At 51.9% G+C, this 135,096-nt stretch overlaps 41 protein-coding genes across 41 annotated transcripts; 28 read left to right on the top strand and 13 right to left on the bottom strand.

Annotated features, from left to right (window-relative positions):
- Nucleotides 1-2,867: 2,867 nt before the first annotated feature.
- TRI11 (Trichothecene C-15 hydroxylase) lies at nt 2,868-4,350 on the top strand (the record flags this gene model as incomplete). The annotated part of the gene is made up of 3 exons (XM_014691152.1): nt 2,868-3,749; nt 3,822-3,988; nt 4,146-4,350. 3 exons carry the CDS (start codon nt 2,868-2,870, stop codon nt 4,348-4,350), a joined length of 1,254 nt encoding a protein of 417 aa, XP_014546638.1.
- A 965-nt stretch (nt 4,351-5,315) lies between these two features.
- Nucleotides 5,316-7,246, top strand: G6M90_00g097020 (uncharacterized protein; the record flags this gene model as incomplete). The annotated part of the gene is made up of 3 exons (XM_014691151.1): nt 5,316-5,453; nt 5,536-6,739; nt 6,804-7,246. 3 exons carry the CDS (start codon nt 5,316-5,318, stop codon nt 7,244-7,246), a joined length of 1,785 nt encoding a protein of 594 aa, XP_014546637.1.
- Nucleotides 7,247-7,895: 649 nt separating this feature from the next.
- Nucleotides 7,896-8,768, top strand: Ebpl (Emopamil-binding protein-like; the record flags this gene model as incomplete). The annotated part of the gene is made up of 3 exons (XM_014691150.1): nt 7,896-8,282; nt 8,370-8,505; nt 8,578-8,768. The coding sequence occupies 3 exons, from the start codon at nt 7,896-7,898 to the stop codon at nt 8,766-8,768; spliced, it is 714 nt and encodes a 237-aa protein (XP_014546636.1).
- Nucleotides 8,769-9,044: 276 nt separating this feature from the next.
- On the bottom strand, nt 9,045-9,307 carry grg-1_2 (Glucose-repressible protein; the record flags this gene model as incomplete). The annotated part of the gene is made up of 2 exons (XM_014691149.1): nt 9,045-9,132; nt 9,186-9,307. The coding sequence occupies 2 exons, from the start codon at nt 9,305-9,307 to the stop codon at nt 9,045-9,047; spliced, it is 210 nt and encodes a 69-aa protein (XP_014546635.1).
- A 4,075-nt stretch (nt 9,308-13,382) lies between these two features.
- On the top strand, nt 13,383-15,238 carry G6M90_00g097050 (uncharacterized protein; the record flags this gene model as incomplete). The annotated part of the gene is made up of 4 exons (XM_014691148.1): nt 13,383-13,420; nt 13,495-13,655; nt 13,726-14,105; nt 14,171-15,238. The coding sequence occupies 4 exons, from the start codon at nt 13,383-13,385 to the stop codon at nt 15,236-15,238; spliced, it is 1,647 nt and encodes a 548-aa protein (XP_014546634.1).
- A 389-nt stretch (nt 15,239-15,627) lies between these two features.
- Nucleotides 15,628-16,460, bottom strand: G6M90_00g097060 (uncharacterized protein; the record flags this gene model as incomplete). Its single annotated transcript, XM_014691147.1, has 2 exons — nt 15,628-16,293; nt 16,407-16,460. The coding sequence occupies 2 exons, from the start codon at nt 16,458-16,460 to the stop codon at nt 15,628-15,630; spliced, it is 720 nt and encodes a 239-aa protein (XP_014546633.1).
- A 787-nt stretch (nt 16,461-17,247) lies between these two features.
- Nucleotides 17,248-19,390, top strand: itt1 (E3 ubiquitin-protein ligase itt1; the record flags this gene model as incomplete). The annotated part of the gene is made up of 2 exons (XM_014691146.1): nt 17,248-17,875; nt 17,949-19,390. 2 exons carry the CDS (start codon nt 17,248-17,250, stop codon nt 19,388-19,390), a joined length of 2,070 nt encoding a protein of 689 aa, XP_014546632.1.
- A 6,006-nt stretch (nt 19,391-25,396) lies between these two features.
- Nucleotides 25,397-25,933, bottom strand: G6M90_00g097080 (uncharacterized protein; the record flags this gene model as incomplete). Its single annotated transcript, XM_066131522.1, has 2 exons — nt 25,397-25,726; nt 25,781-25,933. 2 exons carry the CDS (start codon nt 25,931-25,933, stop codon nt 25,397-25,399), a joined length of 483 nt encoding a protein of 160 aa, XP_065987714.1.
- A 5,542-nt stretch (nt 25,934-31,475) lies between these two features.
- Nucleotides 31,476-33,469, top strand: vib-1_1 (Transcription factor vib-1; the record flags this gene model as incomplete). Its single annotated transcript, XM_014691145.2, has 3 exons — nt 31,476-32,314; nt 32,381-32,743; nt 32,830-33,469. The coding sequence occupies 3 exons, from the start codon at nt 31,476-31,478 to the stop codon at nt 33,467-33,469; spliced, it is 1,842 nt and encodes a 613-aa protein (XP_014546631.2).
- Nucleotides 33,470-34,800: 1,331 nt separating this feature from the next.
- G6M90_00g097100 (uncharacterized protein) lies at nt 34,801-35,699 on the top strand (the record flags this gene model as incomplete). Its single annotated transcript, XM_014691144.1, has 2 exons — nt 34,801-34,826; nt 34,883-35,699. The coding sequence occupies 2 exons, from the start codon at nt 34,801-34,803 to the stop codon at nt 35,697-35,699; spliced, it is 843 nt and encodes a 280-aa protein (XP_014546630.1).
- Nucleotides 35,700-36,354: 655 nt separating this feature from the next.
- On the top strand, nt 36,355-39,826 carry Strip1 (Striatin-interacting protein 1; the record flags this gene model as incomplete). The annotated part of the gene is made up of 7 exons (XM_014691143.1): nt 36,355-37,118; nt 37,179-37,315; nt 37,386-37,474; nt 37,528-38,385; nt 38,448-38,754; nt 38,809-38,938; nt 38,995-39,826. 7 exons carry the CDS (start codon nt 36,355-36,357, stop codon nt 39,824-39,826), a joined length of 3,117 nt encoding a protein of 1,038 aa, XP_014546629.1.
- A 461-nt stretch (nt 39,827-40,287) lies between these two features.
- On the bottom strand, nt 40,288-41,208 carry G6M90_00g097120 (uncharacterized protein; the record flags this gene model as incomplete). Its single annotated transcript, XM_014691142.1, has 2 exons — nt 40,288-40,687; nt 40,742-41,208. 2 exons carry the CDS (start codon nt 41,206-41,208, stop codon nt 40,288-40,290), a joined length of 867 nt encoding a protein of 288 aa, XP_014546628.1.
- Nucleotides 41,209-42,782: 1,574 nt separating this feature from the next.
- On the bottom strand, nt 42,783-43,130 carry G6M90_00g097130 (uncharacterized protein; the record flags this gene model as incomplete). The annotated part of the gene is made up of 2 exons (XM_014691141.1): nt 42,783-43,067; nt 43,125-43,130. 2 exons carry the CDS (start codon nt 43,128-43,130, stop codon nt 42,783-42,785), a joined length of 291 nt encoding a protein of 96 aa, XP_014546627.1.
- Nucleotides 43,131-45,332: 2,202 nt separating this feature from the next.
- On the top strand, nt 45,333-48,127 carry G6M90_00g097140 (uncharacterized protein; the record flags this gene model as incomplete). Its single annotated transcript, XM_014691140.1, has 2 exons — nt 45,333-47,211; nt 47,292-48,127. The coding sequence occupies 2 exons, from the start codon at nt 45,333-45,335 to the stop codon at nt 48,125-48,127; spliced, it is 2,715 nt and encodes a 904-aa protein (XP_014546626.1).
- A 1,859-nt stretch (nt 48,128-49,986) lies between these two features.
- Nucleotides 49,987-50,509, top strand: G6M90_00g097150 (uncharacterized protein; the record flags this gene model as incomplete). Its single annotated transcript, XM_066131523.1, has 3 exons — nt 49,987-50,153; nt 50,256-50,379; nt 50,453-50,509. The coding sequence occupies 3 exons, from the start codon at nt 49,987-49,989 to the stop codon at nt 50,507-50,509; spliced, it is 348 nt and encodes a 115-aa protein (XP_065987551.1).
- Nucleotides 50,510-51,061: 552 nt separating this feature from the next.
- Nucleotides 51,062-55,732, bottom strand: HET-E1_11 (Vegetative incompatibility protein HET-E-1; the record flags this gene model as incomplete). Its single annotated transcript, XM_014691138.1, has 2 exons — nt 51,062-55,024; nt 55,109-55,732. The coding sequence occupies 2 exons, from the start codon at nt 55,730-55,732 to the stop codon at nt 51,062-51,064; spliced, it is 4,587 nt and encodes a 1,528-aa protein (XP_014546624.1).
- A 735-nt stretch (nt 55,733-56,467) lies between these two features.
- On the bottom strand, nt 56,468-57,278 carry G6M90_00g097170 (uncharacterized protein; the record flags this gene model as incomplete). The annotated part of the gene is made up of 2 exons (XM_066131524.1): nt 56,468-57,078; nt 57,134-57,278. The coding sequence occupies 2 exons, from the start codon at nt 57,276-57,278 to the stop codon at nt 56,468-56,470; spliced, it is 756 nt and encodes a 251-aa protein (XP_065987731.1).
- Nucleotides 57,279-57,543: 265 nt separating this feature from the next.
- G6M90_00g097180 (uncharacterized protein) lies at nt 57,544-59,031 on the bottom strand (the record flags this gene model as incomplete). The annotated part of the gene is made up of 6 exons (XM_066131525.1): nt 57,544-57,660; nt 57,711-57,929; nt 57,989-58,189; nt 58,251-58,574; nt 58,625-58,814; nt 58,874-59,031. The coding sequence occupies 6 exons, from the start codon at nt 59,029-59,031 to the stop codon at nt 57,544-57,546; spliced, it is 1,209 nt and encodes a 402-aa protein (XP_065987773.1).
- A 1,766-nt stretch (nt 59,032-60,797) lies between these two features.
- Nucleotides 60,798-61,852, top strand: G6M90_00g097190 (uncharacterized protein; the record flags this gene model as incomplete). Its single annotated transcript, XM_014691136.1, has 2 exons — nt 60,798-61,009; nt 61,099-61,852. The coding sequence occupies 2 exons, from the start codon at nt 60,798-60,800 to the stop codon at nt 61,850-61,852; spliced, it is 966 nt and encodes a 321-aa protein (XP_014546622.1).
- Nucleotides 61,853-64,844: 2,992 nt separating this feature from the next.
- Nucleotides 64,845-68,145, top strand: SERCA (Calcium-transporting ATPase sarcoplasmic/endoplasmic reticulum type; the record flags this gene model as incomplete). Its single annotated transcript, XM_014691135.1, has 4 exons — nt 64,845-64,962; nt 65,119-65,276; nt 65,366-67,989; nt 68,046-68,145. The coding sequence occupies 4 exons, from the start codon at nt 64,845-64,847 to the stop codon at nt 68,143-68,145; spliced, it is 3,000 nt and encodes a 999-aa protein (XP_014546621.1).
- Nucleotides 68,146-68,533: 388 nt separating this feature from the next.
- PUP3 (Proteasome subunit beta type-3) lies at nt 68,534-69,382 on the bottom strand (the record flags this gene model as incomplete). The annotated part of the gene is made up of 4 exons (XM_014691134.2): nt 68,534-68,677; nt 68,789-69,240; nt 69,303-69,321; nt 69,380-69,382. The coding sequence occupies 4 exons, from the start codon at nt 69,380-69,382 to the stop codon at nt 68,534-68,536; spliced, it is 618 nt and encodes a 205-aa protein (XP_014546620.2).
- Nucleotides 69,383-70,515: 1,133 nt separating this feature from the next.
- Aspscr1 (Tether containing UBX domain for GLUT4) lies at nt 70,516-72,103 on the top strand (the record flags this gene model as incomplete). Its single annotated transcript, XM_014691133.1, has 2 exons — nt 70,516-70,652; nt 70,723-72,103. The coding sequence occupies 2 exons, from the start codon at nt 70,516-70,518 to the stop codon at nt 72,101-72,103; spliced, it is 1,518 nt and encodes a 505-aa protein (XP_014546619.1).
- A 616-nt stretch (nt 72,104-72,719) lies between these two features.
- rpl36 (60S ribosomal protein eL36) lies at nt 72,720-73,442 on the bottom strand (the record flags this gene model as incomplete). Its single annotated transcript, XM_014691132.1, has 4 exons — nt 72,720-72,800; nt 72,868-72,949; nt 73,150-73,250; nt 73,386-73,442. The coding sequence occupies 4 exons, from the start codon at nt 73,440-73,442 to the stop codon at nt 72,720-72,722; spliced, it is 321 nt and encodes a 106-aa protein (XP_014546618.1).
- A 372-nt stretch (nt 73,443-73,814) lies between these two features.
- On the top strand, nt 73,815-74,882 carry TMP1 (Thymidylate synthase; the record flags this gene model as incomplete). Its single annotated transcript, XM_014691131.1, has 2 exons — nt 73,815-73,933; nt 73,994-74,882. 2 exons carry the CDS (start codon nt 73,815-73,817, stop codon nt 74,880-74,882), a joined length of 1,008 nt encoding a protein of 335 aa, XP_014546617.1.
- A 2,880-nt stretch (nt 74,883-77,762) lies between these two features.
- G6M90_00g097250 (uncharacterized protein) lies at nt 77,763-78,380 on the top strand (the record flags this gene model as incomplete). Its single annotated transcript, XM_014691130.1, has 2 exons — nt 77,763-78,115; nt 78,203-78,380. The coding sequence occupies 2 exons, from the start codon at nt 77,763-77,765 to the stop codon at nt 78,378-78,380; spliced, it is 531 nt and encodes a 176-aa protein (XP_014546616.1).
- Nucleotides 78,381-79,484: 1,104 nt separating this feature from the next.
- G6M90_00g097260 (uncharacterized protein) lies at nt 79,485-80,687 on the top strand (the record flags this gene model as incomplete). The annotated part of the gene is made up of 1 exon (XM_014691129.1): nt 79,485-80,687. One exon carries the CDS (start codon nt 79,485-79,487, stop codon nt 80,685-80,687), a length of 1,203 nt encoding a protein of 400 aa, XP_014546615.1.
- A 2,572-nt stretch (nt 80,688-83,259) lies between these two features.
- On the top strand, nt 83,260-85,691 carry artA (14-3-3 family protein artA; the record flags this gene model as incomplete). The annotated part of the gene is made up of 4 exons (XM_066131526.1): nt 83,260-83,432; nt 84,685-85,038; nt 85,120-85,207; nt 85,326-85,691. The coding sequence occupies 4 exons, from the start codon at nt 83,260-83,262 to the stop codon at nt 85,689-85,691; spliced, it is 981 nt and encodes a 326-aa protein (XP_065987751.1).
- Nucleotides 85,692-86,916: 1,225 nt separating this feature from the next.
- On the bottom strand, nt 86,917-87,411 carry G6M90_00g097280 (uncharacterized protein; the record flags this gene model as incomplete). The annotated part of the gene is made up of 1 exon (XM_014691127.1): nt 86,917-87,411. One exon carries the CDS (start codon nt 87,409-87,411, stop codon nt 86,917-86,919), a length of 495 nt encoding a protein of 164 aa, XP_014546613.1.
- A 3,375-nt stretch (nt 87,412-90,786) lies between these two features.
- Nucleotides 90,787-94,997, bottom strand: syj1 (Inositol-1,4,5-trisphosphate 5-phosphatase 1; the record flags this gene model as incomplete). Its single annotated transcript, XM_014691126.1, has 4 exons — nt 90,787-92,104; nt 92,176-92,395; nt 92,461-94,283; nt 94,348-94,997. The coding sequence occupies 4 exons, from the start codon at nt 94,995-94,997 to the stop codon at nt 90,787-90,789; spliced, it is 4,011 nt and encodes a 1,336-aa protein (XP_014546612.1).
- Nucleotides 94,998-96,406: 1,409 nt separating this feature from the next.
- Nucleotides 96,407-98,770, top strand: prp39 (Pre-mRNA-processing factor 39; the record flags this gene model as incomplete). The annotated part of the gene is made up of 5 exons (XM_014691125.1): nt 96,407-96,478; nt 96,564-96,779; nt 96,841-96,944; nt 97,347-98,549; nt 98,605-98,770. The coding sequence occupies 5 exons, from the start codon at nt 96,407-96,409 to the stop codon at nt 98,768-98,770; spliced, it is 1,761 nt and encodes a 586-aa protein (XP_014546611.1).
- A 953-nt stretch (nt 98,771-99,723) lies between these two features.
- On the top strand, nt 99,724-101,932 carry mx1_1 (Interferon-induced GTP-binding protein Mx1; the record flags this gene model as incomplete). Its single annotated transcript, XM_014691124.1, has 2 exons — nt 99,724-100,101; nt 100,166-101,932. The coding sequence occupies 2 exons, from the start codon at nt 99,724-99,726 to the stop codon at nt 101,930-101,932; spliced, it is 2,145 nt and encodes a 714-aa protein (XP_014546610.1).
- Nucleotides 101,933-103,853: 1,921 nt separating this feature from the next.
- On the top strand, nt 103,854-107,453 carry G6M90_00g097320 (uncharacterized protein; the record flags this gene model as incomplete). The annotated part of the gene is made up of 2 exons (XM_014691122.1): nt 103,854-105,837; nt 107,089-107,453. 2 exons carry the CDS (start codon nt 103,854-103,856, stop codon nt 107,451-107,453), a joined length of 2,349 nt encoding a protein of 782 aa, XP_014546608.1.
- A 1,222-nt stretch (nt 107,454-108,675) lies between these two features.
- Nucleotides 108,676-109,117, top strand: G6M90_00g097330 (uncharacterized protein; the record flags this gene model as incomplete). Its single annotated transcript, XM_066131527.1, has 2 exons — nt 108,676-108,788; nt 108,859-109,117. 2 exons carry the CDS (start codon nt 108,676-108,678, stop codon nt 109,115-109,117), a joined length of 372 nt encoding a protein of 123 aa, XP_065987558.1.
- A 2,608-nt stretch (nt 109,118-111,725) lies between these two features.
- CCP1 (Cytochrome c peroxidase) lies at nt 111,726-112,991 on the top strand (the record flags this gene model as incomplete). Its single annotated transcript, XM_014691121.1, has 3 exons — nt 111,726-112,218; nt 112,320-112,693; nt 112,764-112,991. The coding sequence occupies 3 exons, from the start codon at nt 111,726-111,728 to the stop codon at nt 112,989-112,991; spliced, it is 1,095 nt and encodes a 364-aa protein (XP_014546607.1).
- Nucleotides 112,992-115,061: 2,070 nt separating this feature from the next.
- sed3_1 (Tripeptidyl-peptidase sed3) lies at nt 115,062-116,988 on the top strand (the record flags this gene model as incomplete). The annotated part of the gene is made up of 4 exons (XM_066131528.1): nt 115,062-115,277; nt 115,372-115,594; nt 115,653-116,851; nt 116,917-116,988. 4 exons carry the CDS (start codon nt 115,062-115,064, stop codon nt 116,986-116,988), a joined length of 1,710 nt encoding a protein of 569 aa, XP_065987547.1.
- Nucleotides 116,989-119,890: 2,902 nt separating this feature from the next.
- On the top strand, nt 119,891-120,844 carry G6M90_00g097360 (uncharacterized protein; the record flags this gene model as incomplete). Its single annotated transcript, XM_014691119.1, has 1 exon — nt 119,891-120,844. The coding sequence occupies one exon, from the start codon at nt 119,891-119,893 to the stop codon at nt 120,842-120,844; it is 954 nt and encodes a 317-aa protein (XP_014546605.1).
- Nucleotides 120,845-121,418: 574 nt separating this feature from the next.
- On the top strand, nt 121,419-122,726 carry G6M90_00g097370 (uncharacterized protein; the record flags this gene model as incomplete). The annotated part of the gene is made up of 2 exons (XM_014691118.2): nt 121,419-122,111; nt 122,181-122,726. The coding sequence occupies 2 exons, from the start codon at nt 121,419-121,421 to the stop codon at nt 122,724-122,726; spliced, it is 1,239 nt and encodes a 412-aa protein (XP_014546604.2).
- A 1,497-nt stretch (nt 122,727-124,223) lies between these two features.
- G6M90_00g097380 (uncharacterized protein) lies at nt 124,224-124,598 on the top strand (the record flags this gene model as incomplete). Its single annotated transcript, XM_014691117.1, has 2 exons — nt 124,224-124,453; nt 124,520-124,598. 2 exons carry the CDS (start codon nt 124,224-124,226, stop codon nt 124,596-124,598), a joined length of 309 nt encoding a protein of 102 aa, XP_014546603.1.
- Nucleotides 124,599-127,955: 3,357 nt separating this feature from the next.
- Nucleotides 127,956-129,620, top strand: PDI_1 (Protein disulfide-isomerase; the record flags this gene model as incomplete). The annotated part of the gene is made up of 2 exons (XM_014691116.1): nt 127,956-128,094; nt 128,218-129,620. The coding sequence occupies 2 exons, from the start codon at nt 127,956-127,958 to the stop codon at nt 129,618-129,620; spliced, it is 1,542 nt and encodes a 513-aa protein (XP_014546602.1).
- Nucleotides 129,621-129,990: 370 nt separating this feature from the next.
- On the bottom strand, nt 129,991-130,546 carry G6M90_00g097400 (uncharacterized protein; the record flags this gene model as incomplete). The annotated part of the gene is made up of 3 exons (XM_014691115.2): nt 129,991-130,065; nt 130,178-130,283; nt 130,410-130,546. The coding sequence occupies 3 exons, from the start codon at nt 130,544-130,546 to the stop codon at nt 129,991-129,993; spliced, it is 318 nt and encodes a 105-aa protein (XP_014546601.2).
- A 356-nt stretch (nt 130,547-130,902) lies between these two features.
- Nucleotides 130,903-131,762, top strand: G6M90_00g097410 (uncharacterized protein; the record flags this gene model as incomplete). The annotated part of the gene is made up of 2 exons (XM_014691114.2): nt 130,903-131,170; nt 131,245-131,762. 2 exons carry the CDS (start codon nt 130,903-130,905, stop codon nt 131,760-131,762), a joined length of 786 nt encoding a protein of 261 aa, XP_014546600.2.
- Nucleotides 131,763-135,096: the final 3,334 nt, after the last annotated feature.

Genomic DNA, 135,096 nt, shown 5'->3' on the forward strand with positions numbered 1-135,096 from the left:
AGACGAAGTCTGACAGAGCTCAACGGGGGTTTTTATTTCGTGATAGCTGGTTGATTTGTGCTGGGGCCAAGACTGTAGACCTTCGGGACATGGGTTTGATGATCATTTTTTTTTGCCCGGGCTTGAGACCTGGGGCGTTTGGACGTCATGCCATGAGGGGGATGGATCGTATTATTGTGTCTGCAGGGCTATAGCGGTGGTAGTATATGAGCCGTGGAATATATACGGTCGTCTCAGGATTTGAAATGCAATACTTGGTTGGTGTTGATGAGATGGCCTGCTTTTGCTACATGCCAGGGAGACGGAATGGAGAGATGGTCAAGAGCTGGACTGTTCGCGCCGGCGGGCAGATCTTGTAGGTAATAGTTGCTTCTTTCTTGGTGGTGTTTTCGCTTTGATTTCCACATCTCGTTGTGGCCATGCGTCTACTGCGGCTTGTAAAGCATGGCCTCCGTGTATGGGCAACGCAGGCTTGAGCGTGTTGCCTGGGGTTTCTGGTCAATTTTTGGTTAGCAAGAGCAGTTACTTTTCTTTCTGAAGATCGTGCACATATGCCGATTTCATTCGAGAGCACCAGTACTGCCTAGCTCGGCCCGAACTGTCAGCAGTCATGGCCCCATTTGAAGAAGAAGCGACCGACTTCATGCACCAACTTACATACGCATTCCGCATTGTCCCAGGACCTCTGACGTGGCCGTGTTCGCAAGCATTCCAAGCCGGCCACCTACGATACGCGTATTACATCCAGCGCTACACTCCATCTCAAGAACACAAAGACAATCAGTTGAATCGCACCATCGGCTCACACTCATCCCGCGCCACTGACACGGTCAGCCCGGGGTCCTATGCAGACCCTCAACCGCAGCCTGCATTCTGCCTAGACTCCTATATATGCGGGAAGCATTCCATTACGCGAGATCGCTGGCCGGAGAGCTCTAGACGGCGGAGTTCGCTTCGACTGTACATAAGATGGAGGAACAATTTGATCTCTTATTGCGGAGTTTCTGCCAGGCGGCTGTGTTCTCCGTAGTAAATATCTTGTTGAGGAAAATGAAAATGTTGGTAAGTGGTGAGAGTTGCGGCTTTGGACGACATTTTCCCAGCCACAATACCACCCGTGCTTTGGACAAGGCGCATGTACAGGAGCCTAGACAGCCCGTCAAGTTTTCATCATCGCCACAATGTCTTCGTTCCACTTGGGCTCCTGTTTCAGCATTTGTCGACTGAGTCTCGTCTTTCACACAGACCTGCCCTGCCTGGGGGTAGCTGGTCCACCCTAAATGCTACCGGATTCTCAGAGGCCTTTGGAGAAGCACCAATGAGGACTATCCTGAGGAGACCTGCACCGACCAGGGTGTGACTTCGGTCGGCCGAGAAAAGCCATTCCAGCCCATCCCATTGAGTGCGCGGAGGTGCGTTAAATGTCCTAGACCCACTTTTCCGCAATACCTAAATAGTACCTCTTTTACTGCTAAGTTAGCTATAATATGAGGTATTTCTTTGTAACTTTAAAACTTCTAGTGACTTTTATTATTATATGAAATACTAGTAGGGTAATGTACCTTTTAACACTAGATTTTTGATTGGCCAGAACCTGAATTCGGTACATCCAACGCACCTCCGCGCACTCAATGGGATTCCAACCATTTGGGGGTGGAGACCGGGATCTACCCGCCAGCAGTACTCCATAGCACCTGGGTTCTTGCTCAGAAAGCAAGCTAGGCTTGCATGGCTGGCCGCTTGTCAACTCGGCACTTATCCACTGGGCCATGTTCCAAGGATACCAACGACGCTCATTGTACATATGTAGAACTTGTATCCGTAATGCTTCCGACCAACACCTAGTGGATGTACCGCGTAGTTGGAGCGAATAAGACGCAATGATGACGGATGATATATCACTCCGTCTTAGCCCCTCTACTCCATATCTCGCCCTGAATGTATCCTACTAGACAATCAGCATTGATCAGGCTCCGGTCCTAGTAGAGGCGAAGCCCTAGCGGTGGTTACTCACTTTCCGAAGGGCTGCATAACTTACGATGCGACGTCGATCCTCCAATTACACCGCCTGTAGTTGGTCAGTGTTCTCCAGCTAAACGAAACTCCGCAAATATCTCCCCGCTCAGTACCAGTTTCAAGTCATGTGGGAGCGTCGGGAGCCGATTGTCTGCATATCAGCGACGACGTTGAGGAATGGACCAAAGATTCACTGGCTGGTGCCCATTCACTTGGGTGCCGCAGAGAAGATTGCGCCGCGCTCCGTATGAGTAGACTGCCGACAAGATATATTGCGGCTATGAAGCACATTTTCCCCTCAGAGGCATCTGTCTCGAGTCGCACAACATCATGACTTAGCCGCAAACCATTTCGGCCAGTACTGGTGCATATATTAGGCAACGACGATATTTCTGAGGACGCGGCACTGACGAATGAAAATCTAGAAACAGAAAATCATTGTGTCTGCTCCATTCTGTGCCCTGTTCTACCACGCATAACATCCGGCAATCATGGTGCAGTTGGCTGAGGTTTCAAGCCGTCTTGGGCTCATCGCAGGAGCCCTGTCGTTATTTGTTAGTACTCTCCCAAAATCAATGATATTCAACATTGCTGCTGGGGCGTTCCGTACTGAAGCAATATAGGTCATAATATATACTGCAGGCTGCTGGATTTACAACCTGTGGTTGCACCCTTTGAGGAAATACCCTGGCCCCCGGTTCTATGCCGCTTCTCGAATCCCTTATTTGCGTTCTCTGCTCAGCGGAAGGCATCATGCTACTGTACTTCATCTGCATAAGAAATACGGATCCATTGTGCGAATTGCACCCAATGAGCTTGCTTTCAGTGATGCTGAGGCGTGGAGAGACATTATGGGGCACAAGAACAACGCCGAAGAGTTCGCCAAATATCGTCCCATTTACCGACCGGGTAGAGCTGCACTTACGCCACCAGACATAATATACTCGGGTCGGGACGAACATGCCGCATTGAGACGGCAACTATCTCATGGGTTCTCAGACAAGTCCATGAGAGGCCAAGAGTCACGTATCGTGCACTTTGTCGATCTCCTCATCAAGCGACTACACCAGTGGAACAACAACGGCAAGACCCCCCTTCGTATGGATTCGTGGTACAATTTCACCACATTTGACATCATCGGTGATTTAGCCTTTGGAGACTCTTTCGGCTGTCTTGAAAATTCCGACTACCACGAATGGGTCAAGTGTATTTTTGAGTTGACCCGTCTGGGAACCTATTTCCAGGTCGAAGACTATTACCCTCTCCTGAAGCGTATCGTAACGAGGATACTCCCCAACCGGGCCCTCGAGAAGCAGAGATTCCACGACAAGATCAACAAAGCAAAGCTGCAAAAAAGAATCGAAGCTGGCAGTAGGGATGATCTGATAGACGGTGTCTTGAAGAAGAAGGATGAGTGGAACATGTCGATTGAGCAGTTAGAGTCGAATTCCACGCTGCTAGTTATTGCAGGATCCGAGACGACGGCCACCGTCCTCTCTGGTGTCACGTACCTACTCACATCTAATCCCCACACCCTCAAGCGCCTGACAGAGGAAGTCCGATCGACCTTTGCCGATGAAGACGAGATTACTATCGAATCTGCCAGTAGACTCCGGTATATGCTAGCCTGTTTAGATGAAGCTCTCCGAATGTATCCGCCTGTTGCAATTGCGTTGCCAAGAACCACTCCAAAGGAGGGCGGCATGGTTGCAGGAACCTTCTTGCCTAAAGGCGTGAGTAGTTGGCCCTCCATGAGACGGGAAAGATGACGAGAATTATACAAATGGATGCTTACCTGACCTCAGACCGTTGTGGGCGTCCACCATTGGGCTGTATATCACATGGAAGAGCACTTCCAGGACCCCTTCAACTTCCATCCCGAGAGATTTTTGGGAGACGCAAGGTTCGCAAACGACAACCGAAACATTTTTCAGCCATTCCATGTCGGTCCACGAAACTGTATTGGCAGGAAGTAAGCATCGCACTTGCCTAGTTGCCTCTCTAATCCGCAAACCCCCCCTCTTCCCCCCGCAGGGCATAAACCCCTCCAATCTCCCTCTCAACACACATCATTGTCTACTTTCATGTGAAAACGGAAGGCAAGAAAGTAATGCTAACGGGCCCTGCAGTCTGGCATATGCTGAGATGCGACTGATCCTCGCTCGTGTGATTTATAATTTCGACATGAAACTTGCGTCTGAGAGTTCGGGGTGGCTGAGCCAACGATCCTATACGCTGTGGGAGAAGAATCCGTTGATGGTGTATCTTACTCCCAGAGCTGACAAGGAGAAACCAGCCCTGTGGAGGGAAGCAGCAGCATCTACCGGAGCATGAAGAATGCAACGGTGCCGATACAAGAGCTAGGGATGTAGAATGTGTCTTGCCACTTTCTTGATGGAACGGCCGAACCCCACTCATAGTAACTACATATCTCAGCTCTGGTAATTCCATATACACTCTGATATCCAGTCCGACGGTACCACGTCGGGTTTTCAACGAGCTCAAAGCAGTCATCAACACCATCTACCGTCATTCACAGACTTCGCGTCACATTGATGAATTGACTATTAAATTGACCTTCATCGTAATCCTCATCCACACTCACGTCGGGCACGCCTCTCCACTTGTCTCTTATGTTACATGTATGTATGTCTGCGTATTCCTCCTCGACCAAAGTGCTTCACAGGTCCTTTATTTGATGTTAATTTGCCCTGTCCTGCACTTTGCGAATATGAATTGGCATATGCAACGTTTTTACAGGATGCGACTGACTGCTGTCCTTCTCCCGTGACATGAACGAACCACCAATTCTCAAGCAGAAACCTGGTCTGTGGGCCCCTGCATTCTGCCCCAGCCATCGATCAGAAATCCTGCCGCTAATTCTTTAGATCCGGTTGTGCCGGTTGAGGCGTCTGGTATTCCCATTGGCAAGCTGGTAGTACCTACCTGTAGCTAGGGTATGTAGCTGATACCTATCTACCGCGGCACCCAAGATTGGTTTGCTGGATAAGCTTTCGTAAGATGAGCTTCAGCATGTTGTCATCATGCTGGCGTGTTCCTAACCCCCTAAGGACAAACAACGCGCATCATCACCATCGGCGACACCGACAAGGAAGCCGGTCAATTGATTTCCCACATCTGAACCGATTGTAGGCTGCACGACCATACTGTGGTTGGAGCTTGGCGACATTAACCCCGCCATCTCGAGACACAGAGCCACAGTGTAGCGAGCGGCGAGACGATTTGACTTTCCGACGCCGCTGTCGATACACTTGGACAGCTATTTCGATTATACCACGATGAAGGACGGCGACGGCAACAGCGATAAAGACCGAAAGGTCAAGGCGACAACAGTGAAGCATGCAACCTTTGCCGAACCAGAAAAGCAGGCGGACGGGTCTGTAGGCGACAGTGACGATGACACCAAGTCGTTGGAGGTGCGAAGGCCTTCATCCCAATTGAGTCGCGACACTTTGCGGGTGCACATAGCTAACGCGAGAGGTCATTTTCTGCTTCTAGGTGACCTTTGACCCCGCCAATCCATATCGCCGAAAGAGTTCTCTCGTGGCATCAGAGGTAGTGCCGCCATATGCACATCAACACCCCGCGGCTGCCCGGCGCGACCAATGCCTTGTCCATCAGTTTCTAGATAGCCAGCGTCGAGCCAACGCCGCAGTTGGCGATGCTGGTCAGAAACGATACCATGCGCATCCTATTTATGCGAGCCCCGACGAGCACGATGAGCACAATGTCGATGAAACTAGAGCAGAGGGCAAAGACAGACCCTCCGGATCCAAACACAAGCCAAGACAAGACTCACGTGTCGAGGTAGATCCCTCTAGCCTCGATGGAGGTCGAATTGGACAGGCTGATCAGGAGGCTTGGACCCGTACTATGTCCAAGAGTGCCTCGCAGCTGGATTTGACTCAAAACGACGAGGTTCACAGTCGCATGCTTACTAAAAAGCAACTTTCCGACATGGCATGGGGTGTTCGTGAATTAAGTCGAAGACTGAGCAGCATGCGAATCCGCTTTCGAGTCAAGACTATTTTCCTTTTGACCAAAGTTTACGACCAAGACTTGATTCCCAAGGCCAGAGAATTGACAAAGTGGCTTTTGCACAATCAAAGGGACGTTGATTACGTCGTGTTTGTGCAAGACAAATTGAAGACAAGCAAGAAGTTCGACGTAGCCGGTATTCTGGACGATGCGGCCAAGAGCTACTCTGCAGATGGTGCTGTAGACTTTGCCACAGCAAGAGCGAGTCTGGAACGACGACTCCGGTACTGGGACGAGCCAATGTGTAGATCGCGACCACATATGTTTGACTTTGTGATTACGCTCGGCGGCGACGGCACGGTCCTATATGCCAGCTGGCTATTCCAGCGCATCGTCCCTCCTGTCTTGAGCTTTGCCCTCGGCAGCTTGGGGTTTTTGACCAAGTTTGACTTTGGAGAGCACGAAAGAATACTAGGGTCTGCGTTTGACAAGGGCGTGACTGTTAGTTTGCGCCTTCGTTTTGAAAGCACGGTGATGAGGAGCATCAGACGAAAGTACTCTGACGAAGAAAAGGAGTCTGGCGAAGACGAAGACGATCTTCACAGCCGCAGGGACTTGGTAGAAGAGTTGATAGGGGAAGAGAGGGAAGACGAACACACCCATCGACCCGACGGCACTTACGAAATCCTGAACGAAGTGGTGGTGGACCGTGGACCGAATCCCAGTAAGAAGAATGCCCCTCTGCTGATGAGTATTGTATCAAACCTCCATTTAACACAGTATCCTAGCCATGTCATACACTGAGATTTTCGGAGACGACGAGCATTTCACCTCCATTCTTGCGGATGGCGTTTGCGTATCTACGCCAACGGGATCCACGGCGTATAACCTCGCAGCTGGAGGCTCACTCTGCCACCCTGAAAACCCCGTCATGCTAGTCACCTCCATTTGCGCGCATACACTCTCGTTCAGACCAATCATTCTGCCCGATACCATTGTGCTCCGCGTTGGCGTGCCGTACGACGCCCGGACGGCGTCGTGGGCGAGTTTTGACGGCCGTGAGCGGGTGGAGATGAAGCCTGGTGACTATGTGACTATCAGCGCGAGTCGGTTCCCATTCGCGTCTGTGCAGACAGAGGGTCGGCGAAGCGAGGACTGGGTGAATAGTATCAGTGGGAAACTGGGGTGGAACACGAGACAGAAACAAAAGGAGTTCAAGAAGTGGGATTAGGGATGTTGGCAATTGAGGGATATCTTGTCTTGTCTGGTGAAGCTATGGATGGCTGAAGTAGATGGGTTTTTGACGATTTCATGTAGAATCCAGTACTCCGTAAATAGGAAGGAAAGGGAAGTTGGGTTGCATGTACACAAAGGCATCCTGTATCTTGCATCTGGTTGCCTTGATCGATTGTCGATGTGATGGGGTGCTTTATGGGTGATGTGTTGTGATATGTAGTGCCAAGTTTGTTTCCAAAATCGAAAGGGATGTAGATGACATTGTCTTGTTGTCAATGTGTAATGGTTGCGATGGCGGTATAATTGGCGTTTGTTGGTCCCCCGTCTCGTGCTCTACTAATAAAACTTGCAGAGCAGAAATGAGGACCAGTCGGGTCGGGCTGGGACCTGACCAAGGGTCCCCAGTGGGGACAGGAGCTCTCTCCGCGACATGGAAGCTCTTGAGGGAGTGAGGACAGGAGCTCAGCTTCACCGTCGACCATAAAACGACAGAGCCAACGCAGCGCGCCCTCACGCTCGGCCAATTTCAGAAGATTGCTTATTACTTCCCTTCCTAAAACCGCCAATTGACTCCTTCGCCTCGCAGCACCGGCCGCCATCATCACGAATCTCATCTCCGCAAACCACCACGACCACCCGCCACAATGTCCGACCTGCCCCCCGACCTCTTCGACCAAACCACCATCATCTCCCTCCTCGCCACCGTCGCCATCGTCCTAGTCGCCTACCTCACCTCTAAATCCGTCCTGCCCACGTCAACATCCGGCACGCTCCGCTTCCTCTTCATCTGGCACCTAGCCGACGCGCTGTGCCACTTCATCCTTGAAGGCAGCTTCCTGTACCACTGCTTCTTCTCGTACATGACACCCGACGCCGAGACAGACATTACAAACTTGTTTCCCACACCATTTAATTTCCTGGGCTGGGAGAACCAGAGAATTTATGGGCCGCAAAGCGGTGGGGATAACCCGTTTGCGCAGCTGTGGATGGTATATGCCAGGGCGGACAAGAGATGGGCTGGTATAGACCTGGTACGCCACCTACCTCTTTCCGAGTGATCGAACCTATTATGAGTGTGTAGAGCTGACCTTTCTTTTTTTTTACTTGATGGGTTTCAGGGTGTTGTTAGTCTTGAACTGCTGACTGTGTTCTTTGATGGACCTGTGGCCTTGTACATCTGCTATCTGATTAGCAAGGGGAGCCCCAAGGCAAACTTTTGGATGATTATTCTGGCTACTGCTGAGCTTTATGGAGGTGTGCATTACAGATTGACTGACTGATGTTGTAAAAAAAAAAACTTTGTTTGCTAACCAAGTTATGTCATAGGATTCATGACCTTTTGCCCCGAGTGGCTCACCGGCAATATTAACCTGGATGGTAGCAACTTCATGTACATGTGGGTATACCTCGTCTTCTTCAACGGCCTCTGGGTTGCCATCCCTCTTTACGCCATGTGGTATTCGTACTGTCAGATCTCAAATGCGTTTTTGGCCCTTCCCACCAAGAAGAATAACTAGGGAGGGTGAGGGAAAAGCGTACGGGGTGTAGACACGACTACAGCGTGGATTATACAAAGGTGGTGGACGGGCAAGTAATTTTACTGGTAATTGAATGTGAGAACTGTAATTAATATCGCGAAAAGAATCTACGACGCTAGATCAAGAATATACATCAACAGGTTGGAGAAGAAAATTTGACATGTTTTAAATTGCAATTATCTAGGGGGTATTGGATATGCACGTCATTCCGCAAACAACATTTGCTCTCGGCATTTCTCGTCCCGCAAAACCAATCTAGATCTGCTGCTTGTGAGCCTCAGCTTTAGCATCGTGCTTGTGCTCGTCGACCTTGTCACCAAGGGCGTCCTTGGCAGCAGAAGCACTACACCAGTTAGTTTACATGTCGAAACGACGACGATCCGGGGATGTTCATACCGAGTGCCGATGGGGGCATCGCTGTCCTTGGCAACTTGCTTGTTGGTCTCCTTGGAGGCTCCGCTGGTGGCCTGCTTGACAGTCTCGGAGACGTAGTTGGCACCTTGCTTGAGGGAATCCATTGTCAAAGTACTTTGGTAGGTAATTTTTTAATGTAAAAAGAGTGATTGTATTTTTTGATTGGTAAAGTTCGATGTCCGGGATAAGAGAAGATGGAGGAACGGGAAGGCCGTCTTGTGGCTTTTTATATACAATGTCAGACCGATGAGTACAACAGGACTGCGGTCAAGGCTTCACGGGTTCGCCTTATTTTCCGCGGCTACAAAACTGTTTTCTTTGCACATGATGGGGTGAGGGACATATTGCGTCATGGATATTCCAAGGCCACGTTTTTTTGGTAGGACGTGGTGTTGAGAGATGATGTCGGGGGAGAAGCTCCGAGGGACGGGATTGGTTTCTATTGGCTGGGGGACATTAGGCAACCTTGAAAGTGGGTGCCTCATGGCTTGGTCAAAGCACTTAACCGTTTGCTGCCTTGGTGAAAGATGTCACGGGTTGGGAACTTGGCGTGAAAGAAGGACGTAGAAGGTTACACAACATCCTCTGTGGTCGTTCAACTGTTAGCTGGAGATGTTGCTTCCGCAACAGATGACGTCAGGTGCGTGTGGCTTGTGGCCGTCATTGGCGGACAGTCACTGCCCCGGTTTTATCTCCAAGTTGACCAACAGAAAGAAGCGTCATGCAGGATAATGACTTTGCCTTTTTGTCAGACAGACAAGTCTGTTCTCGAATGTCTTAAACTGGCATCTGGTTGAAGAGCAATCTTAGGATCCATCAGCCACAGGTGGGGGAGGGAACCTCATGAATGACGCACGACCGTGTGGAGGGAAAGCGCTGTCCTGCAAATTGCCTTGGTTGCTCTGTGGAAAGAGCCTGATTGGCCGCGTGCTTTGATGTCTGATCGAGATCATGTCGTGACGGACGTTTGTCTCCGGCTTTTGGCTTTTTGGACTTTGCTGCGTGCTCGTGGCCACTAGACCGGAGCAGGCCGACGATGGACGTCGACATGTCAGGTCTACCGGTTGCCTCCCTTCTCCAACACACAACCTGAGCAGTTGAGAAATTCTTATCGATAATGGCCGGTGGCAGTGTCGTGCGTACCGGCCAGCGCCGCTCCTATCGTTGCCGAGACGTATTTACCAGGGTCCCGGCATAACAGCCGTTACATTGTGGAGATGAGCTTTATGCTACTTGGCACGACTGGAAAGTGATAATTTGACATCATTTCATGCTACTAGTCTTCAAGGGCGGAGACATGGAGGTTTCCGAGTCGTGGCTTAGATGTTTGGGTCGGAAATACTGCCGGTCATGGCTGAATCGCAATGCTGAACGGTCTGAGCGAACCACCTCGTGATACTGTGCCTTCGGTATTTTCCTCCCGAAGGAACATGGACAAATGGCAAAATACCATATACTTCTCTCCAGCTTTATATCCTATACTCCTCCACGGCCTGTTGCTATCTTGGCGCAGAGAGCACGAAAAAGATGACTCCTGTCACTCCCGCACACAAGGTCTGACTTTGAAAAAGTACACGCAATGAACCAAGAGAAGGGTAGTGTCTCTGAAGACCGTTTCTATTTGTGCTTTCGTACATGCTCACCCTGCTCTAGCCTAATCGGTGTCCTCTCCGCGTTTCAGTGATGCTTCACAGCTCTTGGCGTTGACGAATAGGAGCGAGCCAGGCTCGACTAGACAGTAGACTCAATGCGTCAGGCGTAAAGAAGACGGTGGCGTTTATCTCCCGGATCGAAATCCGCGAGAACAGAGTTCATCCGACTGTGTGTCGCGGGAGAAGAGTGGCTGAGTAGTTCAACCGTCCGGCTAGGTCGGATCCGGACTGATGAGGCAGGTCCCTTGATAACCAGTCGCGCGGCCTCAACGCTTGCATGGCCTCAAATTGCGACAAAAGCAAAATTGCAACAGTATAGAACGCTACCTGATATAGTCGAGGTTGCGGGCGCGCCTTGCCAGAGTCTGGTCGCAAACCACGATGAGAATCCCGGAAAGGTGAGAGCTCTCGATTCAAGTCACCCACATAACCAATCGCCGAGGTGTTGCCGTTACAGCATGTAGAGCTGCGTCACTGGTGTTGCACAATAGATGTCTGTGCATTGCTCTCGACAAAGCGCAAGAAACAAGAGTCGCATGCCAGATCCTAGGAAATCCGCACATCATCACCTGTGGCAGAACTGGTATTGGCTCGTAATGTAGCGCGGACCAAATGAGACCCTGGATGGCTCTGGTATCGCGACGACTGTTATGTTAACCCTGATACAAGTTTGCCACAAGTCAGTACGGAGTCGGGAGGGTTAGGTTGTAGCAGCAGAGGATCTGGTCCGCCGGGAACCAATCCGCGATCAAGACTTGACGACAACCTCCCAAGTTCTGGTGTTTCTAGTCTCCAAACAGGAGGTATGGGTGACTCTGGCAGTCGAAAAGGGTCGGTTCTTGTTTCAAAGAAAGTTGCGGTTGCAAGCGTTGAACGAGGGGAGGACGCCAAGCCTTTCCCGATTAGGTGTAGTGCGAGTGCCTGTTCAACTTCACCACTGACATTCGAAACTCCAAGATGTTGCAAGACTGCTTCAACACTCCAATCCCCAAACGCCACACACTGTGGGATTAATATAGCCAACGGTCTCGAGGTTTGACCTTGTGCGTCTGGGGCAACCCCTATTCGGCGCTCCCGAGTGCAGCGTGCAAAAAAAAAAAAAAAAAAAAAAAAAACTAATCACAGGTGGGTTGAATGGAGAGTCTCCCTGAGCCCAAACATTGACACCTACAGTGTACACAGAAGTAGCCAGCCAAATCGATCGTCGGGCGCTGATAACGATCTGGGTTACAGAGACAACTTTATCCCAGCTAAAGTTTATCGGTAGCTTAAGAGGATCTGGAGGCTCCGTGAGACATGTACGCCATGTGCGACATGCACGACATCGCCGTAGGGCTAAACGCTCGGCCGCGGCGAGACTAGATGGAGTAGTAGTAACACACAGAGGCTCAACATCCAGCCCACCCGTCTGAATCGCTGGAGTCGACGCCATTCGTTGTTTGCCTCGACTGTGGCCTGGTGGCCTTAACCGCTCCCTTGCCCGGTAATGCAACAAGATGACCCCTTGTTGGAGGATCCTAGCACTTTCTCAATCTATGCTAAGAAGCCTTGATGTCTGTGTTCAACCATCTGACAGGCTTTGGCGTTCAGCTTGCTTAGCACAGATTCGGGTGGCGGCCATGCCGGAGGTGTTCCCTGGTCCTGCTCGATATCACTTGCTGCCAAGCCACACACCACCAGGACGGGTTTTTGTCATCATCCTCCCTCCGTACCTGACTCTGCCCCGCGCTCATCTATAGCGTTTGGCATCCTCTTGACACAAAAACGTAGTCTTGTATTCATCTTTCTATTGTCGTTTGGTTTGAATGGTGATTCGTGTCTTGTTGCATCGACTGGGTTGACCCCATCCTTCCTTTCTACTTGGAGTTGCTAGTCATTCACTTAAAACCAACCTAGCTATTCTTTCGGCTGTCCGGACAGCCGTTTACGATTAAGAACGACTCACTTCTTGTTTCTTCCCCCTAATCTGGGCTTTCCTTTTCCCCGGACGGCTGCGCCTTCTTCGACGAACCCTCGCCTCTCCTTTCTTTTCCTTCTCTCCGCGAGTAAACAGGTCTTGTTTCCGCGGCTCGCCTCTTCACTTCCCATATACACGACGACAAAACGACTCGAGAGAACCTCATCACCCTCGAGGCAGCCGGCAGTATAGATGATCTCCACGGGCGGCGAACAGGAGCTGGCTATCTGAGCGAAGGCATCGGGCCTCCTCTGTTCAGTCAACCGAGACAACTCTCCACCTGCGTCATTGACTCACTGAACGTCATCATCTGCTACGTTTAACAAAGCCAGCAGTTCAACATCGTCTTTTATGGATGGCTTTGGTTCAAGGTGGGCAGAGCCACCTAATTTCGAATTATGGCCCAGGGCAGGGGAGCTATTGGGCACCCAAGGGAACAATTCGGCTGCGTTTATTAATGAGTTGAAATTTGCGGCGTCCAAGTCAATACGGACGTCATTTTTAATTCTGGCTAGTTTCAACGCTGTGGCGGGTACCACGACAGCGCTTGGTATTTATTGGGATTGTTACATGACTGCGAAGAGAAAAGATTTCAGCTTTAGGCTGAAGTAAGTGCACCCATGTGCCCAGCCGAACAAAGAAAACCGAAACACAAGCGTCTTGATATTAACGCTCGAGATAGGTCTTCCTTCTGGAAAGTACTTGGCCCTGCTGAGGTCTTTCCCTTTGTGCTATCGTTGGGTATTGTGGTGCAGGGGATTATATTTGCTTCTATCCAGTCGTTTGGCCTGCGTGGGCTTTTCATTCGGGGCTGCGAGCCTCTTTCACAAGTAATGCTTCCAGGTAAGATGGGATTTTCTTGTCGTTCGCACGGGTGGCTATTCATGTAACTGACCTCACTATGCGGACGCAGCCTTCTTTATTGTACCGTATATTCAGTTCACATTCGGGCTTGAAGCAATAGTTCAAGCCCTTCGTCCATACCAACCCTTCTCTCCGCGATCAAAATGGAGCGTCCCCACGTGTCTGGCTGTCATCGTTTTCGGCTTGATTTTAACGTTCGTTTTGACTCGACTCGAACTTCCCCCCGATATCTGTTTTCCTTCGGTCGTGTTCTTCCTTCGGAGATGGGCTATCGGTTGCTTTGGTCTCCTTATTGGAATTGCAGCAACGTTGCTCATAGGGTGTGTTGTTACATTTATTCGTCTGTACCGTGTTCTAGGCATCGGTGAGCAGCAGAGAATAACAGCAACATGGATGGCGTGGTTCATGGCTCTGGGTGTACTGACACTGGTAAGTCTCCGCGGGTACAGCGCTCTTTCTGGATGATGTCTTTGCTTTTCTAACTCTCGCTGCAGTCTATCATGTTGCCGTTCTTTTATGCAGTGGCTGTAGACGATTCTTCCACCATTAAAACCTCGCAGTCAGAATTATCCATGGCTACTGTCGTGGTGTCCAACTTGACGGGTCTCATGACGGGCGGAATGTATATACTGCTCCGGTCAACCAAGATCGGCAAGCTTGGCCCCAAGGGCTACTTCGAATTTGACCGGCAGCGCTCTATCAGGCACCCCAAGTCGAGCGTACCGCACAGCTTCATCTTTACGAGACAGATGGAGCAGCCTGTACCGCTGTCTACGCAATTGCCTCCTGCTCGGCGCCAAGCGAGCAGCCTGTACGCTACCCAGGACGTGGAGCTTGGGCTTGGCCCCGTACATGCCCTCACTTCAGATGAGTCCCAAAAGCCGGACGGCATGCCTGAAGCTCCCGCGGTTGGTGTAGCAACTACCACTCCCGGCCCAGTCCCGTCACAAGAAGCACATGCTCGAAAGAACTCTGCCTATAACCTCTTCCCGCGAGACACCATATCCGACAAGCCCATGTATACCCTCCCGGCCACAGCCTATGTATCTTCCAGCAAAGACAACGATCAGGCAGTCAACCCTTTTGATGATGACGAGTTACTACCTCCTCCCACCATCCGACTCTCAGGCGGCAGACACAACCGAGAATCATCCCTGGGCTCGTCCGCCACCGTCCCAATTGGCATCCGGGTCTCGAACATTCATGACATGCCCTCTGTCCAGTCTTACTACGAAGTGCCGCCTTCACCTCGAGCCACGACCCCGACCCGACCTGTTTCAAGTGTGCCTGTTCCGCAAATCCCAGACACTCTCGTCGTCCCCGAGGATGAAGCCTCGGAAGGCGGCGATAAACAACTACCCCCAGTGCCTCTGGCCCTGGTGAACAAGGAACCCGTCAAAGAAGTCGACGAGGAGGAAGTTCGTCTCAGTCCGACTGTGTACACTCCCCAACGGACCCCTAGCAAAACCAAAGCGAAGCCAAGCAGTCCAACTGCACAATCTGTTGGCCCTCCACACAGTCCAGAGAGCTTCTCGCCTGTCAATGAAGCTGAGTGGATTTAAAAGAAAATTGTAAACAAAAAAAATTACTTTTATAAATATCTTTCTCTTCTACTGTAGGTGGCAACTATAGGTTGCCCACCATAATTTTTATTTAGGAGTTTTTTTGATGGTTTCAAATGGGAGGGCTATGGAAATGAGGGACACGACCTATTCTGTCGTTTCAGTATTGCCGCGGTTATGATTGATAGATGTGGCATGGGACCGTGTATTTCGTCACAGGGAACATATGTACAAAAAGCAATGTTCTGTGCCGGCATGGCTTTGCCGACAATCAATGTTCGAATGACAAAGTCAAGTCTCGTGAAGAATTCATGTGGAAACTAGTAATCTTACCGTCTTATCCGGGGTATCAGATCTATCCCTCCAATGCGCCAGGCTTCGTAAAATGCTCAGCCCATCTTGACCTTGTTCCTCCGCTCCCACTTCTCCCACCCGGCCTGACACACGTCCTCGCTCACAATCAAATCCCGAACCCGCAGCAGCTTGGCAATCGGCAACTCCAGCCCCCACGCCAACAACCCCGTCTGTCGTGCCAGCGCAGTGACAGCGAACCACCCCAGGGCAATGAGGACGCCGGCCACGCTCCCGACGATGACCTGTCTGGGCGTATGGTAGTTCAAGTATATCCTGCTCCATGCGGTGGCGGCGGCCACGGCGGCCGCGAGAAGAGACAAGCCGACTCTTTCCAGCATTGACCACGCTCTGTTCTGCGAGGGGCTCGCAGAGTCCGAGTTTGAGGTGCCATGCGGTTGCGGTTGCGGGTGCGGTCTGTGCCGCACCAGGAGGAACAGAGCGAGCGAGACGCTCCAGAATGCCACGAACTGCGCGTGCGAGCTGGGCATGCCGTACCCCTTGCCGTGGATCTTGCGCGGGCGTTCTTCCTTGATGAGCCGCTTGACGAGAAAGTTGAGCGCTTCGCAGCCTAGCTGGCCGGCGAACATGAGTGCGATTTCGACCTCGCGCGTGGACAAGATGAGGGTCGTGTACACGATGCAGAGGGCTTGCGGGAGGAGGGCTAGGTACGCGCATAGCAGGGACACTGGGTCTTCCGGGTCCTGAAGAGCGTCAGCTACGGGACGGGGAGTTTCTGAGGAACCATTGGATACATGTCGTTGCGGTAAACGGCTGCAACGCTGTTCGAATAAGGCGATGCAGGGGAACAACATACATAATACACGTGCGTCACGGATAGCGACGCCAGCGGCGCGGTGTCGTCAAGCATGGTTGTGTTGTCGTGGGAATAGGAATCATGAATGCATGTCTATCCAGGTTGGGGAATTGGGTGCGAGAACCAGTTCCCCCCTTTGAGTGATGAGGAATAAAACCACTCGTGATGTCAATAGTGGGTGAGACATGTGGACGGTACGGGCGTCTCCATGTGCCTGGCGGCAGAATTCGCCACCGCCTGCTATGATCAGTCTGTGGGGTTAAGGGTCGCAATTGCGATTTTATGAAGCTTTTTTTTAATGTAGCTATTTTGGCATCCCTTTTTGCTTGTGTTTGCTTTGGATAAATTGCTATTTTTTTTTCCCCGGCCGTGACAAGCTGAAGCGGAACATGTCACCGGCGTATGAACTAGCGTTTACATTTCTCAGCGCCGCGATCGACTAGAGGCGGGAAGAGGGTGGTGGAACCTCGAGGAGTCATACCGCACAGAGTCTGCGGTTGAGGCGCTTTCAAACTTGATGTCTTCTCATCACTCCGTCAATAAATATCTGGCCCTACTCATTCTCGAAGCCAAGCTTGGCAAATATTCGAGGGAAATCGGCAAGCGGAAAAAAGTTAATATCATTATCCAGTCCTTCGAGCCTCAACCTAATCAGCACGTACTCGGGTCCTTGGCCACCGTTTTGCCACAACCACAGAACTTTCATACACAGATGCACTTCTCACATCGCACAACGTTCTTATAGCCACTTCCCGACCCCAGCCGGGGGATATCTTTTTACGCCTTCTCATGACAACGCAGATTATGTGGCCTCCTCACGCACGCTTGCAAACACGACACCATGGATAATGCGGGGGACGACGACGATCCTCGGCTGATGGAGCTCGAGACCTTGGAGGCGATATACCCTGAGATACGCCATGTACTCTCCTCGCCAGGACCGTCGCAAGAGGGCGAACCGCGATTCACGTTTGAGCTGGAACTCCCGGTACAGCCAGCAAAGCCAGTCACTGTTCTCTTCCCAGCGGCGTCGTCTGGCGTAGCACAAGCCGAGCGCCCAGCCCCCGCATCTGCGTCGACTCCTGCAGCCCTAGCTGTAGAACCAGTCGACTCACTTCTTGTCTCTCATTTGCCTCCTCTGTCGCTGAAGATTACCCTCCCAGATGGGTATCCCTCGGACAAGCCACCTGCTGTGACGATTTCCACCACACCGCAGTGGCTTCCGGACGCGACGCTGCGTGTCTTAGAGGACGATGGACCACGGTTGTGGGAGGAGGCAGGGAGGGATATGATCGCGTATACATACATTGACCATTTGCATAGGGAGGCAGAGAATGTTTTTGGAGCGATTAATACTGGATTTACGCTGGAGGTCGATCCCGATCATAAGCTTGCCGTGTTGGACTATGACATCAATGCCAAGAAAGCGGCTTTTGAGAAAGAGACGTTTGAATGTGGGATATGTTTGGGTGAGTATGCGTCTCCCAGAGCTCTTGAGTCTGAAAATTTACACAAGGAGAAAGTAATACTAACAAAACGTAGACCCCAAAAAGGGCTCCAAATGCCACAAAATGATGGACTGCGGCCATATCTTCTGCCTCCAATGCCTGCAAGACTTCTACACCGACGCCATCAAGGAAGGAAATCTCTCCACAGTCCGCTGTCTGACACCAAATTGTGCTAAGGATCGTGCAATATCCTCCTCCTCCCCCTCCTCCTCCAGCACCATGGCAAAGGGAAAATCCAAAACCGCCATCAGCCCCAGCGAACTCCTCCAGATCGGCCTCCCTGAAGACATGGTCAAGCGCTACGTAACCCTCAAGTACAAGACGGAGCTCGAAGCAGACAAGGACACAATCTACTGCCCTCGCCAATGGTGCAACGGGGCCGCTCGTTCGAAACGGCACAAAAAACCAGAAGGCCTCGAATTTGCTGAATCCTCGGGTGACGAATCTCCAGACACAATCACTGAGGACGACGCCGCCCATGAGGTTGACGAAAAGGCAAGCACGAAGAACAAGAGCAAAGCCAAGAAATTCGATCCTGCAGATTTGCTGTCCGTCTGTGAAGATTGCGGTTTCGCTTTCTGCAGCAGGTGCCTGCAGACGTGGCATGGAGAGTTTGTGCGATGCACACCGAAACGCAACAAGGACGAGCTGACTGAGGAGGAGAAGGCATCTCTGGAATATCTACAACTACATACGAGTCCTTGTCCTACGTGCAATGCGCCAGCGCAAAAGACCCATGGATGCAATCACATGATTTGCTCGCGGTGCGATACTCATTTCTGCTACTTGTGTTCGGCATGGCTGGATCCCGCCAACCCGTATAAGCACTATAATACGCAGCCTGATGGTAAAGTGACTTCTTGCTACATGCGTCTTTGGGAGTTGGAAGCCGGCGATGGAGGTGACGTCGGGCTGGGCTATATCGGTGGACGGGAGCTGGGACGGGTACCTGTTGGTGGCGAGGATCTCGCGGAAATCATTCCCGAGATTGAAGAGCCCGAGTCTGAGGATGACAGCGAATCCGACAACGAAGAAACCCTAGAGTTGAATCCCCCGGTTGCGGTTGCCAGAGAGGCGCCCCTGGTCCTTCGCCTCATGGACAACCAGCCTCGTCGAGAACCAGCTCCTCAACCGCCTCCCCCTCCCGCCCGAGCAGCCAGAGGAGGGCGCGGCCAGGCAAACCGCCCCCAAGGTCGAGGGGGAGCACACCAATACGTCGTTCCCGCAGGCGGGCCCCATCGTCGCGGTCAGCCAGCACCACGAGCAGCCCGAGGCCATCGTCACCGAGCAGGTCGCGGTAACGCAAGGCATCAAAACCCTCAGGAGGCCGGTGCACCCAACGCAAATGCAGGCGCGCTCGACCCAGCTCAAGAAGCTTGGGTCCGCCGCTTTGTCCAAATGGCCCTCATGGACGTCGAAGACCAAGTCGAGGGTGGAGATTCCGATTCTGACGATGGAAACTGGCAGATCGAGTGACGGGTAACCCGCCCCATTATCTCCCGTGTGCAAGACACTTGATCAAGTCTTCTTTTTTTTTTTTGGCCAAAGACAGGGCCGCGGAGATGACGGACGTCTCGGAGATGACACGGGCGCATACATTCTATTGGGGAGGCAATTCAGCAGATGAAAGGGGTTTTGCAGGACGATTTATTTCGAGCGTACATCTAGCGCTGCAGAGAGGCCTGCGTTTCTTGGTACAGACACACGGCCACGTTTGGAAAAGGTTGGTGTTCATTTTCTTGGTTGGCGTGGATCAAAGGCACATTTTAGCGGCACCGTGGAGAGCAGATGATGCTACGATTCGTGATTGTGATGATCACTTGGCGGTGTTGGTGGCACGATGGGCTGCTGGACATTGCCAACCACGGTGGTGTATGTATTTACAATAGACTGCCGCGAGAGGAAGAATAAAGTTTGGTTCGTTGGCAATGACAGGAGCGTCAGTTAACCCGCAATTATGCCACTCGCCAATCCCATTTTATATCGCGTCCCATGTCCCCTGCAGTATGGGGAGGGAGGAAGAAGCAGCACCCATGGCGCCACAACGCTCGGCGTGATAGTACGTTTGTCGATGGCACAAGAAGCCTGCATCTCAGGACCGCCATAGTGCCACCCCCAAATCATGTCATCTGTATATCGAGCATCGAGGCGTTACTGGATAGGGAAGGAGGATGGGGGGAAACGCCCAATCCCGGGGCCGAAACATCTTAGACGTCCTGTTAATGCAGGGTTGTCGCCTGGGTTTGCTCGCCGGACTCGTAGCCGCCAGCATGCATTTTGCCTCGAGGCCGCGTCTCCAATTCGCCTGGGGTCCAGAAATGCATTGCCGTACCAGACATTGGAGCAGGAGGACGAAACCAGAGGGAAATGAAGACTGGTCGGGGGCTGTTTCACGCAACAAGTCCGGTTCCCCAACCCGTTCATGGCTAAATTTAGTGTGGTCGTGAAACAAACTACGTTCCGCGTAGAGGCGAAATCAGAAACAGCAGCGACATGATAGGCACAAGGCACATGCAAAAATACCGGTCCACTCGTTGCCGGTGCCTCGTCGTCCATGGAGGACTAGTAACTAAGTTACTACTGTATGTCATCGTCATCGGACAGCCCGACGTCACTATCTACCTGACTTGCTGGCGCGACGCAGGGCAGATTAGATTACTATTCTGCGCCCGTCGTGTCATGCGTCGACCACGGTCAGCGTTTTGTTTCCGTTTCGCCCCCCTCGGTGACGAACTCGTGAGGGCTGAGCCTGCCAGATGCCAAAGGGAACATGGAAGCCGGAACTTCACGCACGCCTGGGCGAAGTGGGATCGGCCGATAATTCTGCAATCTGAGAACCGACTCCCGATGTTGCATCGGCCGCCGTGATGGAGGCAGGTTAGAAGAGGGGGGAGGATAGACCAGGACAGGGGCAAGGACAGGGAAGCCAGTGACCAAAGGAACCAATATCGTCGACTGCCACAAGCTTTACAATAGAACACCAGTGTTCGCAGCCAAAGAAATCGCCATCTGCCAAAATGTCCCGAATGCTACCCTGGGGTTTGTTCGTGTTTTTCCCGCCCGGCAAATTCGGCTGACCACGATTCGACCTTGCATTTTCCAGAATGGGCCTTTGTTGTGCAGCAACAATATCTCGTCAGCAATTCGGGGGCTGGCGGCCCAAGACATGGTCTGGTGCTTATTTTGCTCGCAAGGTAAGCTGCCTCGTCCCAACCGAGGCAACGTTTTTGAATAACTGCCCATCAACAGATATGTAATGTTGCGCGTCTGCAAATTTATCCACAACCCTCGACGCAACTCGCCGTCCTGCAAAACGGCCGGGACATGGGTTCCATTCATATGATAGAGGTTCCCGTCTGTCTCTCGAGTGCACAAAAAGTCTTGCCGTCCTGCTGTATGTGTGTATGTATGTACAATGATTCGGGCCTTCCAAGGCTTCAGGACTGGTCCCTGGTTGGCCAGGTTGGCCTGCTTCTATGATGACGGGGGTGCAAGTTGACCATGTGGTTTCTTTCAAAGGGGGGGGGCGTGTTCTTACCGCTTAGTCAACCTCTAGCCGCAGCCAGCAATACATGTACATATGTGCTCCGTACAGGAAGCGACATGTGTATACAATATTCAGGGGTTCGCGTCCGAGGTTCGCGCGTACGTGCCATGTTACAAGGTGTACTCCGGCTGGCCTACTCCGTGCAAAGTGCACGAATGCCAGCATCTCCAATCTTGGAGTGCGTGAGAACCTGACCGGCTTCTTCTCCGTCCGAACCACCGTAAAAACGACCGAGGACTTTGGGAGGATACATATCCAGGGCTGCACCATGGGCTAGAGCCAGAGACACTCGACACTACCCCAAGGAGGGATAGCTGCATCATCTCTTGCAGTTTTGCGGGGATGCCATGCAAAGGGACTGGGTGCACCGCAGAATGATGGCATCAGGCTCCTCACTCTTCCCGAGGTTGCCCTGATTTCGTCCAAATAGCCAGGACAGATTGTCTCCCAACCAAGTACAAGTACGTACGAGCAGCGTCAGCACCTGCCACAGGGCCATGCCGCCATGCCGCTATGCCGCTATGCCGCCATGCCCCGTGTCAGACCTCCGTCGTCTCGTGTGAGCGAGACGTTGAGTGCAACAACTTCTCATCCCAATCCCGTCGTCCACCCAGCCCCAGCCCACTGTTTTCTGATCGGAACTACAGACTGTAAAGCCGATTCTGAGGTGGAGATGGACTCCACGGTCATGTCTGCTTGACGTTGATGCTGCGGTTGATCCGTTTTGGAACTGGTGGCACCAACCTTTCCAACCACGCCCGCTTTGGCCTCATCCTTCTTCTGGTGATGGGGCGAGGGACAGATGACGGCTTCTTGCGCCCCATCATCACTTAAGTCGCCATTCTAACCGAATGCCTTGTGGGGCGCAGGAATGCGAACGAATAATGATTTCGTCGATACCCTCCTACCTTGAGCCGAGTGTGACGACCCTTCGGACCCGAGTCACGGAGCATTTCGCACAGTGTAGTGCATTTTGTTCCAAACATTACCTCGAGCACATCTCTCCACTTGCTAACTTGTCAATTGGTGTAAGCTGTGCTTTTTCCTTGGACGAAGCTATAATGCAGCTCTGTTGCTCTAAGCGCCGGGGCTGTCAGGGTGTTTCCCTCGTGTCCACGGCGTCTACAAATCGGCGCCTATAATTTCAAATATGTGATCCAACGGGAGTTTCTCCCTGTAGTCGAGCGTGGTACGGCTGGTCTTTGGACCTGTCACTCAAATGTCAGTGAGGAATCTAGAGATACTAACCGCATGCTCTATGTTAAGCCAAGCAGAGTGTTTTGCAGTTAGCAGCCCCAGAATTTTTATTTTTTTTGAAAAAAAATCCCCCCTCCCCCTCTGCACTAGGCAAATCCCAAGGCTCGCATACATACATAAACATGGCACATCTGTTGCCGTGTACGAGATCGAAAAGTGGAAGATCGCTGATGCAGACCAGCTGCTGCATAAACCACGCAACATCCAAAAACCTTTTCTCTCCTACGGTCGCTGGTGGCTGCTTTCACGCGAAATTTCGCAGTCACTAAACAAACCATCGCTGATCAGTCATAGAAACAACAGAGAAGCTCATAACCTCTTGTGTCCAGCGTATCGGACTTTGGTCCCATACATGGGTACCTTGATCCCAACATCTATTCTTGAATCGATATATCCCACTCTATGCAAACTCACGCTCAGAGATACATCATGGAATACATCAATAGTGGATGGATATCCCCAGGCCTCCTCATCCCCGCGACTCTGGGACGGCGGCATTAGACGTTGGGCAAAGAGTCATGCACCAACGGATAACACCACTGCGTTTGAGTGATAAAAAGAACCTGCTACTAGCACTCCGTAGTCTAGCGAGACCCAGAGCCGAGAGGAAGCTCCTCACATTGGTGAGAACATGTTGGCGCGCCGGGTCTAACGATTTCGGCCGACCATCTCAGTCTGTTGTGGCTGTAAAGAAAAGGCAAGCGCGCGGAGATCGTCAACGAAATTGGTGGGTCAGCCGAATGAACCACACTTGGCGAACCTTTCGCTGCCAATCGTCTGTCATTACACCCCCAATCGCCTAGATGTGGGCGACAAGGTTGTGTCCATGACCCAGGGGACCTTTGTTGGCTAAGCCGTTTGTGATGGTTGGTGCGTCTTCACAACACAGTCCGATGGGGAGAGCACGCAAGGGCTGCGCAGAACTTGTCAGGTTATTGCGCATCAGACGTTGTCGCGACAAGACTAGGCGGTCATTGAAGGAAAGCGCTCATGATATGCCTAATGTGTCGCTTATTGCGAGGGCTCCTGTAGCAGAGCAAGATGCTGTACATAGCCACGGTAGCTATGTCCCAACAGCCCCACGGTGATGACGAGTACTTGTCAGCTCACAAGCTCGGGTAAGGTTCTACGGGATGAGACCTACTTGTCATATGCAGTTCGGAGACGGGCAGTGCGCATCGGTATCGATGGGTTATCTATCGCTTCCATGGAAGGTGTCGTGTCCTCCAAAGCACATCCGCGCTCAAAGCAGATACTGACTTGTAGTGTTTCCAACTCACGCCATCTGTACTGCGGACGGAGCACGAAATCGTGGGCTCCGCAATCAAACCAGGCTGGTCGCCACTGAGATCCACGCGGCCAGAATAGTCGTGAATTCAAGAAAAACTCGAGATCCGGATCGCTGAATCGTGGATACTTAACTATCCACCCCCTTTGCTTACATATTTAATAGCAATATTGACCTGGGCCAGAGCATGATCTCGGTGCAACATCCAAGGACAGTGTCGGAAGGTCCGTTTGAGCATCCAGCACGGGCCAGGAGGGGCGATTCCCACATCCTTTTCTGACCTTGGGAGACGGGCTCGTTCATAATCTCGGTGATATTTTGTAAGTATCCATCGCGCAACACGCCGTATGTTCCTAACCTGTAGAGGAAAGTCCATCCCGTCGAATCAATAACTGAGGATGATTTCGTGTCTGCGTCTAGTTCACGGCATTGTCGACTCGTACATAACGCCAACATGCGCTGTTTCTGACAGAGTGGACTAGGTCTTAATTGCTCAAATGCAAAAAAGAGTTTCGCGTGGGACTCTAAGAATAAACCACAGGTAGATAAGCGGGTCGAGGCGGGAAGTAACCCTTTTGCACCTTGCCAACACCAAATGGCAGCAGGAAGCGAGGCCAAATGAGTGGCACTGAGAGGCAGATCTGCCTAAGCGGACGGTTGCACCATCCCTGATGGTTACATCGCAAACACAACTGAGAACGGCTGCAAATAATCCGGTTCGACTTTCAAGAGTGAAGTGATTAGTATCTGTGAATGGGAAAATGACACTGAAGCCAGCTCCCCTCAACCCTGTGGTCATCAAGGCTGGTGGTGACGAGAAACTGTGGCATAGTATGTATGCACGTTGCCATCACTTGGCAGACCATGCACATATCAGGGAAAGACATCTACACTTGGGCGCTTCAAAACGGGCGATGTCGCAGTTGGTGTAGGTGATGAAAAGACATCATTATGCCTAAAGAGTGCTCGCAACAACGTGTGAAATGTGCGCCCAGATATTGTACTGCAGCTGCTGTTTGCCTTGCGCACTGGTTCGGTATCACGAAATTTAGGCGAGAGGCCACAGCATCGTAAAGTTGAGACAAAGGAAGAACCCTGCGCCACTGTGCTTCCACCAAGAGGTTACAGTGGATCTGAACGGCCAGCATTCCGGATGCTACTTCACAGTGTGGTCGATAAAGTTTACTGGAGGGGTCAGCAAGGATGCGGCGCATGTAGGGATGTATTGGAAGGATGTTGCGAAAGTTCATAATGGATAATAGTGGATGATGGTTATAGCTTGCTGAGCGTCCAACGGCACCTGGAGTTGACGCAGGTGCCGTGGCAAGATCGCCTTGATGTTGTGCTGGGGACTGTCCCTTGCTATGCATAGAAGGAACAGGCTAGTCTTCTAGTTTGACGGTGACATCAGGTGAGGATGTCGACCACCCTGGTCAGGTGCCATGTCCCAGCGGATGATGCTAGTGATGGTGAGGAGCGCACAGTCGTTGGACGCTTTGAGATGGCTAGATGTGCCCAGGTCAGTGGTCTCGGTAATAGTTACGTACTGTTGAACAAGCAGTGCCAAGGCGGTGGGCACAGATGCCAGGCCAGGCTTCAAAATTTTGCGTTTGCGAAGGGTTTGAGCAAGAAAGAGGCCGTCGTTGCTTGCCGATGATGCGGAAGGCCATGTTTCGACGTCGTCTTGGACATGGCCAGCCACAGGTTGCGTGCTTGGGTGCTTGGGTGCTCGGGGACGTCAAGACACGGGAACCTTGAATTCTCGCTCGCATACTCCGTAGCGCGGGTTCTTCAGGAGACGATGATTGAAGCCCGAGGTTGGGAGATAAGAGTCAACGGCAGCAGAGACCTCTCGCCTGCTGCCACGGACTCGAAATTTTAATGTTCCCACGACCTGTTTCTCACAGACACCAATTTCGGAGTGCATGATTGGCCCACCAGCTTTAGAACTTGGAACATCTTGGTCAGCGTACCTGCTGCAAGTCAAGTGCTCCTTCCCTGCTTTTGTTGGCTCGGAATGCTGTGATGCGCTTTTACACCCCCGCAACTCCCAGCTCGCCAGGCAAGGCCAGCCCACTGGCGCATGCGTGATGGCGTGGGGGGAACCTGCCTTACGGGGCGGCCCAGAATTGCTGGGCTTAATTGGACAGAGGCAGGTACTTAGTGCCTAGGTAGTGTAGTTTCTGCTCCTGTTCTTGGTGAATGGCCCGAAGGCAGCAGCGCCTCCAAGTAATGTGCAGCCTCGGCAGGGGCGCAACCTTCTGCCCACTCACGCAGCAAGAGTGAACCATGACACACTGCGGAGTACGGCATACGGAGTGGCAATCCAAGTGCCTACCGACTAGGTAGGTACTTCTTGGCGAAGTACTCCATACTACGCGGGAACTTTACCTCTGAATAAAAGCCGACGAGTACATTGCATAATGTACAGTACGTACGTCCGTAGGTTCTCAGTATATTTTATGACGAACGTGTCCAGACGTCGCAGTTTGCGATGCGCCTTGGGTGCTCCTGCCGTTTTCTTTTTCTTTTCTTTTTTTTTTACAGAGGAAGCAACGAGTACGCAGTATGGGGCATTCATGTTTCTCAGCGCCGTGTGTGCATGTGTCTGGCCCTTCTCGTCTCGCCCGTCTCCACCACCATTGTGCCGTAGATAATTAATATCACTTCAGTGATCCTCACAGCCTCACACCCCAACCCCAACCCCAACCCCACGCCCACATCTTCAATCTTCACCTGGCCACGGGCCAAGCATTTGAGAAAAGCCGAGAGTCACCAGCCCCTACCTATTTTCAGGACTCTGGACACAGGTCCCACTCACATCTCGAGGAAGGCCAAGCCACTTGTCGCTTTCTGCTCTAACCTCATTCCCAAATTAAGCTCCCGGCTGTATTACACGGAACGCACAAGATCTCACCATAGCCTATGCTTTGCGCAAGGCCGTGCAGAAACCGAACGGCCGGCTTCTGTCACCGTCTAGCCTTAAAGCCCCTTTCGAATCATGATGACTTCCACTCCTGGACATGAGGATCTCGCCTCGTGAACAGGCCAACAGTCGCGTGGGGCTTTGACATTGAGACACGGGGTCACGACGCACCAAGCAGATGATGGCAATGTGCACGAGATCGGTTGATCAACCTGTGACACAAGAGTGTTATGTATGCGGCGTAATGCCGCCCGGACTTCATCGTTGATATGGACCAGGATACGCTTAGGCGCGATGAATTCAAATGGAGAGATCGACTTGCTTTCGAACATCGACCTGCCTCTACGGTTCGCCCACTCAGAAACTGCGATGAGTGGTTGCGAGTGGGCGAGGCTTTTAATAATTTGGCTGCCTAGCGGCGCACTTGGGCTTTTTCTCCCTGGCTCTGATGCGCCGCCCTCTGGCGGACGATTCTGCGGGCCAGAGGCCTCTAGGTGATTTTACGGCCGAACAATATGTCCGATCTTTTAGAGCCTCTTATGCCTACATAAGGCGCGAGGGGGGTGGGCCGTGGCGCAAATTGTACATCCAGGGCCAAACTTTCCAACCCGGCCTCCATGTGGTCGTCACCAGAAGAACATGATTGCGAACGCCTACTTGAGGCATTTCAGGCAGGCCAATGGGAACTTTCAGAGGACGGAGTTGTGCATACAGTTAATATGATTTATATGGAGTACACATCTCATATATCATCAACGGGAAGTGTTGAAAGTGGGCTTCGTTTTGAGCCTGGACAAATCAAAGCCGGCGTCTCATTTCGAGTAGAAGGTGTGATGATTGGGAATGTCACCCCTTTTGATGGGCGTGGTTACGTATGTCTTCTTGCAGTCCTTCATCATGCAGCTGGCTACCCCGTAGTAAGTCTGGTGTCCCCTTTGTGTGTATGGGGTGTTTCCTGACATGTTCTCCGTGATATTAGAATGAGCCTCCTACTGTCTGGGAATGCTCCCGCTATGACCACTGACCCAAATTGGGATTGTCATGTTGGTCGTGCAACGACGTTGAGCATACATACTACTATCTCAAGCAACTGGACCCTGCATGCCGAGCGGCGTTCCATTGTGGCGGTACCGGCATTGGGGGAAAACAAAAAAAGATACCAACAGCCGACTAAGAGAAAAGAGATCTAACTTATACCGGAGAGAGTGGTATCACCAACTTTATGTGACAACAGACGAGTCCTTGCATTCGGAGCAGTTGGAGCGTTTAAGCTTCACCTCTCTCAAATTCTCAATATCCTTGCGGCATTGGATTCCCCGTGCCTGCGGGACCGGTTTGCACCCCTTGGCCTGGCCATGCTTGCGCGGTCCATGGAGTACGGATACCAGTCAGCGGTTTCTGCTGGCCCCTTGATCAGCTTGTTAGATGCTCGGTTCTAGTAGTAGTACTACTACTCACAACGCGCCCCTGTTTTTAGTTTTGGCTCGTCCATCCGGCTGCTCCTCTACACACACCTCTTTGGGCTACCCTCCGGGATTGTGGCACTAAAAACCTCCACGGTAGTGGTCCTTAGTATAGACAAGGCTTGCCATCCTTTGCTGGCGGCTTGGTCTTCATCGCTTGCCTTAATATCTAAATCCTGTTTTAAGGAGAAAATACCACCAAGTTTCTCTTTCATAACACCCTCAGCTTTTGCTCGCTTCTTTCCAGTTGCCTCCCTCTAGCAACCTCAAACCCTAGATGAGCTTCCCCTTCGGGCGATGCCTGCTCAACAGCCTCGACTCTGCACCGTTGTGTGCAACCATGCCGGCCTGTCGAAATGGGAAAAGTGGCTGTCTCTGAATAACTAAGACATGGCTGCGACCAATGAGCCAATCGTGGCCATGGCTGGTGGCCAGGGCAGGGGAGGAGAATAGCCTGACAGGCCGGCCGAAAAGGCAACAGCCAGCCGGAGAAGATGACAACACACTCCCTCTTGGCCTCCCGTGCCCACGATGGTTGGTGTCCCGCACCAGTCCTGCAACAGTGATAGCAGGCACATCGAGGCAAAGAACGGCTAGCATGGGGCATCACCGGAAGTAAGCCCGCCTCGTGCAGACCGTTTAACCAATAGCGACATGTCCTGGCACCCGCTTTATTTGCATCCTTGTGGGTGATGGAAAGATGGCTTCGATGGAGGCGCACCCGTCAGCCCAACCAATGCCGCCGCTAGTGGAAGGGTCTCCATTTATCCAACTCGGGTTTCTCCTTTGCTCTTAAGCTCGAGACTTTGTCGCCATCGCTCTGCGCTTGATATGGCATCTCCAGACGCATTGACAAAAGTCAGTCGGCCGTGCCTCCCACGGCCTCGGTCACTGTCCGCACCTGACCCATGCAGGACTGGTCCTGATCTTCTGAGGTCTCGTGGCTCTTGCTATGACGCGAGACGAATTGTTTTCGGCCGACACTCTGGGGCGAACTCCTGATACAACCAGCACATTTAGTCTAGACATGTTCTTTGGTGTTGAACACTAATTGGCAACATTGCTTGGGCATTGCGCATGACCGATTTGCCACCATTTTCGGGGGTTGGCTAGAGCGTGGCAATGGCGCGCATTCGTCCTTGAACATCGCCGCCAGCCGCTAGTCGGCAACTACTATCGGCCGAGTCCTCTGACAAGAAACGAACAGCCACATCAGAGATTGCCGGCTTGTCCAGCCCTTTTTCTAGTCGTCTACCCTGCATAGGCGGAAGATGGAAGCGAGGCTAGAGAATCCAGCTGCCGTATTGCGCGAAAACGTGGGTTCCGTTGGGTGTATTTCATAACTGGTCATGTTGTAGCCACTTGTGTCTCTGGCGGGGGAGGTTCAAATACCTCGCTCGCTTCACGGTTTGGCTGGCCATGATAACGGCAGCGTCCACGTCCACGTCCACGTCCACCGGAAGACTTGCCTTGCGGCGTCACCCATTTTTTTGTGGTTCTATACCGGTACGCGGTAGTCAACTTCTAGAAGAATTGCGGGCCTTGGAGTTGGCTTTCCTGGTGGTATCGGAGCATTCTGCCTCCAACTGTTTAACACACACTGCTGGTTCGTCAGGGACCGGAATGTGCGCTTGAGCCATGAGGCTTGTGAAGCTCGAGTTTGTTAAGAGACTAACCATCCTTCGACCCACCGACACCCCTGCCGTGTCTTGTCTCCGTCTTGCGTCGTGCGTCGTGCGTCGATTTCCTGTTGCACTCCTCAGGCCCATGCCGAGCAAAAGTAATCACTACCACGGAGGTCTGGTTGCTGTCTGTTCTGTGACAGACACCCGCTCGGCAGACTCGCCCACCCTCCCCACGGCTCGTCACCGGTACATGGCTTCTGACACTGTTGCCCCCTTGGCCTTGAACCGACCAGGAATATTTTCGTCTCCTCTTCGGCAAACGGTCGATAGGTTGACATGACGGGGCGTGTCAAGCATGTAATATTTGCCTCCCATGGGGCAGCGCGAAACGAAGGACCTTTCGTCTGTGTGGCCCCTCGATCTCGTACTGCACCCATGATGATGTCTTGGCCCCATGTCCCATCCCACGGTAGCTCTTCCCGTGCTGTCGGACTTGATCTCGCCCCCAACGTAACCGTCCATCTGCCATGGGCAGCATTTAGGGCTTCCAAGTCCCCTTATGCTTCTGGGGTAATTCATGGTTTCTGCATAACAAAGACAATTGGCGTGCCAAGAACTGGCAGAGGCACGGATTCACATTGCACATTGAAGAGTGTTTTGTCTTTACATTTCGCCTCCTGGGAAATCGTGTCGTTGTCGCCTCACACGGTCCACGAGGTTTGGGTTTCCTGCTAGGCCGGCCCCCTCTTGATATTACTACTCGCCTTCCAAGAACAGACGCCTACACAAAGGAGGACTTAGCTCTGCTCCTCGATGGACGAAAGATTGCAGAGACGGATCGATACTAGCCCAGTGGATGGATGGGCCAAGAGCCTGAGCCTGAGCAGCCTGAGCCTGTTTAGTCTCGTTTTGCTCCATGACCCTAATTGCAATTACACACACTACGCTGGGCTTGTTCCCGTTCCTGGCTGTTAACACCGGCCCTGGCACTCGCATCCCAAATGTACCCAGGTCAGTGCCGGGCCTTTTAGGACACACGCCCCTCCACAGAATCCACAGAGTCCACAGGCATCTGCCGTCCTGGGGGGGGATCCATCGGGATACAAGTAGTATACTACTCGCCCGCAACTTGATCTGCAATTCTACAACCACCATACTTACATCTTTCCTTTATCCAAACTGCCAGCCGGTGCTACTTGAACCTGCCTTACGACTCGGCCCGTGTAAAGCTAAAGGCCACACGCTGTCGCCGTTTCATCCGTCACGGTCCAAGTTCAAACCTAAAATCATCTCAAGGCGGTTATATCTGCTCCCGCCCTTGGGCTCTTATCATTACGCCTTCCTCATCACCGGCATAAAAACCCCGTCTTTCCCAGGGTCCTGTCCTAGTGGTAATTCATCACTTTTGGCACAACCTGTTCTACAAGGCATTTGTTGCAAAGACATGTGCTCATGATGACTACGGCAGCATACCCAGCAGCTACCATGACCGAGCTCCGAGGAGAACCTGCTCATTCAAGTCTATGGTCAAATTATGGCGCCTCTTCACACTTGCCTACCCGCCTTGGAAGCATGGACTCTTCTATCCATGGGCACTCGCAACCACATCTCTCGGCTCGACCCCGAGGCGAGTTGGACCAGCCCTACTCGTATAACCGATATTCCCAGGATGAGCCCGCCTCTTACGACCGTCAAAACTCTTATTCTAGTCTGAAACGGTCCTTCTCCCAAACCGAGCCACCAGCCTACCAGGAAATAGTTCATGATATGAGGGACGATGGCTCGCGACTCACCGTGAATCAGGACCACAAGTTGCTTTCCTTCCGACGCTCGCAAGACAAGTCCACCATTGTCGATCAACAGGGCCGTGTACAGCAACTTGAACTGTCTGCTCAGCTCCATGGCATGTTCTTTCTATCCGAGATGCCTGCGAGCAGCAGTGATGGCTCTGTATTGCAGCCTGAGCTGACTTGCTACCGTCGAAACCTGTTCCAGATCAGTGGTTCGCTGGTCATGCCACGAGGACAGCTCTCTGTGGTTACCGAGTCCAACGAAACGCTCTCCGTCAGTAACATGGAAGTAGCTGTGTCTGCCATCGAGTCTGTAGATGGCAATCCTGTACGACTCATCGTGATTCCCTGGAAGACTCCTCCACCCAACTCTCCCGAAATCAGCCAAGGCCCGGACCAGGAGCCGTCTCCGTTGCCTCTGATTCCATTCCAGGAGGATGGAAACGACAACGATGGAGACTTTGCCGTCTATCCCATCGGCTGGCGTCGACTTCAGTTCAGGATGTAAGTAACCGCTATGCATGACAGTCGTGGTGGACAAGTGGATTCGGTCTTCTAACACAACTCTAGCGCCACGGCCAACAATGGCCGTCGAAAGGAGCTACAACAACACTTTGTATTGCACCTCAAGGTCCATGGCACGCTCTCTGACAACTCCAAGGTTGTATTGTCAGAGTCCATCACCGCTCCGATTGTGGTCCGTGGCCGCAGCCCACGCAATTTCCAGGCCCGCAAGGAAATTCCTCTTCTTGGCTCGAGCGCCGGATCGCGAGGTCAGGCGCTGGTGGAGACAGGATTGGGTGTTGTCGCCAGCGCTATTAATCTCAAACAAGACGGGAAGCCTAGGAGTATGGATATGCAAGTCCCCAGATCGGCGTTTACGTTTAGCCCCCCGAAACCTCACAACCCAAGCATCAATCCCATGAGATCCAAGTTAGTAGCCAAAACCCCATAGTATGGACTTCTTTTTTTTTTGCGCTAGTCGGCGGGAATGAACTAACTTGTGTATCCCAATACAGCTCATACCCTTCTTGGAACTCCCAGGTCCCCTCATCAATGGCACCTGATTCGTATTCAAAGCTGCCACTCTCCGGATCCTCGGGATTTGCTACAGAGACACAAGAGTTACCGTTACAAACTTCGATTGGATCTTCGGTGCCGTTGCCACTGGCGACTGCAGATCAACCCCAGCCTGGTATACGATCTCAGTATAATTATACCACGACGTCGACCCCACAACTCCCTGGTAGCACGGTTACTTTGGGAGGAGACAGTGGTTTCAGCATGCCACGATACGTTGACAGCAATCCGAGGCCTTCCAAGAGCCCCCGGCACCAAGGCCACCAGTCTGTTCATAGCAATGGATCCATCCACAATACGGAAGGCCCAGACTATCGATACAATGCTTTCCGTGGTATTTCAAACGGCGTAGGTGATGTCTCGCCAGGTGGCAGCGCAGCCCCGTCAAGAGATTACTACCCTCCCGCTCATACATGGACAACTACGGCTGCAGAGTCTAGTTCGAGCCTCTCTTATGCCGGCAATGATGGCAGATCTTATTCAGGAGTGCCTCCACTGAAACACGAACCTGCGCCCTACAGCAACAGCGCTCGTGGCTCATTCGATACAATGAACAACTACTCGTGGACAGCTGCTTAGATTCTACGGATTCCCTGCAAGATAGTTCATGATATGTCTATGATATGTCTTGCAACAAAATCCTTCAAGATGCCCTGAACAGTGGTAGGCTGGGGTCTGGTGGAGTAGAATGCAATCCGCAGCAAGCCATCAATTTCATTTTGACTAAACATAATGTACTATATTCACTACTATTACTACTATTCACCATCTGCGTTGCTTGGCGCTGTGGACGCTAGATACCCGCAATTGGGGAGCCCTGGTTTGACCGTTTTTGATGCAAAACGGCCCAAGAGACCGCAGCCTGACCCTTTTGCATGGAGCAAGGCGGTTGGACCAGGGACGCCTCCGATCTACATATGTTATATGAATCAATCAAACCTGTTTGACGCTGTATGGAACAGTCATATCTGACAGGTTGACAAGTTTGTTGATTTGGTTCGGTTGGGTTTTGCCGGAGTTGCATGGGCGCGCGTCCTGAGCATGCAGGCGAGACCCACTACTTCGACGTATATAACTGCATTTTTTGAGTACATTGCATTAGCATGGCCGGGATAGGCTCTTTGGTGGCGTGAGGTATGGTCTGATAGGGGGATTGATTGGGGATTGATTAGGGACATGTTCTGGTTTAATGAGCCATGGGGACGGACGGATTCGACGACAGACGCCGAGGCCGCACCACCCGTGGGCTGGCGTCGAGTTTTATTACTAGTTTTTTGCCCGCTAATATTTGCCTTGACGGCGGCGCTATAGCGATCAGAGGCTTCTTGGTTTTTTTTTTTTCGCATCTTCATTTCTTTTTTGTTTACCTTGCCCCCCCTGCCCCGTTCGGCACTGCAATGGGGTTGTATTTTCTCTCGCATTTAGCTAGCTTTTTTTAGAATTATCCCAGACATGCACACATTAGATACCAGAAATTGTCAAGGTTCTTGTGTTATGCGGCTTGGGGCTCTGGATGTTGTGATGTTTGATTTTGAAGTGATTATGCTTGGCCACGATGAAGTCGAGCGATGGTCTGTTAGCGCGCGGCAGTTATCTCGCTACTAATAATAAGCAAGTGGAAGCAGACGGAGGGCGCTTGCTGGTCTCATCCCGACCGGACGCCTTCCGTTGGTCGTGTGCGATAAGATAAGCAAATGGCCCCAACTCACTTGGAGGCTTGAAGTGGGACCGAGGCAGGTTGGTGGAACACTGAAACTTCATCCACGAGCCCAAGACGACTTGCTCACGAGTCACGAGCCACAGCCCGCGTGCACAAATCGAGGGCCACTGGTTCGCTATCAAGGTGTTCAATCTTAATTTGCGTTGCAGAAATCGCACACTTGTCCTGGCTGGTTCCGAGCTTGACTACAATGTTTGAGCTGCCCGAGGCAAAGAGGTTCGCATTGCTCACGGGGACCTTCATCCTGGAGACTGTGACTGATATCCGTGCAGGGTGCGCCGGGAGGATTTGAACAATGATCGTGATTCATCATGGAGTGGCAGTGGAGACGAGGGCATCGATCTAGACTTGCAGGCGAGGCTGAATGCGCAGATCGCCAAGACACTGGGCATGGATGTTCATGAGCCGGCGCCTACAGCTTCAAGTTCCCACGCAAAGCCTCATCTAGCACTCCCAAATCCTACCGAGGCCACCAAAGAAGGGGACGGAAAGCAAAAGGTCCAAGAAAATTCCGACGAGGACCTGGGCGAGTTCGACTTCCGGCTCTTCAGCACGGCTGGCGCGCCGGCCAAAGTCGTCCTGGAAGATGACACCAGGCCTCTTGGAGAAGGCGCATTGGTACATCGACGACCTCCGTCATATTACTTGGTGCGAAATGTATCCGACAGCAAACGGCGAGAGTACTTGGCTGCAGCAGTGACTGGAGAAGAGGTCGTCGAGCGATCACACTGGCCGGCGTGGGGAATGGAGTTGCCATGGAAAGTGACAAAGGTGACTATCGTGAGAAGGGCAAAAGCCGAGGACAACGAAAAGATGGAGGGAGTGGTGACGGGGCAGGAGAACGCAAAGACGAGAAAACGGCCGGGGAAGAAGAGGCGGATTGCGGCGCGGATGAAGACGAAAGCCAAGAGGGAGAAGGCTGATATTGCGGTGAAGAAAGCGCTGGATAAGGAGGAATATTTAAAGGAGAAGAAGAAGAGGCTGAACCGGTTGAAAAAGATAAGGAAGAGGGCGAAGAAGAAGGCGGGCAAGGCAGACGGGGAAGAAGATGGCCAGGACGACGCCTCGAGTGGAAGCGGTGGCGAATAGGGCGGGCTAGAAGAAGATATTGGTGATGCAACGGCACTTGTTAACTGGTCATAAGCGATTCGCACAGATAATGCAATTGTTTCATGCCGTTGGAGCCTGTAGATAATCGTCGCGTATAGTGTTACGGTGAATCGAATACTGGGATAGTGCAGTCCGGCTCAGGACGCAAGATTGCTTTTAAACCTGCAAGGGGAGAGCCTAGAATGAGATCAATTAATTGATGGATGAATAAATTACTAGCAAAATATAGTAAATAAATAAACAAACCACTTGTGTCTCGCTCCGTCCTTGATGGATGTCTGTTTGAACGATGCATTTGGCTGCGCTTGTTAGGTTCGTGCCAGCCAATGGGGATGCTTCCTCCATGTCCGTACCTGCCACTGCCAGCCTGAACCCCCGCCAACCACACCAACCCAGAGCTAAAGCTTCGCTCAAAAACGTAGGCCCCTCAGATCGATAGCCACGCGAAAACAATCTTCAACCTTGATCAACAAAACCCACGAATTCGAGCGCCTGGTTGAGGTGGGACAAATGGACTGAAGCTCACACAGCGCACAACAAACCGGTGGACGGGACGCGCAATGCGCCAGGAACGACCGAGTTACGACATCACCGCCTAACCTCCCTGCTCTCGTCAGTGTCACCACCACAAGCCATGTGGCCGACTCCCAGATCCGTTCCCGAGGAGACCTCTGAGCCCCCGAGGCCGACAGACGATGTAGCAGACACGGGAGAAGTTGCTGAAGGCGGAATGAGGGCCGAACAACTGAATAAACCCCCTGTACCCGTGCCGCCGTCAAGACCAGGCCTGCAGCGAAATGCAATGCCTTCTGGTTTTGCAGCGGCAGCAGCAGCAGCAGGACCAGGCCAGGCCAAGCTGAAACAGCAGCCTCAGCAGCCTCAGGGCCCGGCACCTACGGACTCTCTCTCACTGCTCCAGCTCCGCCGCATTGTCGCCGAAGTGAATCGCGCCGAGCCTGTTGCCTACGACTTTGTCTACTCAGACATGGGACCGCATGCCGAGGAGATTGACGAATGGTTCGTGTACCAATTCTGGCAGTGGGTTCGCTTGAATGCTGCTCAGAAGGCATTCGAGTGGCACTGGAACAATGATTCTGACGGCCAGCATTCGTGGGACGATGCGGATCACGACACACGGGCCAAGTTTATACAGGCCGCCATTGCGGGAGTGCAGTCCAATGACGCGGCGTTGCGGTCTGCGTCAATAGGCAAGATTGTATATCTTGTTTTGGGCCGTTGGGGAGACACGGCTATGCCGAATGCACCGGTTGGAGGCAGCCGGTCGATTGCTAGTATACCCCAGCTGCAGGCCATCAAGGCCGGCGTGGAGTGTTTGGCATCGTTGGAAGGATTGCCGGTGATTTGGGAGGCGCTGAGAAACTGTTTCGAGTTGCATTGGTAAGGCGGCGACTCGCAGGGCCGTGTGAAGTGAACGGGCGATTTGCTGACTTGTTGCAGGTCTGGAGACATCCACCAACAGGCAAGCCCGCAGGAGGCACAGGACGAGTTGATGAATCTGATGACCATTATGTATATTGCTATTCAGGAAACGCTGAACGACCCCGACGATATGTCTTCGTCGTACAAGGCATTGTGTAAGTGGCTTGGTGTGGGCTGGTGTTGATTCATTCATGTAGGTAATGACTAACGCTGTTGGTGGTTTAGTGGAATTGAATCCGTCTTTGGTGGATTTTATGTTGACGGCTACTTCTAAACTGCGATGGGATGAGCAGAATTTCATGCCGCTTACACAGGTGATTGAGACGTGGCTGGGGGTTTGAGGGCTGCGTTGCTAACAGACGCGCAGATATTCCTCTTGTTCTGGAAAACCATCTTACTAGTATTTGGCGGCACGCGAGATCTAGCAAAGGTCAAGGAGGCCCTGAGTGAGATAAGAGAGGGCATGAATAAGGAAACAATCACAGCCTCGCCTCTGGACTACCATGTGTTCCGACAAGAGATCACATCCAAGTATCCAGCATATGTCCCTCCGCAGCCTCTAATACCCCTAGAAGACGAAACCACATCGATCCTACCACCCATTCCGAACCACCCAGCACGAAACAATGGCTCAAATGGAATTATTGCAACCCCCGCACAGCTGCAAGCCGGTGGTGCCTCCATTTTAAACCAGCCAGTTCACATCGCCACACCTGCACCATCCCCCCCGCCTTCACCCGGAGTCGGTGGAAAAGCAGGCAAGAAACAGAATTACCAAACAAATCAAAACTTCCCCTTCATGTACCCACCCCTAGATGCCACTAGTAACAGCGCTGGCGGAAAGGGCATGGCTGGCATTGACAACTCAATCGTGAGTCGGCGATGGGAAGGAAGCGATATTCCCGCTTCGATTCTTGAGGCTGGCGAACTCTTCTCCACCAGGGTGCGGATGACGCGCGCAACACGGCAAATGTGGGAAGAGCGAGAACGCTTCCTCAAATTTGAGCGCGGATGGACGGAGAATGACGAGGATGAGGATGAGATTGAGGATCTCGACCTCAATGAGTTGACGTTGGAGGAGAGAGAAGTGCTCAAGGAGATAAAGGCCGAGGAAAAGACAACAAGACATGTACACGTTCCGGAGCCCGAGGTGGATTACGGACCACACCCGGAGAACCTGTCAGAAAGAGATAAGCAACGATTAATAGCGGTGGAGAGATTCTACGTAAGTGCTCGAACAGAGAGAGAATGTGGATCATCATTTGCTGACCGCCCTTGTATCAACAGAAAGAATCGTTGCCTCATTTGCAGTCACTCGTTATTGTCCTATTACGGCCAATCCTGGTCAACGTCACCGCCATTGTAGCGCAGCAAGCTAGCCAGATGCCCAATGGTATGGCGGGTAGAGGTAATAACCCAGGAATGAATGGCGGCCCGGTTGGACCAAGGCCGCCAGAGATTCCGGGACAGATTGCCGCACAGGAAGAGCCCGAGCCCTCACTCGAGGAAGTCGACGCCGCCAGGACGAGAGAAATCACGTCCAAGGCCATGACTGGGATTCTTGTGCTACTTCTCAAATGGCTGAGGATATCTCGTAAGATGCCATGGTGTTACCTCTTGTTGAGCCCCCCCCACTGACCTTGTGCAGACGTTCTCAAGTTTGAGTATTTCACGCAACTACTTTTGGACTCCAATTACGTCCCACTGGTGTTGAAGCTTTTTGCCCATCAGGATGTTCAGCAGGTAGTGGACAGCAAAATGGATCGAGTAGAGAACAGGTAGGGGACTCTCACCAACAAAATGAACAGCAGTCCTCGTTCTAACGAGCCAATAGCTTCTTCCAGTTCTGTAATCTGCGCTCCAAGCTCAAGGACAAGGCCGACAGTGACTTGGAAATTGAGGACGAGGAAGAAAGAGAAGACGCCGAGGGCGAGAACAAAACAGGGCAGCAGATGCAACCCGACTCCGAAGATGACAGTGAAGACGACGCTGTGCCCCCACCCATCAAACGCAGACGATCCCCGGCTAGGGATCTTGATCCCGAAGAGGAAGACGAAGGTGAGGCCAGCGACGATCAGGCCTCAACGCGACCTGAAGTCGACGAACTCGGGTACCCCGTCAACCCTCTGCCGGAAGAACCCATCACGGATTTTTCTCGCCGCAACTTCTTCTCCCTCATCAACTACCTCCGCGTCCTCCAAAAGATTTGCAAAAACAAATCCCACCGCAACCTCCTCCTCGTACAGTACAAATCCTCCACCATCCTGCGCAAGTCCCTGCGGGTTCCGCAGCCCGAGCTGCGGCTATACACGCTCAAACTCTTCAAGAACCAGGTCCCCTACTGCGGACGCAAATGGCGCCAGTCAAACATGCGTGTCATAACGGCCGTGTATCTGCACTGTCGCCCCGAGTTGCGGGACGAGTGGCTCGCCGGGAGCGATGTGGACGCCGAGGTGGATTCGGCGCTGCCGCTGGAGCAGGCCCTCAGGAGCCTGACGCACTGGCTGAATGTGCGGCGGTATCCTGATAAGATTGCGGCGGATATACGGACGGCAATGCGGGAGGAGCAGGACTTTTTCACCAGGGAGTTGGAGAAGATTGACGTAGGGTGGGGGGATGAGGCAGAAGCCGGCGGCGAGCTGGATCATGTGGAGGGGTGGGCTTGAGTAGCCGATGCGTTAGCGAAGAAGTATGGGATTATATCTTTTGTTGGGACGCATGTATGCTAGGTTGGGGAGTTGGAGCACACAGCTTATCGGGTCTGCATGACCTGGAGTGATGGCGGTTGTGAGCACCGCCCATGGCCAAGCCTGTGTTGATACGAAACGAGACGTCGTTATGGTTCTGCCCCATGATGCAATTACCAAGCGAAAGACGCCCCTGAGCATTCAGCCGCGTGTTACCCACGATAGTACAGTACAGAACAGTGTATATTAGTAACAAGTGTCAGGTCATGGCTCGATTCATTACGTAGTACAGCACCAAAGCCAGCCTCATCAAAAACGACAAGGACGTAGCGAGAGGCAACCCCCGCTAAGTCGGGGTATCACAGCAATCCACCCACACGGCATTCCTCCCCCTCTCCCTCCCCCCTTCCGAAGCCCTATCCTTTCAGGAATCGCTCGCTTCAAGCACGCTCGTAAATGCCATCCTCATACTTGTAGTTCCTGGCCGGCGCGCCACTCGTCTGCGGCGCCGTGTGCCAGCCCCCCGTCGTGCCGTGCGTCTGGAGCCCGTAGCCGCCCTCCTGCTTGTAGTAATCAGCAGGGCCGTCGTGGTTCACGGCCGTGTTCTCGGTGCCGTAGCTCTGGCGCGTGTGGTCCAGCTGATCCGGGAGCGTGTGCTCCGGCAGGCGGCTCGCCTCGTCCAGCGGCGCGGCATCCTTGTCCCGGCGGAAGCGGCTGAAGAAGCCGCGCCTCGCGTAGCCCGAGGTGTAGTTGTTGCCGGGGGAGGGGCCGAAGCGCTTCTCCTTGCGGTGGTGGCGGACCAGGGCCACCTCCATGAGCATGGAGAAGATGAAGAAGATGCTGTGTGGCACTGTGAGCGTGGTTTCATATTCTGGGGTTTGATGCTTGTCTTACATTGCGATGATGGCAACGGCCATGCTGGCGGTTTGCAGGCGGCACGCGGTGTGGAAGCTGGGCAGGGCGGTGAAGCCGTCCGTGATGCCTGGGGCCGTGGCGTCGGACTGCCCCTGGCCAAAGGGCGTGTCGACGTAGCCGGAGCAGCTGCCGGCGCCGTGCTTGTTCACGACGGCCACGTAGACGAAGCAGCCGATGAAGCAGAAGTCGAGGACGATGGCGACGAAGGAGGTGAATGCGAAGCCGGCGACGCAGCAGAGCAGCAGGAGGCCGAGGAGCGTGTAGAGGGCCGCGGCGCCCGAGATGCCCGTCACGGCGCGGACCGACGTCTCGATGGGGAGGTTGTGGTTGTGCAGCGCCGCCAGGAAGTAGGCGTAGATTCCGAGGATCAGGGCCGCGCAGAGGAACTGGATGCCGCGGATGAACCACTGCAGGAACTTGAGGGCCAGGCCCGATTTTGCGCCCATGGTGACGAACCGAGGGGGGCTGCGGACGAGTCGATGGTGGTTGGCTGGTGGTTGTTTAGGTGATGGTGTTTTCGATATCCGGGGCGAGAGGAATTAACGATGCTGGAGTGGTTGGCGGGGATGCAGAAGTTGATGCCCTGGCGTAGGATGAGGATTGGAGGAAGCAAGTTTTTAAACGTGACAGCGTGTATGATGCAATGCTGAGACGAAAGGGCCACTTCCGTGCCGATCGAAATGGAAGTGCGTTTCAAGTGCCGGCGCAGAGGGGAAAAGCAGGGACCAGCGGTTCATGGGTCCGAAATTCAGGATTGTTTCTTGGATTTGTGGCCTTCTTCACGCTGCCTTGCATCATTTGCCTCCACGTGCTGCATTAAGCGAGCTGCCTCCCGGAAAATCAAGCGCTAGCAAGGACATTTTATGGCGTCTGGTCCCATTTGATGGCCGTGATTGTCGTCATGTACCTTGGACCTGGGAGCATGACGACAACAGCTGTGGCTGGTGGGGCGCTGATGTCGTCAAATGGAGGGGGAATCAGCAGTCTGTGGACATGTCATTGGTTTGTGGCGCCGTCTGCCATAGCCACAGCCACAGCCACAGCCATGTTGGGTGTTGGTCAGAATTAGCTCAGATGGGGGTTAGGTAGTGGTGGTAGTTGACAATGAGTTGGATAATGACGTGGCGGGAATTGTTGTAGTTGAGATTGGGTTCGAGAATTCTTTAAAGAGGTGCAAAGACAATTTTTGTCTTGGATATTAGCATCTATCCTGGTATGGCTATAAATATCTTGCAATTGTGCCAGCCAAGACTGAGACAACGGCATTGCCCGCGGTGGGACACGTGAAACAAGTTGATTTACACGGCCATTGTTGGTAAGACGGATGCGAACTTGAACTCGTCAACGCAAAGCAGACGATGAGTCGGTTCGACATCTTCAGCGTTCCATGAAACGATAGATAACAGTGCCTGATTCACTTGGAGCTGTGAATAACTATTGAGAAGCATTGGCATTATGCACAGCACGCAGGACTTCTCCGAGCCACACTGGGCCGTTTCCCTCCATTGGGTACGCCACCCGATTGTCAATTACGAGCATAGGCAACCGCACACGCGAACGTAATCCATATGCTGGTAGGTATCAATGACTGAACAAGCCAAATATTTGAGCCCACCGACGCACTATTGGCAAGAATAAAGGGGAAAAAAGAAAAAAAAAGTCAAAGAGTCCAAAAGGTAACAGTGCGGGTGAGATTGCCTGGCCGGTAATATCAAATCAGCATCAGCTTGCTGGTCGTGAGACATTCGCCAGACGGGAATCAAGACACGGAGAGGCAAGCTCGGTAGGACATAGGTCGATATAATCCAAAAATAACATGACTATCGACTCACAATGCATCCGAGTACAGCCTCGTCGCCAACGTTCCATTGTTCCCGGGTAGAAAGTCTTCATTATTGCCAATGATGCGGCAATTGCATCGTGGCCTGGCCACCTGAGAAAATCTAGATTCAGCAATTTCCAATGTTTGCGAAAAAAAAAAGCATCCATAACGGAAGCGGACCGGTGCGCAAAGATCCCTTCAACCCTTGTACCTCTCGAGTATACAGTAGAACGGGTCAACTTGCCGTTCAATGCCCTTGACCTGCGCCATGCAGGTGAGAGTAAACATGTGTCCGCGGAGAGGAGAAGGTAGGGGCGTGATTCTTCCGTTTCCATGCACCATGCAATCTCGGCAGGCTATGCCTGTGCCATTTCCAAGTTCCCCAGCAGACTCTGTGCAGACATCGGCGCTGATGAAGTCCAGAACGGGCAGAGTAGCATCCAGGCACCCATTCCAGAAGCTGATGTCGACAATGGGCAGGGCCTAAATGGGGTTCGTTAACACGGGGAGCCGCTTTTGGCCCCCAAGCTGAGGGCCTACATGCATATTGTTGTATGTACATCTCACCTGGCTCCGCGATGCCAAATGGGCTGTCAACGATTGGTCTAGTCGTCGGCCAATCTTGCACCGCCAGCTGAGACGCCACACCGGTTGTTGCGTACGATAATTAAGAACGCCGTGGCGACGTTTATCTGCTGGAGCCGAGAGCTGGTCAGGAATCAGGATTCTCGGCCACAAGATGTCAGGTTCAGGCCTGCCAGGGGCGAGAAGCGGGGTGAAAAGCAACGAGTGAATAATAATCGGGCAGGAGCCACCCGCCAGTTCAGGGGTGGCGGCGTTGATGTGAGATGGACATGTGGGCGCACAGAAAGACAGAAGCCGCCAGGCCGTCAACGACCGAACTCCGCACCGGGTAGTAGTACTACCAGACAGTCCACCAACCTTGGTCGACGCCACAACACCAGCCAAGCACCGTCGTTTATCGTCATATGATGTTACGCGACTCACTCCTGTCGGTAGCAACGTCAGCTCGTCTCCGAGGACGAGAAATCCCAACCGTAGGAGTGTCCCTCGGCCGCTGAATGGCAACATGTATGTTCTACCTTGCCTGTGCTCTCCCACCTTCCTCTAGGCACGTGACAACTTGTAATCTTGCCTAGGTAGGCTTTCATGATCATCGGAATAGTAAACACGGACTCTAATACGGAGTAAGGAATTCGGAGCAGTGCGCTAGAAGACCGGATCAAAAGCCGGAACCTCGCAGGCACACAGGCTCAGCGCCCACGTTGCATCGAACCACGCCAAAATCGTGGCAAGTGGGTGGATCGGGTTGGTGGAATTGGACGAGCAAGGGAAGACGAACAAGGGCCGTCGTGCGCACCATCAGATTTGTTCTTTGTTCAACGTCTCGCACGTTTTGCTCTCTGCGGAGAATATTGTGTTGTACCATGTCAGTACCGTGACCTGGCTCTGCATTCTCATGGGTAGCACAATCCGTACACCATTGGCTAACAACTCTGATCCAGCAGACGCCTTTTATCCCATGGTGCACACCTGCAACTGCATCTAGGAAGCGGTGATAATATGGACAAAGCAACAGAACCCCATGCCAAGTCCGTACGCAGCCCACCTGCGTTAACATGGTGTTGCTGATTTCCATGCAGCTTGCAGGACACAGCAGCGCCAAGCCAGTCAACTGCAAGCGAAGGCACGCAGCATCAACGTCTATATTATGTGGATGCAATATCTTGGGAGGCACAGACTGGCAGTATCATCAGGCGTGGTTCGGCGTGATCCAGCACGGCCGTATGTAGTGCGTGGGCCTAGACAAATCATAAACGGTCTGTATCCAATGTATTGGCATCCACGACGACTCGATGGCATCCATCCGCTTCCTGGAAAACGGTGAGGAACAACCTCTGATAATTTCTTACCCCTACAGGGCGAGCCTACTGAGGTTGTACAGTCATCGGTTAGCTACCCAGGTGCTCTCTTGTCTGTCTAGCTGGGCTGACCACGTCGTGGAACTGCAGCCCGAGACGAATACATGACCATGGAAGCAGCAGGGATATTCGGGACTGCGGCTGAGCGGCGGCGAATGGTAAATTGGATAATCCGGCACAGGACGCCACGACCCCTGGGCGACTAATGCAAACGCCGCCAAAAATACGAGGCCCATTCCAACCAGACTAGGCTGCGTTTGAGAAATGGCACATCGCCAATTGGTACAACCTGCCTCCACTCTTGGGACGCTTGTTTATTCCGCGAGGCATGCAGGGCGCCTTGTCGTTTCTTGTGAGAGCTTGCAGTTCTCAGGCTTGGGTGAGCGCCTGGACCGCGCCGCCATGGCCCGTGGCTCCATGACCGATTTCCAATATGCATTGCATAGAGACATCGGGCAATGCCCGGCCGCTTTTTCGTACTCCTTGAGTCCTCCATGCTTTAATGCGTGTTCAGCTTTTCTTTTTGTGCTGTGTTTTTGGAAGTTCATAAATCTCCTGCGTCCTCGCCTTCCGGTCATGTTTTGAAGACCGCTGTCCTTCGTTTGTAGACGCTCAGCGACATTGTTGGGGTTGGTCATCACCTTTGCTTTTGCCCTTTTGCTTTCGCCGTGGCCACCAGTTTCTGTGATCCTACGGAGTAGAGGCCGCGGAATCGCGAGCTTTGGCCAACGGGAAACAGTCCTCTCTTATCGGATTGCGGAATTGATACTTCAAAGTCCTCGATAATCTCCAAGAACGCATCAAAATGAAGACCTCCCTTGTGTTGCTAGGCCTTCTCAGCCTGGCTGGCCCAGCCTTGGCTGATCCGACCTGGCCCTCCAGCATCGACGAATTGGAGGAGATCATGTATCAAATCAACTCTTTCCGGGCTCGCAAATTTGCTGATACTGTCAACCCATGCACCAACGAAGCCTCGGGTCCCGGTCGCCGCAATGCTGCAGAGTGGCTACGATCCGCCTTCCACGACATGTCAACGGCCAACACCTTCTTCAAGACTGGTGGTCTTGATGGTTCCCTGCAGTATGAGTTGGACAATGGTGAGAATACAGGTCCAGGCCACAGAACGACCATGAATTTCATGGGACCTTATGTCACTCGCCGTTCTAGTCTCTCCGACTTGATTGCCATGGGGGTCTATATGTCTGTTCGTTCATGCGGCGGCCCAATCATTCCCATTCGCGCTGGACGTATAGATGCTGCCGCTGCCGGTGCCTTGGGTGTTCCCCAGCCTCAGAACTCGGCAACCATGTTCCAACAGCAGTTTGAACGCATGGGTTTCAGCACTGAGGAAATGATTCAGGCTACGGCCTGCGGCCACACTCTTGGTGGCGTTCATCAAGACGAATTTCCTGATCTCATGCCAGCTACTGGTGTAGTCAGTGGCAATGTAGCACTCGATTCTACTGATGCCGTCTTTGACAACAAGGTTGTTACTGAATACCTCTCTGGAAACACCTCCAACATGCTCGTCGTCGGCCCCTCGGTCAAGATTAACAAGAACTCGGACTTCAAGGTTTTCAATGTGGACGGAAACAAGACCATGGAGACTTTGACTGACGCCAACAATTTCAAGGCCGTCTGCCAAAAGGTCCTTCAAAAGATGATCGAGGTGGTTCCTCCAACCGTCACCCTTACCGACCCAATTGTCCCCTACACCGTCAAGCCTGTCAACCTGCAGCTTAGTCTGACTAACGGCGGCACTGGTCTTCAATTTACCGGGTTCATTCGTGTCAAGGTCACTGATCTCCCAAAGGACAGCATCAAGAACGTGGTCATCACTTACAAGGACCGCAAGGGCAATGCAAACTGCGGTGCGAGCTCTTGCACCATCACGGCCACTGTTCAGGGAGTTGCGCAAGGCTTCGACGACAACTTTAACTTTTACCCCATCGAGGCCGTCATTCCTGCTGCGTCGGGTATCTCGTCCTTCACAGTCACCGTGAACAATGCCGACGGAACGAGCAAAGCCTACGACAACAACGGCAACGGCTATCCTCTTCAGGATGATATCTTGTTCCAGGCCCCTCAGAGCTGTGTCACTGGCAGCTCTGGCGCCCTTACCGTTGTCGCTGCTGTTCGCAATGATGTTGCCAGCAATGGTGCCCAGGCTAGCATTACCTACAAAACGCCGCAGACCAACAGTCCCGTCGCCCTCTTGAACAATGCCACTGTCCCTCTTCAGAAAGGCGCCTGTCTTGGCAAGTATACCCTTTTCTCGGGCCAGTACACCATTCCCGGTGGCATGCCTTACCAGTCTCGGGTTGATGTTATTTCTGGAAGCAAAGCCGACACCTTTAAGGCTATCACCGATATTGGCGGAACTTGCACCGCCTTTCCCAACCCTGGAGCCTGTGATGCTGTTGACCCTCCAGTTAACTCGACCACCACGACGACAACTCCCGGTTCTACGGCCACGACCACAACCACAACTTCTATAGTGGCGCCCGTCACTCCTACCCACCGTGCCACTGTTGCCGGCTATACTCACGTCTCCTGCTGGAGCGAGGGTGTCGGCGTCCGAGCGCTGGCTGGCACCTCTTTCGCCAACGACACCATGACCCTTGAGAAGTGCGCCGACTACTGCAAAGCTTATGTATACTGGGGTACCGAGTATGGTCGCGAATGTAAGCCTCCAACCTAGAAAGCTCATCTCGTTTTGGCCTTGACAATTTATTGGAATGCAAGCATCTAACTGAGGAATTAGGCTACTGCGGAAACGCTCTTGACAAGACTAGCGCGGCTGCTGCCCTAACTGAATGCAACATGGCCTGCGGCGGTGACCCCAGCGCGTACTGCGGCGCCGGCAACCGTCTCGAGCTGTACTCGACGACGAGCGCACCCGTCACGCCGACTCCTACTGCCACTCTCAGTCACAAGCCCACTGTGGCCCCGTACACTATGGTCGGCTGTTGGAGCGAGGGCAACGGTGTCAGGGCTCTTGGACAAGCGGCCACTACCAGTGACAAGATGACCAATGAAGCTTGTGCTACCTTCTGCAAGTCTTTCAAGTATTTCGGCACCGAATACGGCAGTGAATGTTACTGCGGCAGCTTCCTCGCCGATAGCAGCAAGACGGCGCCTATTGGGGAATGCAACATGCCTTGCTCTGGTGATCAGTACGAGTACTGTGGTGCCAGCAGCCGCTTGGAGCTCTACCAGAACCCCAACATCACCACTGGTAACCCTGAGCAGCCTGCAGCTGTTGGCGACTATGTCTTCGCCGGATGCCAAACTGAGGGCAACAACACGAGAGCTCTGGCCGGCCCGACGCTGCCGCAGAATAACATGACCAATGAAGTGTGTGCCACGTTTTGCAATAGCAATGGCAATAACTTCACGTACTTTGGTACCGAGTATGGCCGAGAGTGCTACTGCGGTAACGCTCTTGACATTTCCTCGGCTGTTGCCCCCGCTGGCGATTGCAAAATGCTCTGCGGTGGTAGTGACACGGAGTACTGCGGTGCTAGCAACAGGCTGTCTGTTTATAAGAAGAAGCAGATTCCCGCCACGACACAGAAGCGGAGACGCAACTACTTGTAATGTGCATGTGGTTAGGAGATGGCGTCGTATGTAAAACCAGGCATATTTATGATGGCGTGAATTTGAGCTACATTTAAAGCAGAATATATGAAGTGATTCATAGTCAAGGGCTTTTTTTCTCCTGCAATCCGATATTAGTGATGCACGGCCAGGCTTTCAGTTGAATGGTTCCTTCCCGGGTCCACGCAGCAGTACAGAACAAGAATAGTTGATATATTGTAAACAAGTCAGTCTACCATCCTGCGGGACAATGCGCTGACGCTCTGTAATGGGAGTAATGGCGCTTCTTTCCCCCGCAGGTGAACCTGGCCGCCTGGTAGTACACTGTAGTTACGTACGTATTATGCAAGGCCGGAGATGGACTGCCCGGGTAACGGACCCGAAATGGAGACGTATCGGCACCGGGAGCCAAGTGACGCCCGAGTCCTGACGTCTCAAAAAGGTGAGTGAGTGAGTTCATGAGAAAATATGGGTACGTATGTCCAGTGTAAATTCATGCACCACCTTTGTCCTGCGCGTCAGCTTAGAGGATGGACTAGTTGCTGGGGCTGGTTGCTGGCCATCAGAGCGATGGGTGGGCGCTGCCGGATTATGAGGAGTTGAAGTGAGTGAGGTTGGTGAGACGGGATGGCTGGGTGGGCATGTGCTGGCCCGCGGTGGTTCACATGGCGTTTTGGCAAATGATACCTCTCTTGATATTATGATTTTTGTTCTCGACACAACTTCAATTGGTTATTCGCAGCCATATTGCAGCGGCGTTTGAGATGGTGCGCGTGGAGGCATATCGCACATGTTGTACATACCAACACGTCCTGTATCTACTACTAGCGCCATATCTCCGCGTTCGCAAATAGACTGTATTCAAGAACTCAGTCGTCATATGCATCCCTTGCCTCGTTGTCCGTATCCCACCAGGCACTCACCAATGCCAGAACCAACCTGGCACTGCCGCCAAGCATACGACATCATAGCCACGCTTACCCACAGGGCAAGGTACTCCGTAGAAGATCTAACGATGAAGTAATATTGCAGGTACAGCCTTGGCAAGCAAGTCCACTGCGGCACGTCAGGTTGCCGGATTTGCATAAACGGGAGCCACTTTCAGTTTCGTTGTCTCACAGAGTACGGAGCGCGTGCATTTCCCATCCTGCCATTGTAAAAGCGAAGAAAAGGCAGGAATGTCGATAAATGACCCAAAATAAGAAAAAGAAAAAGAAAAATCAAGCTCCTGCAAATATAATTCCACATGGCCTTGGAATTTCCCATCTTTCAATTCATCTATTCCACGCCGTCGCACCTTCCCTCCACTCAGCAAAGATGGCCCGTGCCCCTCAGTCCTTGACCCCTCGCGACAGTCCCGCTACATGTGTGGGCCCCCAAAACGTCAACGATCCAGACGTCACCAGCAAGTACACCCCACAAACGCCAATGACGTCAACTGGTAGCTACCCCCAAGCTCTCGTCTTCCCACCCGCAGAGGAAGCTCTCGAATCGTCATACCAAGTAACGCCATTCTGAAATCCCGCGAGTGCAGAAAACGACAGCTGCCACTTCGGCATCCGGGCAAACTTTATTAAGCCCGTCCTCTCGCACCTTTTCCATCCTTCCTTCTCCCCCTTCTCCCCAAGTTTCCCGTTTTCCATCGTTCCATCAAACACCAAAACAACAAACTTTCAAAAAGTTGACTCCATCGTGTCAACACTCCATCAACAACACCTTCTTCCTTGAAGTAATTTGGAAAAAGAAACACACTCACAAACACGCAGAGCTCATCCAGCACCGCAGCTCACGCGACACCAACCCCGCACCTGCCCAAGCTCACAAAGTTTCTCTAAAATCCCCCCCTCCAAAGAAATAAAATGACTCGAGGCGAGAGCACGCAGACCAAGATCCACTACAAGGGCGACGACGACGACTTCCTCGTCTTCGTCGAGGACGTAGATCAGTACAAGCAGTGGCTGAAGGGCGACACGTCCATCCCCCTGGCCCAATTCGTGTCGTCGTTCAAAATCTTCCTTACACACAGGTACACACACACACTCACACATTCTTCCCATTCCCGCCCCTCTGGCAGACCACCAAGATCCCCGAGCGTCGAGGAGCCGCCTACTGACAGGCCGTTTTGTAGACAAGGCGCCCAGGGCACGTACGACGCGGCGCCCAAGAACGTGCTGTACTCGGAGTTCGGCACCGACGACGACGACGAGGTCATCAAGAAGATTCTCAAAGGCGGTTCCATGCAGACCATGGAGGTATGTCCCTCGGTCCCCTCCTCCTTTTTCCTTGGTCCGCGGTATGAGCAGCCACTGACTACTTACGTGAAAGATGCCCGGCCGACAGGGTGTTACCAACGAGAGCATGAGCTCCATGAAGACTCACTGAGCGTATTCATTTAGGCAGGCGTTGTTATGAGCTACGGAAGCATGGAATCATCTTCACTTTTTTTTGTTACCCGCCTCTTGTCCCGCTGGCACTGGTGCGAATTGTACTTTTAGAAAAGATAAAAAAAATGAAATAGCTGTTGGGGGCTTGTGCCGGTTGTCCATCTATGGCTTGTCTGATATCAATGCCATCTGCACTTGGCAACTTTAATATATTGAGTGTGCCTACATATGATTGCCCCTCGGTGGCTGTGAATATGGGTTGTGCTATACTTTTCGTGACCTTTGATGCCGCCCTTTACGGGAACCTGAGCACAACTTGAAGTGCACCAATGTGCTTCTCATCCAAGCAGTAATAGTTTAAACGTGTAAAAAGGACTGCCAGCACAATTCACATCTACCACGAGTAATTCTCTAATTATTCTTTATCATTACGTATTATCTATGCTTTGCGAGACGATATTTCCCAATCTGAATATCTCGTTACACCATATGTACTTGTGAATACTGCATACCACTGTTCGCTTACCGCCCGTGTCTCCCTCCTCTTAGTCTATGCAGAATAGGTATCAGGTCTCTTGGGAAAATAAAAATAGAGAAATGTTACCTTGCCTGACGCGTGCCCCAAAATCACAATGTCTTCACAGACAGCCAACACATTCGATGTATAGCTGGTCGGCAGCAACGCCAAAACACCACGTCCCTCGATCCACACGTCGCCCAGCCTCGCTTCAGACTCCATACCAGGGAATGCTACCGGCTTGTACACAAAAAGCGTATTGTCTGGCGTCTTCTTGTTCAGCCATGTCTGCCCAGACGCGCTGCTCGGCACGGAGCCCGCAGTCGTCACGATAGTCTCCCCATCAGCGGCGAATGCCATGTCAGAAAAGGTTTCTTGCTGGCTAAGCACCTGCCGTCTCGAGTTGGATGCCTTGTCCAGCGCGTAGATGCAGCCATTGACAGACCCCATCATGACCGTCGAGTCGTCTGGGGAAAAGGCGAGCGCCATGGGGCAGTCGGCTTCCTCCGCATCAAACGCATGCACTTGGTTTCCAGTCTCGGTATCCCACAAAGCGATGGCGCCATCCTTGTTGACAGAAGCCAGCGTCTTACTGTCGTTGGAGAAGGCAATACATGACTGTGATTCGCTTTGGCCCCTGATCGGCACACTCGAACCCGTCTCAACCGCCCAGAGCCTGACCGTCTTATCCTCGGAGAATGAAGCAATCATCTTGCCGTCTGGAGAGAATGCAACGCACTTGACAGCTGCAGTGTGCCCCTGCCAAGTTTGGCGAGCTTCACCTGTTTTCAGATCCCATACCCGGACGGCCTTATCGCCCGAAGCCGACGCCAAAGATTGCCCGTCTGGTGAAAAGGCGACAGAGTGGACGGCGTCCTTATGGCCGCAGAGTCGTTGCAAGCACTCGCCGCTTTCAATATCCCATATGCGAATGTCTTTGTCGTGGGAGGCTGTTGCCACGACAGTCTTATCAGGAGAAACGACCACGTCCGTCACCCGGCTATGGTGACTTTGTGCTTCCTCCTGCTGACTCCAGTCCTTAATGTCCAGCAGACGAGTTGTATCCTCCAAGCCACCCATTGCTATGGTTTTGAGATCTGGGGACAATGCAATCGTCGGCCAGTTGTTCCATCCAGGGCTGAAGCTTCTCGCACAGATGCCGCTCTCAATGTCCCACAGGCAGATGGTGCCATCAGTGGAGACTGACCCGAGCGTCTTACTGTCACTCGAGAATGTGAAGTCGCGGAATGCCTCGTCATGGCGCTTCAGCACTCGAGCGCTGTCTCCCGAACCGGTGGACACGTCCCAGATACCAATCAAGTTTTGCAGCAACGAAACAGCCAAAGTCTTGTTGTTTGGTGATAAAGCAATGATGCTCTTAGCCTCGCCCTTTGCCGCGAATACCTGCTCAAACTTGTCCGTCTCTGCATCCCACACATGAACTGTGGCATCCCTAAGAACCATCACAACGCCTTTGCTGTCGGATTGGAAGTTGGCACAGGCAATTTTACGCTTCTCGGGATGTACGAGGGTCCGGATCTGTGTTTTTGTTTCCACGTCACAAATGTGCAAAGTATCACCATACACCGCCATGACGGATTTGGAGTCGGGAGAGAAGCTAAGTTCTTCGGCCACACCTGTCGAGTCGGGGAGGAAAATTGTGCAGATGGGTATCCATGTTTCAACCTTCCACACCGTGAGCGAGCCCTCAGTACCTGTTGAAAAGAGGCTTCCGTCTTCAGAAAAGGCCACTGCGGTGACTGCGCCATAGCGGCCATCAAGGGTCCGCGTGTTGGAGTCCCCGGTCTGCTGCGTGGTGACCATGTTTCGAATGAAAGGAAGCCGCTCATCCCATCCAAAGACTCGAACACTGCTTTCAGGTTGAGTAAATAGTAAGGCCGTGCCGTAGGTCTGCAAGGCTGCCGCTTTGATGGTGGATTTGTGACTGATGAGAAATCTCTCGGCGTCTTTGAGAAACTGCCTTAACGGCGCTGAAGATTCAAAGCGAGGCTGTGCTGCGAGCAGGCGAATAGCTTTCAACCCTTCGGACAGGCTTCCGAGAAGTGACAGACTTTCAATCCAGCGAAGAAAGAATTTCTTCAAAAATTCCAGGACCCTCTCAGATGTCACGAGCTCTGCAGAAGTCTCCGACCTGCCGGCATTAACCAAATGGTGCATCCAGAATGTCGCAGAGTAGGCAACACCAGCCAAAGGATCGTTATCAGAACCGTTGATTGCATCACCTAGGAGCCTCGGGAAGTACCCATTTCCAGGCAAATGGTACATGTTGTGCTTCAGGGTGTGTTGCATCTCTATAAGTGACCTACTAGCAATATCCTGATGGCTCAGCACAACATCCCCTTGCTCCAGCAACTTGCCATATTTCTGGCACAAGTATTCTCGGACAGATTCATGGGTCAAAGAGACCACTCTGCCCGTCATGCTGAGAAGAGAGCCGCAGACCTTTACGATATCTAGAGGTTTAATGGGAGAACCAAGCCCGGCCACCACCCCCAGCTCCTTCAGAGTGAGCGGTCGATATGCAAGATATACAGCCGTGATAACGTTTTTGCACCGGATCCTTTTCAGGCCATGATGCTCTTCAATCTTAGCCATCAGGTAACTGTACAAGTCTGGCAACCCGGAGGGCAGCTTCTTGATTGTCTCAATAGCCTCCTTCCCATCAACACCTTGAAGTTCTCTGAATGCCAACGCCGCCCAGAGAAAGGTATTTGCAGCTCTGTCACATATTTCATTAGACAGTTCCACGAGAGTGGCCTCGTCATCGTATCCAGGGTTCTCTTTCAACCCTGACAGTTTGTAAGTGATGTATGCATGAACCGGCCCTTCCAATCTTTGTGCATCCAACTCAACCAGAGCCTCATCCACATCTGGTTTCATCAAGTCAAGTTCTGGTCTGCTAGAAATCAACCATTTGACCTTGTGCGAAATACTAAGAGACTTGTAAATCAGTTGAATTAAATCTTCTTTGGTCCCGTCACACTCGTCCAGGCCATCCACCACGAAGTATGCAGGCGTGAATGACGGATCCTCCAGCATATTTTCAAAGGCTTCAGACATTGCACTAAACGCGTTCGAGTCTGTAAACAACGAGGATCCCGCATATTTATGTTTGGCACGCAAGTGCTGGATAAGACGAGGTTGCTGAATAAGCAGCATCCAGAGCAAGGATCGAAATACTGCGGTAGCATTGTTTCGCGTCTGATCTCCGGTGCCTTGACAAAAGTAGTATGATGCGCTGGGTGCGAACGCTGCTGACTGTGTCGAGATCTCTCGGACAATCCCCATCAAAAGCATTGTCTTGCCTGTTCCAGGTCCTCCTTTAACCCAAAGCAGACGGCGGGAGTCAAATCCATGCCAGTTCGAGAACGATGTATACTCTTCGGTATCCAGGACCCACGAAAACGCAATGTTAATTAGCTTGTCCGTCTTCCTTTCAAGCCTTTCAAGGTCGCGCATCGGGTCGATTACGAACAAGTCTCGGAGACAAGCAGAGTCTTTGTCATCGGCAACCTTTTCCTTCTGGGTAGAAATGAAATCCTGAAGATCTTGGTGGATGTTCCCCAGCGTTGATTGCATCTTGTCTCCATGTTTCATCAGCTCAGATAGGCGTTCAAGGGAGCTCTGGGTATTGTACTGAACAGAAGCAGCTCTCAGAGCTTCTTCTGCAGTGGTAATGGCCTTAAGGTCCGACTCCCACTTGTCCCATGCGGCGAGTTCACGAAGATAAGTCAAGCCCGAATTCCTGTAATAAGAGCTAACGCTCTTCATCTGATAGAGCAAAAGGCTCTTGTACAGATCAAGCACGAGGGTTTCCAGGCGCTGCGTGACCACACTGGCGGGTTCTTTGCCTTCGACGATACTTCGCTCATCCAGAAGGTGATCAACCAACGAACAATACCAATCCATGCGAGAGACTACATGGGTGATCCCTGCGAGATTCTCTCGGGAGACTTTAGCTGGATTAGTAAGGATCTGTTGACAAGTTTAGTCTCAGTGGTCTCGATGGCGACTTCGATGGCGAAACCGGATCAATAGTCTTGGGCATGTAGCTCTCACCTGCAGTCCAACACAGACACCGGCCCATGGCAAGGCGGCTTGAGGAACGTTTTTGATGGCAACGTCGATGATTCCTCTAGCCTGGAGAACAAATCCAGCAACATCCCCCACAGTCTGGGCCAGCTTTGAGTCGTCGGCAAACTTCTCGCGTCCCTTTTGCACAAGATCTCGCATGTGTGCCTGCCGCTTGACGGGGTCCTTCAAATCAGTAGCCAAAGTGGCCATCTCTGGCCCCGGCTTCCCTTCGTCACCACCAGCAATGGCAAACGTCAACGTCTCCGCATATGACTGCACAATGCCAGAGGTGGCACCGCCGTCTTCCAAGCCATCGTATGCATCGTTCCAAAGCTGCTGGGACTTGGACAGAGCTTGGTCGTCGTCTGGTGTAGGCGACACGGCCTTCTTTGGTGTTTTGGCGGGAGCTGTAGCTTGCTGAGCAACAACGGCCGCAACTATCTGCTTGGGGAGTGCTCGAATCTCGGTTTGGACGACGGTTGTAACGGCTTTGACAGTTTGGTCAACGGCCGACTTCATCAAGGTGGGTATCAGCCGCTCGGACTTGGACGGTGCTGCAGCAGCACTCCCATTGCCATCCTGCGTATGGACGTCTCCCGTCGATGCCATGATGCACCCCTTCTTGTTCCAGAGAACCCACACCAGAGCGACGGATGGTGCTGTAACACGAGCAAGACACGATGAGCTTGGTCGCCCCGGAGAGCTTGTCAACGAGAAAAATGGCGATGGCAGCTTACCGGTTTTATTTCCCTAGCCTTCAAGGTTCAATTGCTGCGGGGCCAGGAGCAAGCCAGAGAGAGACAAGCCACCTCGCTAAGGGTTCAGGTGCAAGTGCCAGCTCACGACATCATTTAGCGACATCATCTAATTTGGCCAACTCGCCCAAGACATTGCAAAAGTTGGTACTGTAATGGAGTAGTGCGGAGTACTACTTGGCAGTCACTTCATTTCTACCAATTGGCCACCCGTAGGCCATTCTAAAGGCACATGTTGTCCGCCCGAAGCCCATCTACGCAAGTTCTCCGTACCTCCTAGAGGCTACTCGCAGGTAATGCCATGTACATATGTATATGCACGACCTGTCCAAGACACATCAGCATTCATCACTTCACCAAACGCTGTCAGCCAGTACCATTGCCCCTGATTTTTCTTGCATGTTGGCCATGGCCATACTACATCCTCTGTTATTTTATGTTCTTCAGTTTCTAAAGTATGTCATTATGTATTATGCACTTTCCGCCATACAATTTATTCCGGCCAATCCCTGTACTATCTTCATCAGGGGCACAAGACCCCTGCATGCCATCGTCATATCACGTCTGTAGGGGTCAATCGTACAAGAGTTTAACTGAACATGCCTCGGAATCCATGACCTGACATGCCGCTTCTCTTCTTCGTCGTTCCCTGTATTTCCTCCTGAGACAATGAGCGCTTTGCTGCGGCTGTCGAAGCTTTATGCCTCTCTAAATCACTCATTCTGTTTTCCGAGTTTGACGTGGATCCAGGGTCTGCCACTTCTGAAGGTGTCGTTTGTAGCCCGACTGGCCGGAAAGTGTCTTCGAGTGACATTCTCTGCCTCAGTCCGCTAGCTCTCTTGGCAAAGGAGCTTGCAATACTCGCCACACTCAGCTTCCTAATAACCGTCGAGGCTGATGTTCTAACTAGACGCTCACTTCTCGACCGACCACTCATGCCTGAAAAGGGCAGAATCTCTTGACTCCAGACATCAGCCAAAATAATCTCTAAACGCGCGCGTTCGCTTCGAGGTGGCGCGAGAAACGAAACACGAGTCTTTGCAGCAAGTAGCGAATGAGATCGATGCATGTTTAACGACGTAGAACCGTGGCCGCTGGTTTGGCGAACTCCACTTGTGTTTTTGATGATTACCTGGTACAAAGCTGGCTTGGGACATATCGTGGTAGCTCTCCGAATGGACAGTCTTCGAGCACCAGGATCTGTTTCCTTTTATGTCAATGCTGCCTACAGGATGGACCAATAGTGAAGACTAACCTGATTTGCTGGTAACAGCCCCAAGGCTTTTAATGTTCAAGTCCAGAAATGTAAGCGTGGTTGCCACTCCAATTTTGCATTGTGCTAGTGGTGAAGATAATCGTGCGCGCCATTCCACTTCTTCTTTGGGGGCACAGGCCGTCATAATAATTTCAAATAGCTGATGATGGCATTCAAAAACGAGCTTCCAAGAGAAAGGAGCTGTGTGGCATTGTAAACCTATTGTTGAGATCGCAATCAGCGGTTTTGTAGGTAGGGAATTTTCAACGTCGAGACATTTCGCTCACCTCTTCCGTTATCTGCCTCCTCTATTTTGACTTCATGCACATTTATACAAGCTTTTATGGTATATATGGGATCTACTTTCCCAGCACATGCCAAGCAGAGAACATCAGGGTAAAGTATACATATCAAGTATTGGCCGTCAACTCCATCTGGAGTTTGCCAACAGACGTGGAGAGTTCCGCATAGGCGAACATGACCGAAAGATCGTACACGATCTTTGGAAACCGAATCGAAACTCTTATCTGATGGTTAGTTACTCCTCTTTTCCAAAAGCTGACCTCAGAAAGCTTACCCTGTTTGGAAATACGAGTCGGTCTTGTAGTAACCAGGAGCGTGATAAAGTGTTCCTCATTTGAGGGTCATTTGTCACCTGGTTAATTTCTGTTGTTGCTTCTCGAAACCGGGCTAACACGCTCTCAGCCGCCATGTGTGCGTTAGGGCAATCAGCAACAGGCGTATATTTGAGGAGCTCTCCAAATATCAAAGGGTACCTGCAGATTCTTTGTATCGGCTGGCGTTCATGTTAATACGTGCTTTCTTCACTTTCCTCGTCCTTGACATAGGTCTCACCTTCACAAGGAGATCTTTCATAGTAGCCGCTCTGTTGGTGTTGCGCAGTGCACAGCTCCTCGTGCTTAATAGAGCTGACAGGGCCTCGAGCCCTTTCTGGTTACAATCCCAGTCCGGCAATGTATCATATACTGAAGCTGTTTCTTGAACCATCATTTCATACTTGGCGCCATACTCTTTATATATAAAGAAACGACTCATCTATGGCTATCAGAGAAATGCATTTATCTCATCGTAAGTGGGTGGTGTGATGATGGCTCACCTGTCTCTCAAAGATTTTGGAAACTTCAACAATAACTTGTGGTTCTGCACATAGCTCAGAAGTTTCCATGGTTGACCGACCGCGGTGAACGTTGGCTCTTCCGTTACGACTGAAGACTTGCGTCCGATCATGGAGCGGTTGGTCTGGTATTCCAGTAACACCTTCGAGATGACCAAATTCTTTGATCCCCGAATTTGAGACGGCGCGCTGAAGCTCGTCCAAGAATTCTTCATGCAGCTGTAAGATGTCAGAGAGATTCCGGTTGACTGATTGCCGTAAGCCATGATATGTGGAAGGAAGCGACACCAGCATCGTAACATAAACCTAGTAGACTCATTAGAATATCTTGTAGCATCATTATTGTTCTGCCATACATTTAAAAGCAACCTTATATCACTGATATAGTCTTCTTCGGTGTGTACTAGCTCATCTAATATACGACGGCGCTTCACAGCCCGAACCAGAGCGTCAGGATCCAGTTTTATTGGCCTGTCAATAGTAACATCCTCAGATTGTTTTGGTTCCGTCAATACGTCGGTGCCATGATCAACCTGCGAGGCACATCTGGAGATTGCGGTGTTGGCTTTTGATCTTGTCATCGTACTGAGCTCCGCCAAACTCACACTGGCGCTTCGAACTGCAGAAACAAAGTTGAACGAGGAGCCGGATGAGTTTTTGGCCCGAATCGAGTAGCACGGCTGTGACGTACTGTGCCCTTCGCCGGTTCCCCAAAGCCAATCTGGCAAATCACGGCTTGGTAACTGCCGTGGTGAGAGGCCATGTTGGTTTCGTTTCTGTATGGAGACCATCCACTTACGGAAGGGAGATCGAGGACGTATATTTTTTTCGGTTTCGATGTCAGGCATATCAGAAATTTGACTAATTGAGTTAGGCGTGATTGGGTCTATACGCCGGTACAAGAAACCCTGTGAAACCTGGGCTTTGTTCTCGATACCATCGTTGGACAGCAGAGACTTAATCTGCCTTCGTCGCTGGCTTAGCCCACCGTAAACCTGTCCAGCATACGTGCTGAAATGGGAAAACGTGAAACTGTTGGTGTGTTTCCCAACCATTGGAGGTATTGGATTTGTTGATTGAAAGCCGTCGACTGAGGCCCGAGGCGTATAGAAGGTCGATACTGCAATCGCCATACTACAGAGGAATCAAACTGAACAAGTCCAAAAAAAGTTGATACAAAATTACTTCCAAGAAGATCCCGATTTGGGGGAATGGATGCCACCAAAAACGAACCAAAGGGAGGGTATTGTGTGGATGGGGGAAGAGAAGGAATTGTAGAGATGCCACCGGGTGCTCGACAGCTGGCAACAGGGGAGCATAAATGTCAGGGAGGAAGGAGCAAACCCACCAGTTGACGTCAATGCAAAACAAAAAAGCTGTCGGAGCACCTGCTACTTCCATTTCATAATAGTCAATATCAGTCCGCAGTCTGGGGAATCTGGTCTCCAATGCTTCCATCTCGGCAAAAGCATTGCCACGTATTGCTGACGACGGCGACGCCGCTCACATCCCATGTCGGGCCCCAAATATGCTGGTCTACGTTCTTTGTCATACCAAAAATGAGGTCCTTTGTCCGAAGTAGCGGTTCATGCTTTTGGCATGTAGTCCCTGTGCGATCGATGATCTTGGGTACATGTGGTTGCGGTCTCGTATTCGAGCGCTCCTCTAGCCGTGGCAAGGGCATAGGTTAACGGCTTTAGGATTTCCGCAGACCAATTGTCATCCATTTGTGTTTTCGGATACCAGGGCAACATGGCGTCTGCTGTGTACAGGCGGTTGGATATCTGCAACTTGCTATCTCCAAACCAACTGCGTGGAGACTCGGGATGACAACAGCAGAGGAAGCTGCTGTAATTCTCTTCAGCTCTGCTCAAAGGCGCCAGCGAACGCCGTCGTTTTTGGACCATTGTCGTCCTCCGAATCGGAAAATGCAGGATTCATGTGCATGATAATAGCGTGGTTGATGCATGAAGTGTCGTACATGGTATTAAGGTTCATGAATCATGGTTGGCAGAGACCCAGGGTTGGCAAGAGGCTGTGGGAGGACAGTGTGGTACAGTCACACGGCAGGCAAGTAACCATTTAGCAACTTCTCATGGCAAGATACTGAATATTATGTGACCAGTCGATTACGGATCTTTCTTCTAGGGACTGGATCCAACACAAGTTGTAACTTGTGGGGGAGAGTGTGTTGAGCAACTTGAGTTCTTGACGCCTGGTGAAGGTCCTGACTCCTGTGACTACGGCCAATGTCCAACTACCGCGACTAACAAGGAACAGGCGCTCAAATATGAATACAGAAGGCGATACAAAATCACCCCTTCGGTTAAATCGGTCTATTAGCTTCCGAGTGATGGTCACCATCTGCGGGGTGGCAAATACATGAGATCCAGGCGAGTGCCCGTCGCCGTTTTCGGCACCAACCCCTCTTTCATGGTCAAGTTTGTATGACCATATATTATAGTACTAACTGTAAAGAAAATGAGTATTCGATAGCATTGTCTCAGATCCATAGAGGCTCTTTTCACAATGGTCGCAGCCGCCATGACCCTGCGCTCGCATGAGCTTCCTATCCCAGTAGGGTCCAACGAAGGAAAGGTTGCGCTGGAAAACCTAGGCTGGCTCAGACCAACATCTAAAGGGACTTCTATTTCTGAAATGCGCAAGAGGCTGAAAGAAGCCGGTTATTTATTCGTCAAGAGTTTGATTCCAAGGGAGGATGTGCTAAAAGTTCGATCCGAGTGAGTATAACCTGCAGGTATATCTTGTAGTAACCCGTTAGATCACGTAAGTTTAACACTTCCGCGATGATTACTGACACCCCACAAAGATACTTCACTCGATATGCTCCAACCGGAATACTGGAACCGGGAACATCAACGGAAGCCGGCATATTCAACTCGAACCAATCACCCCAAGCCCACGGCGGCATCGGTGCCGGCGAACTCCCTCCCACAGATTTACAGGTCACAACAATGACCGACGTACACAAAGCACCGGAATATCTCAACCTTGTGGCACACACCGACCTACGGAATTTTATCAGGAATTTAATGAGGTGGGACAACGAAGTCCTTCTCCAGCGCACAATGCTTCGTCACAACGTCCCCGGCGCACTAAGCACAGCGGTGCATTACGACAAACTATTCCTCAGAGGTGGCGAGGCCTTCTTCCTCACCGCATGGGTCCCCATCGGGGACGTGTCACAGAATGGAGGTGGACTGATGTATCTTGCTGACTCTGTGGGACTGGGCAGATCTATCGAGGAGGACTTCACTCGCAGAGCAGCCGAATTGACCCCAGAAGAGAGGGTTAGCGCGTTTAACGTCCATATGGAAAAGTATGGACAACTATCACAGAATGCTGCTGAATTTGGTGCGCAGCACAAACACCAGCGGTGGCTCGTGGCCAATTACGAAGCTGGGGATGTGGTATTCCACGACCCATATATGATTCACACGAGTTCATTAAACGAAGATGCCGACGATAGAATCCGTCTGAGTACCGACTTGAGATTTTATCGTGAAGGAAGCGATTTGGATCCAAGGTGGATGAAATTTTGGGCGCCGGGTGACGGGCTATAATGGTTTGTTTTCACTTTCTTTTTCACTCAATTATTACCTAACTTTTACAAGAGGGAAATAATTAACAATGCGTGACCTTGGAGGATCGGCATAACATCTCATCAGATTGTCCGTACTCAGCAGTTAATAAAGAGGATCAACCCTGTGACCAATCTCAATCTCGAACCCTGGGTCACCGTGAGTGTCAGAGGTGTTGCGTAAATCTTGTACTGAGCGTATGCCTGTTCCCTAGTATACGTTGTATAAAGGTGCCTTGTAGAGTGACGCAGATACCTGACAACGAAGTTCTCTAAGATGATGCTTTCTCGGCGCGATTGATCCGCAGTAGCTGCTGCGGGCAAAGAGCTCACTACAAAATCGACGCCGCCTAGACGCGGCCAAGTTTAGGTCGCTAATAAATATGTCCTTGCGGCGTGAAAAATTGATCAGGTCTCGGCATTTGTGGCTATTGCTCCGTTGCCGGCGGACTGCCACTCCAAGAAGGTGATTGGAAATGCGATCAGTCTCTAGAAAATACCAGAAGCTCTTATATTCAAATTTATGCCTGTAGCATATTTTTGTGTTCCGGGTGTGGGATCCTAAGGAGTCCTCAATACATCACTCTTGGTGATATCGAACGCATTCGTCGGCAGAAGTGTCCCAGTTTCTGCAAAACCTTGAACTTTTCTATTTTCTGATTTGACTGGTACTGCGGTTGCAAAGAATACATATCAGACGGATACTTTAACAAGAGCGATGCCTCGGGGTTGCACGTGGACGAATGTGTCAACGTTCTGGTTCCTGTTCGTGGCAAATAGGTTTAAAGTTCCATGGCTGAGACACATTAGGATCAGACGATTGGGATGGGGTTCAGATAATTTACAATCACATGGCGACAAAGACATCGGACGATATTACACTTGTCAGCTAGAGGCTTATAGCTGGCTTTATTACAGTGTAGTTTATATAGCAATACTATAGCCGTAAACCTTGCCTCGATTTTGACTTCTAATCGCGATTCATATCATGGCATGTCATGGGCTTGGTTTGCTTGTTTATGGGGGAGAAGGGGCATACAGTCTGGCAGAATATATTTGCCCACCGAGAACCATTCAATAACATACCATAGTATATAATGAGAGTATTAAAACAATAAAAAAAGAGGGCTAAATGGTCATGCACTATATTATATCATATGGAACGCGATAGTCAGGTACTGATGTGGTCAAATACTTTTTGCCTCCCACCGTATCTCATCACGTTCATCCGTTAGATTGGGAGCCGTTGACAATTTGACAACACATCTTTTGTCTTGTCTCAAAAATTGCAATACAGCCAATCGGAAGAGACATGCCGATTCTGCAGTGAAAAAAGAAAAGAAGGAAAGGAAAAAGGAAAACAAAAGCAAAGGAGAGAGGGACAGGGAAGTACGCCGAGGACATTACAGCCCAAGCACGACCAGGAGTCGGCATGAATGCAACGTACATTCGGAAGCCTGCCTTACCTGCCAGCCTTACCTGCCAGCCTTCCCAGCTCTGGCCTCTTGCCGCCTGTTGTTTTGTTTGCAAATATCTGGACATCGCCGAAAAACCTCGAAGCATTGACATCGACACGCACGGCGACAAACGTAGAACCAACTCTACCAGTGGCGGACGCTTGGCCCGACAGAGGCAAGGCCCTGGAGCTAGTCCATGTTTGGTATAGACCGGAAGCAAAAAACCTGGGGCGCGCCGACTCAGGAGACCCGGGCGGAAGATGCCCAGCTGCGCCGCTGAGAGCGCTGGTGACCATCCTGTTTCTCAGTTGTGATGCTTGCACGTTTTCTCTCTGTGCAATGTACTTACAGATACTAATACTACAGTAGAAGCCGGTAATGGAGCCTTCAATGTTGGGCTGCTCCACGTTTGAGGAGGCAGTGCTGGCTGGGCACGCTGTCGTGCATCTAGTAGATAATACCTGACCCTGGGCAACTGGAGGGGACCAATGGAGCGCTTAGTGGGAAGCTGACGGGCATCCTCCAGACAGCAATTGTGTGGAGTGAATGACCAGCAGAGGTCTGGTATTACGAACCGAATCTGAGAGGCATGAGCCGGGATGAAGATGCTGGACGTTGCGTTGCGATATGTAAGTACTCAAGTACCCACTACCTATAAGGTACCTCCCACTATAGGATTCCTCCTGCATGTGATCAGGTAACCATTGCCAAAGTTCACGTATCCAAGTACTTCGTGCTTCGGGCATTGTTTTAACAGATACTAGCCCTACGGGCGGTCCTGCAACCAGTTGTTACCTTCCACTGGGTGACCAACCACACGCAACTCCGCGTGGTGGCAGCTGCATGTGTCTGCACCTGCCCTGCACTTCATCATGATTCCAGATGTGTCTTCCTCTTATCTGCACTTGCCGGCAGCTTTGGTGCAGAGCAACCACGGTGGCCTCGGACTTCTCCATGTAGATGTTGACTTCGCCTTCTTAGTAAGCTGGCAGCTGGCAGACTTTAGGCTGACACTGGCCCGACACCTGGCCGATGCTTGGCGGAATGGCCCCTGGCTCTAGGCCCGACTTTGCCGCCATGTGGCCCCAGGCGCCACTACGGAGCCCGCTCCCAGACAAAGCACCTACCAGGCCCTTCGCCTCAGCCGCTACCCACTCCTGGAGTCCTGAAGTTGACTAGCACCACCTCCAAAGCCAAAACGAACACGTATGTACAACTTTTTGCGCTCGCCGGCCTGGCTCACAGAAAGCTGCTTTTCCCTTCATTGTCCGTTTCGTCTTCTTCTCCAGCCTTCTCTACAGACACCACGTGGGGCTGCTCGGATCTGACAAATCGGCCATGTCAAGACGCTGATCTGGCTATTGGAACCTTCTTTACCTTCTCCCCCAACCTTTCGTCTTCCTTTGTCCGTGCTGCTGTGCTCAACATCCCCCGGTCTATACTCGCTCGGCACGTCGCGCAACATCCCATTTCCCTCCTCGCCGAGCTTCCGGTGTCCTGTTCGCCGAGCAAGTCGACATGGAGAACGCCTTTGCCCGTCCCATTGCGACGGTTCTCTCCCACTTCGAAGTGGACGAGCATGACGGTCTTACCAACAAGGAAGTTGAGGAGCTGAGAATCAAGTATGGTCGCAATTGTACGTCATTCCTATCCAAGTGTCGCGCAATCTCTCATTTGCCTCCTATCCGCGATGAAATACCCCATTGCGAACGATCTAGAGTCTCGATGCCGCTCTTCACCCCACCATCATCGTTTTGTACAAATGGTTTTGCTGACTTTGTTGAGCAACTAGCTATCCCCGACGAGCCTCCTACTCCTCTGTGGGAGCTCATTCTGGAGCAATTCAAGGACCAGCTAGTGATTATTTTACTTGGCTCCGCGGCCGTTTCATTTGTTCTGGCACTTTTCGAGGACGAAGGCGGCTGGAGTGCCTTCGTTGACCCCGCTGTTGTGAGTACTCCTGATAGCATATATCGATTCGTAGCTCTACTGAGTGTCTTAACCAATCCGCTTGGCTAACACTTGGTTTCTGCTCTCAGATTCTCACCATCCTAATCCTCAATTCCGTCGTCGGAGTCTCCCAAGAAAGCAGTGCTGAGAAGGCGATTGCCGCCCTGCAAGAATATTCGGCGAATGAGTCCAATGTTATTCGAAACCATGGCCACGTTGCTCGAGTCAAGGCTGACGAGTTGGTTCCTGGCGATATCGTTACCGTAGCCGTTGGAGACCGTATTCCCGCCGATTGCCGCGTCATTGCCATTGAGAGCAATAGCTTTGCCGTCGACCAGGCTATCTTGACTGGAGAGAGTGAGAGCGTCGGCAAAGATGACGAGGTCGTCGTCAAGGATGAGCGTGCTGTCTTGCAGGATCAAGTCAACATGCTCTTTTCGGGAACTACTGTCGTTACTGGGCGTGCCAGAGCCGTTGTCGTCCTCACTGGCTCCAACACTGCCATCGGAGATATCCATGAGAGTATCACGGCCCAAATCTCTGAGCCCACGCCTCTGAAGCAAAAACTCAACGATTTTGGAGACAATCTAGCCAAAGTCATTACTGTCATCTGCATTCTGGTCTGGCTTATCAACATCCCCAACTTCAATGATCCCAGTCATGGTAGCTGGACTAAGGGCGCCATCTACTATCTCAAGATTGCCGTCTCCTTAGGAGTGGCTGCTATCCCTGAGGGGTTGGCTGTTGTCATTACCACTTGCCTAGCCCTTGGTACGCGCAAAATGGCTGCTAAGAACGCCGTGGTGCGCAGCTTGCCCTCTGTGGAGACCTTGGGAAGCTGCAGTGTCATTTGTTCAGACAAGACTGGCACCCTAACCACGAACCAGATGAGTGTCAACAAAATTGTCTACATCAATGAGGCCGGCAATGACCTCAATGAACTCGATGTTGAAGGCACCACCTTTGCCCCCAAGGGAGCCATTACAGCCAATGGCAAGCCCGTGAAGGACTTGACATCGTCGTCAGACACCGTTCGCCAGATGACAGAAGTCGCTGCCATTTGCAACGATGCTCACCTCGCCTATGATTCCCGTACTGCTACCTTCTCCAGCGTTGGTGAGCCTACTGAGGGTGCTCTACGTGCGCTTGTTGAAAAGATTGGACCCTGTCCTCCTAATGACACTCATCTCGAGGACTGCCTCCACCATGCCAGCCACCTGTATGAGAAACAACTTCCCCGTCTTGCCACCTATGAGTTCTCCAGAGATCGAAAGAGCATGTCTGTTCTGGTCCAGAATGGAAAGCAGAAGAAGCTTCTCGTCAAGGGCGCACCCGAATCCATCATCGACCGCTGTTCCCACGCTTTGCTTGGTGCAGACGGTAACAAGGTTGCCCTCAGTGGCAAGCTTTCCGATCTCTTGATGAAAGAAGTTGTTGATTATGGAAACCGTGGTCTTCGTGTTATTGCCTTGGCTAGCATTGACGACGTTTCCAAGAGTCCCTTGCTATCCGCGAAGTCGACTGAGGATTACGCCCGCCTTGAGCAAAATATGACTTTCTTAGGTCTGGTCGGTATGCTGGATCCCCCTCGAGAAGAAGTCCCTGGATCAATCGCCAAATGCAAGGAAGCCGGTATTCGTGTGATTGTTATCACTGGAGATAATCGCAATACAGCAGAGAGTATCTGCCGTCAAATTGGCGTTTTCGGTCAGCATGAAGATCTCACTGGAAAGAGCTATACTGGGCGTGAATTTGAGAACTTGAGTCCCAGTGAGCAGCTTAAAGCTGCCCAGCGAGCCTCTTTGTTCTCTCGTGTCGAGCCTGGTCACAAGTCAAAGTTGGTGGATCTTCTGCAGTCTCTGGGCGAGGTTGTAGCCATGACTGGCGACGGTGTCAACGATGCTCCTGCTCTGAAGAAGGCCGATATTGGTGTTGCCATGGGTTCTGGTACTGATGTCTCCAAGTTGGCTGCCGATATGGTTCTTGCTGACAGCAACTTTGCCACCATTGAAGTTGCCATTGAGGAGGGTCGAGCCATCTACAACAACACCCAACAGTTTATCCGTTACCTCATCTCGTCCAATATCGGCGAGGTTGTTTCCATCTTCCTCACAGCTGCTCTGGGTATGCCCGAGGCCTTGATACCCGTTCAGCTCCTTTGGGTCAACTTGGTTACCGATGGCCTTCCTGCCACCGCCCTGTCCTTTAACCCCTCGGACCACGATATTATGAGGCGCCAGCCCCGAAAGAGAGATGAGCCCCTTATTGGTGGATGGCTGTTCTTGCGTTACCTGATTATCGGAACATACGTTGGTCTGGCGACTGTTGCCGGCTACGCTTGGTGGTTCATGTACAACCCCGAGGGGCCCCAGATTACCTTCAAGCAGCTCTCCCGCTTCCATCACTGCACCGCCGACTTCCCCGAGATCGGATGCCAGATGTTCTCCAACGACATGGCCAAGGCAGGCTCGACTGTGTCACTGTCTATCCTTGTCGTCATCGAGATGTTTAACGCCATGAACGCCTTGTCGTCGAGCGAGTCACTCCTCTCACTGCCCCTGTGGAAGAACATGATGCTCGTCTACGCCATCGCTTTGTCCATGGCTCTGCACTTTGCCCTCTTGTACATCCCCTTCTTGCAGAGTCTGTTTGCAATTGTCCCACTCAACATGACTGAGTGGAAGGCAGTCGTCGTTATTAGCGCACCTGTCATGTAAGTGCCCTGCAACTTCTATCTAAGCCAGAACTACAAGCTAACGGTTGATACAGTCTCCTCGATGAGGTCCTGAAGTTGATTGAACGCAATTTCTTCATGCAGACAACAACACATGAGACGACGGAGGGCATCAAGGGCAAGAAGGAGATATAGACGAATAATGAAAGACAAATAAAAAGAAGAAGTTATATAGACGCGGAAACAATGTTTTGCATGAATGGCCTAAGCTAGATGGTAGACACATGTATGATAGCCTGCCAGCGAGAGCTGGGGGAATTTTAGGTGTACTTTGCAGCGGCCGGTGTTTGTACTACTTCAATAAAAGCATTTGGAGTTACAGTCAGAACATGGTTGACGCGTCGCTGAAAAGCATGCAATAGGGCCGAATAATTTGTTGGTAGTAAATTGTAATTCTTTGGTTTATTCCATCTCGACGCCAGCCGAGCATCTAGATATTCGTACAGCGCATTCCAATCCTGCGATTCCTCAGTGCGCACTCCATCATGTCCGAAGCCGTTCCTCGGCCTCACCGACAACTCGTTTAATCCTGTCTACCCTTTAGTAATCTCTTGGTAACCTTGTCCTTCTCAATGATGTACACATGTGCGCCCCATCCAGAAAGGGCATCTCGATCGACAGCATTCAAGAGCGCCTGCGAGATGGTTTCGAAAAGAGCATCAGGACCCTAAGCAAACTGTTTTAGCAGAAATCCTCCCCGCCATGCATAGTCACACGAGGAAAAAGAAAAAGTGCATTACGAGAAAAAAAACGGCAAGAAGAAGAGGGGAAAACATACCATGTCCTCCTCCCACAAACCCTCACACATACCAAACAATTGCTCCGACGCCGTGCCCGAAACGATAAAGTCCTTTGCAAAATCAATGCATCCTATGCTGTCGAAGCCGCAGATGAAGGGCTTGCCCGTCTTGGGATCCAGCCCCGCCACGACGGGGGACACAAAGTACGGGCCGAAGCGGCGCTCGTATAGCGACGAGGAGACGAGGTTGGCAAAGGTCCGGGGCGCGATGGCGCGCTCCTCGCGGAGGCGGTACATGTTGACCTTGTAGCGGAAAAGGTCGGCGACGGTGCCGACGTCGGTTGCGAGGCCCGTCAGGCCCAGGAATACGTCGCCGTACTGGAAGATCTTGGGGAAGTTGTTGGATACGGTGAGCGCCTGGAGGCCCAGGCGGAGGTCGCAGGCTATGGCGACGCAGTCTTTGCCGACCATGGCGACGCAGGCGCCGCCGTCTATGGGAATCGTTGGTCAGTACGTACGGGGTTGGCAAGGAGAAGGGACGCGGGCTACCAACTGATGGAGAAGGGGGATGACTGGCGGTAGAGTTAGCCTTTGATGCTGTGATGGGATGGAGGAGCGGTTGGGGCGTACCATGGTGCTGGGTGAGGAGCTGCGGATCGAGCAGTTGCTCTGGAGGGGCGCTGAGGTTGATCAATCGATGTCTTTGGGGGTAGTGAAGCCTTTGGCGGGAGGTTCGTGATGGTGGTCGTGGAGGATTGTGTGGCACGGCGGTTTCGAAGCTCCCTGGTTGCTGTGAATGAATGTCGTCGTGGTAGCTCAGCTCCGGCACCGAGAACACGGAGCGAGCGCCTGCAGCAAGGCAAACGCACTGGCGTGGCCGAACGCTGACTGGTTCGGTGGAGACGCCTGGATCTGGAAAGAGCGGGTGGCCGGCTCTGATTGGTTGGAGCTGCGGTGCTGTTGCTGCTTTACCTCACCACGGCTGCCTGCCAGTCAACGTTCGGAGTATGAGAAATCGCAGAGAGTGTCGAATTTTCTCTAATTTTATTTGGGAAAATCTGACACTTTGAATGGAGGTATCCTGTTATTTTGTCTGTCCGACACAGCAGCTACTCCCACGCGCCCGCCTTATGTGGGAACAGTCCGGCTGTCAGGGGGTAGACTCTGTGGCCCTCTATCTGACTATCACGCGCTACATGGTACTACGGAGTCCTTTCAGATATTAAAATAATAATAAGCATATTAGTATATCCTTGTCAACGGGTGAATTTCTCTTATAATCGATTACTCGGGAGATATCTTGTGTGCTGCAACTGCTAGTTGCCTCTGATTGGCTGAAGCTCAAGTGTTTACCTCACCGAAGGCTGCCTGATGGAATCTGGATCCTGGAGGCTTCGAGAAGAAATGACGAGCGGCCACGCCCACGTCCCTTGATGAGTGAGCAGCCTACAAGCTGTTCGATTTCAGAGCTTTCTCCAGTTCACAGGCGCTCAATTAATGAACTTTAAATAGAAACCTAATGCTTTGTTTGCGTCTCTCACATGAATTTACCTCGTGTCTGAAGAGGTAAGGTACCCGACGTGGACATCTGACACCCACCAGTTACTTCACCCCACCATAGACCAAAGACCGCATCGCCTAGCATCACTGCCACAGGACTACCGTGTCTTATCCATCGTCACAACTGCATATAACTCAGCCCTCTCTCCTCGAGACTGTCGGGCTCACTCTTGGCTCCTCTCCCACACATCCCCGCCCTCGAAAGGATGGCATCTCATGTCGTCGTCATCGCCACCGACCTGCGCAGGGCGACTGTCAAGGTCAACCCTGGTACCTATCTCTCCGATGTGCTAGACCAAGCTTGCCAGAAGCTCAACCTCTCCAGCGACAAGTACCTTGTCAAGTAAAATCGCCCTCTTACCGCTTCTGCGCTCCGCATGCCAGTCCTGTTCTTAAACTAACATTGTCCACAGACACAAACAGAAGCAGGTCGATCTCTCGGTGCCCTTCCGAACATCAGGCCTTGCTGGCGGCGCAAAGCTCGAGCTCGTTCTACGCTCCAAAACCCCGTCCGCCGTCCAAATCGCCCTTCAAATCCCCCAACCCGATGCCAAAGAGATTCCAGGCGGCCGCTTAATCAAGAAGTTCCCCTCCGACCTGACGCTATGGAAAGTCATGCGCCAGTTTGAAAGTGGAGAGGCGAGCGCGGGGAAGAATGTCAACATCACCGCGAGGGGGTATGCGAATACAACAAGTGGGAGCGGACAGCTGTATTATGAGACACCTGTTTTGAATATTATGGGGAGGGAGTTTTCGAGTTTTCCGGAATTTCAGAAGACGTTGGCGCAGTTGGGGCATAACTCGGGCAATGTGTTGATTCGGTTGGGGTACAAGAGGACTGAACAGACGCTGTTTGAGGCCATGGAGAAGATTAGCACCTTTTTCAAAGATGGTGAAGAGAACAGCGGGTCTGACGTCAAGGTTGATGAAACAAAGACGGAAGAAGCCAGGGAGGAGAGTCAACAGCAGGGTGATACAACAATGACCGACGGTGTGCCAGAACCAGAGGTCGCTCAAGAAGATTCAGCACAGTCACAACCTGAGCCTGAGCCTGTCCTCTCAACTGCACCGGTGGAACAAGATGCTCCTAAAGAGTGTGCAACGGCCTCCTCACCCACAGCACAGGATCCGTTTCAGCCCATCAACGTCTTCCTTGCGCCAACAGGAACTACACCCGCTGCGGCGCTGGTACCAGCCTCAGAGACGGACTTCACCCCAACCATCGCCCACGCCCAACTCCATCAGGCCCGGCTTCTAGAAAGCTCGCGGAACAAACGGCTCCTCTCAGACAAGGAACTAGAAGAGAAGGCCGCCGCGGAAGAAGCACGCATCGCCTCCATTCAATCCATCCTCGTCAAGGTTCGATTCCCCGACAATACCAGCAGCGAATGGCAGGTCAGCCCCAGCGAGACGGGGGCATTCTTGTACCAAGCCGTGAGACACGTCATGGCAGATGCTACGCAGCAGTTTCACCTCGTCCTCCCCGGCGGTAAGGACATCATCAAAGACAGCAACGCGGAAAATCATAACCTTGTCAAGTCGTATAAACTATCTGGCCGGGTCCTCGTCAATTTAGTGTGGGAAGATAGTGTACCGGCAGCAATCAGAAAGCAGCCCTTCCTCAGGGCAAATGTCGCGAACCAGGGGCAGGCTGTCAAAGTGCCTGATCTTCCAAAAGTCGACGATGCACCTGAGCCGGGTCCCGCGACGGAGGCGCCCAAGAAAGAGAACAAGAAGGACAAGGGAGATGGGACGACGAAAAAACCGAAGTGGTTTAAGTTGGGGAAGAAGTGAGTTGATAATGTTATTGCATGACTTGGCGTTTTATTTCGAATGTATAGGGTAGAGTTTAGATGAGCGAACGGTTATGAAAATGGTGTAGTAATTACACATGACAACATTATGAAGTTGAGCTAGATGAACATTTGAGAATCGGGGACTCCTTGGAAAAGAAGGATTGAAAGTCACGCTGCATTCATACTAAGTACTGGGAGTGATGTTGGCATGTGCATCTCGGCTGTACCATATACAACAATGAATTTTGGGAAACGATGAACGGAGATGCATGTTCTTTAGGAAATTTACCATGGTATTCCAGTTGACAATGAGAAGAGTTGGCAAAATATGGTGTCACATTCATTCAAGCATCACAAAGACCAGAATCCACAAATTCGAGAAGGTTAATTTTGGTATTCCAACGAAGCAGTAGCTATTTCACGTCCCTAAGATCCGCAAAACAAGCCTTCTCAGCTACTTCTCCGGCCGCAATGCATCCCATGTCATGACCCCCACGCCGGTTTTTACATGCTTTCCCAAAGGGGAAAAGAAAGCGGCTTGCTTTTTCTCCCATTTTTGCAACCCGATAAAAAGTTTCCCATTTCAAAATCATTTCATCCGTCTAGAATGCGATTTAGTGGGCGGCGCGGCGGGACTCGGCGATGACGCGCTGCAGCTCGTCGACCTTCTTCTTGGCGCGGCCGAAAGTACCGAGCTGTGATCTGGTCAGCATCCACGACACAGAACGAGAGCGATGAAGGGTTTGTGAGAAAAAAACGTACTCTCTTCTTGGCGAGCTTACGGGCACGCTTGTCCTTGGAGTTGCGGAGCAATTCGATGACGCGGCGCTCATAGGGGGCAAGACTGCATCCAAGTTAGCTTGGGTTCGAGGCTTCGTGGGATGAAAAACTCCATTCGGCAGAGAAATTCATCGAATGGACTGGCGGGTTTGCAATCGAAGCCGGCATCCAGTCTTGCACACATGGACCCGTGTTTCCCATCCATTCAATGATTTCGCTCCGCTCGAATTGTCATTTTTTCGCAGTGGTTGTGTTGCGACTTACCCAGCAACCTCCTTGACGACCTCACGGACGAAAGCGGTGCGCTTGCTCAGGTGGCCCTTGGTGCGGGAGACACGGGGCTTGACGACACGAGGGGTGGTTTTCTATAAAAGGCGAAGAAAAAAAAGCACAAAATGTCAGCGTCCATCGTCTGCTTCGGCAACAGGAACCACCTCGCGGAGGACGAGGGGAGAGCGTAGCAGAGATCCTCCACGAGGTGAGACTTTGACAACACGTACGTGGCCGCGGTTCAGACCAACGGTCAGACCGGTTTTGGCGGGAGCTTCCTTGGCCATCTTTGTCGATTGGTGATGGGGTTGTCGACTTCGGCGTTGGGTGATGTCGAGGAAAGGAATATCACCAAGTTCGGAGACGGGGTCCGTAAATTTCGGTGGATGGCGCACACACCACACTGCACATTCGAGAAATTTTTCGAGTTGTGGGTCACGTGCGCGAGGGTAAGCGAAGGTGAGCTGTACTCCGTAGGGAGCTTTGGTATCGGGGGTACGGGAGTTTAATAACCCGGCCTGAACGATTGCTGCCCCACAGCGGGTTTGGCACTTGGCTCCTTCGGGAGCGGGGCATCTTCCCAAGTCGCGTCGACGGGCTCCTTGGACCGCGTCGCTCTTTTTGCTGCACATGCTATAGACGAGAACCCTCAGTTGAAGATGACTTTACAGAATGGCGTTGCTCCCAACGGAGCTACCTGTGCCAAGAGGCACGAAGAGTACCAGTATCTTGATCTGATTCGGGAAATTCTAGAAGAAGGAGAACAAAGACCTGATCGGTGAGTTGCAACAGCCGCGTTGTTCACTACGTCACCCCCACTAACAGGATGACTCTGCAGGACGGGAACCGGCACTATCAGCATTTTTGCCCCTCGACCTCTCAAGTTCTCACTGAACCGGGACGGCACTCCTATTCTTCCACTTCTTACCACCAAACGCGTGTTTCTTCGTGCTGTGGTTGCCGAGCTGTTGTGGTTCATCGAGGCCAACACTTCATCCAAGGCGCTGAGCGACGTCGGCGTCAAGATCTGGGACGGCAACGGTTCCCGCGAGTTCCTCGACAACCTAGGCCTCACCCACCGTGAAGAAGGAGACCTGGGCCCCGTCTACGGTTTCCAATGGCGTCACTTTGGAGCAGAATACGTGGACGCCAAGACGGACTACACAGGCCAGGGCGTCGACCAGCTCGCAGACGTTATTGACAAGCTCAAGAACAAGCCGTACGACCGTAGGATAATCATCAGTGCGTGGAACGCCCGTGATTTGCATCTCATGGCGCTCCCGCCCTGCCATGTGTTTGCTCAATTTTACGTCTCATACCCCAGCCGAAGACGGCGGAACGGCAAGGCCTCTTCCACGGAAACAAATGGCGGCGCAACGAGCACGGCGCCTGAAAAGGGCCATCTACACTGCCAATTGTACCAGAGATCTTGCGACATGGGTCTCGGCGTACCGTTCAACATTGCCAGCTACGCTCTGCTCACCCACATGATTGCCCATGTGTGCGATTTAGTGCCCGGCAGCTTGACACATGTCATGGGCGATGCCCACGTTTACGCGGACCATGAAGACGCTCTCAATATTCAGTTGGAAAGAGAACCACGCCAATTCCCGGAGGTAGAAATCGCGCGGGAGAAGGGATGTGGTATCGACGGGTGGAAGGTGGAAGATATCATTGTCAAGGGGTATGATCCGCACAAGACAATCGCCATGAAGATGGCTGTATAAGATGACGATGGACGAAATTTGCGAATGAATTACGTTGATTTTTTTTTTCACGGTATGCGGGCGGGAAATCTTGGCACACTCGGTGCAACGTGGTATAGGTATGGGCAAATACCTAACGCTATTAATGATTGGATGCATTAAGAAGCAGTGCTTTCGTGTTTGGTATGGATAGATGGTATATTCGCTTGATGCGTTGTATATCGTATAGACTGCGGTAGATGGAATACGAAGTTCAACCTTCAGTGAGCTTTAACAACGACCTGAACGATTCTTTCGCTCGACCAGCGAGGCTACATGTGTTTCTCACCAGGGTACGTCTCGAACCTACCTTGTCTGAAGTGCAATCCAGGCGACGGGCAAAAACGTCCGCCAATAGCCACGCCTTTACAGCCTGCGGGCATGCTAGAATTATGGCGAAAACAAGATGATCTCTTATGCGAGCGTCATGACGGGCACATGGCCGGGATCGCGGTTTCCGACGTTGTGCAACGCCATGGGATAAGTTTACCCCAACATGATAATCTAATACTGAGTGTCCGATTATACACCGTCCTCCCGTCCGCGGGTTACAATGCACCTGGCTGACCGCACTGCGAAACGAACAAGTCCCGGTATGTACATGCGCCCACCACGTGGGTTCATCTGACCGGCCGGTGGAGCATGTTTATTCTCGCAAGCACGCAGCCGACGATCTGGCGATCTTGGTTCTCGCATTCTGCGTGGCTTTCTCGGCCGGGTGTGCTGAGATGTACACTTGGGCGACTAGCTAGTAGAGGCAACATGCTTCCTGTAGCGACGGCAGAGAAGTCCAAGGACTGCCGTGGACATGGTTTGAGGGGGATCGACAAGTCGGTAAACTTGGCTTCCCGTTCTGTGGTGTCCGTCGGCGATTATTTCATCACGTCCTTTCTCTGGCTGGGCGCATAAAACATGTGCGGTTACACGATGGAAGCGGCCAAGAAGCGATCGCCAGCAACGGTTCGGCGGGATTCCACTGCCTAAGTTGGAAGGTCTCGGCGGAAGATGGGAAACGGCAGAGGACAAATTGACGGACGCTCTCTGCCCACCCTGGAATGATAGAGACGCGGTTTTTTTGTGTTTTCTGCCGACCTGTCTGCCGTCGTATCAGCTGGATCGCGGCGCACATCTCGATCACGGTAGAGTCGTGAGCCACCCCCGAGACCCAACCAGCTCCGTCAGTGTGGCCGCATGGTGTGTAGAAAGGGCCCTGCTGAGGCTGCAAATCGTATGGGCCTGAATATCTTGGTGCCTGACATTCCGCGTCGCCAGGGGGGGATACTACCCCCGGATAGCGATGCGGGTGGCGGCAGCCTTTTTGGCAGGGAAGGCATTCAGTGGGGGGGGATTGGATGCCGCGTTCTTGATGCGAGTCAATCAATACTAATACTAGTGAAAGATGGCTCTTGAGAGTCGAATCTGTCGTCGTCCTCTCACCAAGACAGATGCTGAATGCCAAATGCCAGCCAAATGCCGCAGCATTTCTCACCGCTCGGTCACCTGATCAATTGATAGCCCGCCTTTCCAATCCACGGACGGGCATTCCAGCATTGCATCATTCCATTATCCATCCATCCATCCATCCCTCGAGGAGCCAGTCAGTCAATCGGTCTATGGACAAGGTCAGCCCCGGCAATCCAGTCGTAACAGATTGAGCCCTTTTCTCCGTCTACGATCGGCAGCCCAGCCCCATCGAGATGAGACGTGGTATGCCCAATCACAACACATGATATTCGAGTTTCCCCTGCCCATCACTGCTGCGTCTCCAATTCTTTCGCCGGGCTATTTTCTTTGCCATCCTGTTGGTTGTCATGTTTGCACACGTCGCTTCAGGAGGCGAAACATTGTGTGGATTTTGCTTTTTAGCGTTCGTCTGTTCTTCCGACGGTCGACCGAGTATCGCGATTCGCCACCACAACCCACGCAGCATCCGGTTTACGCGCGTATGAGCAGCAGCTGAGAGAGACATGTGTGGCAGACGGCAGCATTGTTTGCTCATGGGCCGTACAATGCAGTCATTCTCTGCTACACTCCCCAAGCAGGACACGGCACAAGGTCTGCAGGCGTAGCGTTGCGCGATCGACAGGGCTGGGAGTCATTATACTTCTTGTCTTTTGCAATCCTACCCGTCGATCCATTCACCTGTGATGTAGACACGTCCTTCAGAGGATAACATATGAGAGCATCCAGAGAGAGAAAAAAAAAAGATTGTTCAACCAGCACGACACGTAAGCCCATCTCCACACGAGTCACGACCGGTTCGTCTCAGAAGACAATCGCGCAGTTCTTGTACTCTTCCGAATATATTCTCTGTCAAAGTACAGCAAACTTTGGACATTTACCAGTATTCCGATCACATAAAGTTTATCGCCCCGTACCCACGTTTTCCACCACACCGTCTCCGTTCTCCATTGATATGCAGCCGAGTGGTGTGAACCGGCCCAGGCACCATCCATTAACTGGTCTCGGCGCTTTGTACCAGTCTTGTAACTATCTCATGTTTGCTGGCCCGTCACTTGTGCGGCAGCCGTATCAGGAAGTGATGTGTAGTACCGTTGCTCACTCAGATGGCTGTATTACCCGTGTCCAAACCGCGCCCCCATCCCCTTTGCGTAAATCCCTTTCCATCTTGTTATACTTTTGCTATTTATAACATCCATCCTTCCTCCGTTTCCTCTCTTGCAAACACCGTATTCTTTTTTCTTTTTCTTTATTTTTCCATTCTTTTATAAATCCGTACTCTCGGCTTTCTTTATTCCAGAACTTTGACAGTTCGTTCCTGGTGCGAGTCATCAATATAGAAAACAAAAGAAGCAAAGAAAAATACAGAAAATGAAGTCCACTCTCTTCTTTCTGGCCACGATGCCGGCCGCCTTCGCCACCAAACTGGCATATACGCCTCCTGCCGCCCTCGCCGTCAAAGCCGAGGACCCCCAAAACAAGTGTGTCCTGCCAGCGGACTACCATGTCAAGAGCTTTACCGCGACGACCAACGGCACGGGTGACGGCTTGACCTCGTACCAGTTCAAATTCCTGGACACGACTACAAACTCGTCGACCAGCTGTGAGTACGGTCCTGCGTCCAAAGCCCAGGATTCAAGCAGCGGGGGCACACTGCCGCGGTACTCCTGTGAGAGTGCAGACGTGAGCTTCATTTGGCAGGGTCAGACGAAGAAGCTATCCATGATTCAAAAGGTCTGCCCTGATGACAAGGGGTAAGTCTCTCCCCTCTCACACCCGTCTTTGAATATTTGCTCCCGTGGGTATCTTGTTTCGATGCTGATAGCAATGGCCCCCATCAGCCAAGCCGAGTACGAAGTTGCCGGGTCCGTCGTCATTCCCCTGACTTGCAATCTCAATGCTTGCCAGGCCAATGCTACCGACTACACGGGTACCTTCAACAGCCTCAACGCTGTCAAGCAAACTCCTCCGGCCAGACGCCAGCGCGGCGTTGCGTGGTCCTATGACCTGGCCAACTAAGCTTGGGGCTTGGGGACTCGGATGAGGTGACGAGGGAGAAAGAGCAATAGTGCCACGTTCGGTATGGCAAGCTCCCGACTATTGTCGCCGAATTAATGAATACGCCTTTTGCTACTCGGTATATATTGTTTTGCGTCGCCCATCTTTGACCCCTTCGCGGTGGGTTTCATGTTGCAAACCCCTGCGTTGGAAAAAGGGAGAGTTTGAAGCGGCGCGATTGCATGTCCCACATGCAGCTTTTGGAATGTACAGTTCGATACGCTACTATAGAGATTGTCGGAAATTCGAGACCCTAAATTGGTATACTTTTTCTGGTGAGCATTACTGCACTGATGTCGCATGTCGTATGCCAGTCGTCTATGTGAGTGGTTGCAAAACGTCAACTGGTGCCAAGAAGTTAGTTACCTTGTGCCCGTTTCCATCACGCACCCATGGGCCATGGCCGCATTGTATTCCCCAGCCAATTAACCCTCTCCGTGATGAATGTTCCTGGTCTCGCGCCCCCTGCATGGCTTGGCTTCCCTTTTCCCTTCATTTTTGGCCTTGCTGTCAAGCTGGGCTGACCCGGTGCCAAACATGGGCAGGTGCAGCGCCCCGCACCTCCTTCACTCCGCACTTTTGGCGCATCAGGACTGCCCACCACGCCGTGTCATAGTACAAAACAGTCACGAGTCCACTTCTTGCTTACGCTTTCAGCTTTCTTGGCTGACCACTCGTGTTTTGCCTCGACCAGACCGTTTCACGGTGAGCATTCCTTGCCATTGACATGTATTTTACTTAGGGGCGGCCCCCCTTTGCAACGCGCTCGTTGTCGCCGTTGCGCTGCTTCTGAGATTGAATTGACGATTGTAATTCTTACTTGGTCCTTCGACACGTCGCGATACCCGTGCTGCGTCTGCCGATCTGAATCCACCACCGCCGTTTCGGGACGTTGTGGCTGAGAGGAGAAGGCTGCTTTGTTGGGGCTGCGACGACATCAGCCAAACTACTACACCAAAGGGAAGACAAAAGAAGACGAGTTGACAAATACAAAAACGTCTGGCTCCACTTGGATAATGTAAAACGCGGATTCTTCCATTTTACACCTGTCGGATATCTTTCAACATGTGGTCTTGGGCGCTTCTCATACAACCGCTGCTGTGGTGGCGGCTTGCTCACAGTTCTCAGCATCACGTCATAGACTCGCCCTCACCAAATAACGAATCATCGCCGTCAAGCATATCAACGTCGTTGTTTGCGGATCTTGAGCGTCTGTCTAGACTGGTAGACGTGTCGTACTGCATCGGCAGCACCGGCGTCCACAAGCCATTTCAGTGCCTGTCGCGGTGCAAAGAGTTTCCTGGCCTTTCTCTAGCCATGACATGGAGCACCGGGTTTCTCATGGGCGACAGCTGCGGCTACATTGCGGTGGATCATGGGAGCAGATGGATGGAGAATCAAGATGGCGGCGTCTCTGGGGAGAGGAACGGCGCCATCATTGTCGCATTTAGGGGCACATACAGCATCGCCAACACGGTGGTGGATTTGGGCACGATACCCCAGGAATACGTGCCTTATCCCGCCCCAGATGACGATGACAGCGACTTCCTGGAGAACTGTCGTCGCAAGTGCGACAATTGTACCGTCCACATGGGGTTTCTGCACTCGTGGCGGATGGCCAGGGGGACGGTTGTGCCGGAACTCAAGGCGCTGAGGAAGAAGTATCCGTCTTATAAAATCCAGCTGGTCGGGCACAGCCTGGGCGGTGCCGTGGCCTGTCTTGCCGCGCTGGAGCTGAAGCTGTCACTCGGCTGGGACAACTTGGTTGTGACTACCTTTGGCGAACCTCGGGTCGGCAATTACCAACTGGCTCGCTATATCGACAAAGCGTTCCAACTGGACGGCACGAGAAATTTGGAACACAGGACGTACCGCCGTGTGACGCACAATAACGACCCGGTCCCGCTGCTACCTCTGGAGGAATGGGGTTACAGCCCTCACGGCGGAGAGATATACATTTCGAAGCAGGAGCTCCAACCTACCGAAGAGGACATTCGATCATGTGTTGGCGATAGCGATCCGGAGTGTAGTGCCGGTGCTGAGACCTCTTTGCTCGAGGATATGCGTCGACTGCTCCATTTCGCCTCTGCCTCCCCGTCTATTGAGGAGTACATTGTGGCGAGGACCTTGCCGACTCGTCTCAAGATTTGGCAGCTGTTTTTCGCACACCGAGACTATTTCTGGAGACTGGGGCTCTGTGTGCCGGGAGGAGATCCGGCGAACTGGGGACGAGGTTGGTCAGGCGGAATCGAGTCGGAAGAACTGTAGAGGAACCAGATGCGCCGCATTGGTCTGGTGGCTTTGACGGACCAACCATTCGTGGCAATCTTGTCGTTTTTTCAATCGTTTACACTTTGGAAAGCTTAGATACCCGTAACGAAAAATATGTATTTAATGGAGTAATAACTAGGTTTGTATAGTCTAATCAGCCTTATGTAAAATTGCCCTATGTAATATATGTATGTACTACACACGTGCCGTGCACTAAGCTTCTCTAGGTGGGATACAAACAACCTTGTTTTCGCTTTGCAAAAGCCAAAACCGTAGAGAGCATGAAATATGGCTGACACTCTATATATATGTATGGTGCATAAAGGAAATCAACCAACCCTGGACGCATTAAAATGAGGTTATGCTAATCCTGTACGGGCTCTTCACAAAAACAGTCCGTGACACAACAGCCTCGCAAACAACGGTCACGGGTGGAACCAGATCTCAATATCGTAGCCAACCAGATGCGGCAGGGTCAGACCAAGTCGGACAACTCACCCAGGATTTCTCGAACCAGTGACGCGCATCAAGGCTGCCTGCGCTCACTTCGTCATACGTCCCTCATCCTGAGGCTGAGCCACGCGACATTGGTGAAGCCGTCGTTTGTGGTGAAAATCAAGGACGCGTGCTACAAAGAGGGGTAGCCGTATGATGAAATGAGTCACAGTAGCATCTGGGAAATTGCCACCACGGACCTGTAGGAGGCGTGATGCATGCTCCTCCATGAGTTACTGACAGTGATTGAAGGAGGCGCGCAGGGCACCTATCGTCCTGAACGTTGTCCTCAGGTGCTGCTCCGGATGTTCTTGAACTCGCACCATTGTGAGCCAGAACAAATGCCACTCGGTCCAGCCTCACAGACGTATATATCTACAGACGCATATATATATATATATATATGTCGCACATGAAAGCAAGAATCCGGTCCCGAAGGCCTCCTGCTTAAACCAACGTGATAGTTGCTTCCCACTGTGATGTACGGTTGGCATTGACGTGAATCCTCGTCAGCTGTTAGTAGTTACGGCTGGTCAGTGGGGACCTCCAGCGGGTTGGGCCAGCCATAAAGCAACATGGAAACCAGGCATCAGCAGCCAATGCTTGGACGGCGATTGTTTGCTGGTTGGGGTGCCAGGTGACCAAGACGAGACTAATATGATGGCCCATGGAGCATCACCGAAAGAAGCCTCGACTGCCTGGGTATTTGGTGAGACGTAAAAAATGCAAAATGAGGAATGGGCGTCGAAGGCAGCAGGCTCTTGATTAAGTCGGTGGCCGAAATCATCAGTGTATTGTCGCTGAAAGCAAAGATTTTCAGCCGCTCACTGCCTAAAGTAGGTAGGTAAAGACCCTGCTTCTTGGTATTGTGGATGCGCAGAGTGGGATTGATCCGGTAGGGAAGACGGAGTACGGAGTAGTACCGCCAAGTACGGCGTCAAGTTCTGGCCCGTCCAACTGGATGCGACGACCTGGTTGGGTCTGCCATTGTGACGCTAAGCGGCATTGTAAAGGCATTGCTGCAAGGTCGCAAGAGGACTCATGTGCCGAGGACCTGAGGCTCGCGATAGCCCACGTACCACAGATATCGCTTTTGCATAGACATACCAAGTGCGACCATCGCTGGTGTTTTCGGGGTGGACGGAGGAGATGTCGAGGTGTAGCGTTTCTCCTGGATAAGCTGGAGGGAGAATGTAGAGATCGACCAAGGCATGGATGAAAAGAACAACTGACCTTGCCGTGCTGGCGCATATGTTGAGGTACCTGGTACTTGGTGAAGGAACAGACGACCGATGGAACGCTGCATAAAGTAAGGCTGCAGAAGAGGCAAGAATAAAGCTACCAGGTGCCTGAGACAACTTGAAAGGCACCTGGGCTCTAACTTTGGGGTACAGTCCCTAGATGACCTCTGTGCTTTCTCAACTGCCTTGAGTGCCTCGTACCTAAAAAAATATCCAGTAGTAAAATCTTAAAACTTTGCACTGAAGCATCTATGTATTTTGCGTGTGGTCTGAAGTCGACGTCGATTCAATGAAGCGACAATTTAGTTGTTGGGCAGTCATAGCAGAAGAACAAGATTGGGTTGGGTTTACTGACGGCGAGGCAAGAGCGTTTGAGCGTGCGGGTTTGTTGGCAGCGACACGGCCCAAGAAATGTACCAGACATACGGAGTACTACTGGGTCGAAGGGAGGTACCCAGGCGCTTCGCTTCGGACACCTCGTAGGATCGCCGTTTGGAATGCCTGGAGGCCGTTATGCAACAGCAAGTCTGATGCCAGAGCCTCGAAACAACTGCTTGGGTACGTGTTTTTGCTCGACCGTCGACATTCGACACTTGGCGCCGAGAAAGCTTCTCGCGTCGAGCGGCTCATCACCACGGCCGTTTGGGGCAGACAGCAACAGGCCCTTGGTCCTGCAGCCGCACATGTGTCGACCCTTCCCTTGCTGCGTGCCCCAGGTGCCACCACGTCGACACATGTCTTTGTCCAGGTTTGCTTCAATCTTCTGCGACAGCTTGCGGCGACCAGTCCCCGTCGAGATTGATGGGCATACACGTCCCAAGTCGGTATCCACAATGGCTTCGTTCTTCCACGGGCATCCACAAGCCGGACACACACGCGACTCCACCAGTGGCCCAGCCCGCTGGCGCCCGTCCACGTCCCCAGTTCAGTCCACAGTCGTCGCAGCACTTGGCCAGGCCAGCGTCGGCGTCCTAGCGCTGCCAGCCTCGGGTCGTATTGCCGCCGGGTGCGCACCTGGCCAGACGAGCTTTTCCTCAACTTTGGCGACGGAGTCATGGGGGGTTAGAGATGGTGGTGGAAGTGTCTGGTGAAGAGGCACACGGAGCCGGGCTGGTGGCATCATCAAAACATGAGGAATGAACCGCGGACACGACGAGACAAGAGTGCTCTGCCACAGGGCCCTGTTCCGCCGCCAAGTAGCCGCCCGTCTGGCTTCTGACTGAAATCAAATTGCTATGAACACATGCATCTCTCTGCCGACTGTCCAAGTGTGCTCAAGTCATGTCAAGTAGCAAGGAGCAGTCTGGCAAAGGCCACGGGCCCCGAGCCCCGAGCCACGCAAGCCATGGACAGGCAGTTCAGTGTTTGGGATGCGCGGGTGCGTGGCATTGATTATTGAAGCTCTGGCGAATGCCTACATGTACTCCGTATCGTTGGCTCACTTGTGGTGCCAGCCTTGAGCGCTTGACATTGACCGTGCCGCCGTCAATGTCAACATGTCAACTGGTCAAGTCTGCCTCTCTCTGCCCAGCTCCGCCCCAGGGCCCCAGAGCCCGGAGACGGGGGCCCCCCTCCAGAGCCTGGAGGCCCAGCACCCAAACCGAACCAGCTGGCCAGACTTGACCAGTTGACCTCGACCTCGACCACTGCTTCCAGAGGCTCGTGGTCCACAATCAAAATATAAACACCCACCCCCTCATCTCGTCCCTTCAACGCCTTATCTACAGACCCCCCCGAACACGCTTTTTTCCACATTTCTCTCGCATCATCCTTTTTGATTCCCTCTTCGCACTTGTCTCGACACTTTCTCTCCCGTTATCTCTCTATCCACAAAATGACCACTGAGGTACGTTCTTCTCTATTGAGTCTTGCTCCCCCCTCCCTCACCTCCTCTCAAAACTCCCACCGCCGTTGCGGCCCGTGTCTATTGCCTCATCCTGCCCGCGAGCGTGGCTGCGCAAGCTTGCAGCTCCGGCTCCGGCTCGTTACGGCGTATCCTTGGTCATATATCGACATGTTCAGTCAATCCCAGCTGCCAGACGCCGGCGACACCCCTTGCCTCCCCTCATTCTACCGCTGCCTGCGTTACGCTTTGATCCATTGGTGCATGATGCTGACGATATTTCTTCTCTTTAGCGTGAAAGGTTTGTCCGCCTACACCTGATCCAGAGACTTGTGCCTCTTCTCTCAAAGAAAACAAGAAAAATCTCCCGCGTCGCTGGCCGGAAAGACTGACATTTTTTCGATGTGCAATATAGCAAGACCTTCCTCGCCCGCCTCTGCGAGCAGGCTGAGCGCTACGATGAGATGGTCACCTACATGAAGGAGGTTGCCAAGCTCGGCGGTGAGCTGACCGTCGACGAGCGTAACCTCCTCTCCGTCGCCTACAAGAACGTCGTTGGCACCCGCCGTGCCTCGTGGCGCATCATCTCTTCCATTGAGCAGAAGGAAGAATCCAAGGGTTCCGACAAGCACGTCTCTACCATCAAGGAATACCGTTCCAAGATCGAAACAGAGCTGGAGAAGGTCTGCGAGGATGTTCTCAATGTTCTGGACGAGTCTCTCATCCCCAACGCTGCCTCTGGCGAGTCCAAGGTCTTCTACCACAAGATGTACGTAAAAACTGCTCCAGCCGGTTGCTCATGCACAAACAGTGTCTCCATAGATTGCTAATTGTCCTTCTCCGCTAATAGGAAGGGTGACTACCACCGATACCTTGCTGAGTTTGCCTCGGGTGAGAAGCGCAAGGGCGCTGCCACTGCTGCTCATGAGGCTTACAAGGTTAGTAAATATCGCACGCTGCAGTTGCCTAATAAATCGTCCAATGACGGCGCGCATAACAATTGATCATTCCGTACTCCTTAAAGCTCTTGATGCTAACCCTCTGAAAACTCTTTAGAACGCCACCGACGTTGCTCAGACTGACCTTACTCCCACTCATCCCATCCGCCTGGGTCTGGCTCTGAACTTCTCAGTCTTCTACTACGAGATTCTCAACTCGCCCGACCGTGCTTGCCACCTCGCCAAGCAGGCCTTTGACGATGCCATTGCCGAGCTCGACTCACTCTCTGAGGAGTCCTACCGCGATAGCACTCTGATTATGCAGCTGCTGCGCGACAACTTGACGCTGTGGACTTCATCCGACAACGCCGAGGCCGAGGGCGCTGGTGCTGCTGATGCCCCCAAGAAGGAGGAGGGCGAGGCTGCGGACAAGCCTACTGAGGAGGCCAAGGCTGAGGAGCCCGCGCCTGAGGCCACCAACTAAACTCTTTTTTTCTCACATCTCCGATATCATGAGCATTTCGGCAAAATGGTACCGAGATGCGATTTTGGGCTGGCTTGTTCTCGCATATTAACCTCTATTGTACACGAGAACAGCTGGATCGTGTTTTTTAGGGCTGGCAGGCAGGTGAATTTTGCGCCGGTGCGCAGATGCGTCGATGTTTTATTTTACGGCAAACGCGTGGAGGGGTCAAGGTGGTCCTTGTTATCGACTAGGGAAAAATGGAAATTGTTATGGTCACGGATTGAATTCGTACGTTTTCGCCCCATTTCACCTTTTCGTTGGGCCAGAAAGCCTTTGCTGGTAGTCTAGTCTCTTGTCAGGCGAGACTTTTCTCATCAGCAACGCTTTTTTCCGGGTACTTGCCGTATCACGGATGATCCCTTCCACCACGAGAGTTTTGCCCCTGGTGTCGTTGTTTTCCATGTCTGGTTTGACGACTCGCCGACTCGAGTCAATGCAAATGTTGCTGTTGGTTTTTCTTGGTGTCCTTGTTTTTGCCTCTTGCCCCTCCCCCATTTCATTATTGTTATGTCTGTTATTTTTTTTTAGTTGCTGGCTGCTCGTTTTCCTCCTGTATAATGGCTCAGTCTCTCTCGGGAGAGAAGGAATCGTCATGTGGCTGTTGCATCTTCATTTCCCTCCCCCAACGCACAAAAACTAAAAAATCACTTATACCGTTCTCCACGGCCGATAATGAGTGAAGAGACGATGATAGTTTCGTCTCGTGACTGGGGCGGCTTGTATGTAAAGCTGGATTGTGGACAAGTAGTACGTTTCTATGGGGACTGAATTTCCCATGCATGATTCGGTGCTACGTTGCTGGTCTGGTTTACACTCTAGGCGTGGATTAATGAACACTGAAATAAAAATCTAAACTACGTGCCTCTTGGTGTGATTGCGTAGGGGAAGATTGTGGGTTTGTAGTCACGAAGTATGGCATTTCATACGAGGCTTTTTGATGCCAATTTGACTGGGTATGATGAATATGCATATTAACCAATTATGCTAGATTAAGTAAATATAAACCGTGAGGGAAAGTATACGTATATACTGCTGACATGCCAGACTCCGTCACCATATGCCCAATATTCAACGCCAGTGCACGAACCGCATGTGTATTGTTCCTGTTTTTTTTTTTCATTGTCTCATCCTGCATGGCTTTGAAATAATCTTCAAGCCGGGTATCATTCTCTTCTGTCCAGTTTCATGAAGTGGCTGCGCGATTCTGATCTAATAGGCGAGCGGCTCGTTCCAAACGCTCGTGCTTCTCTCTAAGACCTCGACCCGTGCCGACCTTGTCATCGCTGCTCTCTTCACCAAGACCGACTGCTTCTTCGATTGTATCGACGCCTCTTGCGTCCACCGGGGGCGGGGGAGGCGGTGGTGCGCGGTACATGGCAGTCTTGATGGCAGGTTCATGGTCCAGGTCTTCATCTTCAAAACCGCCGAAGCGGCCGCCTGATAGACGACGGGCAATGCGGCGCCAGAATCGGCGGCCCCGAGACATGGCACCAGCGCTATGTTGCCGTTGTGACAAGGAATTCCCAGCAGACGAGTGTGTATCCGAAAGAGAGAAGGCGATGCCCGTGGAACTGGCTGCCGAAGAGGCAGCGTCGTCAAGTGCCGAGGCGACTTCAGAACGCCAGATGAGAATACGGTTCTGAGTTGAGGCAGAAATGTTCGACCCCCGTGCAGCCATGGCTGAAATTTTGGAAGAGACAAGAGGCTAAGGACTTTTGGTCAGGGTCCAAGTGTTGAAGGAAGGAATGCCGTGTGACTCTCCGTCCAAGGTCGGAGACCCAACCAGGAAGTTCTGAAACGGAGGTGCAGAAGTTTCTCTGGATAAGTTGTCCAGTCCAAAGGCTAGTTATACTTTCTTTGGATAATACTACTTCACCCTGTATGAAGAAAGAATTGGGACTTGGACTGCCTCTTGTTTAGTCTAGTCTGTTGTTTTCACGTTGAAATGTTTGTACTCGGCCCTATGAGGCAATGGCGCGGCACTGGTAAGTTTCGGCAGGTATATCGTATGTTAGTGCCGTTGGCGGTTCGGTGTATTGGCAGAGAGTATTTCTTATGTCTGAGTCAATTTCGGCAGGGTACTCGCAATCTCAGATGCTGCCCATACGCCCCGTGACCGACACCAGCTGACTGGAACGGGCGGCAGTCGGGTAGAGGAATTAAATGCGATCGTGAGAAAAATGGTGACCTCGGAAGTGCTAGTTTCTTTGGATCGAGGCTGCGTGGGTTCGGAGCCAGGAGCGTGACTGGGGTAGTTGTGTGGGTGCTGGTGGATTAGTATTTGACTGTTGGCACCAGGTCCAATCAAGCAACCGATATTAACGGTACGTTGGTATAATAGCTTTCAAATGTATGGGTATCTTGCGGATAGGATAGAAGCTGAATGGCGCACGGGGTTGTGTCATCCAAGGAGAGAGGGCAAACGCAAGCGATGTGGACTATAAGAGCTCTGCCTCACGGGACACGCAGATGTGAGCGAGTTATTAGAGGGTGGAGAGTAGGGAAGAAAACGTGTTGGTGTGTGTAGTCATTCGCGAGTAGGTGGGCGTTGTCGACTTTAAGGACCGCTGCGTTGAAGGGGCCTAGCCTCGATGACAGACAGCCTGGTTGGAGACACCTGAGCAAGGGAAACGGCTAAAGGAAGGCCAGAACAGAACAGAGGGAAGCTTCCTAAGCTAACGAGAAGACCGTTAGTCTAGGTCCTATCGCTCGCTGTACAACGGCAGTGGAGGGTGGGCAGGCACATACTAGGGAGTTGTTCGTGAGTAGTAGTATGAGAAGCACATGGATGAAGTCTTGGAGGCGATCGCCTCGGGAGACAGCCGAAGCTTAATCAGAGCAATGGAGATGGGCCTCACAGCACCCATAACACCAGAGCACCACCGCACCCTGGGTTCGTGCAGCAGTATCTCGATGGCGATCGCTGATACGCCAAGGTACAAACATGGAAACTGGAGCCGGTGGTGGTGGCGGAGGAGGCGGCGTCGTGGAGGTCAAGCCGTGGATGGCCAAGATGGGACGATGGATTCTGGTCTCGTGATGGCTCGTGGCATGCGGCAGTCTGCTCACCTGGTTGGAGGAGAGCAAGAGGGCTCAATGACTCTTCCCTTCGCGAGTGGGAAAACAGCCTGGCGTGTTCCTTCCCGCCACCGTTCTCCGTCCCAAGCCTAGAACTCAGAACTGGTGTCTGCGCGGAATACTCCGTATCAAGATGTGAAGATTGAATGATTCTCGATTCCTTGCCCGAAGTTGGTGTTGAGCCTTCTCTGCCGTCCACCGGAGCCAGGTGGACCTCTTTTCGCATCATCATTTCCACGCCCCTGCGAGACCGTGCAGCAGTCACGTCGCTATCGGTACTTAATCCGGTACTCTACCACCCAGATCACGGCGGCAGTAGCAGTCGAATGGGTGCTGTGGTGGGTGGCAGCAATTCGGACACTTCCTGCGCATGCTGACCTAGGGCTATGGAGTAGTACATCAGCCCACCAATGCAGCCCACATCGCGAGGCGGCAACAGCCAAGACCAAGGTAATCGCCGTGGCCGCCCAACAACCGCAACACCAACCGCGAAGTACCGTGATGCGTTGTAACGGACTTGGGCAGGGGCCCCGGTAGTCTTGCTGTCTTGGCCTGGCGATTCATCACTGGCGTGGCCGAGCTGTGGAGACGGCGCAAGCCCCAAGGCCTTGGACGTTGCATGTGGTCGCCACTTCTGTCAGAGCAGCAGCCGGAACAGCTGCGTAGCTGGGGTGCTGGTGAGACTGGCATGTTGTACCAGGCTACTACTAGTATGTACTCCGTACTACTACTAGTAATAGCTTCATCTAATATTGTATGCTGTGCGAAAACTAATAGCGCAGAGGATGGACTGACAAACTTCTCGAGCGGGTGGACGGCCTTGGCGGAACCGTCACGCCCTCAGACATGACAATGCCGGACACGCAAATCGGCAGGCATGGTGTCTTCCACACTGGTCCGTTGTCGTACCCAAACCTCAAAGCCATGTTGGCTCGAGCATTCTCTGGCGGCTCAGAAACGGCAATAGGGCGGCCCGAGGTTTGCAGCCAATTTGCAGATTCCGCCTCATTTAACAAGCGATGCAGCTGATGAGCAACCCAAATCTCCCCAGCCCCCAGCCGTTCCCGTTCGTGTCTTCGTCGTTGTGGGGGAGACAACAGGGCCCGGGCTTGAACTCAACTATCAGCCCACCTTTATTACTCGGCCCAGAGCCCTTGGGAGCATTCCAGAGCCCTCAATCATCTCCAGAATCCGTCCTTCATCTCACCTCTGCCGCTCTTCCTATATCCGAATTGTCAGAGGATTTTTAGCGTCAATCTGTCCTCCTTCATCCGTGTTGATGACAGCCCTGCCCCCACCACGTTAAACAATTGCTCGTGTACCGGCATAATGAGTAATACCCCTAGTTCTGTCTAGCCCCGGACCGGCAGCGTCGTGTTCTCATAATATCGTGGTATCAAAGCGACGATGCGCCATCATGTCATTGCGCCTACAAGAGAGTAGCACCAGCTACTCAGTTACATCTTGCAACTGTGTCTCGCGTCCAATCACTTGCCAATATTCGTCAATGGGAGGGCTCATCCTCCGGGATTTCAGTCACGTCACACGCATTGCATCGCCCGTTAGTTTCAAGCTGTTTAGCTCTAACAAGAGTCTCATAGGGTCAATACGCCGTACGCCGTACGTACATACATACATACCCAGAGCTTGGCTACCATTGCATGCCCAATTGCCAAGTTTGTATCCTTCCCTCGCTCCCGCCCTTCCCCCCGGTCATTTGGTGTAACCATGTATCGTCTATTGTTCCCGTTCACGTACCCAAAAGAAAAATGTCTCTCTTTCTTTGCAGCGCCATGTGCTCATTAGAGTGTTCCACGAACCACCAGTCGTGTTCGATTCCGTGGAGTATTTGTTTCGTAGCCAAAGTGCTCCCTGATCGATTTTTATCCTTGCCGCCGCTCCCGTGCCCCCTGTTCTCTCTGATCAGACACGGCCAAGGCAAACCAAGGCTCCCAGGACATCCCAACTAGTAGTACTATTGCTTCGAACTGGGCTGCAGGGCTTCCCACCCACCAATACCTTCACCGCCATCATCATCCGTCGAGTCCAACAGGTCCACGGATGCAGAGGATCCTGCAGCCTCCTGGCCGTGGCGGCTTGGGAGTGGAGGTTTAAATCCGTTGGCGTGCCCCGCGGTGCCGGCTGGTCCCTTGCTGTTGCGGGCCCCGCCTTGTCCACCGCCAACAATTGCTGTTGCCGATTGAGATTCAGCAGCCGTCTGTTGTGGTGCCACGGCCACGGCTTTCCGAGCCAGCAACGCGTGCTGACTCACCTGTGATGTGGTAGACGCCGGCCGTGCAGGGCGAGCAGGCGTGGCGTCCTCGCTTCGTGCAGACGTGCTTACTGTTGAACCAGTTGTTGTCTTCGAGAGTGGTGAGCCTGCGGCCAGATGGGCGGGCTTCTTGCCCACTGGCGGGGGAGGCTTGCCGGCTTTGCCTGCAAGTTGTTGCGACAGCTGTGATACTTGTGGTGCTTGTGAAGCTACCGATGCGGAACGCGGTGTTGTGGGCAATGCCGGTAGAGTCTGAGTTCTATCCAAACCGAAGGCCTGCGTTGTAGCAGTAGAGACAGATGTGTTTGGTCTCGAACTTGCCGTTTGTCGTCGAGGCGGTGGCGGCGGCGGTGGTGTTGCGGATATGCCTGTGTCAGACTGACTGCTAATGCTCTGCTCATCATCTAGTCGCAAGCGTCCCACCTTCGCGGGCAGCTTAGAAGGCTCATGTGGTATCGGAATCTGTTTCCTCGACACTGCCGCAGCCCGTTCCGCCATCGCTTTTGGCAACGACACCTTCTCATACGGCGAGCTCGATATACTAGAATATCCAGTCGAAGACCTTGGCACCGACACCCAGTCAGGCTCTTCACTCTGGCCAAACGGATTCGACGGCCGGTTCGGATTCAGGGCCATTGGGAGACCGTCGCGACCATTCGGCGCTGCCACTTGCGCCCGCGCCGGTTGTCTGTTCTCCAGCCACCATTTCTGGCGGTCTGAACTCGCGGGCGGAAGACCGGGCTCAATGGAATCATACCCAATAAGGTCCTCATCATCTGATTCTTCGCCGTCGCCCAGATGGGCCGTGGGGTCGCCTACGTCTGCTTTGCGGCGCTGGTACAGCTCGAGGCTGATATTTTGGCGTTTTCTCTCGTCAACAATGTTGACTCTGCATTCAAACGTAGCATATACCGGGCGGTGGTCGGAGAATCTGAGCGGTGCGGAATTGTACGAGGTTTGGCGGAGATTAGCGCCTTTTCTGAGGATGCGGTCTGTCCATGCTGGAATTCGTGCCTTTTCACTAATTTTTTGCTTCCTCGTCAGTCTTGTTACACGGCACATTGAGATGGGTTTGAATACGGTGTGGCTCACGAGCTGTCATAGGTGTCTGAACCGACGTCGAATTTGTACGTGGGCATAAAATTGATCCGAGCCTCCGAGTAGAATGGGAACGATAAGCCAGCAACCATCTGTAAGTTGAGCTGGTCATTTTCGTAGAGTGTCTCTAGATCTTGCTTTTTGACTAGAGCCTTTGCGGCTTCTAAGCCTAGTCCAATGCGATAGTTGAAGTCACCCATCCAAATGATGGCGTCTACACGGGTCAATTTAGTTGAAAAAGTCCCATCATCCCAGGGCTGAATGCTATGGGTTGCTTACCGTGATCTTCAATCCCTCGATTACGTTGAAATCGCAACCCATGGTGAATCGTCGTGTAATCCCTGTTCCTCTCATCGTAGTTTGAAAACCCGGCTGCCAAATGCGCCGTGACAAAGCAAATTTGCGTATTGGCGTAATCGAATCGAATCGCCACGGCTCCCTTGTTTCCAGCCATACCTGAAAGACCGGTTTTTTTGACGCTTCCCTCGACATTTTTAATGTTCTTCAAGATGGACGTCTTTACAAAAATGCATAGAGCGGCCCCGACGAGTTGTCCACTTCGCAAGAGGACGTATTTGTCCCTTCCAAGTCTGGCTTGCCTATCGTTCAACGTGCGCTTGACGGCTTCTTCCCATAGATGTTTTATTGAAGGGTCGCTGTTCATAATTTGCTGAGGGCTTAGCTCAACGATTTCTTGAAAGGCAACCACATAGATGTCGGGTTGCTCGACGCCTGGTGAGGGGCCAAACAGCCAGGGCGACAAGTCGTGGCCTATGCCGTCTGTGCGGCCGTTCAGGTTGAATGTACCGGTCCATATGGTGATGTTTTCTGACGATGTGAATTCATCGCTCCGCTTGGAGAGTTCAATGGAAACAAAATCGCTGATGGGGTCGAACAAATGCACTGGAGCCTGACCCATAAGGCGGCCGAGCAACATGTCAATCGTCACTTGCCGCGAAGGGTCGACAAAGTTGTTATGGTAAATGCGCTGCACCGACTTGCGCACATCGGCCATGGCACCGGCCAGGGACATCTTGCCATGACGTGTGAAGGAAGATTTCAGGGCGCCGGTCCCCGCGTAGATTTTGGATAAAGAGTCGCCATTGTCTGCCCAGAGGCTAGAGTGCCTCATCCAAAAGTCAGATGCCGCGTAGTCGCTTCGGTGAGCCAGGAACGACTCCACGGCCATTTGTGAAATCAGTGTCTGGATCAAGTTCGTCCGGTCCAAACAATCCAGGCAGTTGGTGCGGAACACACCGTCCTGTTGCAATACAACCACCATGCGGCCGTTGTTGGTCCCGCCGGTCCTATCAGCCGGGTCATCTGTTTTCTCAGCAAGAAAGTATGCAAACCCGTCTGTTGACCCTTCGATATACCGGCGAATATCTTTCGCGGCTTCATAGCCCGCCGGACCTTTTGTTTCCGCATGAAAATCATAATGCGTCTCGCGAAGCAAAGCATGCTCAGCTGAGACACCGCTGGACTGGCTGTATGGAGAGTGTCGAATAGCGTTGCGGTACAGTGTCGACAGTTCAACTTCTGCGGGTTTCGTGTCGCTCAGCAAGTTTATGATGTGGACTGCACCGTATATGTGCTCCAGGTCTTCGAAATGCTTGTTGAAGGCAGGTTGCGTTCCTTCGGGTGATCTAGTAATGGTGATTTTCTGTCTGCCAGGAAGAAGGTCTGCAGCTTGTTCCCAGAACACGGGTACCGAGCCTCGAACCTGGACATAGGAGAATAGTGTGCCCGCTGGGCTGCAGAATATCGTTTCAGTCTCCACAAAGTTTGCTACATACCCATCGTCATCAATGCCTCTAGAGTTAAAGCGGGTTCCGGCTCTTCTGCATGACAGCCGCGAGATGAGGCTCATGTAGGATGGCATTCCATTCCTTGGTTCACGCAAGGGAGATGCACTCTGAGGAATAGTCACCGTCATACAGAATCCACGGATAGCAGACGTGAGGATTCGCGAAGAGTCCAAGGCCTCTCGTTCTGGAGGCATGAGGCGAGATCGAAACTCGACAAGTGGGCGAATCATGAACGAATTCCACAGGTATGTGTCATCAAAATTGTCAATGTCGAATGAATTGGGGTTAATAGATCTGCACCAACGTTAGTTAACTCTGCATCATAGGCCGTCGGCGTTTCGATAATCAATGTACCGACCTATCTTGTAGCCTGTTTGTCACATCAAAATCGGTACTATAATAGAATGAGCCATTGCTCAGCAGCTTTCGCAGCTCATGGCAAGGGTGTTCCACAGCAACCTCCCGGCGACTGAGGCTTTGGCCATATCCAGACTGACTGCTATATGTCGACATGGTATCCGAGAAGTCTGGCTCCTGGGATTCCAACGGCACAACATCGTCATAGTTTGCGCTGCTCAGACAGTAGAAATCCACAGTTGCAATCTTTTCCACAGTCTCTCCCGGTCGAACAGTAGCAGCTCTCTTGGCCCGAGTGATGACTGACAAGAACACTTCGCCGTTGGCAGAAATAAGACCCAGTGTACCATACACGGGCATAAGGCTCAGCGGGCGGTAGTCCTTCAACAGTTGGCTCGATATAGGGGCAAATTCCACCATGCACTTCGCAGCATGGGAGTCTACGCCGCCACGAGACTTGATGGAATGGAGAGAGGTTACCGATCCATTTTGAGGTGTGTCGCTGCTCGCCGACGAGCTATATCGCAATACCAGGGCATGGGACGAGGACACGATGGCAATCGATCGATAGGGAGAGTCCCTTATGTAGAGTTCACTCGATTTCTCGGGGGCGGAAGCCTGCGCAGCCCATGAGCTTTGTGTGTGGTCCATTGAGCTGGCGCGAGCATTGGATGTCTCTTCGGGCGGGCGGAAAGGGTTCGGTCTTGCTACGTGGGCAGATTATCCATTATCTGGGGATCGGTGATACAGGATTGAGCGTAGAAGTGCCGTTACCTGGCCTATTGTGGTAGCGAGTAGCTCACAACATGCGTGTTTGCGCGGATGAGCTGGCCAAATCCAGCCGTACATGACGTCGGCTGTGACACGTCGTTCGAGACACCCAGCGAGGCTCAGCCCCACGGGTGGTACAGCAAGGAGAATTTAAACAAAGGCCGCAACGGCAACATTGTCTCGGAAATGGTTTTGTTCTACACTCCTCTACCTTGCCTGATGATGATGTTTGTTTTTCTCTTTTTTTTATAAAAGAAAATATTCGTCGTGTCTTCATCTCAACGCTCCTCTGCCTGTGGCCTGTGTCGCATCTTGTCACAGCCTGCGCTTACTTTTCGTACTATGACAAGTTGCATTGTTATGAACACAACACCACTCCCTCTGCGAGATTCGAAATAGGCTTTTTTATAAAAATAATAATAATAGATACTTCCTCGTGGATTGCAAAAATAACACATAGCATTTCGTTAATTACAATAGAGCTTTTGGATTGCTGGTGTCCTGCGCAAGGGGATGCCTACCCTACAGGAAGATGGTGCGAGGGAGAAAACTTAGGGTTGAAGAAAATTCCTTTTTGACATAAGACTGACAGATACGCAGGAAACCACGCACGATGACTGCTCAGACTTTTGTCACCGAATGCCTCAAAAAGATCATCGCCAAATGTTAGTCTTCGACTAGGAGACTGGTGCCAACTGGCAGTATCTGCATGCTGCTACGAAGATTGTGTGTTGTGTTGAAGACTATGCTCAAGAGGGGGATAAAATAGTAATGAATCAAGCCTGGGAGCAGATCGAGCTTCAGATTTGAAATTGAGATCATGCTCTCTATTGAGAGAGCGTTCAGTCTCTTCCTATCATATGTTTTTATTGGTAAATCATCATAAGCCCGTATGGAGGGAAAGATTCTTCATCAGTACCTTGCCAGGAAAAAAATATTAATAGCGCCAGCTTAGTCACAGATGATGACTCAGCGCCAAGCACCTTTTTAGACTGGGTCCTACGGAGTACAGCTCCAGCGATAAAGGTACATATGCTACTTGTATACCTTCTTCATTCAACCGCAGAGAAAGCAACACACGGCTACACAGAGCTACATGGGGATAATGTATCTGCCATAGATCCTGGGCGCACTGCGCGAAACGAATTCCTCTGCCAGCCTTCCTGCATGCAACGCGCTGCATCTCTTCAACCTCCAACCCCGTGCTATAGTTCCAGAGCTCCTCCTCCTTCTTTTTTTCATCGTTTTTATCTCAATTAATTACGAGTCGTGACGCGCGAACGACCGCCATGAGTGAATTCGCTCCCTTCGGCGGCTCTGACGAAGAGTACGCTTCGGTGCGCAAGCACCAAGCTGAGGTGGTGAGTAGGCCCATGATGCGACAGTGCCGTCTACAAGCCATCGTTCAACGTCCAAACCACCCAATGCTGATGCTGCTAAATACAGGAAGCGGACCCCGATAACTTTGAAAGCTGGGAAAATTATATCAAGTCTAGCGAGACTCTAGATGGCGGATTAAATCGCAATTCAAGCCCCCAGGCGCTGGCTACGTTTCGCGAAGCCTACGATCGTTTCCTGCATAAGTTCCCCCTGCTGTTTGGGTACTGGAAGAAATATGCGGATATGGAATTCAATATTGCTGGGCCAGAGTCAGCAGAGATGGTATGGCGATGGATTCTTGAACCCAAGATACTAGTGCCGATACTAACCTGAGGGCTGATAGGTCTATGAACGAGGCTGTGCTTGCATTACCAACTCCGTCGACTTGTGGACCGACTATTGTTCCTTCAAAATGGAAACGACACACGACCCCCAGATTGTCCGAGAGTAAGTATAGCATGATGGTTTCCTTCCCCTTAACAAGCCATCAACGCAGTATCCCTAGAGGTCGCCAGCATACCTCACGTTGCCTACTTTATCCTTGAGACCTTCACACGTCGTTGTCGATACATGTGCTGGTGAGATATGCCTTCAATGGCCCTACCACTTTCGGGATATTCTCTCACGCTATGCGCCAGGCTCTGTTGATGTCCTGCTTCTTATTCACAGCCTCCCTCTTATCGCCTTGATGCCGCTTACCCCCATCGATGACCTGAGGAATGGAGTTGCATTTTTTGTACTAGTTGCTTTCGTGGTCGTACCCCTTCTTGTATTAAACCTCCCTTCCCCTATTGCCTATCCGTTTACGACATATGTCGAGATTTGTCGAATTCTAACATGATTTTCCAGCCTTTTTGAACGTGGAGCAAGCCTAGTTGGTCTCGATTTCCTTGCCCATCCTTTCTGGGACAAATATATTGAGTATGAAGAGCGGCAAGAAGCACAAGATCGAATTTATGCTATCCATGCTCGAGTAATTCGGATTCCAATGCACCAGTATGCTCGCTATTACGAACGTTTTCGCAATCTTGCTCACACTCGGCCGTTGTCTGAGGTTGTGCCGGCTGATGTTCTCAGCCGGTTCCAGGCCGAGGTCGAGGCAGAATCAGCAGCCCAGGGTGGTGGTGCACGGCCCGAGCTGGAGATAGAACGGGACATTCGAGCCAAGATTGACGCCATGTACTACGAAGTCTTTACGGCTACTCAGCAGGAGGTTTCTAAAAGGTGGACCTATGAGTCGGAGATTAAACGACCCTATTTCCACGTCACCGAACTGGAGCATTCTCAGCTCAACAACTGGCGCAAGTATCTGGATTTTGAGGAAGCCGAAGGGGACTTCGACCGCGCAGTCTCATTGTACGAGCGATGCTTGGTGACGTGTGCCTTTTACGACGAGTTTTGGTTCCGATATGCTCGATGGATGGCTGCACAAGACGGTAAGGACGAGGAGACACGGCACATCTACATTCGAGCATCGATTTTCGTACCGATTAGCAGGCCCGGTATCCGGATGCAGTGGGCTTACTTGGAGGAGAGCTGTGGCAGAATTGACGTCGCCATAGATATTCATGCAGCGATTCTTATGAAGTTGCCAGATTGCGTCGAAGTGGTTGTCTCATGGGCCCATCTGCAACGTCGTCAAAATGGACTTGAAGCTGCTGTTCAGGTGTACCGAGACCAGATTGATGCGCCAACGGTAGATCTGTATACCAAGGCTGCTTTGGTGGCAGAATGGGCTCAGTTATTGTGGAAAGTCAAAGGTTCAGCCGAGGATGCTAGAGCTGTGTTTCTCAAAAACTCGCAGTGGTACGGCGACAGTCTTGTTTTTTGGGAGAAATGGTTTGCGTTTGAGTTGGACCAGTCTGCAACTGGCGAGGAAGAAAAGGATACCGCCGAACGCATTAAGAGCGTGTTTGATGAGTTCCGCACGAAGAGCAAATTATCTGGGAGTGTCAAGCAGGAATTGGCTAGAGTCTACATGAACTACCTTGTCCAACGAGGTGGTAAGGACGCCATGACAATTTTCTTGGAAGTGGACCGAGACATGTTTGGGTGAGTTGTCTGACGATCTCGATTTTGCAGATCAAATAACTGACATTGCAAATAGACCTGCCTCAATATCCAAGTCGACTATAGCTTCCAAGGAGAATGGCACCACTGGCGGCGAGTTGGACGAAGCAAGCAGACGAAAGGCAGAAGCGAGGCTGTTTGCGTTTTACGAAACCCACACTGAGCCTAATACCGCAGCACAGGGTCCCGCAGACTTCAATTAATTTTAATACAAGTCGCTGGGTCCATCGAAATTGACGAGGACAGCCTTAGTAATGGATTGTCACGCATGCACGCTGTACAATAACTCCTGGATATGATGGCGAGCCACCATGCATACATACTAGTTGTCGGATGCTTGAAATATGAGATTCGACGTGGATGAGGGCTTATGGTACGAGCGTGGTCCATGGTGGAGTGGAGTGCCGCTTTCATGGCAGTCGCCTTTTCGGACCTCAGGTATTATGGACTTCATGCATGGAGGCAATTTGGCAACCAAAAATAAACGACCTTGGATGGGATAGAGCATCAATTAGTGGTCTGGGTTAAGCGTCGCAATCGTAGTGATTAATAGTCATGTATGGCTGCAATAAGTGCTAAACTAGTATAATGAAAAAATAGAAATGTGGTCCCGAGCACGCCAATCCGGAACTCTCTCTTCTCTACATTGTGAGTATTTTGACCCCCCCTGTTTTGGTATGGATATATGGGTTTATTATTTCGTCGTATTGACGTGGCAGAGGGTTGGTTATCTGGCAAAGGCAACGAGCGGAGTTGAGTCCCGGCCAAGACAGTTCAGTTCCTTCAAGGAGAGGATGAACTGGCGCGAAGTAGCGTCGGGGTTGCTGGTAACAGCCGTCTTCCGATTTCACTCACGGATGAAAGTGAGCGGAAAGTGAACTGAGTCAAGTGAATGTGGATAGTAGGAGGATACAAACGGGTGCCGGCTTGCGTTTGCCTCTCAGAGTTGTGTCATGTCAGCCGCTCATCTCGCCGTTTGCTTGGAAAAAGAGATTATATTTTGTTGGTAGGTCTCCTCCTTCCTGCTTCTTTCTTACCTCCTTCAACGCAGCTTCTCGTTCCCTTTCGCGTCATCTTCCGTTCCCAGAGCCATTGCCATATTTAAACTCTCCATTTTAGACCTGCTCATTTTGATTCTCTACTACAGCCCTCTAAGATGGTGGGAAAAGGAGGCACGCAAAGCGGCAAGTCGCTTACAAGTCCCGATCGTCTTCATAAGATTGATCAGCTAAGGGAGAAGAATGTTGGGACGCACATGCCTCTGCCACAACTTGTGGTCGTAGGTGATCAAAGTTCCGGCAAGTCTTCTCTTTTAGAAAGTCTAACTGGGATCCCTTTCCCGAATGGTCAAGGTCTGTGTACGCGATATGCAACGCAGATTACGCACCGTCGCGATAATGTGGAGGATATCACCATACGTATCATTCCTGGTCCTGACTCTACTGATGAAGACGTGGCTCGCTTGTCGGGTTATCATCGCAGCGTGAAAAACACTGATGAATTGCTTGTTCAGTTCGAGTCAATTTTGATCGAGGTGAGCAAATACACTATGACTTGATTCGATGGATGTCTGGGCTAATGGAAATTTTGACTTGAAGATTAATGCCGCCATGGGGATCAAGACCAAGTTGAACTCGGGGGGCAAGAAGACTTTCAGCCAGGATGTGTTGAAGATCGAAAAATGTGGCCCCACGGAGGATTATCTGACCGTCATCGATGTTCCTGGAATATTTCGTAACACTGAAGAAGGCGTTACAACCGAGAGGGACAAGTCGCTTGTTCTTGACATGGTCAAGGGCTACATTGAGCAAGAAAGGACCATCATTCTCGCCGTTCTCCCAAGCACTGTTGACATTATGACGCAAGAAATCCTCAACTTGTCCGAGAAATATGACAAATCTGGAGAGCGAACGTTGGGTGTGCTCACCAAGCCTGACTTGCTGACTGAACGCAGCACTAAATCTGTGATCTGCGACTTGGTCAATGGAAAGAAAAGGCCACTGAACCTGGGTTATTATGTCGTGAGAAACCGGGGTGCAGACGAGGACAGCCAGGATGGCTTACTTTCCCAACGAAGGGAGGACATGTTCAAGGAAGAGCCTTGGTGTCATCTTCCGCCTGAGCGAGTTGGGATAGTTGCGCTGCGGGCACGTTTGCAAGAGCTTTTGGGTCAAATCACTGACCGAGCTTTTCCCAAGCTTCGGACTGAGGCCAAAAAGTTGCTCGCCGATTGCAACAAGTCACTTGAAGCCCTCGGGTACTCTAGACAAACGGAGCGTGAGCAGCAGCAATACCTTTGTGAAATTGCCGCTCAGTTTCAAAGAACTGTACGCGATGCTCTAGAGGCCAACTATTCGTCTCAAAGTGTGTTTGAAAACAAGGAATTACGTCTCATAACACAGATCATCAACATTACAGACGAGTTCAACACCGATTTCACAAACACTTCCCACTCCCGCTGTTTTCAGAATGAGGATGAGGATGAGGATGATGAGGATGAGTCAGCCGAGGAGGCGACGGAGCACGAGGAGCATCCTAACCAGGACCTTGATCCCTCAAAATTCCCCGAGCTGGATGATTTGATCGATGTTGATTGGGCTCCTACACCTCCTGAGGGGGACATATTGAAATGGATCAAGCGCACATACCAGGGATCTCGTGGCGTCGAGCTCGGCACATTTGGCCCTGGTCTTCTCTCGAGTGCATTTCGAGAGCAGTCTACAAATTGGGGCCCATTGACCAAAGCTTATCTTGGCAAAGTCATTCTTGTCGTCCATCGCTTCATTCTACGAGTTCTTGGACTGAGTTGCTCAGACACAAAGGTTCTTGAAGAGATCAAGTCTCTTATCACGTCTGAGCTTCTGGACCGATACCAAGCTGGGATGGAGCAGGCGATGCTCCTTGTGAGCCTTGAGAGGGATAGGAAGCCCTACACGCTGAACAGCGCGTTCAATACTGAGCTTCATGGATCTCGCAGCCAGCGCGTTTTCGATCCGCTTAAGAATAAAGCCAAAATTCCTTACAACCATAACATCAAATATGTGGCTCTCGACGACATCGAGACCGTTGTAACAAATAAATCGAATTTGCAGAACGCCCACGAAGACATACACGATATCTTAGAGTCATACTACAAAGTTGCTCGAGAACGATTCGTTGACAATGTTTACCGTCAAGCGATCGACTATTGCTTGTTGACTGGGCCGATGAGCCCGCTGCTGCTCTTTACGGAGAAATGGGTTCTCAGTTTTGACGAGGAGAAACTCAACTGCGTCGCAGGAGAGTCCCTCTTGGTCCGAGAGAAGCGAGAACAGCTGACGAAGAAGATCCAGGATCTCAAGAGTGCCTTGAAAATCCTCCGCTAATTGGCTAAGGGGAAAGGGTTATGCAGTGGAAATGCAGGAATCCACTGGAGACGTTTGGAATACATTAGGATGAGGGCCACAAATTTCTGGTGTTGCTCAGTTGTGTGCGGAAGCTTGTTGTCGAGGAGGAATTGTCACCTGTGGCCGCTGTTGCTTGCCAGAACGCGGTGGAAATCGAGAGGAACGGTTGCGTAGTGTGTTTGTTGTCGCCAATTCTAATTGCGGCTTTTTGAGCTATGTTTTTAGTTAGTAATGGAAAAGCTGATAGTCTGATTTCTTTGATGGCTTTCTTGTAGTTGTGACTGATCCGCTTGCGCGACAAGTTTTCTGCCCCTTTCACGTTGACTTGATGGTCGTCTTCAACAATTCAACTCACTACCCACATGAGCGCCTTATTTTTGCTTCCTCAATGCAAATAATCATATCTAACTAGCGAATAATTTCTTCATTTGCGTTAATTTCGACTTTCAACTACATATTGTATGGAAGGTGACGTGTGCAGGCTTATTCATTACCAGAGTGAAAATGCCGCCTCTCTAGTCTTGGGTTTGGGAACTTAAAACAGAACCCTGGAAATGCTCCATGATGAAGAGGGAGCTGGAGGGAACTCGTTCTCACCTTGGTTGAACTTTGTGTATATCCAGAAACAAGTGCCTTTCTGTAAAGTCCTACAAACAGTGCCGTTTGCTGCAAACGGATAGTCTTGTTTATTTTCATTGTCGTGCCGAGATAGATGACTCACTTGCATGACCATTTAGCCTTTTCAAATTGAATTAATTAATAGATGACTCACTGAAGAGTTCTTGTTTTATCTCCGAGGCCAGGAGCGCATCTGTTCCCTCCTTCCACGAATCTGTGACTTTGCTCCTTGGCAATGACCAATTCGTTACACACACACCTCTGTTGAATGAAGTTCTCAATGGCGCCACGGGACACAGCTTCTCCATAACTTTCTCATCACCCTCAACACAAACACCATAAACCCGCGAAAGAAACCTCCGACCCCCCCATGAGTAGAGTACTGCTATCGTGGCACCGCCTTCTGGGTCTTTCCTTGCAACGTCCCCCATGGTACAAGGCTCGTCTGCGGGAAGAACTGGCCGAGAGACGGGCAGCTCGGACGGCGCTCCAAAGACTGAGCGAGACATGCGACGTCTTCTACATTCTCGGCAGAGCACGACACGACGGCTACCCGCTGCGATGGGCTCCTCGCTTTAGCTACAGACACCCACCGGTCTACGCCTACATGATATCGAAGTACACCCTACGCTGGATGTTCTACCAAATTGCCGCCTTGCTTTGCGGCTCGTCTCGCTTCCGCCAAGTGAGGGAGGTGGTGAATCCGGCGCGTGATTCTAAACTTCGCGAGGTTGCATCACGCCATGACATCGAACACGTCAAGTTTGAGCAGGTGTGCCGTTGCTTGCGACGTGTTTGGCCCCTTCTCCCATAGAGACTATTTATCCTGTCTCACGATTCTTACTCTCGACTTCTAGAATCTGTTTTTGTTGGGGGAAACCTGGTCTGAGCTGGCTCGCAGATCAATACCAGACGCTGAATGCGCTTAGCAAAGGTGACTGCTTGCTATCTGCCGATTGACACATCCGCATATTATCCTGGAAATTGCCAAACACGAGAAGCGGGAAGAATTGCGTCATGGCCTCCGATAATGGTGGGCAAACGGCAAGTGTGTCCCGTTTACTTTGGATCGATAGTGGCGGCCTATTATTGTATCCTGACAGACGCTGTTTGCTCGCCATTGCTACTACACCTTGTACTTGGCCTATATATTTGCATCTAATTCATCTCATGAGAACGAGCACGATATAATTTGTCCCTCAGATACCCCTGATGCATAAGTCATCTCTCAATTCATTGGATTCTTTACACCTTCTAAAATTTTGGGATAATCGTTCGGAAAATGGACCCTTTTAAATCTTCTCCCCAATCGCCTACCCCAGAATCCAGGCCAAAATTACCTGCGGATACGAAACCCGCGGTAATTGGTCTCTACGGATTGCCAGGTTCAGGAAAGTCGTTTCTTTTGAAGGAGCTGAGGAAGCGTCTCAATCAAGGTGAATACGAATTCTACGAAGGCTCTGACATGATTTCGTCCCTTGCCCCTGGCGGGCTGGAGGGATTTCAGAAACTTGACGAGATCGGGGCAAGTTACTGGCGAGCCCAAGCAATTGATCGGATTGCTCACAACTGTCGCCAAACCGGGAAAACCGCAATAGTCACGGGGCATTTCATGTTCCGATCTGAAGGACACTACAAGGCTGTGTATACGCAAAATGACATGGCCACCTACACCCACATCATATATCTGAACATGTCAGCCAAAACTCTCCATGTACAACGACAGAAAGATGAGAATAGGAAGCGCCAATATTTGCCTATGCAGGATTTGGAGGCGTGGAAGCGAACCGAGGTGGATGAATTATCACGTCTCTGTCAAGAACATGGCATTCTCTTCTCTCTCCTGGCCGAACAGCCGGACAACCAACTTCTCACTGCCTTGAGGCTGATACAATTTTGTCACAGAGTTAGGACCGTGCCGAACATGGCTCGCGTCGACGCTAGGGTTAGTGAGATTCTGTTCGGCCAAAATAACTTGCAAACGATGGTTGTAGTCGACGCAGACAAAACCATATCCAAAGAAGACACAGGAAAGACGTTTTGGGACCCCCAGGCGCCTCTTGAAAAGTTATTTGGCGGCCCGCTGGCTTATTCCGAGGCTGGATTCCTCCAGGGAGTGCTTCTGTACGAAGAAGCAGCCAATGAAGAGAAATTCGAGCGCATGTGCGATGTAGTGGCGTCCAGAACCGAGATTCATGCCGAGTTCAAGGCGCTTTTTAAAAGGATAGCAACTCAAGATCATGTAGGCGCTGTCGTTGTGACTTGCGGTATTCGGCGAGTTTGGGAGAAAGTACTGGAGAGAGAAGGACTGTCCCAAACAGTCAAAGTCATTGGAGGTGCAAGGATCTCAGATGACATGGTTGTAACGGCGGAGGTGAAGGCTCGGATTATTTCGAGACTGCAGCGCGAGGAGAAACTCCGTGTTTGGGCCATTGGTGATAGCCCCCTCGACCTGCCCATGCTCGAGGCAGCCGACGAAGCCATTGTTGTCACAGGCGAGGAGCAAAACAGGAGCTGCAGCATGGACAGTGCGCTCCTGGAAGCCATCCAAACCAGAGGCCTCAAAGCTCGACAAGTCTTGCTGCCGAGTAACGTCTCCCCACGACTTACGGATGCCGTGCTTCCTCAAATTCGTCTTAGCGACAAGGAACTTCTGGACTCTGTATTTTCTCGTCGATGCCGTCTACACCCACATGTTTGGCACGCCACTGACAGGAACGCTGCAAGGTTGCTCATGTCCCCGACTCGGGATGCCTTGGTCGCCGGCCCGATGTTGAGGAAAGCCCACGCCAATGTAGGGCTCTATCTTGCCTGGGAATTCCTGTCAGAGGCGCTGGGGGTCGAGGAGTATGCCATGCGGCATGTGCAAGGCCATCATGTCATGGGTCACCGCGTCCGACATGAGCGAGAAACCACCATTGTTGCCCTGATGCGCGGCGGTGAGCCTCTGGCTTTGGGGTTGAATGAAGCTTTGCCTCTTGCCATGTTTGTTCATGCCGACTCTCCGGACGACATTCGAAAGGACCATGTTGAGAAGCAAAAGACTGTGGTTCTTGTTGACTCGGTGATCAACAGTGGCAAAACATTGATCGAGTTCATCGAACGAACGCGGAAGTTGTGCAAGGATATACGAATCGTCGTTGTGGCAGGCGTGGTCCAAACAGATGCTGTCATGCAGGGACACGCCCTTGCCAGCGTCATGGAAGAGTATGGCGTTCATATCGGAGCGCTTCGTTTGTCGGAGAATAAGTTTACCGGATTCAGGGGTACGGATACCGGCCACCGCCTGTTCAATACGACGCACATGGCTTAGTTCTGGACACGCGTATATGACAGCCGCTCTTTGTGTGGTATCAACGAAGACACCTGTGCGAGGTTTCTGCCTTTGGATGTGAGATTGATAGTTCAGAACGCAAGGTTGGTCCAGTTTTCCCGAGGGGCATGAGGGTTGGGTTGCGGCTGTTGAAAGGGTGAAGGGTGTAGTGAAATAGTGACGTGAAAGATTGATACAGAATAAATCGGAAACGAGACACTCATATAGCGGTGCAGTCAATGAACACGTATAGTAGACGACCTTTCACATTGTTGTGATGCAAGAGTGTTTGTGAAAGCGGCATGCAAGCACAAAGAGCCAAAGGCACATGTCAAAGGCTCGCTTCGTTGGGATGTCTTTCACGGCCAGTCTTTTGTGGTCATTTTTCATGAGATGCCACCTGGCCGAACTCGAATCCTGCTCTTGCATCTTGGTTCTTTAATTGAAGACGCCGATGAGTCAATGACAGAAGGTGTTGATGTAAGATGATGGCCACTCGACGGAGCGCGAAGCTGATGTACAACACCAACACAAGTATGACTAGGCATGTGAGGCACCGTGTTGAACATGCACCTTGAGACCCAAAAACTATATTTATGACGATCAGAAATTTATGTAGTGTTGCATGATATATTCGTAGTTACCTCAAAATCTTGCGGTTGCATGTAGTGAATGCTACCAAGCGGGTTCAAACTCTATAACGCCTTTGTTGAGCAGGCCGCCCAACGCCCGACGACCAAGCGCACAATGTAAAGCGCTCTGAACAGAGACAAATACTACGCCCTTTGAAGAAAGACTAAAGAATCTTTTCCTTTTAGTCTCCCCTCAGTGCTTCAGGGCCCCGCATGGCCTGCAGATTCAGAATACAACAAGGCAGACAAAGACCAAGTCATGAGATTTTCAACAAGAATGAGCAAGAAGTCCGTCTTTGTGCCTTTGTCGCACCGCCCCTATAGCAGCGTCAGAAAATAATCTCCATGCGCACATGTACATTTAAACAGATTTATGCCTGCCCTCGTCGGAGCAGGGTATACGCTCATATGCTCCGTCAACATTATCATTTATACATACCACCCCGAGTCGAAGTCGCTAGGGTCCCGACTCCGGGCAACACGTCACGCGCCTCTCAACATGCAACGAATAAAGAGCAAGTAGACTACTATTTGCCCTGTTCCCTGTATCTGTCAATACTAACCGGCCGCAGACGTCTTCGCCAAGCGAAAGATTCAACTTGCCCCTGAACCCGGGAAACTGATCGCCGCCGCTCACTTGAAGAAGCTTGCGCCCGAAACAGACGACGACGGCTATGAAAAGCGTCACTCACGTTCGTACGAGTTTGAAGAATGGGGCTATAAGGAGGGCAAGCTTTCCAATGTGGTTATTAGGGTGTCCATTCAGGCGGATAAGGAGAGCGTTCTGAACGAGTACAACGACGTTATTGTCGAGTGTTTTGGCGAGGGGTGCCGCGACAAGAAGACGAAGAAGGAGAAGAAGAGTGCTAGAAAGCTGTTTAGAAGCAGACGGGGCGTTGGGTCGACGTTTCGGCGGGTGTTTTTGCGCGGTGCTTAGACTTGAAGCACGGGGAGGGAGATATCCAACGTTGATAGCGGCCGGCTGGCCGGCTGCAGGTGGTGGAGGACGGTAAATTGGGAATATTTGTAATGGTTATTTTGAAATGAACACTGTATGATGACGCGGATCTGGTTTTTGGAGCTGGGGGGTCTGTGTTGGGCGCGATTTGCACAACTTGACTTGGGGAGAATGGGTTCGTCTCGGAGCCATAGAGTCTAGACTGCTGCTCACTGCGCTGAGGGTGGTTGCACGACGCAAGGCAGAAGGAGGATTTCACCGAGGAGGAAGTGAATATCGCGGAGATGATGTCTGTTCTGCTTGCGTTTCTCTCTTTGCTGGACGGGGGAGATGTGACGGTCGTAATGATATGTGACGAGATGGAGCTATTTTTACTCGATAGATGCCTTCTGCTGCCTGAAAGGTTTCAACATTTCGTTGGCAAGACTGATCAGGCTCTTGCTCAGGAGAAGTGTTTTGCCAGTTTGCCATCTGTACAATGGTCAGGTGGACGTCGAATGCAGGGGGTTTACGCAATGCAGTGCTTGCAGCGGCATTTATCGTTTATCCTGCTTGAAGTTCTGAACTACCCACCATCTGCTCTACCACAGCCGAAACAAGAGCTGTCCTGTATTCTTTTCTATGCATGAGATATTGAGACTCATGTTCGTTGCCTGTTGGCAGTCCAATAATAGACATGGCAATGGTGTAAGCACAGCGTGCATATCGAACATGAGCCTGCGTCAAAGATGAAGCCAAAGCCCGGTGAACATGGCAGCACACGAGCCCAACATGAACCTTTTCAACACAGCCGCAATGCTGACTCTGGTAATCTAGATCTCCCTGGCAAGAGTGTTCGGCGTGTGGTTTCCAGCCAACACAAGACCCCAATACCTTGCCTGAACAGGGCGTGATGGGAAGAAATGGTGCCACGGTCTCCATGTGAACAGATTACGAACAAGTAGTCCTGCATGAGGATCAGGCGCTCTGATTCTTGCCATGGAAGCCAGAAATTTACTATTTAAAGGGTCCTGTGGCCGCAGGCTCTTCTCAACAACTTGGTCCTCCAGATTTCCAGACCACCACGTCTCCCATCAGACCTACACTTCTCCTTCTTCTTCACCCCTACAACATCACCTCCCCCGACGAGGATTTGGCTTGATAGCCAGATAGAAAGGGGACTCACACTACAAAATCTGAAAAATCCGGGCAAGGAGCGGCCATGCAAGAGCAACGCTACAACTCAAACGACCAAACGTGGGCCGAGGCTTTCGTTGATCAAAGCGGTGCGGAAGAACCTATCGATCTTGAATCACGCGCGCGGAAATATTGCGGGTATAAGACTGGGGGAGAGCCTTCTTTTGATCAAAGCGGTGCGAAAAGTACTGCGGAACTTTTATCGCAGGCGTGGAAATATTGCGGCTATAACCCCAACGAAGAGCTGTTCGTTAGCCAAGGACCTTCCGTCAACCAAGGACGTCCCGCTGGTCAAGGTCATTTTTATCATCAAGGAAACTTCCACGACCGGGGAAATTTCCTTGATCGAGGACACCCCGTCAACCAAGGAAATCTCTATACTCAAGGATATCCTCCTGAACCAGCACCAGCACCTTTCCATTCTCAAGAATCTCCTTCCCAACCAGTTACTTTCCAATGGGAATTAACCCCCGCACCCCCCCCAGCCGCCGCATCCCTCCCATATTCTGAAGCTCAACAAAATGCCGATAATGCAGAAAGTTTCAATAATCCCGGACATTTACCTGGTCATCACTCGGGCAATTTGCAGGTACCTCGGTGGCCCCGTCGTCGTGGCCGACAAAGAAATAAACGTCACATTTGAAAGCCTAAGAGAGGACTAGAGGGGATTTTTCTCAGACTACATATGAATTGACGCCAATAAGACGGCTCTGCTCAACCCCTACATCCTTCCCCCGAAGTGCAAGCGCGGAGACACTGAGGAGCACGGTTCGACGGAATCATGACGCACATGGACAAGTGGCAGCCGACCCCTTGGGCGCGATGGGAGAAGGAAACGCTGGATTGGATCGACCTCCATGTTGGAAGGAATTTGAGGATCTTGACAAAAAACGACGCCAGAGACTCCGGCTTGAGCGGAGAGGGTTTCGAGGCATTCTTCAAGGACTGGCATCTCGCGGAGGAATCTTGTGAAGCAGTATGTGCAGGGCACTGGCACTCACGAGCGGCCCTGCTTTTCGGACGACGAGGGAAAAGAGCCTCGGTGACATCGTGTTGCTCGCGGACTCCCCGGAAGCTGCACCAGCTGGAGGCGAGTGAGGCGGAACCAGGAAGCAGGATACAGAATCAGAGGGCTGCGCGCATCTTTAGCACTCGCGTTGGATCCCCTGATTTGACGGCTTCAGGTCTGCAGTTGAGAACGGGGCATACTTTGGCGAGAGAGTCGGCTACAGTTGGAAGTTGGTTTTGAGGAAATTCGTGTTTGGGATGTTGTTTGTCGGCTGCGGGATACTTTTCCTATATTGAAGTCACCTACATTCGTTTTTCCCACAATCTAAACTACAATGTCATGATGCATTGTGCCATTGTCTGACAAGCACACACGGTGCATGCGAAGAGGGTATATTGCAGTTGACAATCGTGATTTCTGCCTCGTGACGACGGTTCTCTAGTTTACGTACGACCAGGCACGATGTTTGTATAATTGGGCTTTACTCGACGACAGTGAGTTGATGCAGTGCCAGCATGAATATCGGAATGGGTGGGAAAGACATGATTAGTAAATATTTGTGCTCAACTGGCAGAAAGTAAAGTGTCAAGTTTATACGGGACGTAATTAGTTGCCTCTCCAAGAGTCTTTACATATGCTCGATTAATACAGCTTCGGGAGTGTCCCTCTGTGGGTGTTATGCGAATAACTCAACTACCTTTAATCTCACAATACTTAAAACTGGAAAACGTCTGTACATTCTAGATTCTATTATCTCATTTTTATTTTATTTTATTTTTATATTGCATCAATTTATACAGCTTATATTGCTCAGGGGTATAGTTTGTATGTACATTCCGCAAGTATGCCGAGCCTTGCAAGAGCAGCAAGGACGCGAATAAGCATAACACTGACATTAACCCAATACACACCACAAGTTTAAAACCTAGAGTGCTCAGGGCCCAGGGGACTGTTGGCCCAAAAGGCCGCCACCATCAGATTCAGTTCCTGCATGTGGTTTCGCCTTGTGACTTCGACTTGGACCCAGCAGAATTTGTGGGTCCCGCAGACTGGCCGTGGCGTGGCATCGTCGCATTTTTTTTCAGACGGCGTTTGCGCGAGATTACTGGAAATGTATCAGTGCGCCGGGGTCCTCCTCCTTCCGGGCAAGTTCAGGCATTCAGACGCCGCGGCAATTGGCCAATACGTTCAATGTTTCTCTGCGTCTTGTGAACAGACGTTTGCTTGTGAATATTATTAATGCGCCTGTCAACAGCAGATGTCAGAGCTGCCCGGTTTTCGGCTATACTGAGCGGTTGCCACTTGGCTTTGCATTCACATTCGCATTCGCATTCACACGTGCGTGCGAGGACAGCTCTTTGGAACCCTGAGACTCAATTGAGCAGAAAGAATTGCCAAAGCCGACCTTCTTGCCAGTCTCATCACGAAACCCCAGTCGTCCACTACTCACGCACCATGTGCTCACTTACCGTGCTGTGCGCGCCCTCCGAGGCCTAAACAGACGCTCGTCGAAACAAATGCCATCAATTTACAAGCATGAGCTCAAACAACCCTTCTGGCCACCCTTGCCTGGGGATTCGCGCGTCTAGGTACTCCGTATCGCATCACCTCATCCACCTGTGGAGAGTGAAAAGAAAATCAACTCCACTTTGCATATACGCCGGTCCCCGTAGACTGTTGCGAACCACTCAGGGTGCCTCAATTTCCATCAAAGCCCATCTGGATGGATACCCCGTTCCTGTGTCCGTTGGATCTTGAGTGAATGCTTGACTGTCGTACGGTTTTAAACTATGTTTCGAACGGAGTCGGGACTCGGGAGTGCCTTGGCCTTTTATCTTTGTCGCCCTGCGCCCCGGCAACCTGGGTTTCTTCTTCGCCTTCTGGGCTGCGATTTTTCTCACTTTCTTTTCTCCTTCACACCCCCCAACAACTCTTCCACATCCGTCTGGCCATTTATCATTGTGATAAAGTAAAGGTAAGAAAAATCCGGTCCTTGCTTTGCGCGCCTCTGAACGCACGCCGTACTCTCCGTATCAAGAATCATCTTCCGTGCTGACATTTCCAAGATGGCTTCCGCTACTCGTCAATTTGCCCGCGTGGCAACCCGAACCGCTGCCCGTAACGCCTTTGCCGTCGCTCCTCGCCAGGCTTTTCGCCAGCAGGGTCGCCGGTGGTACTCCTCTGAGCCTGCTCCTCAGAAGGGGTCTTCCACCTGGTTGTACCTGACTGGTGCTGCCGCCGCGGGTGGTCTCGGATTCTGGTACTACACTGCTTCTGGCTCCCCTTCCGCCGCCTCCAGCAAAATCGTCAATCCCACCAAGGAGGACTACCAGAAGGTCTATGACGAGATTGCCAGCCGCCTCGAAGAAAAGGACGACTATGATGACGGTAGCTTCGGTCCTGTGCTGCTCCGTCTCGCTTGGCACGCCAGCGGTACCTTTGATAAGGAAACCGGCACTGGTGGTAGCAACGGTGCCACTATGCGCTTTGCCCCCGAGTCTGACCACGGTGCCAATGCTGGTCTGGTTGCTGCTCGCAACTTCCTAGAGCCTGTCAAGGGTAAGCAAATCAACATGTTTTGCACCAACCCAGTCTCTGAGCAGCTGGTTCAGTGTGACTCTGAATCCATGACTAGAATTCGGGCTGACTTCTTTCCCTAGCCAAATTCCCCTGGATAACCCACTCTGATCTCTGGATCCTCGGCGGTGTCTGCGCCGTCCAGGAGATGCAGGGTCCCTACATCCCCTACCGCCCTGGCCGTTCTGACCGTGATGTCTCTGCCTGCACTCCTGACGGTCGTCTCCCCGATGCCACCCAGGGCTCCGACCACCTCCGCAACATTTTCTACCGTATGGGCTTCAACGACCAAGAGATTGTTGCCCTCTCTGGCGCCCACGCCCTCGGCCGCTGCCACACTGACCGCTCTGGATTCTCTGGTCCCTGGACTTTCTCTCCTACCATCCTGACCAACGATTTCTACCGTCTGCTAGTTGAGGAGAAGTGGCAGTGGAAGAAGTGGAACGGGCCCAAGCAGGTATGTGGCCGAGATTTGGTCTCTTTCGGGGTTTCCCCTCTTGAAGCACTTGCTGACTTGTTCGCTGCAGTACGAGGACAAGACCACCCAGACCCTCATGATGCTTCCCACCGACATGGTCCTCGTCCAGGACAAGAAGTTCAAGCCCTGGACCGAAAAGTATGCCAAGGACAACGACTTGTTCTTCAAGGACTTCTCCGCCGTTGTTACCAAGCTGTTTGAGCTGGGTGTTCCCTTTGCCGAAGGCACCGAGAACCAGCGATGGAACATGAAGCCCACTTGGGACGAGTCCAAATAAACGACTTGAATGAATTCTAAACTCAGCTCGAGTGGTGGGACGATAGATATATAGATAAGGGTGAAGACCCAGCGGATAGTTAGACCTTGGAGCGACATGTAGACTTTAGACGGAATTTCCTTTGTTTGTTATTAGGCATTCGACATGGCAAATGCCGGGCATATTGGAGGAATAGCAGACACATGGTTTCTGTGTCGACCATCTGGTATGATGGCAAATCCTCGTACTGTACAAAAGACAGATTTTCTTCCGCTCTGGCGTGCGTAACAAGGTGAACTGTGTGTGGATTGTGGTTCATGTAAATTTGAACGCGGGTACAAGCCAGGTCTGGTCCCATGGTCCAAGGGTCCGAGTACGAAGTTGAAGTTTGTAGACTGCGCGGACGGCGGGCCACGGACTATTTAAAGCATGCACAATCACCCAGCCAAGAGCAAGCCATTGGTCCTGGAAAGACGGAATGTGCTGCAATAGAGAGATTGTCATTGGCTCAGACGAGGAGGTGCGGGCGAAAGAATCGAGAGACGTGCATGGATTCCCCGCATTTTGGCCTTCAGGCATAATTATGGTGGACGCCGTTGGTGGCGGATGTGTCCGCCTGTAACAAGGACACGATTGTTTGTTTGTATTCCCACGGGGATGAAATCATGAAGATTACACGCACGTGCGGGTACATGCAACTAGAATGTTTATGTTCCACCGATGCCTCAGGTTGACGATATGGACTGGACACTTTGATCTGGGAAGGCGCGCCTAGCAACCCTTCCGACTTTGGCATACCATCCCTCGACACTCCACTTCCTAAACTGCGCAAAATTCTTTGCAACCTCTCCCTCAGCAGAAGTGTCTGATCTCTGCGGGCAATCGGCTCTGTTATGTTTCTTCAATTACTAATTGATTCAATTTTCTGAAACACGTCAATTATACAGCATCTTGACCTCAAGCAAGGGACTGCCAATATATTAAGCCAACGAACGCCCTGCCCCTTTTGGCCGTGTTTCGTGGGTACTAATGCCAAGCGCTCTGGCATATCCGAGATTTTAGGGCTGGAATGAATCTCGGAAGATCAGCAACCCGCATGCGCCATGTAAACATGAGGGGTCGGGAAGGTAAGTTTGAATCATTAGGGAAGCTACGACACAAGACTAAAAAGTTCCTCCTGAGGTTGATGCCATCTGACAGCGCACCGGCACGTCGATTCATTGAGCGACTCCATGGGCCAACCGGAAACAAGCCTCATGCATCCTGCAGCCTGTGCGCAATCTGCTTTGCCGTCAATCCTCACACTACCGAACGCACTCAAACGCTCTCCCAAGGATGGAAGAGTCGAGCGAGATAATGGATGTGCGCGATGGATGTGAGTCAGGCTTCCGCTTTCTGCGCATGTACATGTTGAACCAGCGGTCCATGGTTTCATGTGGATGTTGCTATGGAAGTGGACCTACATCGAGGCTTGACCCGAAAAGGTAGGAAGATGAAGTAGCCGGTCTTCTGTAACACTATCCGGACCATACAAGGAAGGCCAGTGCCTATCACGACTTGATACGGATAATGGCCTCATGCTTCATCGGTTATGTCGGCAAGCTCAAATTGCAACTCGCACTGCCCATCAGTAGGAAGGCAGGCCTGTTAATGCTGCAATTTGCTAGCAGACCAACCGGCGCGGGGCGAAGGTCGAATCTTTCGCTAGGTCGCACCGGGACATCAACCAGCTTATAGGTGCTTCACAAATGACGTAGATTGCAGAATCACGTTGATCAAGCTTCCTGATTAGGAGGCCATGCTAGGTTCTTTTTCCTACGCTTTTTGTGTGATTCCGTGCAAAAATTTATGGATGAGGAATGCGGGAGAGACGCTCTATGCCATGGCTTGCATGTGGACCGGCAATTGAAGGCCATTGAATAAATAGGCCTCTCAATTCGTCACTATTTCTACGGGAGTTCCTGAAACCCAGAAGCTAGAACTAATGTGAACGTCACACATTCAACCTTGTCACACCACAACTTCACTGGGGCCTGTATCTTGCCGGGCAGCGTCACGTCACCTATCAAAAGTGTTCGTGACAATATTTCAATGCTTCTTCTAGGGACACTCGGGGCCCTCGTGGCCTTTTCCTCACCTACCGTCGCGATCCCGGCTTCCAAAGTCAGCATTGTCCAGAAAATCTCCAACGCTCCTCAAGGATGGACCAAGCATGGTGCCCAAGTCGACAAGACCACTTCTATGGTGAAATTGCGCTTTCACTTGACACAGCCGCGCATTTCAGAGTTTCACGACTTGGCCATGAAGGCACGTTGGTTATTTTCTACTTCTTTCACTCCCATTTCCCCATTTCCTATAGATGTGAATTTTTGTTTACCCAATCGTTGCTGACTGCTCTCAGATTGCCACTCCTGGCAACGAGTTGTACGGAAAGCATCTCTCCAAGGAGGAGGCAGACAAGTTCCTGGCACCCAAGCCTGAGTCTGTCCAGGCCGTCCAAGAATGGCTCAGAGGCGAAGGTCTAGGTGACCACGCAGAGGTTGATGGCTCGGGTGACAACATCCTCGTCCATGCCAGTGTTGCCGATGCTGAAAAGTTGCTCCACGCTGAATACGACCCGTTCGGTATGGCCCCTTCCAAGTGAGACAAAAACTCATTGAACTAACACCTCACATTCCACAGTTGCACAAGATTCTGGAGAGGTCATCATGAGAACGCTCCAATACAGCCTTCCAGATAATCTCAAGCAACACATTGACGTCGTCCAGCCCACGACCTATTTTGGCGTGAAATCCGTCCGTCTCACACAGATCTCCCTCCAAAACAACAATACTCCATCCACCCAAGCTTCGTGCAAAAATAGCAACCCGGCTTGTTTGTCTGACCTGTATAGCTACGGCAGTGCCAAGGCTTACTCCAACGGGCGCATGGGAATCGCCGGCTTCATTGGCCAGTTTGCCAGCAAGTCTGACTTGGCCACGTTCATGAGCAAGCAAGCTACGCAGAACAACACAGACCAGAGTTTCTCCTGCGTTTCCATCAACGACGGTGGTTGTCCTGAGAACAACCCGGGCGTTGAAGCCAATCTAGATACACAATATGCTCGGGCTATTACAGAGAAAATCCCCAACGTGTTCTACAGCACTGGAGGCTCACCACCCACCAACGGCAGCGTCCCCGATAATGAGCCATACCTTGAATTTTTAAACTTTTTCCTCGGCCTATCCGATGAGGACCTCCCCAACACCATCTCTATTTCCTATGGCGACGTCGAATACACCGTACCAAACGACTACGCCACCAAATGCTGCGACTTGTTCTGCAAACTCGGCGCCCGTGGTGTCTCCGTCCTTGTTTCCTCCGGAGACTCCGGCGTGGGCGGTAGCTGCCCGGGAGGGAAATTCGAAACCTCATTCCCAGCGGCCTGCCCCTGGGTGACCACCGTCGGTGGCACAGACGGCACCGGACCTGAAAAAGCCTGGTCTGGCTCGGGAGGTGGCTTCTCCGAGATTTTTGCCCAGCCCAGCTATCAGGCCGATACTGTACACCAGTGGCTGAAGAATGACCAGACGCACCAGAGCCAGGATCCGTACTTTAACAGCTCTGGCCGGGCGTACCCCGATGTTTCTGCCCTTGCTACCAATTATCCGATTGTCGTGAACGGAAGCACTTTTGGTGTTATGGGCACGAGTGCTTCAGCTCCCGTGTTTGCCAGCATTATCCAGCTGATAAGCAGTGATCGCTTGTCGAATGGTAAGAAGCCTCTGGGATTCTTGAACCCGTGGCTGTATAGCTCTGCTGCGTCTGCATTGACGGACATTACGAACGGTTCGAATAGCGGGTGCGCAAACATCAATGGAAAGGGATTCCAGGCTGTTCAGGTAAATTCCTCCAGGCGTTGGTGCTTCTGTACGTGGGGGTTCTTTTTTCGCTAACGTTTGCCTAGGGGTGGGATCCCGTTACTGGTCTTGGTACGCCCAACTTTGAGAAGTTGTTGAAAGTTTCGCAGAGCACATGATTCGAGATGCTAGAAGAAAGAAGTCGTTTTGATATACATGAGGAAACTTTTGTAGTTCAGAATGAGCATATAGAAGCTATTGGAGGGGAACAATCGAGCATCTGCGGTCTATAAGTCATATTTGTTGCCAGTTTACTCCGGTTGTGGAACGAAAAAACTTTACACTGGTGTTAGCGGTAATGACTTGTGATGTGTGAGCAAGAAGTCACTAGCTTCAAATTACTTACACGCGAGTTGAAAATTCCGCTCCACAACCCACGCTCAATATTACACGTGGACAGGGTCTTGAATAAACCCATATAGGTCTTCAAACCTCCAATATCGCATTATGCTCTCTAGCTACACCCGAATCCTCTACATGATGAGCCTCAAAAAAGTCTCATCACTCGATCATAAATGTGGCACCTATTCTGCAACTACCGCGGCTCTTCCCGCCTCAAACTCGATCATCACCCATCTTTAGCTGCTCGCCGGGAAAAGGAGACTGGTGCCCATGTCTATTCTTCACGCGGGCTGTCTTGGCTAAAGACTACGCTAGCGGCTTGTAGTTGTCAAATGACATCGCGCTGGGTAGGGTACAGACACTGCCCTACGTTTAACAACGTGTTGCATTATTTAACAGCGACGGCGATACGAACAACGCCTTCTTGACTTTCTTCTTTCCCTCTTCCGTTCTTTAAAGCTGCAAATTCACCATGTTGATCCTTGGAGTTTTTGCGGCCGCATCGATTTCTCGACCTGGCGAGGGGGCAATTCCGGCCCCTAGCTTTGCTGGCACTATCTGTACAGGCATTGTGTTTGTGGTTTGGAATCATAGTTTATCGGTAAATAGTAACAACTGGCGCAGAACTACTAGAGCCGTATTCCGAGGTTTTGTAGAACGAAGGAGTTTCCTTGGAGCCACAATTGCGGACATTGAACTAGACTTGGCGGGTTGTAGATTTGCGGTAGGTGCATATTGTCGGTTGCCATGTCATGACTGATGACTGATGAGTTTAAGGCGCCCCTTTATCCAGACAATTCACCAGCATAATTTTGATATAGGTAGGTTGCTGCTTTTACACGGAGCGAGTGCCAAGTTTGTCCTTTATGAAGATGCATATAGATGCGATAGAGCTATTGCACTGGGCGTGAAGGTTGAGTAGCGTTGTGGAAACAGCCTGTAGAAGAATCTTGCCCAACACGAAGTATATATTAATACATTACCATTAATCCATTATACTATATTAATATATGAAGCACGATAAAAAATATCTAAACTGGTTAAATAGTTTTCGCCTCTTGCCGTACAGAAGTTTCTTAGACATCAAATATACCCCTTATCAAGTCCTAATAAGCGACAGCGCCGACAGCCCATTTTGCCAGGGAATAATAGCTCTCAAGCTCCTCTGCTCACTTATGAGCACCAAACACAACCAACTCAACGCGCCTTCAGTCATAAGAACCAGGGCTTTTACAGAACCGTCCAAGCAGGAATGTGAAGTTGTTGGTCTCGGGTTTGCGAACCAACTAGTGCCGTGTAGCGCCAACGCTTTCGCTAAGCCAGGCTAATCACTCGGCAGATCCAATTCACAATTTGAAGTGCGTACTATACTAACTGCATTTACATTCCGTGTTGCGACGATTACAACGGTCTACGAAAGCGGAAATGGGAACATGGTCGCCTCCCCATCCAAGTTTGGCAACGCAGTTCAGGGCAAAACACATCACGACCAAAGGACCAAAGTACTGTTATCCCCAAGATTTGTTAATGAGCGAAGACGTCTCGTGAGACTATGCATAATGGAAGTGTCTAACGTGATGCAACAATGCGATGATGAAAGTTTGAGTGCTGCAAGATATTAGAAGACTAGCGACATAGTCGAGTATTTAGACAAAGGCAGCGCCGTGCAAAACGGAGTTGGGAGAAGCGCAATGAGCGGCTTGAAAAGAACGTCGTCTGATTTTAAACAAAACCACGAGGACGATAAGTGAGCTATCGCATCACGTCGGACTCGGCATGTCATTTGGAATGTTGGCTTGGTACTATTACGGCATTAGGGCCAGACCGGGCATATGTATACTAATTATCATAACGATGCAGTTGGGCGATTCTGAAACTAGTCAAGATCGATGTAGTCGTCGGCTGGATAACTAGTCCTGAAGCGCAAAAACAACAAAAGAATAGCATGTGCTGTGGCCGTGAAGGGTGGTTGCTTTGACCAGTTGCGTGGCGGCACATGGCCATGTGCACATCAATTCCGAGAATAATAATAGTCATGTTCATTACAGAGAGGAAGCCCCTGTAATGAATACGTGATATACTGAAGCATGAAGATCCGAAATAGGCCAAGTATCTCGCGCTACTAGAGGCAATTATATGTCCTTTGAACCTGTGCTGTTGGCCCGTCCACCTCCTCTTGTTGCTCTTGCTTATGAGGGGAAACAAAGTTCTGTCTTCCAAACCAGCGGGTGCGCAACGGTTGTGTTGATGAGGTAGAAGCTTACAAACTTTCCGTTTGGTTGGCACAACGGCTGGTCCCTCCCCGACATATTTAAGCAAAGACCCCAAGTTTAGTTTGCTCAAGGGAGGAGGGAGACTAGGTTGATCCATGAACTAGTCCTAGAACAACCCGGGCATCGCGACCAGCTTTGACGGATCAGGGACAGGCATAATCAGCAGCGACACCAATATCATGCACATCACGAACGAAGCCGGAAACAGCACGGTATATTCACAGCGCAATTTCCCAATTCTTTGCTCGACACAGCATACAAGCCACACAATGGCAAGCCCACCAGATGCCTCACTAAATTAGAATCCCGCCGCTCGTCGTCACAAACGGCAAAGGCCCTATAAAGGCTGGACGCGAGGACGTCCTCCCATGAGCACGACATACCGCCTTCTTCCCAGACGGACACAATGTCTACCACAGCAGCCAACTTCATCCTTTCCAACATCCTCGGTCTCGGCCTGGTCACCATCACGTCGCCCACAAGCCCCGTCATCCTGCTCCTAGTCGCCGAGAAGGGCCCCTTCATCACATACGAGTATCTCCTGTCGGCGGTAGACCTGACGCTCGCCCTCGTCATCAGCTTCCTCGTCCTATGCAACCTCGAGCACAAGTGGATCGCAAAGAACTACTCGTTCCCATACGCCTTCCACCCCGTACGCAACCTCGGTGCCAAGGCGCTCCAATTCCAGCTCGTCCTCTTCGAAGTCTACCACCTCCATTTGTTTTCGCGCATCACCCACATCCTCACTCTACTCGTCGAAGAAGCCGCCTGGCTGTTCCTCATCCAAGGAACCTTTGGCGCCGTCGGCCTAGCCACCGCCAACGCCCTTCTCGCCTTGCAGGCATTCAGCTACGGCGACGCCCTGCTCGGCGCGGCCATCACCGCTCTGAATCTGGCCGTTTCTCTCGCCGCGGCCATCGGGTTCCAAGGGGTCGCGGACGGCGGCGGTGCCCTCGGCGGCATCAAGATCGGGCTCGTTTTGTGCGCGGCCCTGAGGACCGCGTCGCATGTCGCGGAGCCGCTGCCGCCCGCGTACAATGAGAGCAGTAAGTCGTTTGAGCGTAGTTTCGGGGTGAGCGGCTTCGAGTTTCTCTTTTCCAACACGCTGTTTGCCTTTTGGCTCTTTTGCTACGGGGTCATTCAGGAGATGGGCGCCGGCATGCCGGGCCGCCTGTTTAATATTGCCGTGGCCGAGGTCATGTACTCGGCGGGGTATCAGGGGAAGTCTGCGTGGGATGTCGTCGTGGCCAAGGGGTGGGCTTGCGAAATCGTCAAGAGAGGCTGGGAGGCGTATCCCATGTCGCAGGAGTTGCTTGCCTGGGTTGCGGTGCGTGATGACAGCGGATACCCGATACTCTAGCTCTAGGATGACTGCGCTTGTACAATATGAAAAACGTTGAATGTCTCTTATAGTTGTGTTTAGATTCGAGGCGTTTAGGCCGTCATTTCGCATTGCCTTTGCAACACGTACATCTTGACCTATGTCGAGGCGGTTGGTGTACTCCGTACAAATGAGGAACAAGTGCCGTCGAATGTCTTACACGCCATTGGTCCATGCCTGCGCCAATTAGACTCGCGCAATCTAGGCGCCACGAGCTTGTGCAAGGGCGTACTCCGTACAAGGGCGTACAAGGGGGGGTGGATTAGTCCAATTCAGGCACAAATGGTACCTTGGTATTTCTAAGCATCATGGCGATGTTGTCATTGGCATAAAAAGTGAGCCATTTCACGCTTGTGCAAATGTCGTCCCTCACCACCGTCAAATGGCGACTGTCCGGCCCGGCGCATACCGTCGGCTAGCTCGCCGCATTGCGCAGCGCATCGAACCTCCTCCTTCCTTTATCACGACCTCGCATCGCCCCCAACCGTTGAGCGTCCATCATCATCATCACCACCACCACCACGGCCTCACCACACACGCGCCCCGCCTCAACATGCCCCGGTTCGACCTCCGCAACAAGGGCCAGTCCGGCATCCCCTTCTACACCCCGGCGCAGGAACCCGCGGCCGGCACCGCGGCAGACGCCTCGACGGCACCGACGCTCTACACGCCGCTGCGCATGCGGTCCCTCGAGCTGCACAACCGCTTCGTCGTGTCGCCCATGTGCCAGTACAGCGCCGCCGACGGCCACCTCACCGACTACCACCTCGTGCACCTGGGCCAGTTCGCGCTCCACGGCGCCGGCGTCGTCATGGTCGAGGCCACGGCCACCGAGCCGCGCGGCCGCATCTCGCCCCAGGACTCGGGCCTCTGGCAGGACTCGCAGATGGAGCCGCTGCGCAGGATCGTAAACTACGTCCACAGCCAGAACACCAAGGCCGGCATCCAGATCGCCCACGCCGGCCGCAAGGCGAGCACCCTGGCGCCGTGGATCGGCGGCTCCGCCAACAAGGCGCTCGCGGGCGAGGAGCACGGCGGCTGGCCCGACCAGGTCGTCGGCCCGAGTGCGATTCCCTTTTCCGACGACCACGCCACGCCGGCCGAGCTGAGCGTCGACGACATCAGGGGCCTGGTCAAGAGCTTCGGGGAGGCGGCGCTGCGAGCCGTCAAGGCCGGCTTCGACCTGATTGAGATTCACGGCGCCCACGGCTACCTCATCACCGAGTTCCTGTCTCCCATCTCCAACGTACGGCTCCCTGACATGCCCTGAAAGGTAAACGACAAAAGAAAGATTGAAAAAACTAACACACGCCAGAAACGAACCGACAGCTACGGCGGCTCCTTTGACAACCGCACCCGCTTCCTCCGCGAGGTCATCGAGACGGTGCGCTCCGTCATCCCCGACTCCATGCCCCTCTGGCTGCGCGTCTCGGCCACCGAGTGGATGGAATGGACGGGCGAGCCCTCGTGGGACCTCGACAGCACCGTCAGGCTCGCCAAGCTGCTGCCCGCGCTGGGTGTCGACGCCCTCGACGTCAGCAGCGGCGGCAACGACCCCCGGCAGAGGCTGCTGCGCGAAAAGACGTACCAGACCGACCTGGCGCGCGCGATTCGCCGCGCACTCCGCGCCGACGGGCTGGACCTGGCTGTCGGCGCCGTGGGCAACATTGACGCCGCCGAGTTCGCCAGGGACGTCGTGCAGGAGGGCGGGGAGCAGTCGGCCGACTTGGTCCTCGTGGCGAGGCATTTCCTGCGGGAGCCTGACTTTGTGCTTAATGCTGCGGAGAGGCTGGGTGTGCCGGTTAAGTGGCCGAATCAGTATCACAGAGCAGCGTCGAGGGAGGTTGCCGATGCATTCTGAGTTCTGAGGACTGATGTATCTTTTTTTTTTTTTTTTTTTTTAAATTCTGGAGAGCAATGGGGCAGAACGTTTCAAAACAGGGGGGTTGGAGTGAAGCGGCCTACTGGTTCGAGAGCAGGGTGTATGAAATGAATAGATATGCCGTCATGATATAATAGATGTAGATGACTGAAATAAAGCAAGGTATAGTACGGAGTGTTCTAGGCGGGATCAGAGGTGGTGTTGATGGCTGACATGCGTGCGGTCAACGAGACTTGATGCAGCATCATGGCCAGACGTGCGCATGTAACCCAAACGAGGGAGTTGAAGCCGCCTTTCCTTTCGTTCAACTTTACCAACGACAGTCCTGTCGGTGACAGCATTATTGACAATGCAGTGCAGATGACTGAATCGCGGCCTCCAAGGCGGACTGACTGACGGCCAGTGAGCGCGTTTCTGACGTAATTTCTTATCCAGTGTTTCAAACCCCTCATTCTGTTGCATAGTAGTTCTGAACCATTTATGTATGTTGACCCGCTGAAATATGCTGAACAAGATTGGGTTGGAAAACTGACGTAATTGTTAGGTACCAAGAGCGTTATTATCAGAAGTTGAAAGGGCTGAAAAGTCTCCTAGACTTTGATCAATGACAAGAAACCCTCTGTAGGGGTGGGAAAACGGCAATTATAACCAGTTCCCACCATAAGTTTAGTAAACAACAAGTCTCACGACATGGCATATATCCCCCTTCACACGTCAAAGCAGTGAGCCCGAAGAAGAATATTAATTCCGTGGCAAGATGCTTTTCCAGCCTGTTTTTCTGGACACAGAAATAAAATATTGTTATGTGCAGTTGTATGCAGCTTAGAGAAAACTACCACCTACCTAAGCACGCCATGAGGTGTTTTGGTGACTGTCACCTACCTCGTCAGTTATTACCCGACAGTTTATGACAAATCTCTACTAGAACCTGACAATGTGTAGGTGTATTATGAGAATTGAGCTGTCTTCAGAAACAGAAGCCGCGCACGTAGGCAAGTACGTTTGTCGGGCCGCTGGCTTCCCCCTCTCGGGTGTCAATATACTACACCCTATGCATGTACGAACTACAAGGGAGTATCTTCTCGGGTCGCAAGTGGCACGCTGTGGGCCTTGATAAGTTCAGTATTACTAGAAGATAGTGACCAAGGTAGCACAAATGGGAAAGCCATGCACTTTTATGACTCGTGGTGCATGGGAATGCAACCCTCTTACGGAAATGTCTTACCCAGTACCGTTTTCAATCTTGTTCCATACTACACGTCACTTCCGGCAGTCTATGTGTGTTGACTCTTGAGGAGCAGACGGATTCGTGTGCGGTGCTTCAGGCAGGACTTTTCAGAGTCTATATAAACTCTGCGCCGTTCCCAGCTTTTCACATCGGACAACCAAGCAGCTCCCAACAAGTTACTCTTATTCCAATATATCCTACCGCTCAATCTCGTGGCTCAGTTTATTAAAACCTTAAACAATCTCAACATGCGTCTCTCAGCACACGTGGCCCTTGCCTTTGCCTCTTCGGCCCTTGCCTTGCTCATCGACACCCCTCCGGAGGCAACCAGGGGTTCTCCCTTGAACATAACTTGGAAGCTGGACCCGGACCAGGTCGTCTTTTACCTCTCCAACAACAATGAATCGTACTGGCCCATTGGGTTTGCCAACATTCACGATGGATCCGTCACGGCCCAGGTCCCCACGACGTATTCGTAGTAAGTTTACAGCCAGGGTAATCACAAACATGTGTTTAAGAAAAATGTCCTAACTCCCGCGTGCAGTAACACGGGTCACATTATTGCGTTTACCAACGATGGCCTTGGCCCGGTTGGGGCGTCTCAACAGTTCCCCGTGAACTAGGGTTGGGTAGCTTGATGTGTTGGGGCAAAGGGCAGTTCGATTACCATCACGACTACAACCGATGCTTGGATAGCGGTAGTGACCCCGATACATAGTTTCACAATCCAAGACTATAAAACCGTGTCATCTAGGCTTAGATAAGCGTCTGCAAGTATCTTTGTCTGGGAAAGTTATCCCGTTATTATGTTGTAGCACCCGGGGCACGATGCCACACAGATCCCTTTCGTAGGACAAGCGGCACGCCAAGACAAGAGAGATATCATCCTTGGAAATGCCAGGGATACATGAACGTTGGCGGCTCCTACAACGTACGACTGTTCCCCGGGACAAGGGACTTGGCATGTCCGTAGCTTATATCCTCGAGTAGAAAGACATGTCCGAGTTGCCACTGGCGTATTACTTTTACGTCGCTTTATCTGACAGTTGAATTATATTCCGACTATGTAGATGGATTCTTTCCTTTGCCCCAGCAGCCAGCCGCGCACACTCATCAGACCAACCTCTTCTCATCATTCCTGCTTTCCGTTTCCGTTTCCGAGTTTGATGCCTAGCGCGGTTCCCATTCCCAATGCGAGAATAACTTCAACTACAGTCGACGGTCACCCTCACGACTATACGTCCGAGTCTCTCTATTCTTAGTATCCGTTAATCAATCTCACCATTTGATTGTTCACGCAGACCAAGTCCGACCGCTCTGTACTCCATTAGCCGCGCCGGCTCGGCCCCGCCGATAAGTGGGGCGATTCCCGGGCCGGGTCCGATGCGGTTCCCTGCCCTGGGTACGGCCAAAATAGTATTACTAGGTGTCTTGCGTAATTATTTGGCACTCTTCTTTAGTTTAGATTTACTTGATATTGTAATATACTAGTTTATACTTCTTATTAGGTAAATATACTCTGCTATAAACTGAAACTATTTACTACGAGGTACCTAGTAAGCTTAAACAGCACGTCTATTCTCTTATATATATAATATAGTACTCGGATAATAGTTAGGTCAAGTTAGATACTATTATATTAGAACATCAATCACCGCACTTCCTTTGTCATACATGAAAGCAAAATCCATACTGGCGGCAGCGATGGGGTGCCGGACTCGCCAATACCAAGAATGTGCCGAGTGAGCATTACAAGGATAAAGCCGCCGCTTATCTTGTTGATCGAGTCCATTTAGAGCGACCACCTTGACAGACTATTGAGAGCTGTAGTGGCTGCTACAGACCTTGAACGGAAGATTACGACGTGCGGGCTTGCTAAGTACTAGCTGCTGCTAGCTGCCCCCGGAAGAAATGCAGAAGGGAAAATGAAGGCAGGGGAAGGAGGTTTGCGGTAGTTGTTTCATTGAAGCTATTACAAGGTCTGTAGCGAATAAAAACTTTTGCTGGGTTATTATAAGTCATCGGCCGCAGCGTTGAGTTGAAGCTGCCAAAAGGAAGCTGTCGTACGAAGCCAAGTAAAAGGGACGGCTTTGACAGGCTACGAGTTGAATTGGTCGACGAAATTGTTAGGTTTGCTGGGCCAGTGGGAAGGTAGACGCCTAAGACAGATAGCACCGAACAAAAGTTGCATACTTTCCCTTATCCTTTAGTTTCCTATCCACATCATTCAACCGTCTTGCAACTAGTACTCGCCTGGACAATACTCTTCTCAACTGCGCTTTCGTAAACGGGAATAAGCATTACGTCCAAGTCATCGATTAGCCTAGCCCGTAATCACGAATGATTTACTTGGCACATGTCCATTTATATCAGCGCAACCCCCAGGTGAGTCCATCTAGAGTCAAAGTCTTTGGATTGAAGACTTAGACTTTCAAGAGACGGCAATTTCGCACACCTGGTAGTCACAATCGATTCGTTCTGCAGCTGTGTGATTGGGGACAAAAGAATTATTGGCCGGGGCTATTGCATATTCCAGCACCTTGCACTTCTCCGCACCGAAATGCTGAAGTGCAATGTTGACAACAGGCCACTACGGCGTGAACTGTAATCTCCCACACTGACAATAACGCCGCCAATCGACTCCGCGCTTACGACAACTGACTGAATGTTTGAAGGAATTGCAGACTGGGATCTGCAGAGATACTCGGGATACAACAGGTGGCAGCTTGGCAGTCAGGATTATCAGTAATCCTGTGCGGAGCGCCAATGAGCTTGTGGCCACTTGTTCTCTCTCAGCAATCAGGCCTGCTGCTGTCTTTGGCTTTGGCCGTTGGAAAGTTGCTCCGGGGCCAGTGTGTAGAGTCAAGTGTCACTGCAGGGCAATGCAGCAGCCATCAGAGCAAAGACTTATGCGTGTGGGACAACATTGAATTGAGACATGGCCAGAGTCGATCAATTAGTAATAATTTGTTGATTGACTGATGGCCGTCGGTGGGTGGAGACGGCATTCGGATGGCGGGAGGCGATCAACAAGATCGAATTGGTGATTTTCGAGACGCTGCTCTGACTCCGGGGGAGAGATCAAAAACTACAGATAGTCGATGCGTTCGCAAATGACCAGCCATTCGAATCCAGCACTGGGCTAATCATTCGCTGGCGGTCCCAACTCGACGCACGGGTTTGGCGTCGTGGAATGGATGCATGCAGCTGGATGCGGCATGCGATGCAGACAAGAGGCTGAGGCTGAGCCAATAAAGCCATCTGGTTAGTCTACACACACAGTACGGAGGACGCGGTACATACGAAGCGAGGCAACACCCTGAGCTGACAATCGACTGTCAATTAAGTGATTATTGAGATAGATGGTGACGGAGAGACGGGGTCGAGGCTTGGCTAGCAGCTTGAGCCGTCTGGTCTGGCCAAGTAGTACTACGAATACAGTAGGCGCGAGCTACAGGCTCGACTGCATGGCAGCTCCCTGAAGGTACAGTTGATGCATAGGCCCCACTCCGCGGTGGATCACAAGCGCAGCACGAGCTGTGACTCGCTGGTTGCAGGTCTGGTGGGCTGAGCGCCGCCAAGTTCTCCGTACAGAGGTACGTAGTAGTAGCTGCAAACATTGAATCCTAAAAGGTACCGGAGGCCACAGTAAGCTTGCCAGCTCCCTTTGTGGCATGGAGCGGCTGCACTCTGAGCACAGCTAGTCCCTAGGGAAAAGGGACACTTGTTCAATTGGACTCCAGCCGCGTCTTCTCGAGTGTACAAAACCTCTCTTATCCCATCGTCCTCCCACGGCACCTCTTGAATCTTTCCTTTCCATCCCCATCCCCCTCCCCAATCCCATCGGCCGCATTTTAATCCATCGTGGGCTTTTGATTTGGGCTTCGGAAAATATCCCCCCGTCTTCTTTTGCCTTCGCACGTTTAGGCAGGCTCGTCTAGTGTAGCTCTAGCTCGCACAGTCCACACATCACACGCATTATGCAGCACAAGCGTATCGCCTTTGGCCTTTTGGCCGCCTTTGCCTCCCTGGCATCTGCCGACGACTCCGATGTTCACCAGCTGACCGAGAAGACCTTCAAGGACTTTGTCAAGGCCAATCCCTTGGTTCTGGCCGAGTGTAAGTTCCTGCCCTGCTCCCCGTTGTGAAGACGTGTCTCGCCAGCCGGGCCACGGTGGCAACTTGGTTGCCTCGCCTCATTTGTAAGCCTCTTCATACGCTAACTCGACGCTCGCTCCCTAGTCTTCGCCCCTTGGTGCGGACACTGCAAAGCCCTCGCCCCCGAATACGAGGAGGCTGCTACCACTTTGAAAGAAAAGGACATCAAGCTCGCCAAGATTGACTGCACTGAAGAAGCTGAACTCTGCAAGGAGCACGGTGTCGAGGGTTATCCCACCCTCAAGGTTTTCCGCGGCGTCGACAATGTCGCCCCCTACAATGGCCAGCGCAAGGCTGCTGCCATCACCTCTTACATGGTCAAGCAGTCGCTGCCTGCCGTTTCTCTCCTGACCAAGGATACCCTCGAGGAGTTCAAGACGGCCGACAAGGTTGTTGTCGTCGCCTACCTTGCTGCCGATGACAAGGCCTCCAACGAGACCTTCACCACTGTCGCCGAGAAGCTCCGTGACAACTATCTGTTCGGCGGTGTCAACGATGCCGCTGTTGCCGAAGCCGAGGGTGTCAAGTTCCCCTCTATTGTTCTGTACAAGTCCTTCGACGAGGGCAAGAACACCTACACTGAGAAGTTTGACGTTGAGGCCATTGAGAAATTTGCCAAGACTGCTGCCACTCCTCTCATCGGAGAGGTTGGCCCTGAGACCTATGCTGACTACATGTCCGCTGGTATTCCCCTCGCCTACATCTTCGCTGAGACCCAGGAGGAGCGCGACGGCCTCTCCAAGGACCTCAAGCCCATCGCCGAGAAGTACAAGGGCAAGATTAACTTTGCCACCATTGACGCCAAGTCATTCGGCGCTCACGCTGGCAACCTGAACCTGAAGACTGACAAGTTCCCTGCCTTCGCCATCCACGAGACTGTCAAGAACCTCAAGTTCCCTTACGACCAGGACAAGAAGATCACCAAGGACGCCATTGCCAAGTTTGCCGACGACTACTCGGCTGGCAAGATTGAGCCTAGCATCAAGTCTGAGCCCATTCCTGAGAACCAGGACGGCCCTGTTACCATCATTGTCGCCAAGAACTACGACCAGATTGTCCTTGACGATAAGAAGGATGTCCTTGTCGAGTTCTACGCCCCCTGGTGCGGTCACTGCAAGGCTCTTGCCCCTAAGTACGATCAGCTCGGCGAGGCGTACAAGAAGTCCGAGTTCAAGGACAAGGTTGTCATCGCCAAGGTCGATGCCACCGCTAACGATGTTCCTGATGACATTTCTGGCTTCCCTACCATCAAGCTCTTCCCCGCTGGCAATAAGGACGGCGCCGTTACCTACGATGGTGCCCGTACTGTTGAGGGTTTGATTGAATTCATCAAGGAGAAGGGCAAGCACAGCGCCGCCATCTCTTTCAAGGAGGAGAGCACCGAGGAAGCTGCCCCTGCCGCTTCGGAGAAGGCGGAGAAGGAGAAGAAGGAGGAAAAGACTGAGAAGGCCGAGGAGAAGGACGATGAGGATCACGATGAGCTGTAAATTTGACGAGCAATGTACTGGTTTTAAAATGAAAGGGTGCCCTTTATGATATCCGAGGGTGGGTTTCAACGCGTTGGCTTGAGTATCAAGGCTTTGTAGTTTCTGTAATATGTGCGGACGCTGATGGATCAAAAATATCATGTTACACATCTGCTTCTCGCTGTCACAATGTCCGGGACGCATCTGTTGTCCCGTGTTTTTGACATGAATGATTTAACTTTATATGTATATCAGTTGTGATGTTACACGCGTACCAGATTCCTAGCAATTGGCGCTACATGATGTGGCCACAGCAATATCCGGGGACAGCAACGACCTTGTTATTGACCTGCCTTCCTCCAACCCTTGGACCCATGCCCAACGCTGTTCATTATTTCTTCTCCTGTGTTCTTTGCTCAAGGGCCTTTACATAATTTGTCAAGCGGGTAACGGAAGCTTGCAGGGTCTGTAGCAAAAGTTAGCCGTTATCGCCTCTCCGACCCGAAACCCAGAGCCAGTGTGGGCATTGCCACACATCGAGAGAGAGCATAGATCACATCAGGGGGGGTGGGACGAACGTAAATATCCTCGCTGAGCAGGTCGTTGGAAACCTTGAACTCCTGAACGAGATAGGTGTATACGGCGCTGCCGGAAAGGACGCATCCGAACAGGAAGCCAAACAGTCTGCGCCAGTCAGTATTCCGTTGCAAGAGCCAGCCGCACACATCCCCCCGTCCCATATTGCTCGGTCCAGACCAGGAGCACCCGGATGCGTCTCTCCAGTCGGAGGGGTACAAGGGGGGAACTCACCCTCCGCGGAAAGCTCCCATCGGCCGCTTTGCCGGAAGAGGCGCCGCATCGGCCATCCGTCTCGCGGACGTGCTGAAGGTGCGCGCGCCCAGGGCTCGGGTCGTGCTCGCAAAGAGGATTCTCGAAGCTCCGGACATGTTGGGTGTCGTGTCGTGGGTGGCGAGTGCTAGATTGGGGGGGATGAAGGAGCTCAGACGACAGGCGACGGGATGGGCGTTCGGGTGTTTGGAGTAGAGAGCATGAGGTGTCTGGTGCTTCGGCAAGACCAGCGGGTTTGTTGCAGGCGGGTTGAATTGGCCCCACTTGATTGGGTGAAGCTTTCAAGGCGGATTTTCCCGGCGTTTTGGCGGAGCCCATGCATCTATGTATCTTCCCACGCGGCTGCGAGAGATGGTTGAGGCATCTACCTGCCTTTGGACCTCTTCACAACCATATCTCCGCAAAACACCCTCCATGGTGCGCGGATAGATACCCGGCGCCGGGTCTCAGCATCATGAACAACTTTGGCGTCATCGAGCTCGCCGGCGCGAAAACAACATCCGCGCCGGGATGGGCCTACGTGCCAGACACGGCCATAGCTCCCGGATCGGCTGGCATCCAGCCTGTCAACAGGAAACGGGCGCGTAACCCGACCGGGGGAGGGCCGAGCCTGAGCGACTTGACGGCGAGACAGGAAAACAAGATCCGGAAAGAGGTCGAGGCCCTGGGGAAGGACGGCTCAAGGGACAATACAATTCCTCTACCGGCGAAGAGCGGCCGCAGTACGTATTAATCACACCCATAGAACACCCGGGATTGTTGCTGAGAACGCGCGCGAGAAACTAATGGTCGATAGCGCAAACGAAATTCACCCCCAACGTCCGCAAAGTGATGCAGTCCCAAAAGACGTTTGCGAACCACCTCGACGACTACCTCGCCCTGCAGGCCCTTGAGGCCCAGCCGTCGTCCAACGCGAGCAAGCGGCCTGGGGCCGGCAAAAAGGACACCGCGGCCTCCACGCCCAGACAATCTACGCATGATGACGACGTCGCCATGACGGACGACCTGCCCCCCGTCTTGCCGCCGCCGTGCAAGGCGCCGCCTGCACCGCACCCCAGCGATGGCGACCCGCTGCTCGCGTCTCGCGTGCCAGAGATGCCGTCCGATGCGGAGCTGCGCGGGTTATTGGCGCACCCGCCATTGTCGTATTTCGAGGCGCTGGGGAACCTGGACGACAGATATCCGACGAGGGTGTTTTGTGAAGTTTGCGGGTACTGGGGGCGGGTGAGGTGTTTGAAGTGCGGGACGAGAGTATGTGCGCTGGATTGTTTGGAGACGCATAGGGAGGAGTGTGTGACTCGATATGGACTGTGAGCCGTGGCCCGACGACCGATTCAGAGCCGACTAGTTACATGTTTGAACCGTTGGGCAAGGAGCCGGCGGGTGCAGGACAAGATCGATCGAGTCTCCTCATACAACTGGACGAAGAGATATTTGGGGAGAGGTCAGTCATGGAATCTCCCCGCTGGGAACGAACTGGTGGCTTTGGGTCAATAGATGTGTGGTACGCTGGGAAGGCTGGGTTGGGCGTTTTGCATTGCTGGCGTTTGGGGTGGATGTAATGGCATGATACCCAGATAGAGGACCGACTGTATGGTTAGGTTCTTTGCTTTCACATACCCTTTTCTTTTGCCACTTGCCATCACAGGTCGCGTCTCGTTTGAGTCGTATTGTGCCATTCATGGAGACCCTTGTATTACTCGATTCTCTGACATTGGGCCAACCACCATGGCCCGAATAAATCGTGGCTCAGTTTAGAACCAGGCCTAGTCTGATTTCATCACATGCAGACAGCACAGCGTCCCTGGGGAAGAGGTATCCGAAACCACACTCGCGGCAACATCTTGGGAGCCTGCCGGCGCTGCGTGTCAAACCCCACCTTTCACTTGGTGAAGATGAAGTTTTGCTGCTTGCCTCCAAGTAACTTACTCCGTAGGTATTTAAGGGTATCTCGTGCTTGCCCCTCCAAAAATAGCTTTCGATATTCAAGCTCGACTCTTTACCACCCGCTCCTCATAGCGGCCCGAAGAACCGGCCGAGTACACGCCGTTGACCCTTCAAGCCATGCCGTCCACGCCCAGTTGATGCTCTTAAGAAGGGAGGGCGCACATATATAGGGCTGATGTTCCTTAACGTAATGGTGATGTGAGAATCCTTCCCGGAGGCATTTAGCCAAGTGCTGGCCAAGAGGACAATGAGATACTTGACCCCATCTCCAACTTTACTACTATCAGGAGAGCACGCATTTCGTACCACTTGAAACGACCAAGGATATCCCTTGACGTGTTCAAGTACACAAGTACAAAGAATAGTATCTGGCCAGCTACCGCGTGCCTGATGGCGCCGAATCCACGGTGTACAGATATGGCCACCTGGTTGATTTGGGCCGTGAGCCTCGCATATTGAACGCCCAAAGCATCAAAGGCTTCTCGGCGTTCAGCACAAGTGTCGACCGTGGCGACACCATGGATAAAACTAACGCCGTCTAGAACCTAGCCGCCTACCAGCTTATCAACAGCAAAGAAAGCCTGTCTAGAGAACTGCTAGCATCTCGCCTGCCGACAAGAACTCTCTAGCCGAGAGCAACAAGTCTCCCGAGAAGGCTGCCCATGGCAGGATTGTTCAAGACTAGAAGCTCTTTTCCTAGGACGATGTATCCCGATTCGGCATTGTGGCCGCCGCACAGCACCCATATCTAGGAGTCACTGACGGCGCGGCATCTGCAAGGCCGATGTTGGGAAGGTCGCTGGCTACTAGGATCGCTGCGAGGAGAACATGTTCACCTCTGACATGGAGAGGCATGAGTTGAACTCCACGGCCTTTGCCTGTCATGGCAATATCCTTGCTCTCTCGGGTGTGACGTATAAGGACTTGGCAGGCGCAGCCAACTCGAGCATCTCACAACCGAAACAACTTGTCCGGTGCTCTGAATGGCCTTGTGTGCGTGCGTTGACTCCAGTAGGATAATAATTCTAGCATCTTTGCAGGATCGCTCAGATGCACAAAAGATGCGTTTCTAACGTCGGGGGCGGCGCGTGTGAAGACATATATCTCTCGAGGTGATAGATCCAAAATAAAACAAAAGGTACTTTCGACTTCTTGTACAGTGTCTGATGCTTCGCCTTGATTTTTGCTGAAACTGTCTACGCCATCAGAGAAGTACATCGGCAACATTGCCGTTTGATATAGAGCGAGTCTAGCCTCGAGCATGTCTCTGTACTCCCTTACCTTTGGAATCGGAGTCCAGGGGGGAGGAGAATCATGGCTGTGGTGCTTCCTATGACTCCAAGAGACACAACACCCTGAGACGAAACTACGAATATTGCACGATCCTGCTTGATTTCAACCTGTCCCGGGTGGTTCGAGCATCGATGTGTCCAGGCCAAGGACTTGACACTCGCGGATGGCGCCTGCGTTGAGAAGGACTTGCTCTCAAGCGATGCCGGCCCAGTCACGATTCACTGGACAATTTCGCGACAATGATTGATACTCCAACGGAGCATCTTGCAGGCAAGTGGTCGTTCTGGCTCGGCCCTCAACAGGTGCTCGTTGACCTCCATCAACAGCTACGTCAAGGAAGTAAAGCAGACCTGCTACGAAAGTGAGCCTGTTTGCTGACCTCAACCTCTCAACTGCAACACGTTCCAGAATGGGGTTCACACGACCCCGGCTGAACCAATATTGTGCAACATCATCTTCGGTAAGTCCTTGTCAAGGCGTTTCCATTCCCCCGTGGCTCACTCTCTCACCCTCTCACCAGCAGTCTGTGACGGCAAGAATCGTTGGGCACATTTTTGTGCTTTTAGAACAAAGAAAAGCCCTTGCCTTGGCATGCTCATACTACACGCAACACTACCGACCATCTCTTCTCATTCAACACCATCACGTGCTACCACATTTTCGTCTTCGCAAGAAGAGTCCCTGGAGTGTGAGGAGGAGAAAGTCACGCGCCGTCAACGTATTGCAGTTGCGAACAAAACGGCGGGTGACCAGACAAAAACCGAGCATATTCCCCGCGCAAGGCGCTCCAGAGCAGCCGGGCAAGCTCAGAGACGAGAGACGGGTCAGCCGCGGGTGCTACAAGCGGAAAATCATACAGTTATTTGGGTAATGTCATTTCTTTTCCTTGTGGTAAGAGCGGCAAAGGGGCAGTGAGCGAGGACGAGCGGTGACGCATCATCCAAAACTGCACATATGGGACGTGGTGTGGCACCACCGTGTTGCTATCCAGGACAAGGATGATGATATATGACATGTTGGAAAGGATATGACCTGCAGCGGAAAAGGAAACCAGTTCTTCGCCTCACCTCATGCGAGGAACCTTGCCGGAGCGTCCTTTCCCCCGGAACGGAGTACGGAGTAGCTACAGGTAGTTTATCGAGGCGCAACGGCACGGGGGTGGATCTATGGAGAAATGCGAGTGAGGGTAGGATAGGATCAATAGAATACTAGCTAGCAGTGGGGAACAGACAGGAGAGCATTTCGATATGACTGCTCCGGTTCGTGTCTCCCTATCTTGGGCGACGATGTCACTATCTGGAATTGTCTTCGTGCCGCTCCAGCATTCTCCAGAGGGCTAAGCCATCTGCCAAGGTCAGGGTTGAGATAAACAGGTCTCGTATCCATGACACGTGTTTGACGGCGGAAG

Source organism: Metarhizium brunneum, chromosome 6 (assembly GCF_013426205.1).
Source record: "Metarhizium brunneum chromosome 6, complete sequence".
NCBI classification, from domain to species: Eukaryota; Fungi; Ascomycota; class Sordariomycetes; order Hypocreales; family Clavicipitaceae; genus Metarhizium; species Metarhizium brunneum.